General features: G+C 37.6%; 11 protein-coding genes, 1 long non-coding RNA gene and 4 pseudogenes across 17 annotated transcripts in view; 10 read left to right on the forward strand and 6 right to left on the reverse strand.

The window, feature by feature from the left end:
• Positions 1-6,625: 6,625 nt before the first annotated feature.
• LOC147287353 (uncharacterized) lies at positions 6,626-8,971 on the reverse strand (annotated as a pseudogene). The gene is made up of 5 exons (XR_015121889.1): positions 8,264-8,971; positions 8,080-8,142; positions 7,934-7,984; positions 7,421-7,839; positions 6,626-7,323 (listed from the first exon to the last, which is right to left on the reverse strand). The product of XR_015121889.1 is annotated as an uncharacterized LOC147287353 (transcript).
• A 15,499-nt stretch (positions 8,972-24,470) lies between these two features.
• LOC147287354 (leucine-rich repeat receptor-like serine/threonine-protein kinase At2g14510) lies at positions 24,471-25,918 on the forward strand. Its single transcript, XM_086240903.1, has 3 exons — positions 24,471-24,567; positions 24,722-25,262; positions 25,462-25,918. The coding sequence occupies exons 1-3, from the start codon at positions 24,471-24,473 to the stop codon at positions 25,916-25,918; spliced, it is 1,095 nt and encodes a 364-aa protein (XP_086097029.1).
• LOC147287355 (putative leucine-rich repeat receptor-like serine/threonine-protein kinase At2g19230) lies at positions 24,501-48,736 on the forward strand. Its single transcript, XM_086241665.1, has 13 exons — positions 24,501-24,564; positions 24,713-25,262; positions 25,420-25,910; positions 26,012-26,150; positions 28,325-28,396; positions 28,561-28,632; positions 28,713-28,793; positions 29,054-29,205; positions 29,510-29,730; positions 29,841-29,890; positions 48,161-48,240; positions 48,392-48,454; positions 48,543-48,736. The coding sequence occupies exons 5-13, from the start codon at positions 28,383-28,385 to the stop codon at positions 48,734-48,736; spliced, it is 927 nt and encodes a 308-aa protein (XP_086097791.1). The 5' UTR covers positions 24,501-24,564; positions 24,713-25,262; positions 25,420-25,910; positions 26,012-26,150; positions 28,325-28,382.
• On the forward strand, positions 34,792-38,275 carry LOC147287356 (zinc finger BED domain-containing protein RICESLEEPER 1-like). The gene is made up of 6 exons (XM_086239234.1): positions 34,792-36,931; positions 37,015-37,022; positions 37,381-37,458; positions 37,582-37,659; positions 37,851-37,913; positions 38,034-38,275. Exons 1-6 carry the CDS (start codon positions 34,792-34,794, stop codon positions 38,115-38,117), a joined length of 2,451 nt encoding a protein of 816 aa, XP_086095360.1. The 3' UTR covers positions 38,118-38,275.
• A 137-nt stretch (positions 48,737-48,873) lies between the features above and the next one.
• On the forward strand, positions 48,874-49,371 carry LOC147287357 (putative LRR receptor-like serine/threonine-protein kinase At4g29180). Its single transcript, XM_086240905.1, has one exon. It carries the CDS (start codon positions 48,874-48,876, stop codon positions 49,369-49,371), a length of 498 nt encoding a protein of 165 aa, XP_086097031.1.
• Positions 49,372-50,730: 1,359 nt separating this feature from the next.
• LOC147287358 (uncharacterized) lies at positions 50,731-53,457 on the forward strand (annotated as a pseudogene).
• Positions 53,458-57,931: 4,474 nt separating this feature from the next.
• Positions 57,932-62,598, forward strand: LOC147287359 (putative LRR receptor-like serine/threonine-protein kinase At1g05700). The gene is made up of 13 exons (XM_086241667.1): positions 57,932-58,103; positions 58,198-58,732; positions 58,833-59,317; positions 59,409-59,547; positions 59,647-59,718; positions 59,817-59,888; positions 59,988-60,068; positions 60,330-60,481; positions 60,911-61,131; positions 61,242-61,371; positions 61,533-61,595; positions 61,684-61,873; positions 62,067-62,598. The coding sequence occupies exons 1-13, from the start codon at positions 57,998-58,000 to the stop codon at positions 62,518-62,520; spliced, it is 2,700 nt and encodes an 899-aa protein (XP_086097793.1). The 5' UTR covers positions 57,932-57,997; the 3' UTR covers positions 62,521-62,598.
• Positions 62,599-67,645: 5,047 nt separating this feature from the next.
• Positions 67,646-72,109, forward strand: LOC147287360 (putative LRR receptor-like serine/threonine-protein kinase At1g05700). Its single transcript, XM_086241666.1, has 13 exons — positions 67,646-67,824; positions 67,921-68,464; positions 68,678-69,171; positions 69,269-69,407; positions 69,528-69,599; positions 69,774-69,845; positions 69,941-70,021; positions 70,234-70,397; positions 70,515-70,738; positions 70,834-70,960; positions 71,183-71,245; positions 71,350-71,539; positions 71,695-72,109. Exons 1-13 carry the CDS (start codon positions 67,725-67,727, stop codon positions 72,107-72,109), a joined length of 2,685 nt encoding a protein of 894 aa, XP_086097792.1. The 5' UTR covers positions 67,646-67,724.
• Positions 72,110-74,376: 2,267 nt separating this feature from the next.
• Positions 74,377-77,103, reverse strand: LOC147287361 (uncharacterized; annotated as a pseudogene).
• Positions 77,104-91,475: 14,372 nt separating this feature from the next.
• LOC147287362 (inositol oxygenase 1-like) lies at positions 91,476-94,847 on the reverse strand. Its single transcript, XM_086239580.1, has 11 exons — positions 94,739-94,847; positions 94,284-94,395; positions 93,228-93,309; positions 92,889-93,093; positions 92,724-92,783; positions 92,586-92,638; positions 92,366-92,488; positions 92,169-92,238; positions 91,990-92,068; positions 91,800-91,881; positions 91,476-91,698 (listed from the first exon to the last, which is right to left on the reverse strand). The coding sequence occupies exons 1-11, from the start codon at positions 94,767-94,769 to the stop codon at positions 91,672-91,674; spliced, it is 924 nt and encodes a 307-aa protein (XP_086095706.1). The 5' UTR covers positions 94,770-94,847; the 3' UTR covers positions 91,476-91,671.
• Positions 94,848-99,671: 4,824 nt separating this feature from the next.
• Positions 99,672-103,267, reverse strand: MED6 (RNA polymerase transcriptional regulation mediator-like protein). The gene is made up of 5 exons (XM_086241252.1): positions 102,995-103,267; positions 102,190-102,364; positions 101,817-101,886; positions 100,151-100,260; positions 99,672-99,922 (listed from the first exon to the last, which is right to left on the reverse strand). The coding sequence occupies exons 1-5, from the start codon at positions 103,234-103,236 to the stop codon at positions 99,761-99,763; spliced, it is 759 nt and encodes a 252-aa protein (XP_086097378.1). The 5' UTR covers positions 103,237-103,267; the 3' UTR covers positions 99,672-99,760.
• Positions 103,268-104,534: 1,267 nt separating this feature from the next.
• Positions 104,535-106,423, forward strand: LOC147287364 (flotillin-like protein 4 pseudogene; annotated as a pseudogene).
• Positions 106,424-114,929: 8,506 nt separating this feature from the next.
• On the reverse strand, positions 114,930-117,204 carry LOC147287365 (uncharacterized). 3 transcript variants are annotated; one of them, XR_015122002.1, is made up of 4 exons: positions 116,819-117,204; positions 115,793-116,240; positions 115,451-115,504; positions 115,305-115,347 (listed from the first exon to the last, which is right to left on the reverse strand). It is a non-coding gene; the product is annotated as an uncharacterized LOC147287365 (long non-coding RNA). The 3 variants fall into 3 exon arrangements; XR_015122001.1 differs by having other exon boundaries at positions 115,779-116,240; XR_015122000.1 differs by having other exon boundaries at positions 114,930-115,347; positions 115,451-116,240.
• A 7,737-nt stretch (positions 117,205-124,941) lies between these two features.
• On the forward strand, positions 124,942-129,234 carry LOC147287366 (LRR receptor-like serine/threonine-protein kinase IOS1). The gene is made up of 13 exons (XM_086242074.1): positions 124,942-125,034; positions 125,208-125,745; positions 125,948-126,423; positions 126,525-126,657; positions 126,751-126,822; positions 126,939-127,010; positions 127,093-127,173; positions 127,363-127,517; positions 127,646-127,869; positions 127,952-128,078; positions 128,221-128,289; positions 128,376-128,565; positions 128,717-129,234. Exons 1-13 carry the CDS (start codon positions 124,947-124,949, stop codon positions 129,126-129,128), a joined length of 2,637 nt encoding a protein of 878 aa, XP_086098200.1. The 5' UTR covers positions 124,942-124,946; the 3' UTR covers positions 129,129-129,234.
• A 5,935-nt stretch (positions 129,235-135,169) lies between these two features.
• LOC147287367 (LRR receptor-like serine/threonine-protein kinase IOS1) lies at positions 135,170-139,455 on the forward strand. The gene is made up of 13 exons (XM_086242073.1): positions 135,170-135,272; positions 135,384-135,921; positions 136,121-136,596; positions 136,698-136,830; positions 136,933-137,004; positions 137,123-137,194; positions 137,277-137,357; positions 137,548-137,705; positions 137,834-138,060; positions 138,146-138,272; positions 138,415-138,483; positions 138,570-138,759; positions 138,911-139,455. The coding sequence occupies exons 1-13, from the start codon at positions 135,185-135,187 to the stop codon at positions 139,320-139,322; spliced, it is 2,643 nt and encodes an 880-aa protein (XP_086098199.1). The 5' UTR covers positions 135,170-135,184; the 3' UTR covers positions 139,323-139,455.
• Positions 139,456-142,653: 3,198 nt separating this feature from the next.
• Positions 142,654-144,179, reverse strand: part of LOC147287368 (uncharacterized) — a 4,222-nt gene continuing 2,696 nt past the window's right edge. For all 3 annotated transcript variants that reach the window (XM_086241874.1, XM_086241873.1, XM_086241871.1), the window contains exons 7-8: positions 143,865-143,984; positions 142,654-143,091 (exon numbers count right to left, since the gene is read on the reverse strand). The gene's annotated coding sequence lies outside the window, so the exon portion shown is untranslated. The remainder of the gene's footprint in view (positions 143,092-143,864; positions 143,985-144,179) is intronic.

Raw genomic sequence — 144,179 nt, forward strand, 5'->3', positions numbered from 1 at the left:
TGATGTTTGGTTCAAGAAAATGGTAACTTCGATCAAGAATATGGTAAGTTACCAAATCTTGATCAAGAGTTACCATTATCTTGAAGGATGCATCAAAAAATTGGTAAAACTTGTTTACCAGTTCAGCAGGTTATCAATTTTTTTTTTTTTTTTTTTTTTTTTGGTGCAGGCATTGCATGCCTGCTGTCATGATAGAAGGTCCCCTGAAACATAGTTGATGCCTGTATTCGTTTCACTGTAGCTAGAAATACCACTAGGCCGCAATCTATGCTAATGAAGCCTACAAAGAAAGACATGCAGACATATATAATATATGCTGAACAAAATAAACAATATTATTATAATAGTGCAGGTGTTCATATAAACCTGATTGAGACTGGGCATGAACTAGGAGCATAAGGTAATTAAGAGCTAAACCACCAAGCAGTACTGCAAAGTTGAGGATGAATTGCTTCATTGTCCGGAGGGACATCAAAATTAAACTCTGAAAACAAGCGTAGCAAGACGCAAATATGTCTTCAATGAATATCATAATTTATATATAAAAGCTGTAAGTGGGCCAACGCCTTTTCTAAAAGTTGGAAGTTGTTTAATTATAGTACTCATGGAGTCATGGGGACTGCTTTTGGTACCTAGCTAGCTTCCATGAATTTATGATGGAGGAACACCGTGGTCCATATCATCATTTACTGGGGGTCAGCCTGATAATTGATTTATTAATTAATATATAGTTTGTTATATTAATAGTTGAGGTAATACGTGTTAACTGTTAAGCCTACGAGTAAACTAATTGCTGTACTGTATATATTTCAAAGATACCCGTGGTCAATAAAATTCCTAGCAAACAACAATTTGAAAAATATAAAATTAGATTGAAGTTCTTGGTATACATTTTCTTTCAATAAAAATCTGGGAAATTGTTTTGCGGACTCAACTTTTGACTAGTCGCTTAACTATGCAAATTTTCATGTTTTACTTCATGAGTGGGCTTCATTTAAAACCTGGATATATCCAATGAAAAAGTTAATGAGTTAAAAACTAGCCATAGCCTACAGTAAAGAGTAATGCACAAATGCACAATATATTGTTTGTGCATGTATCGCAAAGCATGCAAACTGAGCAACTCTGCATTCTTCATTTCTTTTTTATTTGGATAAAAACATCAAGAAGAATTAATGACAAAATTTCTGTGCTCTGCATAAACTACCCATTAATTAGTTGATTCAAAAAGTGACCATACAAGAAGTAACACAGAAGCGAAGTACAGCCAAGTCAAGTCTAAGATAGTAAGGTTCACACAGAAATGCTGCATGTACGTGCATGAGTTGGGTCGTCTCTGGCAAAAAGAAGCAGGGCACCTTCCATAACAAGAAAATGATTTGATTGTTTCTTTAGTCGTTATAGACCAAAGTTTAATTGGAACGCGGCTGTGGAAAAATTTAGCATTCAAACGGGCATGTTTTTTGAGAATATGAAGTGTGTTATTTTATTTTAAAAAATTATAAGTCTTATGTAATTATTCATAAGGATCTTTAGATATTTTCACCTATTGTCAATTAATTTTGAGTTAAACGTTTTAATTTTTTTCATTTTTTATATACACCATTTTTATCATTAGATTAGATGTTGACAGTGTTCACTTTTTTTCTATTTAAGTATGTATAGTTTTTTTTTTTTTTTTTTTTTAGTGGCCAAAAAAAAAAAAGTATGTATAGTTTTTTTATTCAATATAAATATATGACATATAGAAATGTCAAATCAGCCCTTAAATCTTCCGCGTAGAGGTTTGTTACAGCGGGGCCATGGGTCATACTAGCATATCAACTTTATTTTGTAGCATGATTTGGGTCAGTCTTCGAGTCTTTTGGTCAGATATTTGAGTGGGGCCATTGGGCCTTCAAAGACCAAAAAGGACCGCTGGTTGAACTCTATCTTCTTTGAACGTAGAGGTCGGTGGCTTGAGCGAGTCAATGGGCTTGAAAGATCCATTACTATTTACTGATAAATTATCCATAATGAATCGAGTGGGTCAATGCAATGAAAGATCCAAAATTAATAATTTACCCATTATTAATTGCTAATAGCCCTTTCTTATTAAGTATTAATTAATAGCCCTTTCTTATTAAGTATTAATAACAAGGGTTTTTTTTTTTTTTTCTTATTCAAATCCAGAATGAAAAATAGATATTTTTTTTAAGTTCAATATAACAAAATCGGTCAAAACTTAGTCCATTTTAATGAAAACACGTGAAAACCACTGCATTTTTTTTTTCCGCATATGAAGTATTGACATTGTTGAACAATGGCAATTATAGTCACTGTTCAATAATGGCTATATTCACTATGCAGCAACACTGATTAAAAATGCTACTTATATATATATATACTTTCGATCTTTTTTTTTTTTTTTTTTACATAAACATGTCAAAAGAGCATATATAAAATCAACATAAAACACAAAAAAAATCCTTATAAGTCACATCAACCATTTTCATGTTTGTCGTTGCAAAGCCAATGTCGTACAGTGGTTATCAATACAAAGTTCTTGTCGAACAGTGGTAATCGGCACTGTACAACACCAGATGTGTCCTTAGCTTTTTTTTTTTGTCAGTTTCAGCACCTCTTTTTTTAAAAGGTGGCTTTATTTCTTATTAGGTGAACCTTTTTTACATTTAAGAACATTATGTGAGTTTATTTATCATATGGGTTGTAAAGTGGACTTTAAAATCATTTACTTTATAACAATGGGTAATTTTTAATGTTGTTCGATCATGTCAAGCACTTATCTAGTTATTCACTATACATACATTTTTTTTGGGCCGCTCACTATACTTACATTTGAGTTTGAACCAATGTTGTATTGTATAAGGCCTCGTTTGGGATTGTTGTGGAGGACCCAAAAGATGCTGTGAATGACAATTCTCAATCATCCACAGCAGTTTTGGTGTTTGGTAAAAAAATGAAAAAGTGCTTTGTCCCACAATTTTGAACTCCTCACAGTAAAAATAGAAAGCAAGTTTGTAGGTGTTTTTGAAAGCTGCAATGAATCACAACAACAATGAAAATTTTATTTTACCCATAATACTCTCATTTTAGTAATTATAAATAGCCACAACAGTTTTACATTACGATTTACCAAACACCTTCATACTGTTTTTTGTACACACAGCACTTTTGAAAATATAGTTTACCAAACACTCAACTGCTTTACTTCACAGCTGACTTTACTTCACAGCTGTTTTTTCTCACAGCAATCCCAAACTAAGCCTAAGAGTGGTGTTATTGTCACCTATTAAATGGGGGTTTATTACACAAACACCCCATGAGGTTTTTTGTGTTTTCACGTACATCCCCTGAGGTTTCAAATATTACAATGAGACCTCCTGAGGTTTTAAATTGTTTTTACATAACTCCTTCTATTAAAATTCTGTCCAAAAATATCTCCAATTGACAAATTTAACCTTAGGGTTCATTTACACTAACACCCCCTGAGGTTTATCATATTTTCACATAACCCCCCAAGGTTTTAGCCTTTTTTTACGTTACCACTTAATCACAAATATAAATGGCATAATCTTGTAAATACTAAAATAACATTTCTCAATAGTAACACTTTTTTGACATATTAAAAGATACTGTTTTTGAAATTCAACTATTGCAATTTATTTGTCTTAATATATACTTATGAACATATGAATTTTTTTTTTCTAGAATATATATCTCAATCAAATAAATGAGTGTTTTTTTTTCCCCGACAAGAATTCTTTATACATGAAATAAATGGATTATTTAGCAAATAATTGAATTACATAAAAAGAAACACGTATTTGGTTTAGCAATATTTTAAAATTTCAAGATCGGTATTTTTTTTCAACATGTAAGAAAGATATATTATATCAGCCAAATAGTATGTAGGTTACTTTGGTATTTTAGCATTTTTGTCATGCTTGTTTGTGATTAAAGAGTTATATATGTGAAAATGTTGAAACTTCAAAGACTTTTTTGTAATTGAGTTAAAACCTTAGGGGTGTTTGTGTAAATTCTGAAACCTTAGGGGGTTATGTGAAAGCATGATAAACCTCAGGAGGTGTGCATATAAATACTATAAGGTTAAACTCGTCATTTAGAAATGTTTTTATGATGATGTCATCAAATTTTGGACGAAATTTTAACGGAATGGGTTATGTGAAAACGATTTAAAACCTAAGAGGGTCTCGCTGTAATTTTTGAAATTTTAGAGGGTATATGTGAAAACACGAAAAAATCTCAAGGGGTATTTATAAATGAGATAATTAGGCTTAGGTCATTTAGAAAAACAGTTTTTAAATAGAAACTGGGGGTGTTTTAAAATTTATAAGAAAATTCTTTTAATTCATAATAATTTATAAGAAAATCATTTTAATTCATAATAAATTCCTTTTAATTTATAAAAAAATCCTTTTAATTCATAATCAAGTTCTTTCCCGATTTGAAGGATACTTCCCCTCCTAGAGTATAAAGTGGGCTTTGTAGAGACTGAGTTAAAACCTAACATAAAGCCGTCAAAGAAGAAAAATAAAATAACTTAATTAAAAACCCTAAATCACTACCGGTTTTAGTCTAAGAAAGACTCATAAAATAGACTGAACTCTAAGTCTCCATTTATAAAATCTCACAAATAAACCTAAATGTGGAATTTCACAGCTGAAGGGGTCTATATATATATAGTTTAATTTAGTTGTTTAGGGTATAATGTGAGGTCTCAATGTTTAGTTTAGTTGTTAATTAAGAAAACTGAACTCGTCTTTAAGAGGATCGATCTCTAATCCTTTTCTAAACTCTTCTTCAAATTTATATTTGATAAAAAATGATATAAAATAAAGTTTGAATTGTTTCCTAAAATCTCTCTAAATTTGAGATTTCTCAATTTTTTTCCAAATAAAATTAAATGGATCCGGTTTTCCAAATTCTCCCATAATAAGGGAGAATAGGCATTAGGTAAAAAATATTTGGAGAGAATTTCAACTCTAGCATTCGAGATCTTTCCCAAATTGAATTTTTTCTTCAAAATTATTTTTAAATTTAAGGAAATTATAGGAAAAAGAAGAGATGCTCTTAATAGAACTAAGGGCACTAGTGATCACTACTAATTTAAAAATATTAGAACTAAAAAAAAAACCCAATAATTAAATTTAAAAAACAAAAAACAAAGAAAAAAAACCCATCGTAAATCCCCAGCCAAACCCGCAAACCCCAGCCACCCATCTTCCTTCCCTAAACCTCATTTTCTCATCTCCAATGGCGGAAGTAGAAGCTCCTAGTGTCATCGCCCGAGGCTCCAATGGCAGAAGCAGAGGCAGATCGAGATGGGGTGAAGTCGACGATTGGCAAAAAGGGCATATCGAAAATGGATTTGGCTACAAATGAAGAAGACGAAGCTGGATTTGCACATTCAGAGAGAGGGGAAAATAGAGAGAGAGAGAGAGAAAAAAAATAGGAGAGGGGGAAGAGGGGGTCACTGGCTAGGTGTGGTAGTAGGGCCGGGTAGAAGGTCAGTGAGAGGGAGGAGAGGGTGGAGGGTGGTGGGTGGGTGAGTTGCCGATGGTGGATAGAGGGTTGTGGGTGGTGGGTATGGCCTGGGCATGGGTTGAAGAGGGGAGGTGATGGTGGGTTTGATTTTTTCTGTTGTTTTTTTCCTATATATTCTTTTTTTCCAATTTTTTTTTTTTTGTTTTCTGCAGGTGAGGGTGGAGATGGTGGGGAGGGAGGAAGGGCTACGGGTTGTGGGTGGAACCTAGGCTTCTTGTTCTTCTTTTATTTTTGTTTTTTGTTTTTAAATTATTTTTATAGTTGGGCATGAGTGAAGATCATGGGAAGTTGCAGAATAAGAAAGAAGGTGAAAAAAAAAGTAATGGCTATGGGTGTGATCAAACAATAAGAAGAATTTGGGTTTATTGCAAATGGACTTTGGGTTTATGCAACTTTTGTTTACTGCAATTAAATGGACTTTGGGTTTACTGCATAATTTTGGATTTTGTGTGTGAATTGAAGAAGAAAAAGAAGAACAAGAAGAAGAAAGAAAAAGAACAAGAAAAAAGAAAAAAAATTTGTGGGGGCTGTTATTTTTCTTTGTTGATCGATCTAAGGGTATGGATGTTTTTTCTTTGTTTTTTGTTTTTTAAATCTAATTATTGGGTTTTTTTTTAGTTCTAATATTTTTAAAATTAGAAATAGAATTAAAAATTTATTGAATATGAAAAGACAATTTTGTCCTTCATTTTAACAGAATTTATAACAAAATTGATAGAATGGACCAAGTAGGTAAATGTCGAAAAGAAAGTGGATCAACTTGGGAAAAACGTGAAAGTAAGTGGACCAATGGTACATTTAAGGATATAAATTCACCATTTTGCCCCTAAATTTGACGGCTGTTATTGAAATTTTGACGGAATGGACTATGTTGGCAAACGTCAAACAGTTAGTGGATTAAGTTGGCCAAAAAAAAAAATCGTGGACCAAGATGAGACTTTAGAACAAATAAATGGACTAAATTGGTAATTTTCTCTAAGAAAAACAATAGAAAAGGTACTTTACAGTACATACATGATCAGTATAGCACAATATATACATATCAACAATAGCACACAATATTTTCCCCTTAATCAAAAAAGAAAAAAAGTTGGATCCATATTGATTACACAAATAATCTGAGCGAGAACCTTAATTATTCTGTTTGTTAATTGAATGAATCACCAAATTCTTTGAGGACGAAACCTTTTTCCGTAAGTTGATTTGACCATTTCTACAAACAGAGGAAGCTGTAGCATTACAAACATAGCCACTGGGAAAGCAGCCAGAACAGTGACAGGAATGGCAATCCATGAAATTTTGTCTCCTAAAACGAGCTGCCGCAAAAGCTATCATCATGGTTGCCATGGCAAAAAAGAGAGAAGTGAGACCTATTATCATTCTCTTGGGCAGTGACACCAGAAAGTCTTCTTCCGCATAGCGTGCGGTCAAGATCGATAAGAACATCAAGATGGAAGTGGAAGAAGCGAACAAAGAGAGTGCATCTGAAACAATAAAGATCATGAATGATTTTTTCTGCAAGAAAATTGGAATGCCTTTGTCGCCGTCGTTGCCTCCGGGAACAGTAAACGCTGCAGTGAAAACAACAGTGGCAATGAGAGCCGCCACTAACATGCAAGAATTTGCTGTATCCTTCATCCATGTCTCTCCCTTTTCCTTCAAATCTTTGTGCTTTTCTGTGAATACTTCCCGAGCTGTTTTCTTTTCATCGTTTTGTATCATTCTTTGTGAAAAGCTAATTAGTTTCTCCACTTCCTACGTACAATTAAGAAAATATTAGTACTACGTTAATGCATTCATTCATTCCACTAATATTGTGAAACTTAAGATATTCCAAGTAATGAAAGTAGACCTTAAACCATTGCAACTCGCTTTGCAGTTGTAGAGCTGCACCTGGAACAGATGACAGTTGACGATCGGGTGCCAAATTTGCTGCTTGAAACAAGATATTATCATGCGAATTCATATTCCATCTATAACCAATCTGATTACGTGCAATCAGCGCATTGAAAAGACTGTAAACGTTCTCTTGCCGAGCTTCAATAGCAATTCTGAGCTGCTGGCCAGACCAAAATATATCTGGAAATGCTCCAAGGACTTGTTTTATAATTTCGACTGTACCAGACTGTGCAGCTTTACCAATGGGATCTGCCCAGCCTAGAAACTGATCAGCCTTGGCGGTATCCATAAGGGAAACTTGTTTAATAACTAGTTGTAGCAATTGGAGGGAAGATTGGTGTGTCAATTTTGTAACGTACACTTTCTTGACACCTGCAACACAATGTAATTAACTAGTTGCAGCTATATATACAGCTGTGAGCTGTTGATGTGAATGAAAATTAAGATGGAGGATTAAGATTAGAACCAGTCAAGCCTAAAAGAGCCTTCCAGCATATTCCTTTCAACCAATCAAGCACTGCGCGCAACAAAGAAATATATTAACAAAACTGTCTTAAATCATTACAGGTCCCGCAGCTAAAAATCACTAGTTGCAGTACGTTCAAATCTGACCTTTATAAGTTGATTCTGATTTTACGGAGTCTGTTGATGTACAGTTGACTTTCACTGGAACATCTAAACTCAAACATAGAAAGTAGATAAATATAATAATTTGTTTTTTGGTATGCAGGGTATTTAGACATTTAATTAATTAGAGATGGAGCAAATTTAAAAAGTAAATCAGAAAAAAACTGACAAGGGTAGATGCATCTTTCCCAGAATCCAAGCCTACTTCCACTCTGGAAGTCCATAGGACTTTCAGCCAAAACGGTGAGCAGACAACTCCACCCATTCCACTCAGTGGCTAAGTTAGGGTAGCATTGCACTATACCCAGAGTAATATCTGTTGAAGATCATGATTTTACAAATCTAACTTAATTACAAATCTGTCTTAATTACAAATCTAACTTAATTACAAATGCATGATTTTAAGCATCTAATTATGTAGCACATTAGGCAATTAACCTCAATTAATGACAAACGTTGACTCTACGCCATTAATAGCAGACACTCATTTCAACACCCCCCCTCAAGCTGGACATAGATATCTCAAATGTCTAGCTTGAAGAGTATCTTTTCATCTAGACCCAGCAACATTGATCTTGTCTTGATCAATCAGTCACGATCTACTCTCTTGCTTCTCCTTGTCTTGGAAAAGACTTCTCCTTCTTCTTGCTTCTCCTTGTTTCAGAAAAGACTTTTCCTTCTTACTTTTTTTTCATGACAACCTGTCTCACATACAGACTGTCAAAAAAAAAAAGTGGAAATTTTGTGGAAAATTCCGAAACCCAAGTATGGAAATTTTATGGAAAAAATTCCTAAACCCAAATATTAAAATTTTATGGAAAAATTCCGAAACCCAATAATGGAAATTTTATGGAAAAAATTTCTAAACCCAAATATTGAAATTAATAGCAGACACTCATTTCAACACCCCCCCTCAAGCTGGACATAGATATCTCAAATGTCTAGCTTGAAGAGTATTTTTTCATCTAGACCCAGCAACATTGATCTTGTCTTGATCAATCAGTCACGATCTACTCTCTTGCTTCTCTTTGTCTCGGAAAAGACTTCTCCTTCTTCTTGCTTCTCCTTGTTTCAGAAAAGACTTTTCCTTCTTACTTTTTTTTCATGACAACCTGTCTCACATACAGACTGTCAAAAAAAAAAATGGAAATTTTGTGGAAAATTCCGAAACCCAAGTATGGAAATTTTATGGAAAAAATTCCTAAACCCAAATATTAAAATTTTATGGAAAAATTCCGAAACCCAATAATGGAAATTTTATGGAAAAAATTTCTAAACCCAAATATTGAAATTTTATGGAAAAATTCCAAAACCCAATAATGGAAATTTTATGGAAAAAATTCCTAAACCCAAATATTGAAATTTTATGGAAAAATTCTGAAACCCAAAGCTTGAAATTTTATGGAAAAATTCCGAAACCCAATAACAAGTATGGGAAACCCAAATCATGGAATTTTATGGAAAACTCCAAACCCAATAACTCTTTTCATCTCTCTTTTTTCTTTCCTTTTATTTTTTTGTTTTTTTTTCCCCTTCACCTTCTTCTTTCTCGACATAACATAATCACCATCATTTTGTTTGTTTTTTTTCTCTTCTACCAAGACCAATCTTCATTCCCATATCAGGTTGTATTGGCGAATGAAGTTGAGCCCTGGGCTTGAACTGGTGATGGACTAGAACCAGAGGAATTGGCAGGAACTAAATCTGACATTTTTTTCTTTATTTTTTGAACCCAGAAACCCCAAAACAACCAAGCCCCAATTTCTTAAGAAATTTCAGAAGGAAATTGAGGTTGGCTCTGATACCATGTCAAAACTAATGTTTTGGGGTAATTTCTTGTTATAATTCTTCTCCTCATGGGAGGTTTATATAAGAGAAACTTAAAACTCTTACACAAAGTCAACTAATCTGTCTTAATTACAAATCTAACTTAATTGCAAATGCATGATTTTAAGCATCCAATTATGTAGCACATTAGGCAATTAACCTCAATTAATGACAAATGTTGACTCTGACTCTACGCCATTAATGGCAGACACTCATTTCAACACTACCTAACTGAGGGACTTTGCAAGGTGATTGAATTCTCAACCATCACCATGGAATTTTCAGTTTCATGGCTCTTCTTTGTTCGAGCCAGCTCTTTGGCCAAACACTCCTTCAGTCCCACCACCACCTCACTCATGGTTGGCCTTTCGGCAGCGTTTGTAGATACACATGCCATTGCTAGTTCCACAGCTTCCCAGGCAGAGTTAACATTGAAAGTTCCCTCTAACTTGGGATCAACAATACTGTAGATGTCTCCTTTTTGAAGCAGCGAACCAACCCAATCGCTGATGTGAATTCTCTCATGTGTTTTCGAAAAAACAGGTCGACTTGTTATCATCTCTAACAGGACAATCCCAAAGCTATAAACATCACTTTTCTCATTTAACCTGTTTGACTTGCTGTACCTTCAAAGCCAAACATGCAACTCAAATCATATCTTTTGAAAAGGATTTTACTAAAATGCCCAGTTATAGTTCCTTTCTTCTTTCTTCTTCTTGCTTTATTTAATTAAAGTTTGCTTCACTAACACATGCATATTAATACTTTAAATACTAATTAAGATGTCTAAATGAAACACTGCCACATTAATTAGGATTGTTAATTTGTAGCATTACTCAATCTAAAAAAAATACTTACTCAGGGGCAAGGTAGCCAGGAGTGCCAGCAACACCTGTTGATATATGAGTCCCATCAACTGGAGGGAAAACTCTGGATAGGCCAAAATCAGATAGTTTGGCTTGAAAATTTTCATTCAGCAAGATGTTTGTTGATTTCACATCCCTGTGGATTATAGGTGGTGTACAACTGTAGTGCAGATACTCCAATCCTGCATTTCAAAATTCAGGCATCATTTGTCAAAAAATCAAATTCAAACAAGGATATTCTACAACAGGATTATGATTCTATGAAAACCATTCAGTTGCAGACCTAGTGCAGCATCTGTTGCTATTTGAAGTCTACCTTCCCAAGTTGAGTTGGTATCTACATCCATAAAAAAATAAAAGAATCTCAGACAATTTATTGACCAACGTACAATTTAGGAGTACTAAGAAATTGACAACTTCGCTACTGATGGAGTTATTTCAGTTGCTGCAGCCAAACCTGAAAGATATGCAAGTATGTCTCCCTTGGCCATGTACTCGTACACAAGCCCTTTTTTGTTTTTCTCATTGCAATATCCTATGAGGCTTGTCAAGTTTATATGATGCACTCTCGTAAGAAGATCAACCTGTAATTCTTTTAAGAGGCCACAAATGCAAAATCTTAGTTCATTAATTATATATATGATTGACCTCAAAATCATTGCTTGCAATAGTTTAGTTGGACAACTTGCCTCTGCTTGAAATTGTTGAAACCCTTGAATTGAAGATGGCGAAAGCATCTTGACTGCTACTTGAGTTTTGTCTATGCGGCCATGATAAACTGTTCCAAATCCACCTTTGCCAAGAGTCCTCTCCAAGTTGTTGGTGATCTTGAGTATCTTAGAGTATGTAAACTGTCGTTTTGTTGACTTGGACCCGAAGGTGGCTTTTGCATCATTACAAATAGTGATTAAGTTATTAGTACATAAACAGTCGAACTCTTGCCATGAGTGTAGCACAAAGTGCCTCAACCTACATTTTATATGCTCACCAAAAAAAAAAAAAAAAAAAACTTAAACAAATGTTTGGAAGTCTTACCATGTTGATGTTGTCTTTTCCTTTTCAAGCCCCACCAGATAGCTGCTAAAGATAATAAGAGGATTGAAACTCCGGCGATTGACCCTATTACAGGAATAATGAAATTGTGCTTCTTCTTTTCACAAGAAACATTTCCAGATAGAGTTGGATTTTCGCACAAACTGACATCAAAATGGTTGACAGCAACAGTACTAGTTAGATGTTGATCAATTACAGGTACCAATGATATAAATTCTGTAGTATTAGTAGCAGGTGTAATAATTCTCAGTATCCAGTTTGCTGGGATACACATGTGTGATCACAATTCCTGCAAGATTTACGTGTCCACAACCTGATCAGTTTATATTTATTTTCATGAAGATATAGAAACTGGTGGCATCTGTATAAATAAGTTAATCGCTCTAAGTCAGTCAAACACGAAGTTTGGAGGTCATGGTTTTCTATAACAAGTATATATACCTTAATTTTAGGGAACCATTCTTTCTTTTTTCTATCAATCCTACCGGAACAGAGCCTGTGAGCTTGTTATTCTCCAAATTTCTGCAAAGGTAAAGTAGTCTGTCAGTCACCATGCTTTCTAATAATCAATTAGCCCCATCATGTATAACCAAATAATTAACTTACAGGACAGTTAAATTTGAGAATTGAGACCAAAATTCTGGAATTGTTCCTGTTAAGTTGTTGTTTGATAAATCCCTGAAATCATGAGCAGCTCAACTCATTTAAAACTGAGGGCGCAAAATGAAATTAGGATCATATGCTGATATGAACACAAAGTAAAACATATATACTTACAATGTCTGTATCATGGTGAGCTTGGATATAGAAGGAGGTATCTCCCCTGTTAATCCACTTGAGGACAAGTCCCTGCAGATTGCATGTTCCATAACTTAAATTCACTAAAACATTTATGCATGGAATTAATTAAAATGATCAAGAGTAATTAAGTTTGAGAAGAGATACTGATATATACTTACAAGGATATGATTCTTGGGGGCTTATTTTCTGGATAGCTACACTTGACACCTTCCCATGAATACTTTTGAGGGGAACATGGATCTCCTTGCCAGTTTTTCTCAATTCCATAACTTGACTTGATGTTTGTGATTGCATCAACTAAGATTTTCATAACACAAACAGAAAATCCCATCAAACTCAATCTTATTCAGTTACATAGTGGGTAAATAATAAGGCAATAAATCAATAAATAAGCTTGTGAAGTTGTGGGTGAGGAGAAATAATCTTATGTGTCATGCAGCACCCCCACCTTCTCTTTCTCTTGTCCAGCCACCGCTGGCGACCCCCCCTCCCTGCGACTGCCTTCCTCCCCTCTCTCTCTCTCTCTCTCTCTCTCTCTCTCTCTCTCTCTCTCTCTCTCTCTCTCTCTCTCTCTCTCTCTCTCTCTCTCCCAAGCAGAATTCAAAGGCACCCACCTGAACCGCCCTCCAGCTCAAACCACTTGGACGCCACGTAGCGCTCGTCGATTCGCTGCTCGATCGAGTTGACCAGAATTACGATAATATTTAATTCTTATTATTATTTAGTTCTTTTTTATTTTTATTATTTAATTCTTTTTTATTTTTTATAATTCTTTTTTAAATGATAATATAATTTTATTTTTAAAAGTAGGTTCATGCAGGTCACGTGATCAATTTTTAATGGAATTTTTGATAGACTTAACTGAATATACTTAATTGAAGCAAAGTGAAAACGAATATCTCAACTGAAAATATGAGTATATATAGTTGGAGTCCTTTTAATAAAATTTTCATAAAAATACTTACCATCTTGTTGGTTGTTTCTAATATTGAGAACTTCTTTGCCATATAAATCTCGAAAGCATTGAGGATGGGTGGAAGGGTAGAGGTGTCAGCCGCAGAGATTGCAATCTGAACAGATTGTCCTGTAATATTCCAAGGCCTAATGCTGTAAACAGTAAATGTGGACAAGTAATCAGGAACGAATGGATCAACAGTGCGCTCTCCATCTCTACTAACATAGAGCATTCTGGATTGGTTGGATTGGAGCTTTTCAACTTCTGCAAAGTGCAAGTAATAATAATACTCTGAACTTCTATCAGCACCCTCGGGTGGCTGGAAAGTAATAACCAATGAATTATTTGTTGGATCTATTGGCGTGGCAGCACTACTCATAACAACAGATGGTAGTCGGTAACCATTGTCCGATTCATCGTCGATGGTGAATGTGGTAATTAACTGTGTCCAATCATCCAGGTGATCATTATAAGGAAACCAGAAGCGATCATGAATATCATATGGAAACCTATATATCAGACATGCATAGTTATAGAAGATGAGTGTTAGAATTAGAGCATCCAACAGACGCGAAACCGGCCAATTGGATCATTCTACATACATATATTAATCTACTTACGTTCTGCTACAATGAGTACTCTCACCTGTATCCTGCATTCGGAATATTGGATATTAGACCCGTGTCGTAGCGCGAGACATATGCCAAGGTCTCGTTCTCTTGCGTTTCATAAGTGTCACTAGCTAAGGGCCTGAGTTCAATTCTTGATATAAATGGAACCCCGAAGCCTGTGTTCACCAAACAAACATGTATGTAGCTTCGCAGAGCGACATGTATGAGCTCCCTGTATGTTTTAAGAGAGGCATTCTTGAACCCCATTGAATCCCACAAGTTTGGTCCAAGATGGAGTTCGAATTTCGGTAGTTTATCTTGGCCATCGTAATTCCCATATAAGAAACCTGCTCGGATCAAATATCTGGTGCCACTTGTAACGTTTATGTTGGAGCAGTTTCTGAATCCCTTAGGGAAGCTCCTAAGAGACTTGTACGGCTTTAGATTCTGTTGATTTTACTGAGACAATGAATATGCCTGGGATGTGACCAGGAATGTAAGCATGAAAATGGTGCTAGAATTTACAGAGAGAATTGCAGAGTGATGAGGGAAGGAAGAGAGAATGAGATCACGAGAAAGGCATGCTGTACTGTGCAATGCACACACCAGCAACCATATATTCCATTTGCAAATTCAGTTATACAAAACGACATAACATTGATCCAATAAGACCGATGCCACACATGAGCCTATGAGCTCTTACAGCAAAGCAAACATCACCCTATGAGGCAATGCCACCTAAGCAATGACAATCTGAATTAACTAACTAAACAGACAAGCTTAGTTATCAGGCATAAGCCTTAATCAACTCTAATACTCCCTTCTAAGGCTTTGACTGATAGCACTTCAAGTTGATTCCTCAATTCACAGAATCTTTCTCTAGGAAGAGCCTTGGTGAAAATGTCAGCCAATTGCTCCTCACTCTTGCAATACAGTAATTCAATTTCTCCTTCATTAATGGCATCTCTAATAAAATGGTACTTCCTCTTAATATGCTTTGACCTCTGATGAAAAACAGGATTCTTAGTCATAGCTATAGCAGATGTATTGTCACACATGAGTGGGGTTGCTTCCATTTGTTCCTCACCAAAATCATGTAACACAAATCTCAACCATATGGCTTGAGTTGTTGCTTCTGCAGCACTGACATACTCAGCCTCTGCTGTTGATAGAGCCACACTGTGTTGCTTCACAGATGCCCAAGAGAAAGCTCCACTTCCAAATGAGAATGCATAACCTGAGGTAGACTTCATGTCATCCTCATCTCCTCCCCAATCACTGTCACAATACCCTATTAGAACTGCAGTAGTGTCTTTCTTGTATTGGATGCCAAAATCCAAAGTTCCCTGTATATATCTCAGCACCCTCTTTGCTGTGCCAATGTGCTTCATTGATGCACAATGCATGAATCGAGCTAAGAGACTTGCAGCAAACATGATGTCTGGTCTTGTAGCTGTCAAATAGAGTAAACTTCCCACCATTTTCCTGTATTGTTCTTCATTAGCTGCCTGGCTTCCATCATCCTTCTTGAGCTTATCAGATGTTGCTAGGGGTGTAGAGACAGCCTTGCAATCTTTCAAACCAAACTTTTCTAACAAACTTTGAGCATACTTCTTTTGATGAATGAAGATGCTCCCTTCTAATTGGATTACACCAATTCCTAGAAAATGGTGTAGCAGTCCCAAATCAGTCATCTCATACCTATTCATCATTTCTGCCTTGAATTCTTCAAGCATGTTCATGCTACTGCCAGTGTAGACTATATCATCCACATAGAGTGAGACAATGAGTGTTCCCTGGTTTTCTTTGTTTTTAACATAAAGGGTAGCTTCACTAGGACTCTTCTCGAATCCACACTGCATCAGGTATGTGTCAATGTTGCTATACCAGGCCCTTGGTGCTTGCTTTAGACCATAGAGAGCCTTGTGCAGCCTATATACCTTGTCTTCCTGGCCTTTAACAGTGAAGCCATCAGGTTGATCTACATACACTTCCTCTTCTAGCTCTCCATTTAGAAAAGCAGATTTGACATCCAACTGATAAAGCTTCCAACCCTTTTGAGCTGATAAGGCAATTAAGGTCCTAATAGTGTCAAGCCTTGCCACAGTGGCAAATGTCTCATTGAAGTCGATCCCTAGTTTTTGTGTATAGCCTTTGGCTACTAACCTAGCCTTGTGCTTCTGTATTGATCCATCAAGGTTGAGTTTAGTCTTGAATATCCACTTTACACCAACAATTGGTTTGTTCCCTGGCCTATCAACCAGCTACCAAGTTTGATTCTTCTCAATCATTTCAATTTCATTTTCCATAGCCTTCTGCCATGCCTTGTCTTTAGCTGCTTCAATATAGGTTTCTGGTTCCACAATGCTCATTTTACAGTGAGCAAATACCTCATCTAGGCTTCTCCATTTCTTTGGTGTTGAATCATAAGTGCTTGCAGGGTCAATTTCAGTTTCTGCAGCATGTGATGTAAGTGAGGAACTAGGACTTGGATTAGCATTAGGAGATGCAATTGGATTGAAGGGACTCTGTGAAGTTGGACACAATGCATCATGCTCAGATTCAGTTTCTGCAGTATGGGAGTCATCTTCATCACTCCAAGGTACAGATATGTATTCAGTGGACTTTGAATCCCAATTCCACATTGCAGACTCTTCAAAAATCACACTTCTAGAGACTATCACCTTATTGCTCTTGAGATCAAACACTCTATACCCTTTCTCTCTGGTTCCATATCCAACAAACACTCCTTTCTGACTTGTATCATCCAGCTTGTGTCTCAGTTGATTAGGAATATGTGTATAACACATTGAACCAAAGATTCTCAAATGCTTCACTCCTGGCTTCCTTCCACTGAAAACTTCAAATGGAGTTTGACCAGTCAAGGCTCGAGTAGGGCATCTATTTAAAAGATACACAGCAGTATTAACTGCTTCCCCCCAAAAATAAGTGGGTAGTTTCTTCTCTTGCAACATAACCCTTGCCATCTCCATGATTGTCCTATTCTTCCTCTCAGCCACTCCATTCTGCTGAGGGGAATAAGCAACAGTAAGTTGCTTTTCTATTCCAAAGTCTTCACAGAACTTCTCAAACTCCATTGAGGTATACTCTCCCCCTCTGTCACTTCTAACTTTCTTTATTTTGTAACCACATTGAAGTTCCACCATTGTTTTAAACTTTCTGAATACAGTAAATGCATCTGACTTTTGTCTCAGAAAGTATACCCAGCACATTCTTGATTTGTCATCAATGAATGTGAGAAAATACTTGTTTCCTCCCAAGGTTTCTGACATTGGTCCACAGACATCTGTGTGAACCAATTCTAGCAAATCAATGGCTCTAACAGTCTTCCCTTTATCAAATGCTTCCCTGTGACTTTTGCTCAAAGCACATCCTTCACAGACATGCTCTCCTTTTGTGAGTTTTGGTAAGCCAATCACCATTGCTTTGTCCTGCAATTGCAGCATGCTCTCGAAATTCAAATGACCAAGTCTCTTATGCCATTTCCAGTTTGAACCAGTCACTGTGGCTCTCTTTGCCCTCATTGGACTTATGTCCTCGAGTACAAGTGGGAAACACCTATTCCCTTTCATTTGAACTGCTGCCACAGGAGCTTTCATGCTCTTATCTTCATAAATGGTCACCATGTACTCACCAAAAACAAGCCAGTAACCATGCTCCACCATTTGTCCAACACTGAGAAGATTTTCATCTAATCCTGGCACAATCATGACTTCTGTGATATACCTTGTTCCTCCCTTGGTTTGCACAGGCAAGACTCCCTTCCCAGTTGATTCCACAATGTCTCCAGTCCCCATTTTTATTTTGCATTTCATACTTCTGTCAATATTGATCAGAAGTGACTCATGACTAGTCATATGGTTGCTGCAGCCACTATCAAGATACCAAACACCTTGCTCTTTCTCCACTGAGGCTTTGTGGCATGCATAGAACATTGTGGCAGGTTCATGGACTTGATTTGCATAGTTAGCAATCTGTCCCTTCTTGTGTGGTTGATGGCAATCCTTCATTACATGCCCAAACCTGTCACAATTGTAGCATTTCACCTTTCCTTTAAACCAGCACTCTCCATAGTGAACCTTATCACAAACTTTGCATTTTCCCTTCCCAGAGTCACCTCCTGGTCTCAAATTGGATTGAACCTTGTTGTCCCATTTCTTTGGTTTTCCCTTCCAGCTTTTGAAGTTTCTTTTTCCCCCATCATGGTTGTGAGGCTTTGATTGATTGTTCTGTCCTTTGGAGCCAACATTCATACTAGCAAAGGCCCTTTCCACCTTCTCATCATCTTCCTCATGCCTGCTTAGCCTTAACTCATAACTTTTGAGAGAGGCAAACACTTCATTTACAGACACAGAATTCAAATCACTAGTCCTTTCGAGCACCACACACATAGGATCATAAACTTTAGTTACACTGATTAAGACCTTCTGCACCATTCTTTGTTGAGTCAAGCATTCACCATATTTTTCCATTTGGTTAGTTAAATCAAAGAAACGAGTAGAATACTCAGACAATGCTTCACTCTCCCTCATTCTCATGTATTCAAATTCTTTTCTCAAACTTTGCAATTTAACAGACCTGGATTGTTCATCACCATGATATTCTGTTTGTAGAAGATCCCAAGCTCCTTTGGCAGTGTCTTGGTTGATAATCCGAGAGAAAATCTCTTTGGATACAGCCCCTTGAATGATGCCCAATGCCTTTGCATCTTTCATATTCTGCTCCTCCATGTAAGCTTCCAGTTCATCTTCCTCATCGATGTTGGAGTCTCCTTCCTTCTTAGCCTTCTCCTTCTTCTTCCTTGCTTCTGGGATTGTGATCCCTTTTTCTACTAACTTCCAGATGCCATGTGACTTGAATATGGTCACCATGCGCACCTTCCAGAACTCATACTCAGTACCATCGAAAATGGGAGCTCGTAGCTCACCACTCCCAGACCCAGCCATGCCTAGATCTAGATGGATTTGTTCCTCTGTTTCACTCAAGCTCACGCACACAGTACACGCCCAGTTCACAGAACCAACCTGGGCTCTGATACCATGTTGATTTTACTGAGACAATGAATATGCCTGGGATGTGACCAGGAATGTAAGCATGAAAATGGTGCTAGAATTTACAGAGAGAATTGCAGAGTGATGAGGGAAGGAAGAGAGAATGAGATCACGAGAAAGGCATGCTGTACTGTGCAATGCACACACCAGCAACCATATATTCCATTTGCAAATTCAGTTATACAAAACGACATAGCATTGATCCAATAAGACCGATGCCACACATGAGCCTATGAGCTCTTACAGCAAAGCAAACATCACCCTATGAGGCAATGCCACCTAAGCAATGACAATCTGAATTAACTAACTAAACAGACAAGCTTAGTTATCAGGCATAAGCCTTAATCAACTCTAATAGATTCTCATCTCTGTATTCATACGATACCAATTTACTTTCACCAGTGTCTATGAAGTTGGTGTCTGAAACATAAGTGATGCCTGTTGAAGTTTCACTGTAGCTGGGATTGTCTACTAGGCCACAATCTATGCTAATGAAGCCTGCAGATACAGACATATATTATAAATATATATAGATAGGTTCTTAATTGGGCATGTTATAATTTGTTGAACAAAATAAACAAAGGATTATAATAATGTAGATGTTCATATATACCTGACTGATCATCCAGGGCATGAACTAAGAGCATAAGGTAATTTAAAGTAAAACCACCTAACACTGCAAAGAGGAAGAATTGGTTGAATGTCCGAGACATCATTATGCTCTGGAAACAAGCTAGCTAGCTAGAGACTCGCAAATATGTCGTCAATGAATAGCACTTATATTATCTATAAGTAGGCCATGGCTATTTCTAGAAGTGGAACTTTTTCTGTAACTTCCATGAATTTACGATGCATGGGCGGACCTATAGAGGGGCCAGTGAAGGAAATTTCCCTCACTCACCCTTTGCCACAGCCATGAGCTTCCCCCAACAATCCAATAATTTTCTTACCGGTGGGGACAAGGTGTTTGACAAAATAGCTCAAAGAGAGAAGCTGATAGGGGCAATTGAGCAAGCTGCAGGGCAAAACACGTCTCAGTTGAAATTTTATTTATTTATTAATGTACCCGCCCAAGTTGGCCATCTCTCCAAATTTTCAAATCTCTCGATCATAATCTCTCATATTTACATTTAGTGTTAAATATGAGATGGGCCGGATGAGCTTCATGTAGTTTTTCAACAATCTAAACCGTCTATTTTTTAGGTCTTTATTTATAGATTATCCTTGTAAACAATTAGTCAAATCGGAAATCATTTGTCTATCTAACTTTGATCAAACAAATAGACGAATCAAATATTTTCGATAAAACTGTCTATTTAATACTAAATGTGGGATCACACACTGGAAGCTTCCTGTATATATATATATATATATATATATATATATATACATACATTGTTTACTTAACAATGAGATTCTTATTTTCTTAAAACTGATAACTTTTACTTTATTAGAGAATGACACACTTTTGATAATGTTAATATGATAATATTTTACATTTATATTTTTTGTAGTTGTTTATAATAATATATAGTAGTTTAATATTTATGTTATTACTAACATAAGAAGTATTATATAAGTATATATAACTAAATTTCAGTAATTAAAGATACTCTAGCAGAAGTACAAATAATTAAAGACCGGCCTATATAGGGCCAAGTGAAGGCAATTGCCCTCACTCATCAGTTTGTCCACCATGAGCAACCCAACAACCCAATATATCTTTGATATTTTCCATGAGGGCGGGGACAAGTTGCTTGGGGAAGTGCCTCAAAAAGAGGATGATAGGAACAACAATATTACAAGTTTACAACTATAGCTTGTAATATGGTATTCCCTTTCATCAATAAAAATATTGTTAGTGAATTCTTTCTCGAAAACTTCCTCATCTTATCTCATAAACAAAAATATCTAAGTCCGCAGAGTAGTACATAAACTATTAAATTATGTGTTTCATTAATATATAATCATAAAATATGATCTGTTTAGCATGTTTCATATTGTCATTGGAGAAACAATGTATGAAGATGTGCATAAATTACCCATTAATTAGTTGATTCTACAGCCAGAAGTAACACAGAAGGAGCTACTAGTTCAGAAGCCACAACCAAGTCAAGTCAAGAAATAAGAAATGTTGTGTGCTAGGCTGCTAGCTGTGCATATATACCAAGAAACAGAAGCAGTGGAATTTCCACAACAAGACGAGTGTTCAAATACATCAGTTGTAGGACCAAAGTTTGCAACGCGGCTTCAGTGGGACCATGGGTCATATCAACTTCTGGAGCATTATTTGGGTCAGTCTTTGCTACATATATATATATATAACGCTAATTAGCACATTTGCCCCCTGACTTTTAGGTTTTTTCTCACTTGACCCCCTCACATTTATTTGTCTCATATAACCCTCTGAACTTTTATGTTGTTTCCCACATTGCCTGATTCCGTCAACTTCGTCAACACCACCGTTAGAAAATGCTGACGTGGCGGGGTAATTTCATCTTTTCAGCCACAAAGGACCAATCTTTGCCATGTTTGTGCCACGTGGTAATTTGTGGGATCCAATATGTCATGTTGGCAACCCTCTCACATTTTTTATTTAAAAATATAAAACTGCAATTTTAATTAAATCAAAAATTTTAATTTTTTTAAAAAAGCTTCTCTGGATTGTGCAATGGGGCTGAGGATGGGGGAGGGGGGAGGGGGATGAGGGGGTGTGGGAGGGGCTGGGTGGGGGCGGGGGAGGGACTGAGTGGGGGTGGGCCAAGTTGGGGTTGGGCTGCGTAGGGCGGGGAGGGGCAGAGCAAGGGCAGGGCAGGGCTGGGTTGGGCTGGGCTACGTGGGGCGGATCGGAGCAAAGCAAGGGCGGGGCCGGGCAAGGTAGGGCTGGGCTGGGGCTGGGCAGGGGCTTGGTTATGTGGGTTAGATCAGGGCAGAGAGAGGGCGGAGCGCGCAGATTGGGGGAGGGTGAGGCTGGGCGGGGAGGGGCAGGGCTGGGCTGCGTGGAGTTGGGGATGGGTGGGGGCATGGCTGGCATGTGCAGAGAGAAAGAGAAGGGGGGAGAGAGAGAGAGAGAGAGAGAGAGGGAAATGGAAGTTATCGGCATGTGCAGTGGGTGGAGAGGGAGAGGTAGCCGGAATGTGCAGTGGGTGGGAAGAGAGGGTGGCCGGCCTGCGCAGTGGGTGAAGAGGGAAGGGTTTGGTTTGGTTTGGTTTGGTTTTTTTTTTTTTAATTTAATTGAATTTTAAAGATTTTATTTTTTAAATATTATTTTAATGTAAAGTTTTATTATTTTATTAATTTAAATATTATTTTAAATATATTTTACGGTTGAAATGACAAAATTAACCCTTCCACGTCAGCATTTCTAACGGTGGTGTTGACGGAATCGGACAACGTGGGAAACAGCATAAAAGTTCAGGGGATTATATGAGACAAATAAATGTGAAAGGGCAAAGTGAGAAAAAACCTAAAAGTCAGGGGGCAAATGTGCTAATAAGCCTATATATAATATACATACAAAGTACAAAAGTAGAAACTAGAAAATATAGTTGTCTGGCCAATTTTTCCTATAACGTACCAAACATAGAGAATTTTCAAAGGATTTGGATAACTCATAATTGCTATAATTTAATATATATTCTTTGGAAATGAGAAAGGACCATAAATCTGGACAGGGTATTTTTTTTTTTTTTTTTAGGATTTTTTTTTTTTTTAGTCTAATGTATGAATGTCATATAAGGTGGTATAAAATTGTAATATAAAAATGTAATAAGTGTAACATTACTGTATAAAAAATAAAAAATAAAAAAGCTAGTACCATAAATCTGGAGACTAAAGAGTGGAGGAAGAGTTGGGTAATTAGGTTTACATCCTCGGTTTATTTAATTTTTTAATTGAAACTTGGTGATACTGTTAAATGTGGGTCTAGTCCTTTCACTACATAATTCATTAGTTTTTTTTTTTTTTTTGTACAAGACGGGCCCAAGCCCAAAAGAAAAACCTAAACAACTATAGCTCTAGGACATAGAGTATCAAGAGCATTAGCAAAAAGTAAAGAGCAGACCTCAAGAGGAGGGAAATCAAACCAATTAACACCCAAATCCCTCCCCACACTTAAGGAGGCTAAATGATCAGCACAAAATTTTTGCTCATGATACACATGCCTCACCATGCAATTAGCAAGCCTCACCATGCTCACGATACATAATTAATTAGCTTTGCATATATTTCCTCTTTCGATCTCTTTCAATTTTTATATTTATATTTCCGGCCCTTTGCTCCGATTGGCTTTGTGTGTAATAGTTGGTGGATTTGAAAATCTTTTTTTTTTCTCTCTAATATTTCCTTCATTGACTAAATAAACCTGCAAATTTTTTTATTTGAAACTGAATTCTCTGTAATTAATAAGAGATGAATTTGATGATTCAATCTAATAGCTTGATTATGATTCGAATTTAATAACTCATTAAGTTAATGAAACAAATAAGAATTGTAGTGATTCCAAAATCCAATCTAATTGGCAAACTTGAAACCACGAGGACAAAATATACTTTCAACTCAAAAATGTATTTTACCCTATAATCTATGAGGGGACCCTGTGGCCCTTTCTACAAGTTGAAGTTTTTGCAGTCATGGGAATTGTTATTGCACCTTCCATGAATTTATGAAGAAGGGACATGCATGCACCATGACCCATCGTTTACTGGCACCGCACCAAAACTGATGCCGTTGAAACGTACACATGCCGTAAAAGCTCTATATCTATCACGTGTGATGTGCAGCATGCAGTAAATATAAATAAACACGCCATATATGGGGTTCACATCTAATTTAAGTAACCAAATTTTAATTCTGTGCTGTGGACATATAATATAATTACCCATTAATTAGTTGATTAATCTATGAGTGGCCACAAGCAGAAAGTGACACATAAGGGAAGTAGTAGTATGTGTCCATACAAATTTCTGTAGCTCATGAAATTTCTACTTTACCCCTTATATAAATAGAAATTACTCAATTTTTTTAGGGAACCATGCAACCCCATTGCCCACTATCCCGCGCCAGGGTCCAAGAATAAAAAGGCTTTTCTAAAAAGAAAAATTATTGAGCACTTGGGCACTGTAGATTCAGATAAAATGATCAAATTCTTTAGAAAACATGTTGGCGTCTAGCTTGTTTCTGAATTATAACGATGTCGCTGACATTGAAGCAATTCTTCATCTTTGCACTAGTGCTCGGTGGTTCTGCTCTTGATCTTATGTTCCTAGTTCATGCCCAGGATCCACCGGGTATGAATATTTATCTGCAGTACTTACCATTTTATTTTGTTTAATGTAAATATTATAATTAATATAGCTAGCTAGCTAATATAAGACAGATCGAGCTGCATAATTGGCCTCTACCTCTCTGTTATACAAAACATATGTCTGTCTTGATCTGCAGGCTTCATTAGCATATATTGCGGCCTACATAGGTTTGGTTACCAAGTAGAAGGCTTCACCTATGATCCAGACACCAACTTCACAGACACTGGTGAAAGTAACTACGTAATTGAATTTGGTGCGTTCCTTAGGAGGTTCCCTGAAGGAATCAGGAACTGCTACCAAATAAACGTTACAAGTGGCACCCGATATTTAATCCGAGCAACTTTCTACTATGCGAATTATGATGACCAAGATTATCTACCATCATTTGAACTCCATCTTGGACCTAATTTGTGGGATTCAGTGGGGTTCACGGATCCGGACGTTAACATAACCAAAGAGCTCATAAACGTCCCTCTGCGAAGCTACATACATATTTGTTTGGTGAACACAGGCCATGGGGTTCCAATTATATCAAAAATTGAACTTAGGCCCTTACCTAATGACACTTATGTAACGCAACAGAATGAGTCCTTGGCACTTGTCTCACGCTACGACACGGGTCTAATACCTAATGATCAGGATGCAATAGCTAATGATCAGGATGCACAGGATGCAAGGTACAGGAGACAGCACTCATTCTATGTAATTGTCTATAAAATCCAATTACTTTTGCGTTGGATGCATGCTCTAATTCTAAACACTCATTCATTATCCTCAACTTTTTTATTTGATATATACACTGATGAAAATTGTCTGTGTTATTTAATTAATTAGGTATCCAGATGATATTCATGATCGCATCTGATATTACTATAGCCAGGATAACTGGACACAATTAAATACCTCATCCCACATCGATTCTGAATCGAACAATTACCAACCACCACCTGTTGTTATGAGTACTGCTGCCACGCCAAGAAATCCAACTGATAATCCCTTGGTTATTACTTTCCGGCCACCCGAGGGTGCTGATAGAAATACAGAGTATTATAGCTACTTGCACTTTGCAGAAGTTGAAAAGCTCCAACCCAACCAGTCCAGACTGCTCTATGTTAGTAGAGATGGAGAGCGCGTTTATGGCCCGTTTGTTCCTCCTTACTTGTCCACACATACTGCTTACAGCATGAAGCCCTGGAGTAGTAAAGGACAATATGTTAATATATCAATCATTGGGGCTGAAAACTCTACCCTTCCACCCATTCTCAATGCTTTCGAGATTTATATGCTCAAGAAGTTCTCAATATCAGAAACAAACCAAGAAGATGGTAAGTAATTCAATATTATTCTCTCTTAATTACCCACTTCACTATGTAGTAAACAAGCTTAATTAGTCAATTTTCTCTTTGCGTGTGAAAATCTTAATTAGTCGGCGCAATGACAAACATCAAGTCAACTTACAAAATTAGAAAAAACTGGCAAGGAGATCCATGTGCCCCTCAAAACTACTCATGGGAAGGTGTCAAGTGTAGTTACCCTGAAAATTAGTCTCCAAGAATCATATCCTTGTAAGTTTATATCACTATCTCTTGACCGCAAAAACTTAATTGCTCATGAGTCATGACCATGATATTAATTTCGTTAATTTAATTCAACTTACAGAACATATATGCAAAATGGCAAAGCTGGATAAATTAATTTAATTTAATTTAATTTAATTTCGTTAATTTATTTGATTAATAGATAAATTAGATCGAAATCGGTGGCGGGCAGCGGCAAAATGGCAAAGCTGGATGACGAACAGATCGCGGAGCTGCTGCTGGTGGTGGTGTTCGTCCTGGAGGTGCTTGCTCTGCGAAGAAGAAGAACAAGAAGATGAAGAAGAAGAAAGAGAAAAGAGACATAGTGGGGGGGATAAAGAGAGAAGATGAACGTGAAAAGAGAAGAAAAAGAATGACAAAAAGGAAATAAAATGGTCATTGGCCATATTTCAAGATAGCAACTTACCTTATTATTAAAAAAAATTAATTGGTGCACTAGAGAGTAAAAATAATAAGTAAAAGGTAGTTTAGGGTAATTAATTCTAGAAAATATGTGTTAAACTAAAAAATACTATGTGTCCATACAAATTTCAGAAGCTGAAGCTCATGAAATTTCTACTTTACCCCTTATATAAATAGAAATTACTCAATTTTTTTAGGGAACCATGCAACCCCATTGCCCACTATCCCGCGCCAGGGCCAGCTCTTTAATCTCCATCCAAGAATAAAAAGGCTTTTCTAAAAAGAAAAATTGTTGAGCACTTGGGCACTGTAGATTAAGATAAAATGATCCTATTCTTTAGAAAAACAAGTTGGTCTAGCTTGTTTCCCAATTATAACGATGTCGCTGACATTCAAGCAATTCTTCATCTTTCCAGTAGTGCTCGGTGGTTTTGCTCTTCATCTTATGCTCCTAGTTCATGCCCAGCATCCACCAGGTTTGAATATTTATCTGCAGCACTTACCATTAATAATTAATGTTTATTTTGTTTAACGTAAATATTATAATTAACATAGCCCTTACCTAATGACACTTATGTAACGCAACAGAACGAGTCCTTGGCACTTGTCTCACGCTACGACACGGGTCTAATAGCTAATGATCAGGATGCAGGATACAGGTGACAGCACTCATTGTAATTGTATATAAAATCGATCTAATTACTTTTGCGTTGGATGCTCAAATTCTAAACAATACTCACTCATTATCCTCAACTTTTTTATTTGATATATACACTGATGAAATTGTCTGTGTGTTATTTAATTAATTAGGTATCCAGATGATATTCATGATCGCATCTGGTATTACTATGATTCTAGCCCGTATGACTGGACACAATTAAATTCCTCATCCCACATCGATTCTGAATCGAACAATGGTTACCGACCAGCATCTGTTGTTATGAGTACTGCCACCACGCCAAGAAATCCAACTGATAATCCCTTGGTTATGATTTTCTGGCCACCCGAGGGCGCTGATAGAAATACAGAGTATTATAGTTACTTGCACTTTGCAGAAGTTGAAAAGCTCCAACCCAACCAGTCCAGACTGCTCTATGTTAGTAGAGATGGAGAGCGCATTCATGACCCATTTGTTTCTCCTTACTTGTCCACATATACTGTAAACAGCAGGAACCCCTGGAGTAGTAAAGGACAATATGTTAATATATCAATCATTGGGGCTCAAAACTCTACCCTTCCACCCATTCTCAATGCTTTCGAGATTTATATGCTCAACAAGTTCTCAATATCAGAAACAAACCAACAAGATGGTAACTAATTCAAGATTATAATCTCTTAATTACCCACTTCACTATGTGGTACACAAGCTTAATCAATTTCATCACTATTGATTTATTAATCTATTATTTATCTGCTATGTTATTAAATATGATTGATTTTGATGGTGTCAATTTTCTGTTTGCGTGTGAAAATCTTAATTAGTCGGCGCAATGACAAACATCAAGTCAACTTACAAAATTAGAAAAAACTGGCAAGGAGATCCATGGGCCCCTCAAAACTACTCATGGGAAGGTGTCAAGTGTAGCTACGTACCCTGAAAATGAATCTCCAAGAATCATATCCTTGTAAGTTTATATCACTATCTCTTGATCGCAAAAACTTAATTGCTCATGAGTCATGACCATGATATTAATTTCGTTAACTTAATTCAACTTACAGAACATATATGCAATGTGCAGGGACTTATCCTCGAGTGGATTAACAGGGGAGATATCTCCAGTTATATCCAATCTTTCAATGATACAGACTTTGTAAGTATATATGTCTTACTCTGTGTGTGAGTGTGTGTGGTGTGTGTGTCAATATTAACGAGTTACCAAATTAACGACAAGGTAGAGTGGTACACAGCATATGGTCAGAATTCATTCACAATAAGTTTAATTTAAACGAGTTAATCTGCATGCTCATGATTCAGGAATTTATCCAACAACAACTTAACAGGACCAATTCCACACTTTTTGTCGCAAATGCAAAATCTAAATGTCCTGTAAGTTAATTTTTTGGTTATACTGCAAATTCTAATATATTAGTTAGAAAGCATGGCGACAAACTTCTTTACCTTTGCAGAAACTTGGAGAAAAACGACTTCACAGGTTCAGCTCCGGAAGGATTGATAAAAAGAAGGAACAATGGTTTGCTAAAATTAAGGTATGCTTTCTATAGAAAGCCATGACCTCCAAACTCAGTGTTTGACACACCCTAAAACTGTGTTACAACTAGCTTTAATTAGAGTGATCAACTCATATATAGCACAGATGCAACCACTCTTCATCAGGTGTTTCCTTAAAATATGCTGGATTATTAACAGTTATAACATCTGCTACTAATTTTACAAAGGAATTTATATTATTAGTACCTATAGTTGATCAAAATCTAACAACCGTTGCTATCAACCATTTTGATGTCAGTTTGTGCGACAATCCAAATCTATGCAAACATAGATCTTGCAAAAAGGAGCACAATATCATATTTCCTGTTGCAGTGTCAATCGTTGGAACTTTCATCCTCTTATTAACGGTAGCAGCTATCTCGTGGGGATTTAAAAGGAAAATACAGCATGGTAAGACTTCCAAATATTTGTTGAAGTTTTGTTTTTTTCTCTTTTCCTTTTGTTGCGATAAGTAATGAAGGCTGAAAGAGAAGTGGGAATGAGAAAATAAAAGTTCAGAGTGGAGGTAAAGAGAGAGGGAGAGTCATTTGAGAAAATTAGGGGTCTAACTAGAGTCTCCCAAATTATATTGCCACCATTCAAATATTGCCACCATTGGAGTTAACAAAACGACTAACCTCATAATAAGAGGGTACTGTTATAAAAATCATTCTTAAGCTTAACTATTGCCATTGGGATGATCCATTTGGTGTAGAGATGATCAAGAATTTCAAGCAAAACGGGTTGATGGAATCAGAGGGTGAACGCTTTACATACTCAGAGATTGTGACGATTACCAATAATTTTGCATCAATGATTGGAAGTGGCGGATTTGGAAAAGTCTACCATGGCACTTTGCTGAACAATGAGATTCAAGTTGCTGTGAAGTTACTTACTTCATCTTCAAGGCAAGGCTCAAATGAATTTCAGAATGAGGTACTTGCAAGTTGCAACTATATTAATTCACAGTTCTTTCTAGACAGCTCAAAGTATTTGACAAAATCTACAACTTTCTAATAATGGTACCCATGCATAACAAATTGTAGGTTCAACTATTGATCAGAGCTCATCATAGAAACCTGGTTTCTCTTGTTGGGTACTGTTTGTGGATAAACCCACACCGATCCAACGACCAATCCTGGCTGGACACGTGGCTGGTCAGACTTTGACCTTCACATCATCATTTCTCTAACACTTCCTCCGCCAGCTCGGATCGGTTTTCCACGCCACTCATCCAGGACCGGTCCGAGCCGAACCGATGATCTTCCAAGGGATTGAGTGCCCATCTTTCCACGATCATCCCTGTTCGGCTCGGCTCGGCACCGAGGTGACCTCCTTTCGAGTCCTGGCGTCGGCCAGTTAGGGCTCGGAGGGACCCCTATCTTATGGGTCGGCTCGGTCTGGAATCCCATATCCGGCCCGATCACACATGGACTTCATGCATACGCATAAGAACATCTGCTCGGTTCGGCTCGGCTCTCCGCCGCCATTCCCAGGAAGGTCACGTTGGGACGAACCGCCACACATAAATGCATCTGACACAAAATCCTCTGACAGATGGAATATCCTGCCTGCATCCCTGTCTATTGGAGGAGTTTGCCTGAACCTTCCAACCTTGCATTTAATGGAGAATTCAATGCAGCATTGAATGCTGAGGAGGTGAATGTTTGTGCATGCAACTATTCTGACCAAACATGTGGATCACTGGCAACCATTCATTCACATGCAGGTAACTTACTCACCACAAACTCATTTGCCTATATATACCAACTTATATGTGCAAAATCCAGATCTATCAACCTATCCACAAAACACTTACGCAAAAACTCCCACTCACCAAAGAGCATACCCAACTTGCTGAGAATAACCCAGAACATTTGCCTTGTTCTTCCTATTCTCCCAAGTTCATCCTTTGTTCTTCCTCATCTATCATCAAACATCACCACTGATTTCATCATCGGAGTGTGTTTGGCTGGTACCACACCGGTCCATCTCCCTTGATCTTGTGTTTGTGTACAGGAAGATCCCAATCAACATCCATATCATCATCCAGCAGGGCTTCAGATCAGCCAAGTCATCATCTCTACGTTGTTGCATCTACCTTACGAGAATTTGCATCAATAGATTGGCGCCGTCTGTGGGAAGATCGACTTCAGCCGTTGTGTTCATCACCACAAGTGCTAAGCTCTTCCTTCACACAAGTCATCATGACTACCATCTTTCGCGACAGTAGCTCTTCCTCAGGAGCATCTCAGAATGATGAACAACATCAACCTGAGACACCTGAGAAGACGAGGGGAGCACAACTCCCCAGGACACCAAAACCCAAAGGCCCCTCAAAAATCAGGGCTGCTCACAAACTCCTTAAGGAGAGCCAACGACATCTGGCCGCCGAGAATGCGCTTCTCAAACAGAATAACGAGCTGCTCGCAAAACAGGCCGAGCTGGCCGCGGAACTTGCACGCCATCGTGCTCAGCTCGAAAACAGTGGGGGGTCAGGCTTCCGAACCCGTCAAACCCGAGCCGAGCAGGAGGTTTTTTCGCCGTCTCCTTCTCGGCAGAGCATTCCGACCGACGTGGACGACCGGTCGGCTCGGGAAGATGCGGATTACGCATTTCCAGGCTTCGAGGACATGCCTCCGGCCGAACAGGCCGAGTTCTTGAAAGCCCACCGCCTCCTCCAGCAGAAGCAGGCAGCCTTCAGGAAACATTCTCCCGAAGGTCTGGGGGGAGACCGTGCCGAGCCGGCCACGGATCAACGATCTCCAATCCGATCCAGGTTGGGGGATGTCAACCCAACTGGCTCAACTGAACCTAGGGGGCCAGTCAGAAGCAGACTCGGTCCCGCCACCAGTCAGGGCCCCTTCACATCGGACACTCATTCAGGGAGACGATCCGCTGCGGACCGACTGGGCCAAACCATGGTCATGTCCGACCGACGCCCGCTGAGCGAGAGGATCACACGCCAGCCGGTGAGCGAGAGACTCGGTGACCGAACTGAACGCTCGGGAGAGACTCCGGCCGAGCCGACCACTCCCGACGTGGAAAATTTGGTCCGGACCCTGGTACAAAACCAAATCCGGAGCGTCCACGATCGGCTCGGCCAGGTCGAGGTCTCCAGGGGGTATACCGGTAGAGCCGACCACGAGGAAGAGCTTCCCCTTCCGTACACCAGCAGAATCATGGATGCTGAGGTCTCCCGGGATACCAAGCCTCCCAAGATGGATCAGTACGATGGGACCAAGGATCCCTACGACCATCTTGACAGCTTCAGATACGCCATGGAGGCCCGTCAGGCATCTGAAGCTACTAAGTGCCGAATTTTCCCTTCAACCTTGAAGGGATCGGCTCGGGGTTGGTTCCGGACCCTCCAACCCAACTCCATCGACTCCTTCTCCGACCTCCGGAGGGCCTTCCTGGCAAGGTATCGGGTTGTATCCGAACGACTCTACAACTTGAACGATATGTCGCTCATTAAACAACAGGAAGGGGAGAGCCTCAAGGCCTAGGGGTGGGCATGAACCCGACCAACCCAATTTACCGCCCATTTCCGACTCGTCGGGTCGGGTTGGGTCGGGGCCACGTCATCACGGGTGAGCCCGCCAGAAGTGGCCCGCCAGGCCGAAGCAAATTGGGCCGGAAACGGCTTGGGGCCTCCACCGCCCATTACTAACCCGACCGGCCCGACTACTGTGACTTAAGCCCAAATGCCCATTTTAGCCCAGCCCAAGCCCACTTGCGCCAAAACCTTACCCTAGCCTGTATTTTTTTTTTGGTCTCAGTCTCTCAAGTCTCAACCCTCTTCGAGTCTTCGCCTCTTCGCCTCTTCAACTGCAAGTCTCAGTTTTTTTTTTGGATGCTCTGCTGCTCACCATTCACCTGATGCTCTGCTGCTCACCAGCCTCACCATTCACCATTCTTCCTTCGATCTACTCCACCATCCGAGCACCACCACCTCCCACCACCACCACGAGCTCCATCACTACCACTCTGAAACCCTCAATCCTTCGATCCCCATCTGAAACCCTTGATCCCGATATTCGATCTCCCCCATCTTCGATCTCCACCAACCACCGTTGTTCTCCACCACCATGAATTCCAATCACCATCTCATCATCCATTCCCACCACCATAGCCCACACCTGAAACCCTAAATAAAAATCCCCAAATTCGATCTCCCCCCAGGACCCCCACCTTCGATATTCACCAACCATTGTCCATCTCCATTCTCGGAGAATGATTCTCCACCACACAAGTCACTGAGTCAGGCAGTCACTAGTCACCTGCACTAACAAATCCTCAAATCCCGATCTCAGACATTTTGGCCTTTTGATTTTGGGTAAGTTGATTAAGGGTTTTTGACTCACTTGGTATTCAAGTAGTTCAATTTCTGTGCGATTCAAGTAGTTTTTGGCCTTTTTTTTTAGTATGAGTATTGACCAAGGAATTAAATTTTGAAATTTTCGGCGAAATTTCGCCGAAAATTTCGTTTTTTTAGGGTGTCGAAATCGAAACACATGTTTAATAATTTTTCGGGAAAATTTCGCCGAAATTTTCGAAATTTCGCCGAAATTTATCGAAATTTCGCCGAAATTTATCGAAATTTATCGAAATTTATCGAAATTTACCGAAATTTACCGAAATTTATCGAAATTTATCGAAATTTACCGAAATTTATCGAAATTTTCGAAATTTTCCATTTTCTCCAACTTCAAAAATTCACCAAAAATAGCTCGAGACTCCAAATAATTCACCGAAAAATTCTATGAACTCGTATTGATGAGTACTAATTTCCTATAACCTCAAAATAGTCAAATTGCTTTCAAAAAAATTATGAAAAATCCTACTCTTATAATTTAATTCTGAAAAAAATAATAATCGTCAAATTCTTGAATTTTTATTTTCTAAAATTCATTTCCACACAACTAAGCTCTAGAACCACAACCAAAGGTTGTTAGTTAAAATAAATTTAAAGAAATTTCTAATTCCTTTAAACAAACCTTAAAACAAATTTGAAAAATTTGAGTAACAAAATTACCATAAGCCAAAATTTGGGTTGTTACACTTAGTGAAGACAAAGCTTGGCTAAGTAAGAGACACGGGAAAAAAGGAAGGAAAGAAAAAAAATAAAAAAAAGACTGAAGAGAGAGGCACGGGGAAAAAAAGGTAAGGAAATAAAAAAAAAAGAAAAAAAAGGGGGGGGGGGTTGGGGCCTTTGGGCAATTGGAAAGAAGAAAAAAAGGTTTGAGATTTCTTTTAGTTATTTTAAACCTTAAACTTTAATACATTTCTATATAAAAAAATAATTAAAAGTATCCTAAAAGGCTTAAAACCTAAGATCCTAAAAAATATAGAGTATATAGGGTTTAATGTATAGATTATAGAGTATTAGGGTATATAGAATATATAGAGTATTAGGGTTTAGATTTTAGAGTATAATTAAATTATACAGTATAAATTAAGAATATACTAATTTTATTTATTCATTATACTAATTTTATTTAACAGTATTTGTTCCAGCGCGCATTATATTTACCTTATATTACATGAAACCTACTATATAATTTGATTTCTTCAATGTTTTTTATCAATTAAGTAGATAATATGTTAAATAAACATATGGTAAAGTTTCATTCAAAATTTCCGTATTTTGATAGTAATTTCCGTCATTTCCATCTTCTGTCGAAATTTAAAAATTTTCGAAATTTCCGTCGAAATTTCCATCGAAATTTCCATCGAAATTTCCTCGAAACTCTAAATTTTATTCCTTGGTATTGACTAACATATTGAAATATTGAATGTATATTTTGTCTGCAGCTGCCTTCTGGAATTCGAGTTTGTGTCCTAGCATTCTAGCAATCCTGGATTAGAATCTCCTAGAACTGCAATTTGGTGTAGCAGTAAGTCAGTAAGTCATCTTCCCCTTCTGGCTTCTACTTACTACATAGTGCACATCATCATTCATTCATTTGTTTGAATCTTTGAGAGCCTTATATGATGGAGGGTTTAAACCAAACACCAACACCAACACCACCTCAATCACAACCACCCAATACTTCTTCACAAAATCCTTCATCAGAAGTTGTTCAAACCCTCAACCCCATTGAACCCATGGGCCCTCCTCCTTCTCAACCTCCAAATACTAGGAAAAGGAAGTCCACATCTATGGTGTGGGATCATTTCACTAAGGAAGACCCCCCAAAAGACCCAAAAAATCCTACAGCTAGTTGTAATTACTGCAAGCAAGTGTATGCATGTCATTCTAAGAATGTGGGTACTTCTTCTCTTAAAGATCACATAGAAAATAAATGCAAAAAGTACCCTTTAAGATTAGAGCAAAAAAAACAGAAGATTTTAACTTTTCAAAGGAGTGCAGGTGAGTCATCGAGTAGCAATCAGTTACTGGCTGTGGGTTTTGATAAAGAGGCATGTAGGAGGGCATTGACTAGGATGATAATCATTGATGAGTTGCCATTCAGATTTGTGGAGGCAGAGGGGTTTGTTGAGTTTTGTAGGGTTGCTTGTCCTAAGTTTGACCTTCCTTCTAGGAGAACAATTGGTAGGGATGTCCTTCAGCTTTTTTATGATAAAAAAGCTGAATTGATGAAGCTTTTAAGTGGTCAAAGGGTTTGCCTTACCACTGATACATGGACATCAGTGCAAAATATCAATTATATGGTGCTTACTGCCCATTTCATTGATGCTGATTGGGTTCCCCATAGAAGAATCTTGAACTTTGCAAATATCTCTAATCATAAGGGAGATACAATAGGGAAACTCATTGAAAAATGTTTAGGTGAATGGGGTATTGGAAAACTGTTCACAATAACAGTTGACAATGCATCTGCTAATGAGGTTGCTATTGGCTATGTGAGAAGAAAACTTAGGGATTGGGACAATGGTCTGATCATGGAGGGGCAATTTTTACACCTTAGGTGCACGGCCCATATACTTAATTTGATTGTTTGTGATGGGTTGAAGGAGATGCACAACTCTGTTGAAAGCATTAGGAATGCAGTTAGATATGTTAGATCTTCCCCTCAAAGGCTAGCTGAATTTAAGAAGGTTGTAGTACTTGTGAGGATAGATAGCAAAGGTTTGTTGGTGTTGGATGTTCAAACTAGATGGAACTCCACGTTTATGATGTTACAAGCAGCTGTCAAGTTCAAAAAGGTCTTCCAAAGGATGTTAGAGGATGATAGGGCTTATAAAGAATACTTTAGTGAGGTTGCTCATAGGGTTGGTCCACCTAGTGAGGATGATTGGGAGAATGCTAGAATTTTTCTGACATTTTTGAAGAAGTTTTATGATATGACTTTGAAGCTAAGTGCCTCCCATTATGTAACATCAAACACAACCTTTTTTGATCTATGTTCTTTGCAATTAATGTTGACTGATTTTTGTTCAAAACAAGATCCCCTCTTAGGGAAAATGGCACAAAACATGAAACTTAAGTATGACAAATACTTTGGTTCAATTGAGAGCATGAACAAATTGTTGTTGGTTGCATATGTTCTTGACCCTAGGATGAAACTAGAGGGTTTGAATTTCTGTTTTAAGAAAGTATATGAGCTAGGTAAGGCCAATGAGCTTACAAATGTGGTTAAAAATGTTTTGGCATCCCTATTTCATGAGTATAATGGCCTATTTGATGTGGCTTCCCAATCTGGCAGCACTAGTGCTTCCACTCAATCTGTTCATTCTGCACAAGATAGTGAGATTGGTGGGGTGGAGGGTGATGGTGAAGATGATTTGATGCAAGGTTTACGTGCCATGCGAGCAGAGGCATCCTCATGTGTGATTAAAAATGAGATGGATAGGTACTTGTTAGATGCATGTGAGTCAATGGATGTAAGGAACTTTGATGTGCTGAATTGGTGGAGAGTCAATGGGGTTAGTAAGTACCCAATCTTAGGTGCACTTGCTAAAGATGTCTTCGCCATTCCGGTTTCAAGTGTGGCATCCGAGTCATGCTTTAGCACTGGAGGCCGTGTCATTGATCCATATAGGAGCTCACTAACTCCCAAGATGGTTGAAGCGCTAATATGCTCCCAAGATTGGTTGAGGTCGACACCTATTTGTTCATTCAATGAACCAACCATTTCGGAGTTAGAGTTTTGTGAAGCTGTGGAGCAAGGTAATTATTATGATATTCCAGTTTATTCCTTGATTTTTTTTTATTTTTTATATGCATACTTTGCTGTTTTTTGTGGTTTGCAGAGTTCTTGGTATCTGGAGCATCATTGTCATCTCCTTCAACATCTGCTAGTACATGAAAATGCTCTTAATGTCTCTGGGAGTGACAATCTGCAAGGCTGGAAGCTTCTGCAAGGCTGGAAGCTTATATTCATTAATTCATGTGGATTGTATCATTGTAATATTTGTAAACTTCATTTGGTTTTCGTTAATAATTTGTAAACTTGTAATATGGGTTTGTTTACTTTGTTGGTTTGAAACAAAGTAAACTTGGAGTCTTGGAATATGTTGAATTTATGCTGTTGGAGTCTTGGAATATGTTGAATAATTGAATTTATGTTGTTGGAGTCTTGGAATATGTTAAATATATTATAAGTGGAAATTTACCAGTTGAAGGACAAAAAGGGGCAGCTCAAGGGTGTTGATACTTCAAATCTGTACATTGCCAATTCTGGAAATGATTTGCCGGTAAGGGAATGGAAGTTGTTATTTTTTTTGTCACATGTTGAATTGATGTGAGTTTGCTACAGGATTATCACTATTGCTACAATTGTATAACATTAGCCTTCTTGGCTTCTCAATTCCTTGCAGGTCATTGATCTTACATGCGTGTCACAAGAGCTTGCCTACCTGGCCAGTGACGCAGACCTAGTTATTTTGGAAGGGATGGTAAACACCAGGAACCTTTCTTGGATTCTTACTAGCATTGGCTCTTACTTAAAAAATTGAACTGATTACTTTATGTCTAAGACCAAGTTAGGTGTAGATTAAAATTGAAAGTGGGAACATCTATAGACTCTGTTGAATATTTAAAATGACAGTCTCCATCGTTTTTATATAATTTATATTGCTTTTCACAGGGTCGTGGGATAGAGACAAATCTTTATGCGCAATTTAAGTGTGATTCCCTTAAGATTGGAATGGTAATGTTTCTACTACAATTATTATTGATTGTGACGATTAGTTAAGTTGGTGAGCATTCCTTTCTGCATATGTTAATCTTGTGCAACTTCTGTTTCCTTCTCCCCCTGTCTTTATTACAGGTGAAGCATGCAGAGGTTGCCCAGTTTCTAGGAGGACGGCTTTATGATTGCGTCTTCAAATACAATGAAGTACTTTTGAGTTGATAATGTTGATTCTTGTCTGTACTCCTAACACAGTAACACAGTTTATTCTAAGTCCTTCAGTACATGGAGTATTAGGTCTTCTTAGCGACTGGGAAGAACTTATATATTTCCAACTTTGAAAGTCAGCCCTCTTGATAATAATAAACATGGCAATTTATTCTCACATACATGTGGTTGAACGAAGAAGGCAATCACATTCGTAAATGGGCTGGGCCGCTACCGACCCACCCAGCCCGCTAACCCGCCTAAGACGAACCCGCCTAGCCCGCATACTTAATGGGTAGAATGGGTTGTCTATTCCTCAGCCCGAATAATCGGCCCGGCTGACGGGTTGGGCTCTAATCCGACCCAACCCGACCGATGCCCAGCCCTATCAAGGCCTATCTGATCCGCTTCAACATCGAGTATACAAAGTGCGACGATTGCGACGACAGGTCAGCTAAAAATGCCCTTATGCAGGGTTTGCTCGCCGGGGGACTCCGCTCCCACCTGATGAGGAACCCTTCCTCTACCTATGATGAGCTTTCTGCTGAAGCCACTAAATGGGCGCGGGCTGAGGAGTGGGACGCTCAGGTGGAGGCCCTGAATCCCAGGCCGACCTCAGCCAAGAGGAAGGAGGGAGAGGTTGCAAGCCCCAAATCCCAGGTCCAATCCAAGAAGACCAGGACCGAGGAACCACGCCAACTTCTGGGCAAGGGGCCCAAGTTCATCCAGTACACGGAGTACACACCCCTCAACGCCAGTCTGGAGACGATCTTCTCCAAGGTCAAAGACCAGCTCCCAGTTGCAAGGGAGATCAAAGGACCACCCCCAGACAAAATCAGGGAGGGCGTCTTCTGCAAATACCACTCCAATCACGGCCACGTCACGGGTGATTGCTACGCTCTCCGCGACGGGATTGAGACTCTTGCCCGGGCGGGTAAGATCAATCAATTCCTGGCCGGTGGGCCTAGGGTACCCAAGGCCGCGCTGAAGAAGCCCACCAATACCATCGACGTCCGAGATGCTGCCATCGGATCGATCGGAGAGGGACCAACCTTTGTGGGAAACTCAAACCGATCCCAGAAGGAGTATGTCAGGCAAGCGGCTCAAGCTCACGAGTCCCTGTCGATCCAGGCAGGTCAGCCCAGCACTTCCAAAAGACAACGGAAAGACTGGGCGCCAGTCACCTTTGAGCCGAACGAGGCGAATGAGATCATCTTCCCCCACTATGATCCGGTGGTCATAGTGGCTGAGGTGGCCGGGACAACCATCGCGCGCTCCTTCGTCGATGGAGGGAGCTCAGTCAACATCCTCTACCACTCTGCGTTCGCGCAGATGGGCATCGGCGAGGATAAGCTGGAGACTGACACTCCCGCCTTGGTCGGGTTCGGGGGAGAAGTGGTTCAGCCCCTCGGACACATTTACCTTCCCCTTTCGCTCGGGAAGGGACCGATCAAGAAGACCTGCATGACGTACTTCATTGTCGTCAAGCGACCGTCAGCCTACAACATCATCCTGGGCAGACCAGCTCTGGTCGACCTTGACTGTATCGTCCACTACGCCAATCTCCTCATCAAATGTCCGGTGGGTGACGACTGCATTGTCATCCAGGGAGACCAGAGTTTGGCTCGGTCTTGCTACGCCGCTTCGATCAAACAGAAGGGTCAGCTGCCGAACTCACAAGAACTTGACTCCATCGCCGATTCGGGCAGGTGGCCGAGGGCGGAAACTTTCGACTTCACTTCCGAGCCGAACCCAGACTCTCGGCCCCTTCCTGCCGAGGCCTGGGAGGAAGTGCCGATCTCGGCCAATACACCGGATCGGCTCGTCCGAGTGAGGACTCAGATCAGCCCCGAACTGCGTTCTGCCATAATTGACTTCCTCCGTGCCAATGCGGAAGTGTTCGCCTAGTCTTACGATGACATGCCGGGCATATCGTCTGACGTGATCACCCACAGGCTGAACACCGACCCGGGATGCAAACCGGTCCGTCAGAAGAGGAGGTCATATGATCCGGTCCGATACGCCGCCATGGCTGAAGAGGTAACCAAATTGCAAAACAACGGGTTCATCCGGGAGGTCAACTATCCCGACTGGCTTGCCAACGTGGTCATGGTGAAAAAGAACAACGGGAAGTGGAGGATGTGCGTGGACTTCACCGACCTGAACAGGGCTTGTCCCAAGGACAGCTTTCCCTTGCCCAGAATAGATCAGCTCGTCGATGCAACAGCTGGACATCAGCTCCTCAGCTTCATGGACGCCTATTCTGGGTATAACCAGATCCTCATGCATAAATCCGACCAGGAAGGCACATCTTTCATAACGGATCGCGGCATGTACTGCTACAAGGTCATGCCCTTCGGCCTCAAAAACGCCGGAGCCACCTACCAAAGGCTGGTCAACCACATGTTCAGATCTTCCATAGGCAAATCCGTAGAGGTTTACGTGGATGACATGCTGGTCAAAAGCATCAAGGCGGACGATCACGTCAGGGACCTCGCAGACATGTTCGGAGTCCTGAAGGAGTATCAGATGCGGCTGAACCCAGCCAAATGTGTCTTTGGGGTTCGGTCAGGAAAGTTCCTTGGCTATCTGGTCAGCCAACGGGGAATCGAGGCCAATCCGGAGAAGATCCAGGCTTTGATCAACATGAAGTCCCCAAGGACACGCAAGGAAATCCAGAGTCTGACTGGAAGAGTCGCCGCCCTGAACCGGTTCATCTCGAAGTCCACTGACCGGTGCCTCCCTTTCTTCAAAGCCTTAAGGGGAGCGGGGAAGAGCATAGAATGGACCCCCCAATGTGAGCAGGCTTTTCAAGATCTGAAGAGGCACATGGGGGAACCTCCCATATTATCCAAACCAGAAGAAGGTGAAGAACTTTTTCTCTACCTCTCTGTTTCTGACTCGGCTCTCAGCTCAGTTCTGGTGAGAGAGGTCGGCGGTGTACAACACCCCGTCTTCTATACGAGCCGAGCCCTCGCCGATGCCGAGACCAGATATCCAAAATTCGAGAAGATGGCTCTCGCTCTGGTCAGCTCGGCTCGGAAATTAAGACCCTACTTCCAGGCTCACTCAATCGTCGTCTTGACTGATCAGCCGCTCAGACAAATCCTGGCAAAACCCGAGACTTCGGGTCGGCTCATCAAGTGGTCAATCGAGCTCGGCGAGTTTGACATCATCTACCGTCCCAGGACGGCCATCAAAGGTCAGGCCATGTCGGACTTCATCTGCGAGTCGACCACCTCGGCGGAAAACCCACCTTGTGCCGACGCTACACCAACCACGTTTGATCCGAACACAAATGGCGATCATAGCCAGGCTGATCTTCTCACTTGGACCCTCTACGTGGACGGATCTTCCAACGCCATGGGAAGCGGAGCTGGGCTTGTTCTGATCTCCCCAGAACAAGTTGTGATGGAGTATGCTCTTCGCTTCAGATTTCAAGCATCAAACAATGAAGCAGAGTATGAGGCACTCATCGCCGGACTCAGATTGGCAAAGGAGCTCGGCGCGACCAAACTGAACATCTTCAGCGACTCCCAACTAATCGTCAACCAGATTTTGGGAGAGTATGAGACTCGAGAGCCTAGCATGACTGCCTATCTCGAGAAGACCCGTTTGCTGCTCGGGAACTTCCACGAATACAAAATATCCCAAATCCCGAGGGCAGAAAACTACAGGGCCGACGCCTTGGCACGCCTAGCTTCGGCCACGGACACTGGGTCCGCTAGGCACGTTCCAGTTGAAATCCTGGACAGACCTAGCACCGCCGAAAACGAGGCCGCCGTTATGCAGACTGAGGCCGAGCCGAACTGGATGACGCCGATCATCGGCTACCTAGTCTCCGGGATCCTCCTCCCAGAGAGGGACAAGGCACGTCTCATCAAAACGAGGTCGGCTCGGTTCAGCATGATCGATGGTCAGCTCTACAAGAGGAGTTTCTCCCTACCCTACTTGCGGTGTGTTACTCCCCAAGAGGGCCAGGATGTGCTGAGAGAAATTCACGAAAAGATATGCGGAAACCACTCTGGAGGAAGAGCCTTCGCCTACAAGACGATCAGACAGGGCTACTTCTGGCCGACATTGAACAAAGACGCGGATCATCTCTCTCGCGCTTGTATCAAATGCCAGCAGTTCGCCGCAGTCCCTCATCAACCTCCCCAGTTGCTGACCTCCATATCCAGTCTTTGGCCATTCGCGCAGTGGGGACTCGATCTGATCGGCCCTATGCCGAAGGCGAAAGGGCAGGTCACCATGGCCGTAGTAGCAGTCGACTACTTCACCAAATGGGCCGAAGCTGAGCCCCTAGCCACTACCACGGCCGAACGGATGGAGACCTTCGTCTGGAAGAACATCATATGCCGGTTCGGCATGCCGCACACCATCATCGCGGACAACGGCAAGCAGTTCGACTGCAACAAATTCAGGAGTTTTTGTTCACGTCTGAACATCAACTTGCGCTTCACCGCTCCTTACCATCCGCAGTCGAACGGACAGGTCGAGGCCATCAACAAGATCATCAAGAAGACCCTCAAGACTAAGCTTGATAATGCTAAGGGGAATTGGCCTGAACTCTTGCCAGAGGTGCTTTGGTCTTACCGAACTTCCTATCGCAACTCCACGAAGGAAACACCTTACGCATTGGCATTCGGGACTGACGCTGTCGTCCCGGTCGAAATGGGGACTCCCTCATTCCGAACCGGTACGTACAATCCCGAGACCAATGACACCGGACTTCGGCTCGGCCTAGACATGATCGAGGAGAGGCGGACCGACGCCAATCTCTGCCGAGCCGCTTACCAACAGAGGGTAGCCAAATACTACAATCAAAGGGTCAGGCCCAGAAGCTTCAGATTGGGCAGTCTCGTCATGAAGAAGAATCCCCTTGCCGTCAAGGAGAGCTCATTCGATCCGAACTGGACCGGACCATACAGAATTACAAGCATAGTCAAGCCTGGCACTTACAACTTGGCCACTCTGGCTGGGAAGCCTCTCAAGCATAGCTGGAACGCTGAACACTTGAAGACTTATTATCAGTAAAAATGTAGTTAGGATCGGGGACTGTCCGACCTAACACTCATTCCAGTCAATGAAAGGATGAACACATTTTGACTCATTCTTTCTCTTATTTGTCGAAGCAAACACTGAGGACTCTACTCCTATACACTTTCAACAAAGAGGAAAGATCTAAGTGTTTCCTTCGAAAAAATAATAAACCCATGTGCCGAGCCGAAGTGCCATTTTCGGCCCAACGCTCGGTACATTACAGACTCATCAGGTCTATAAACTCATGTGTCGAGCTGGCGCGCCACTTTGGGCCCGACGCTCGGCATATTACAGACTCATCAGGTCTATAAACTCATGTGTCGAGCTGGCGCGCCACTTTCGGCCCGACGCTCGGCATATTACAGACTCATCAGGTCTATAAACTCCTGTGCCGAGCTGGCGCGCCACTTTCGGCCCGATGCTCGACATGGTACAGACTTATCAGGTCTATAAAAATCCCTGTCCGAGCCGAAGCAACTTCCTACAGTCCTAACGTTCAACAGGATATTTCTAAAAGAAAAATATACACTCCAACCAAAACTTTCATCGTGCATGCCGAGCCGATCTGAAAGTAGGTTTGAATATTTTTCTCAAAAAACAAATTCCTAAAACATCTCAATGGGTATTCCGAGCCCATCCGGGATCACTAGGGTTTTAAATTCCTACTTATCTTCATTATGCTTATCAAGCTTATCCGAAGTCGAGTAGCAATTTATCATTACTTTTCTTTTCATTGCGATCGGAAAGCCGAACCGATCTCAAAACATCTTGTTTTTTATTATGTTTGTTACTTTTATCATTTTCTTATTCATATGTTACTTGTTGTATCTTTAGCTTATTCTCCGAGCTGAACTGACAATAACTTGGATCATAAAGAAAATACCGAATAAATTAACAAGTGGTTCAAAAAACATAAATAAAACTGTTCAAACATACATCAAACCCGAGCCACACCTCGGCTCGGGAATAAACAAAAACAAAAATACAGGTTGGTTCAAGCAGATCGTTCGACGGGCCCCTCCTGGATCGGCTCAGTAGACTCCTCGGGCGTCTCCTCGCCGAGCTACACCACCTCAACCCCGCCGATCTGCGTCTCAGCGTTGGGATCGGATTCGGGGACTGGGGGGATCGGGGTCGGCTCGCAGTCAGGCAGCGGAAGATCCTCCGGAGTCGGCTCGGCTTCGGCGGGGACTTGGCGATCGGGAGGAGGAAGCTCGTCCTGCTGACTTCCCTGAGTATCCTCCTCGTCATCGGACTCGCCGAGGAACGAGACATCCCAGTCCGGCCTCTTCGACCGGATCGCCTCCAAAAGCTCCTGATACCCTTCAAAGTGGGCATCAGCCAGCGCCTGGACGCTCGGAAGCCCGGCCCTGCGCCGAGACTCAACGGCCCTTCGCTCGGCCTCCTCGACGTTCTTCTGGAGTTGGTTGGCGAGTTGCCCCAAGTCGGCCACTTTTTGCTCCGAGGACACAAGCTCCTTCCCGAGCCGAGCGACCTCTACCTCCTTCTCGGCCAGCTTGGACCGCAGACCCGCCGACCGATCGCGCTCGGCCCTGACCGCCCGCTCGGCCTCGGCCAGCTTCTCCTTGAGCTCCAGGATTCGCTCCCGAAACCTCTCCATCTTCGCCTCGGCCTCGACGGCGGCGTGGGCGGCTTCAAATTGCCTCATGGCGAGCTGCAAAAACAACAAAAAAGAATTTATTATTAATCCGAACCGAGCGGACAAACGTAATCCGAAGTGAAAAGGACTTACCAACATGGCTTGCCGGGATGTGCTTAGAGCTTTGTGGCTGAAGCTCGGCTCCTCCTGACCGGCCCAGAGCCCCTCCTGCGCCTTTGACGTCATCACGCGCTTGAGGCCCGAGACGAACGGCTCGAGGGAAGAATCTACTTCCACCGTCTTCAGGGGCGCCGAGCCAGACGCTTCGGCACCAGGACCACTGGGCTCGGCCCGAGCTCTCTTCTCCACCCGGGCCTCGGTCTGGGGAGCCTTCCTCTTTTCTGTTTGCCGAGCCGGTCTCGGCGCAGAAGGTCCAGGCTGAGCTGTCGCTGCAACAGGAACCTGGACCGGCTCGGCAGGAGCCCGCCCCGCGGCCCTCCTCTGGACGCTACGAGCTGCCTTCTTCCTAAGACGAGCCTCCAGCTCGGTGGGCGCCATTCCTCTCTCGGCTCGCGGATTCAACCTGGGTACAAACCAGGAAATCCCGCTTGACCTGATCTGGGTCTCCCCGAGCAGGAACTTCGTGGACAGGTACTCTGCTGGTGAGTCCCTGATCGCGGCGATCTGATCCCTAAGCTCGCCCTTCAGTTTGTACTTGCCCCAGCTGACTGCAAAGACGAAACCAAAAGGAGTTAGACAAAAGAAAACAATTATCACAAAACATACAATTATCTTCGGATCGGCCCCAGACGTCCAATGCCCACCTGGAATCCTAAAGGCTCTGGGGACCAGAGCCGAGGTGACTTTGTTCGGATCGGAGAACTCCCAATCCCCAGAGACAAAGAAGTATCTTTTCTTTCATGTCTTCTGGGAGGAGGGATTCCCACCGAAGAGTGGCCCCGAATACGCCTGGAGGTTGTAGAATCCGAGCTCGCTCTGCTTCGACCTCAGTGTGTAGTTACAGAACAAAAGATCCTTGTCTGGTACACACTTGTGCACTTTGTGCCACAAGATATGCATAGACAAGATTATCCTGTATACATTTGGGTTCAGTTGGTGTGGCGCCGCGCCGATCGTCGCGAGCCAGTCCTGCAGAAAGGGATGCAGGGGAAGCCTAACCCCGTTCTCAAACATCTCGGGGTACATTGTCACCCATCCTGTTGGGGGTCGGCTCGGCTTCTCTCCTCCGATCGACAACCTCGTCAGTACGGAGTCAGGAATTGAGTACCTATCCCTCAGATCCCCGAGATGATATTCGGTCATCTCATTGGGGATCTGATCGGCCTTCCACGCCAGTTCCTCGTAGAAGTCCGGGTCGATCGGACTCCCCGTCACCTGCTGACCCGAGGCCGAGGTCGACGCTTCATGCCCCCTGTCCCTTTCATTTGAGCCCGAGGTGAGTCTACTCGGGATGGTGGCAATCGGCTCGACGTCAAGAGGTTCTTCGTCACCACCTTCGGCCACCCCTTGTTCCCGGTCGGAACTCAATACTTCGGGGTTTTCTTGATCCCCTCGAGCTCGGCGCTCCTCACCTGGGTTGCGATTCAGCGCCGAGCCGACCTCGTCCAATTCTTCGGACAAACCGTCCCAACTCGCCTCACCCGCAGGTGGGCTTCGGCTCAGCTCGGCCTCACTATCTCCTTCAAAGGCTTCCCCCGAGCCGAGCCGGCCACTCGAATCAGTCTCAGACATCATAAACACCTTTTCACTTTCTCTCTCTTGCTTTTTGAATCAAAAAGTGTTTTTCTCAAGAACACCAAGAACAAAACCCAGAAAACCCGAAAATACAAAAAACTCAGAAATGGACAGAATCACTTACTGGTTTTTGTCCGGCCAATCTCTCCACCCCCTACACACTCGGAATCACCCCACCTATGATCGAACCTGGTCGGAATCGAGGTCGGGCCACCACACGATCGACGGGGAGAGAGAGAAATTCACGGTGAGAGAGAGAGTTTCGCAGGAGAGAGAGAATGAACTTCTGAAAGTGAGAGGGAAGAGAGAGAAACAGTCATATATATACTCCCATGCAAACCGATCTCAGCCCTTCATTTTTTGGCGCTTCAAATCCCAGATCTTGACACCTGTCAAGCATTCAAAATACCCATAAATGATGTGACTCTTACGTTCCCCCATGCAGAAACCAAGCGTCCCTTCATCTGCCCCCAAGATATTTTGGCCAAACACAAGTCACCACCTGTTCGGACCTTCAGGAACGAAGACTTGTTGGGTTCAGCTCGGATCAAGCAAACACATTATCCTTGGGAAGGTCATCACACTTCAGCTTCCAATCCACCACTGTCCGCTCGGATCGGAAGCTGGGGGACTCCTGTTTGTGGATAAACCCACACTGATCCAACGACCAATCCTGGCTGGACACGTGGCTGGTCAGACTTTGACCTCCACATCATCATTTCTCTAACACTTCCTCCGCCAGCTCGGATCGGTTTTCCACGCCACTCATCCAGGACCGGTCCGAGCCGAACCGATGATCTTCCAAGGGATTGAGTGCCCATCTTTCCACGATCATCCCTGTTCGGCTCGGCTCGGCACCGAGGTGACCTCCTTTCGAGTCCTGGCGTCGGCCAGTTAGGGCTCGGAGGGACCCCTATCTTATGGGTCGGCTCGGTCTGGAATCCCATATCCAGCCCGATCACACATGGACTTCATGCATACGCATAAGAACATCTGCCCGGTTCGGCTCGGCTCTCCGCCGCCATTCCCAGGAAGGTCACGTTGGGACGAACCGCCACACATAAATGCATCTGACACAAAATCCTCTGACAGATGGAATATCCTGCCTGCATCCCTGTCTATTGGAGGAGTTTGCCTGAACCTTCCAACCTTGCATTTAATGGAGCATTCAATGCAGCATTCAATGCTGAGGAGGTGAATGTCTGTGCATGCAACTAGTTCTGACCAAACAGGTGGATAACTGGCAACCATTCATTCACATGCAGGTAACTTACTCACCACAAACTCATTTGCCTATATATACCAACTTATATGTGCAAAATCCAGATCTATCAACCTATCCACAAAACACTTACGCAAAAACTCCCACTCACCAAAGAGCATACCCAACTTGCTAAGAATAACCCAGAACATTTGCCTTGTTCTTTCTATTCTCCCAAGTTCATCCTTTGTTCTTCCTCATCTATCATCAAACATCACCACTGATTTCATCATCAGAGTGTGTTTGGCTGGTACCACACCGGTCCATCTCCCTTGATCTTGTGTTTGTGTACAGGAAGATCCCAATCAACATCCATATCATCATCCAGCAGAGCTTCAGATCAGCCAAGTCATCATCTCTACGTTGTTGCATCTACCTTATTAGAATTTGCATCAACAGGTACTGTGATGAAGGTGAAACCATGGCACTTGTTTTTGAGTACGCGGCAAATGGAAATTTGCAACAGCTTTTATCAGCTGGTATGTATACTGATTCTTAAATTCATATGAGTTGCTTCATTGGGATCGACCATCTATAGAAATAGTAGGCTTCGTTAATCATTTAAAAAAAAAAAATACTTCAACAATTCTATGACATGGATGCATGATCATTGACAACGCTTGAGTGCAGATATAACTACAAACGTTTTGACATGGAAGGAGAGACTTCAAATTGCAGTAGATGCAGCACAAGGTAAGCACTTGAGTTAATCTTGGAAGCATGCATTAATGATAAAATGTTCAACCATTAGTTAACATGGCGTGTTGATGGCATTTTGCAGGACTGGATTATCTACATAATGGTTGCAAGCCCCCCATAGTCCATAGAGATCTAAAAACTTCCAATATTTTGGTAAATGAAAAATTGCAAGCCAAGATAGCCGATTTCGGTCTTTCTAAGGGACTTGGAACTGAAAGTGTCACTCATGCATCAACAGGTCCCAAAGGAACATTTGGATACCTTGATCCAGAGTAAGTGCATGCATGTTAATTATGCTGATAGCAATATAGACATATACTGGATATTCACCATGATGAAATTTAGTACATATACAAGAGTTCCCAGAGAAATGGCTTGAGTTTGCTGATGGGCATAGCCATTTAATCTCCAATATGGGATTTGCTTTATCAGATCTAATTAACATTTTTTTTTTTTTTACCAGATATTTCTACACTGGAAATCTGACCAAAAAGAGTGATATATACAGCTTTGGGATTGTGTTGCTAGAGCTAATAACAGGAAGAGAAGCAATAATAAGAGATGCAGAAGCTTTACCTATCCACATATGCCAATGGGTGAGTCCTAAATTTGAGAGCACGGAAATTGAAAGCATAGTTGATTCAAGAATACAAGGCACCTACAACATCTCTTCTGCTTGGAAAGCCATAGAAATTGCCATGGCATGTCTGCTTCCAACAGGAATCCAAAGGCCTGATATAAATGTTGTATACAAAAATTTGAAGGAATGCTTGGAAATTGAGATACCTTCTGAAATATCGAAGATCACAGAGAACGATGAGAATGATAGTGAGGGTGATGACACAAGTTCAAACAGGTCAGTTATAAAGGCCTTCCACAATGAGTTTGAAACCGAGAGACATACTACTTAGTAGTTTTGTAATGTGCTACATATGAAATTTGAAATTTCTTACATTAATTTGTATATTTGTACAATTTAATTAAGGAGGTAAGTGCTGTTAATCCCCTAAAAGGATGCACAATAATCATCTCTTTTATTTATCGACAATAACATATCAAAAACTTGATATGTATATAGCTTATAATATTGAAGAACAGAACATATGTTATATATAGCTTATAAGCAGAGGCTGTAGGAAGGGTCTGGCCGAGTTTCAATTGTTGTAGCACAATATTCACAACAAGAGCCTGCCGGTACAGTTTCACAGCATACACAAGCAGGGCATATAGGAGTTGTGTCTGCAACAGAAACAATATAAGCTATAACATATGTTCTGAAGAACAGAACAGAACATATGTTTTAGCTTATATTATTGAAGGACAGAACATATGTTAAGCTTAATTATATTATTGAAGAACAGAACATATGTTATAGCTTAATTATATTATTGAAGAACAGAACATATGTTATAGCTTATTGTCAAATTTAAGCTCATTCAGTAGAAGCAGTAGACAGATTTATATAAAAAGTCATCCTCTTCCATCTACCTGATAGTTGACCATTGATGAAAACATGCAAGGCATGCCCTGCTGAATAGATAGTGAGAAGAGGTTATAACTGTCCACTCTTTAGAAATCCTTCATTAGGACTACTTATTGTGATACTGGGTAGTACAGAAAATTAAATTATTAAGTCGAGAAGAAAAGAAAAACGAAACAAAAGGTCAAAAAGATTACAATGATATAGTTACTTTCCCAGGAGCATCTCCTAGAGCTTCCAGAATTTAGTAACTTTATTATTTTTATTTAGTACTGTCCTGCATCAAAAACTGTCTATTGAACTGTGTGGTCTTTGCTTTATCCAGGACAAAATAAGCTTGCTTGAAGATTTCAAATTTTCAATTGTAATCCTATGGAGGAGTAGTAGTGCCCCCTAGGACACATACAGCAGCTTTACAAAAATATATTCATGTTAAAAAATAAATCTTGGGAGGGCCTTGAGGGTATAGCAGTAAAAAATAAAATAAAATAAGGGTTTTTTTTTTTTTTTTTTTTAAACCCAGATCTGGAACACAATTAAATAAAAAAGAGCAACCAGCTCATGACCCGGCCATAAACAATTCCCAGTTTCCCACCAATTAGTCAACGAAATCGAATTTGAATAGGCCCCCTCTTTTGGCAGGAGCTAGGCGGATGAAGATGCTTATAACAACTTCAATGGTCTTAATTATCTTAAGTTCTTAACCATAATAATTAAGAAGCCCCAAATATTCTCTCTCTCTCTCTCTCTCTCTCTCTCTCTCTCTCTCTCTCTCTCTCTCTCTCTCCACATGGCAGAAGAAGCCGGTAAGCGCCTCAGTGCTCGCTGCTATTAATGTTACTTTGGTTGTTTTTTGCTCGAATTGTTACTTTGCTTTTGTCACACACTCTAAAGTTGATTCATGTGTTTTCATGCTATCAGTTTGAACAATTGGTTTATGTATGCTTACCTTTTTTGATAATATATTCAATTAAATCATTGAGTTGAGTTATTTTTTCTGATGATGATAAAAAGGGAAAAGCGTTAATGACTACCGACCCTTGTACATAGCTGCGCTGAAAGGCGATTGGGAAAGTGCTAAAAGAATTTTTGATAACGATTCAAAGGCAGTAAGTGCAGAGATCACCTACAGCGGTGGAAATGCTCTGCACATTGCGGCAATGGAAGGCCACTCGGAATTTGTGGAGAAATTGGTGGAGCTGATGCCAAAAGAAGCACTTGAAATGCAAGACACTGGCTCTGTGGAATCATATACGGCACTACACTATGTTGCAGTGGCTGGAAGCACAAAAGCTGCCAAGGCAATTGTCAAAAAAACCCCTGCTACACCACAAATTGCCAGCAAAAAAGGAGCAACACCACTCCTTTTTGCTGCTAGGGGTGAGTCTAAAACTAAGGAGGAGATGCTTAGGTACCTTTCTTCGGTAACTACCGATGATGAGCCTGGCCGTCCTTTTACTGGTCCTCACGCTGGTCTTCTTATAACTACACCAGCATACGCTGGTTTCCACGGTCAGTACTGTAACACTCATTTTTGAGAGAAAGATCCCACATTTTCAATGTGAGGCCTTGCATAGTAGCTACTCCTCCTATTTCCAATTGGTTTTGAGATGGATGTCTAGATTCCTTCATTTATCACAATATTGATGACAGTTATATTATATCTAGTTATTTGCAACACACATTTTCATCTCTTACAAGCTTTTTAATTCGATCTTCAACAGATATTACTCTGGGTATAGTACAACGCTACCCTAACTTAGCCACTGAGTGGAATGGGTGGAGTTGTCTGCTCACCGTTTTGGCTGAAAGTCCTATGGACTTCCAGAGTGGAAGTAGGCTTGGATTCTGGGAAAGATGCATCTACCCTTGTCAGTTTTTTTCTGATTTACTTTTTAAATTTGCTCCATCTCTAATTAATTAAATGTCTAAATACCCTGCATACCAAAAAACAAATTATTATATTTATCTACTTTCTATGTTTGAGTTTAGATGTTCCAGTGAAAGTCAACTGTACATCAACAGACTCCGTAAAATCAGAATCAACTTATAAAGGTCAGATTTGAACGTACTGCAACTAGTGATTTTTAGCTGCGGGACCTGTAATGATTTAAGACAGTTTTGTTAATATATTTCTTTGTTGCGCGCAGTGCTTGATTGGTTGAAAGGAATATGCTGGAAGGCTCTTTTAGGCTTGACTGGTTCTAATCTTAATCCTCCATCTTAATTTTCATTCACATCAACAGCTCACAGCTGTATATATAGCTGCAACTAGTTAATTACATTGTGTTGCAGGTGTCAAGAAAGTGTACGTTACAAAATTGACACACCAATCTTCCCTCCAATTGCTACAACTAGTTATTAAACAAGTTTCCCTTATGGATACCGCCAAGGCTGATCAGTTTCTAGGCTGGGCAGATCCCATTGGTAAAGCTGCACAGTCTGGTACAGTCGAAATTATAAAACAAGTCCTTGGAGCATTTCCAGATATATTTTGGTCTGGCCAGCAGCTCAGAATTGCTATTGAAGCTCGGCAAGAGAACGTTTACAGTCTTTTCAATGCGCTGATTGCACGTAATCAGATTGGTTATAGATGGAATATGAATTCGCATGATAATATCTTGTTTCAAGCAGCAAATTTGGCACCCGATCGTCAACTGTCATCTGTTCCAGGTGCAGCTCTACAACTGCAAAGCGAGTTGCAATGGTTTAAGGTCTACTTTCATTACTTGGAATATCTTAAGTTTCACAATATTAGTGGAATGAATGAATGCATTAACGTAGTACTAATATTTTCTTAATTGTACGTAGGAAGTGGAGAAACTAATTAGCTTTTCACAAAGAATGATACAAAACGATGAAAAGAAAACAGCTCGGGAAGTATTCACAGAAAAGCACAAAGATTTGAAGGAAAAGGGAGAGACATGGATGAAGGATACAGCAAATTCTTGCATGTTAGTGGCGGCTCTCATTGCCACTGTTGTTTTCACTGCAGCGTTTACTGTTCCCGGAGGCAACGACGGCGACAAAGGCATTCCAATTTTCTTGCAGAAAAAATCATTCATGATCTTTATTGTTTCAGATGCACTCTCTTTGTTCGCTTCTTCCACTTCCATCTTGATGTTCTTATCGATCTTGACCGCACGCTATGCGGAAGAAGACTTTCTGGTGTCGCTGCCCAAGAGAATGATAATAGGTCTCACCTCTCTCTTTTTTGCCATGGCAACCATGATGATAGCATTTGCGGCAGCTTTAGCAATTGTACTGGGAGACAAAATTTCATGGATTGCCATTCCTGTTACTGTGCTGGCTGCTTTCCCAGTGGCTATGTTTGTAATGCTACAGCTTCCTCTGTTTGTAGAAATGGTCAAATCAACTTACGGAAAAAGGTTTCGTCCTCAAAGAATTTGGTGATTCATTCAATTAACAAACAGAATAATTAAGGTTCTCGCTCAGATTATTTGTGTAATCAATATGGATCCAACTTTTTTTCTTTTTTGATTAAGGGGAAAATATTGTGTGCTATTGTTGATTTATATATTGTGCTATACTGATCATGTATGTACTGTAAAGTACCTTTTCTATTGTTTTTCTTAATTGTAATTAGTAGTGATCACTAGTGCCCTTAGTTCTATTAAGAGCATCTCTTCTTTTTCCTATTATTTCCTTAAATTTAAAAATAATTTTGAAGAAAAAATTCAATTTGGGAAAGATCTCGAATGCTAGAGTTGAAATTCTCTCCAAATATTTTTTACCTAATCCCGACTCTGCCTTATTATGGGAGAATTTGGGAAACCGGATCCATTTAATTTTATTTAGAAAAAAATTGAGAAATCTCAAATTTAGAGAGATTTTAGGAAACAATTCAAACTTTATTTTATATCATTTTTTCTAAAATATAAATTTGAAGAAGAGTTTAGAAAAGGGTTAGAGATCCTCTTAAAGACGAGTTCAGTTTTCTTAACAACTAAACTAAACATTGAGACCTCACATTATACCCTAAACAACTAAATTAAACATTGGCTGGAAAGAAAATCGTACACTGCAAGGTAATCGGATAGAGATGCATATTAACTATTACCAAACTCAAGTTTTGCGTACTGAAAAATCCAACATGAAACAAACTAATATATTTTTTTTGGGAAGCAAATAAGACTAATATTTAATGACTTCATTATAAAATTTAGAACTTCATGGATAATAATATACCTTAAACTACGTGCTGGGTAATCCTAGTTAGGATAAATGTTCCCCGTTTTATATATATATATATATATATAGACCTATTCAGCTGCGAAATTTCACATTTAGGCTTATTTGTGAGATTTTATAAAGGGAGACTTAGGGATTTAGAGTTTTTAATTAAGTTTTTTTTTTTTTTTTACTTTGACGGCTTTATGTTAGGTTTTAACTCCAAGATTTTGAGCTCCGCCTAAAATCTCAGAGTTAAAACCTAATATGCAGTCTGTACAAAGCCCACTTTATACCCTAGGAGGGGAAATACTCTTCAAATAGAGGGAAATACATTTTAAATCGGAGAAGAACTTTATTATGAATTAAAAAGATTTTCTTATAAATTTTAAACACCCTTGATTTCTATTTAAAAACTGTTTCTCTAAAGGACCTAACCCTAATTATCTATTTTATAAATACCCCATGAGATTTTTCGTGTTTTCACATATACCCTCTAAAATTTTAAAAATTACAGCGAGACTGCCTTAGATTTTAAATCGTTTTCACATAACTTATTCCATTAAAATTTCGTCCAAAATTTAATGACATCATCATAAAAACATTTCTAAATGATGAGTTTAACCTTATAGTATTTACATGCACACCCCTTAAGGTTTATCATGCTTTCACATAACCCTCTAAGGTTCCAAAATTTACACAAACACCCCTGAGGTTTTAACTCAGTTACAAAAAAGTCCATGAAGTTTCAACACATTTTCACATAACCCTTTAATCACAAACAAGCATGACAAAAATGCTAAAATACCAAAATAACCTACATACTATTTGGCTGATATAATATATCTTTGTTACATGTTGAAAAAAAAATACCGATCTTGAAATTTTAAAATATTGCTAAACCAAATACGTGTTTCTTTTTATGTAATTCAATTATTTGCTAAATAATCCATTTATTTCATGTATAAAGAATTCTTGTCGGGGAAAAAAAAACTCATTTATTTGATTGAGATATATATTGTAGAAAAAAAAATTCATATGTTCATAAATATATATTAAGACAAATAAATTGCAATAGTTGAATTTCAAAAACATTATCTTTTAATATGTAAAAAAAAATATTACTATTGAGAAATGTTATTTTAGTATTTACAAGATTATGCCATTTATATTTGTGATTAAGAGGTAACGTAAAAAAAGGCTAAAACCTCGGAGGATTATGTGAAAATATGATAAACCTCAGGGGGTATTAGTGTAAATGAATCCTAAGGTTAAATTTGTCATTTGGAGATATTTTTGGACAAAATTTTAACATAAGGGGTTATGTAAAAACAATTTAAAACCTCAGGGGGTCTCACTGTAATATTTGAAACCTCGTGAGGTGTATGTGAAAACACGAAAAATCTCAGGAGGTGTTTGTATAATAAACTCTCATTTAATAGGTGACAATAACACCACTCTTATACAATACAACATTGGTTCAAACTCAAATGTAAGTAAAGTGAGCGGCCCAAAACAAATGTATGTATAGTGAATAACTAGATAGGTGCTTGACATGATCAAACAACATTAAGAAATTACCCATTTTAATAAAGTAAATGATTTTAAAGTCCACTTTACAACCCATATGATAAATAAACTCACATGATGTTCTTAAATGTTAAAAAGGTTCACCTAATAAGAAATAAAGCCACCTTTTAAAAAAAGAGGCGCTCAAACTGACAAAAAGAAAACTCTAAGGACACATCTGGTGTTGTACAGTGCCTGTTACCACTGTTCGACAAGAACTCTGTATTGATAACCACTGCAACGACAAACATGAAAATGGTTGATATGACTCATAAGGGTATTTTTGTGTTTTATGTTGATTTTATATATGCTCTTTTGACATGTTTATGTAAAAAACAAAAAAGACTAAAAGTATATATATACATATATATAAGTAGTATTTTTAATCAGTGTTGCTGCATAGTGAATATAGCCATTATTGAATGGTAATTGCCACAGTTCAACAGTGTCAATACTTCATATGTGCGGAAAAAACAAAAAAAGCGGTGGTTTTCACGTGTTTTCATTAAAATGGACTTAGTTTTGACCCATTTTTTTATATTGAACTTAAAAAAAATATCTATTTTTCATTCTGGATTTGAATAAGAAAAAAAAAAAAAAAAACCCTTGTTATTAATACTTAATAAGAAAGGGCTATTAGCAATTAATAATGGGTAAATTATTAATTTTGGATCTTTCATTGCAATGACCCACTCGATTCATTATGGATAATTTATCAGTAAATAGTAATGGATCTTTCAAGCCCATTGACCCGCTCAAGCCACCGACCTCTACGTTCAAAGAAGATAGAGTTCAACCAGCGGTCCTTCTTGGACTTTGAAGGCCCAATGGCCCCACTCAAATATCGACCAAAAGACTCGAAGACTGACCCAAATCATGCTACAAAATAAAGTTGATATGCTAGTATGATGGCCCCGCTGTAAGCCTGTAACAAACCTCTACGCGGAAGAAATGTTGAGTACACCGATTTGAGAAAGTGAAAAATTTTCTATATGTCAGAATAAGGGGCTGATTTGACTTTTCTATATGTCATATATTTATATTTAATAAAAAAACTATACATACTTTAATAAGAAAAAAGCGAACACTGTCAATATTTAATAATAAAAATAGTGTATATAAAATATGAAAAAAAAATTAAAACATTCAACTCAAAACTAATTCATAATAAGAAAAAATATGTAAAGACCCTTATAAGCACTTACACAAGACTTATAATTGTTTAATATAAAATAACACACTTCATATTCTCACAAAACATGCCTGTTTGAATGCTAAATTTTTCCACAGCCGCGTTCCAATTAAACTTTGGTCCTATAACGACTAAAGAAACAATCAAATCATTTTCTTGTTGTGAAAAGTGCCCTGCTTCTTTTTGCCAGAGACGACCCAACTCATGCACGTACATGCAGCATTTCTGTGTGAACCTTACTATCTTAGACTTGACTTGGCTGTACTTCGCTTCTGTGTTACTTCTTTTATGGTCACTTTTTGAATCAACCAATTAATGGGTAGTTTCTGCAGAGCACAGAAATTGTGTCATTAATTCTTCTTGATGTTTTTATCCAAAGAAAAAAGAAATGAAGAATGCAGAGTTGCTCAGTTTGCATGCTTTGCGATACATGCACAATATATTGTGCATTACTCTTTACTATGGCTATGGCTATGGCTAGTTTTTAACTCATTAACTTTTTCATTGGATATATCCAGTTTTTAAATGAAGCCCACTCATGAAGTAAAACATGAAAATTTGCATAGTTAAGCGACTAGTCAAAAGTTGAGTCCGCAAAACAATTTCCCAGATTTTTATTGAAAGAAAATGTATACCAAGAACTTCAATCTAGCTAATTTATATTTTTCAAATAGTTGTTTGCTAGGAATTATATTGACCACGGGTATCTTTGAAATATATACAGTACAGCAATTAGTTTACTCGTTGGCTTAACAGTTAACACGTATTACCTCAACTATTAATATAACAAACTATATATTAATTAATAAATCAATTATCAGGCCGGTGAGAGAAGACTAGGGAATCAAATTAGTGAGAAGACTAACTGTACAATGGTCAGGCTGACCCCCAGTAAATGATGATATGGGCCACGGTGTTCCTCCATCATAAATTCAAGGAAGCTAGCTAGGTACCAAAAGCAGTCCCCATGACTCCATAAATACTATAAACAACTTCCAACTTTTAGAAAAGGCTTTGGCCCACTTACAGATTTTGTATATAAATTATGATATTCATTGAAGACATATTTGCGTCTTGCTAAGCTTGTTTTCAGAGTTTAATTTTGATGTCCCTCCGGACAATGAAGCAATTCATCCTCAACTTTGCAGTACTGCTTGGTGGTTTAGCTCTTAATTACCTTATGCTCCTAGTTCATGCCCAGTCTCAATCAGGTTTATATGAACACCTGCACTATTATAATAATATTGTTTATTTTGTTCAGCATATATTAATATATTATATATGTCTGCATGTCTTTCTTTGTAGGCTTCATTAGCATAGATTGCGGCCTACCCGAAAATTCTAGCTACAGTGAAAAGAATACAGGCCTTGACTACATTTCAGACACCAACTTCATAGACACTGGTGAAAATAAGTATATATCGTATGAATACAGAAATACAAAGCAAGAGCCGTACGAGTCTCTTAGGAGCTTCCCTCAAGGAAGCAGGAACTGCTACAAAATAAACGTTACAAGTGGCGCAAGATATTTGATCCGAGCAACTTTCGTTCATGGGAATTATGATGGCAGAAACGAATTACCAGAGTTCGAACTACATCTCGGGCCCAATTTGTGGGATTCAGTGAAGCCTTGGAGTGGCTCCATTGACGAGGTCAAGGAAGTCATACATGTCTCTACGCGAAGCTACATACATGTTTGTTTGGTGAACACAGACTCTGGGGTTCCATTTATATCAGCAATTGAGCTCAGGACCTTACCTAGTGACACTTATGAAACACAACAGAACCAGTCCATGGCACTTCTCTGGCGCTGTGGCACAGGTGTTATAGCTGCGCGCAGGTGATATTCTAATTCTACATTCAATAAATTGTAGTCCCTGAACTTTTGATTCGATATGTAGTGATAAAATGTCTCTGTGTCTGTGTGTTAATTAATTCAGGTACCCAGAGGATATTCATGATCGCTTCTGGTCTTACTATAACCAGGATGATTGGACACAGTTGAATACCTCATACATCATCGACTTTGACAATAACAGTTACCAACCACCATCTGATGTTATGCGCACTGCTGCCACCCCAAAAAATCCATCTGATTCCTTGGTTTTTACTTTCAGGCCTCCTTATGGTGCTCATAGAGATACAGAGTATTATAGTTACTTGCACTTTGCAGAAGTTGAAAAGCTTCGACCCAACCAGTCTAGACTCTTCTATACTAGATGGGATGGAGGCACTTCTGGGCCAATTGCTCCTGAATACTTGGACACAACTACTATTTTCAGCAGAAAGCCTTGGAGGTTCACAGGAAAATATGTTAATATTACTATCACTGCGGCTCACAACTCTACTCTTCCTCCCATCCTCAACGCTTTCGAGATTTATATGGCAAAGAAATTCTTAGAATCAGAAACAAACCAACACGATGGTAAGTAATTAATTATTAAACAGCCACTTAATTTGCAATTTAAATATGATTGATTTTGATAGGGTTTTCTGTTTGTGTATGGAAATATTAGTTGATGCAATCACAAACATGAAGTTGACTTATAAAATTGGAAGAAACTGGCAAGGAGATCCATGTGCCCCTCAAAAGTACTCATGGGAAGGTCTAAAATGTAGCTATAATGACAATCATCCCCCAAGAATCATATCCTTGTGAGTATATATCAGTAGTTCTTCACACAAACTTGCTCATGATCATGATATTAATTTCAGTATTTTAATTCAAGTACTTATTATATATTCAATCTGCAGGGACTTGTCGTCTAGTGGATTAACAGGGGAGATAGCTCCTTCTATATCCAATCTGACAATGATTCAGACTTTGTAAGTATATATGTCTTACTCTGTCTCTGTGTGTGTGTGTGTGTGTGTGTGTGTGTGTGTGTGTCAATATTAATGAGTTGAGCTGCTCATGATTTCAGGGATTTATCGAACAACAACTTAACAGGACCAATTCCAGACTTTTTGTCTCAATTCCAAAATTTAACTGTTATGTAAGTTAATTATTTGGTTATACATGCATGATGGGGCTAAACTGCAAATGCCAATCAATTAGTTAGAAAGCATGGTCACAAACTGCTTTACCTTTGCAGAAAATTGGAGAAAAACAACTTCACAGGCTCAATTCCGGAAGGATTGATAAAAAGAAGGAACAATGGCTTGCTAAAATTAAGGTATGCTATCTATAGAAAACCATGACCTCCAAACTCAGTTTTTGACACTATGTTACAACTCATAGCACAAATGCAACCACTTTTCTATATCTTCATGAAAATATAAAGTGATCAAGTGTTTCCTTACAATCTGGATTAGTGGCAGTTATAATATCTGCTACTAATTTTACAAAGGAATTAATTTATATTATTAGTACATGCATCACTGCATGTAATTGAGCAAAATCTAACTACTGTTGCTATCAACCATTTTGATGTCAGTTTGTGCGACAATCCAAATCTACGAGAACAAGTTTCTTGCAAAAAGGAGCACAATATCGTTTTTCAAGTACTAGTGTCAATAGTTGGAATTGTTATCCTATTATTAACTGTAGCAGCTATCTCCTGGGGCATTAAAAGGAAAAGACAACATGGTAAGACTTCCAAATATTTGTAGAAGTTTTTTCTTTCTTTTCCTTGTCTTGCGATAAGTAATGAAGGCTGAAGGAGAAAGGAATGACAAAATAAAAACTCAGAATAAGAAAGGAATGAGAAGGGATTGTAAAAGGAGAAAAGAAGAATATGAAATCAGAGGGAGTCAGGGAGAGAGACCTTATGAATTCTAATGCAAGCCTTTACTTTGCAGATGTGGAATATAACTCTAAACACTAGGACTCTTTACCCATTACCTATTAGTTGTGTACCGTATGCTCTAACTTTTACATTTTAACCAAAATTATATAGCCACCAGTAATTCAGTATAGGCCATTAGAATTAACCAATAAAACGATTAACCCCCATAAGAGGTACTGTTTTATAAATCATTCTTAACTATCGCTATTGTGATGATCCCTTTGTTGTAGAGATGATCAAGAATTTCAAGCATAACGGGTTGATGGAATCACAGGGTAAGCGCTTTACATACTCAGAGATTGTGAAGATTACCAATAATTTTGCATCAATGATTGGAAGTGGTGGATTCGGAAAAGTCTACCATGGCATTCTGCTGAAAAATGAGATTCAAGTAGCAGTGAAGTTACTTACTTCATCATCAAGGCAAGGCTCAAAAGAATTTCAAAATGAGGTACTTGCAAGTTGCAACTATATATATTAGTTCACAGTTCTTTCTAGACCAAATTCTAGTAAACAAAATCTACATTTTTTCTAAAACTTGTAATGCATAATAAATTTTAGGTTCAACTATTGATGAGAGCTCATCATAGAAACTTGGTATCTCTTGTTGGGTACTGTGATGAAGGTGAAACTATGTCACTTGTTTATGAGTACGTGGCCAATGGAAATTTGCAACAGCTTTTATCAGCTGGTATGTATAAATATTATGATACTTAAATTCATATGAATTGCTTCATTTGATCGACCATCTATAGAAGTAGTGGCCGGGCTTCGTTAATCATTTAAACAACAAAAAAAACTTGAACGGTTCTATGACATGGATGCATGATCATTGACAACGCTTGAGTGCAGATGTAACTACAAACGTTTTGACTTGGAAGGAGAGACTTCAAATTGCAGTAGATGCAGCACGAGGTAAGCACTTGAGTTAACTTTGGAACCATGCATTAATGATAAAATGTTCAACCATTAGTTAACATGGCGTATTGATGGCATTTTGCAGGACTGGATTATCTGCACAATGGTTGCAAGCCCCCCATAGTCCATAGAGATCTAAAGACTTCCAATATTTTGTTAAATGAAAAATTGCAAGCCAAGATAGCCGATTTCGGTCTTTCTAGAGGTCTTGGAACTGAAAGTATCACTCATGTATCAACAGGCCCCAAAGGAACATTTGGATACCTTGATCCAGAGTAAGTGCATGCATGTTAGCAGTATAGACACATACTGGATATTCACCATGATGAAATTTGGTCCATATACTGATATACAAGCGTTTCCACAGAAATGGCTTGAGTTTGCTGATGGGCATATCCATTTAATTTCCAATTTGGGATTTCTTTATCAGATCTAATTAACATTTTTTTTTTTATTTGTTCTGACCAGATATTTCTACACTGGAAGTCTGAACAAAAAGAGTGATATATACAGCTTTGGGATTGTGTTGCTAGAGCTAATAACAGGTAGAGAAGCAATAATAAAAGATGTAGAAGCTTTACCTATCCACATATGTCAATGGGTGAGTCCTAAATTTGAGAGCACGGAAATTGAAAACATAGTTGATTCAAGAATACAAGGCACCTACAACATCTCTTCTGCTTGGAAAGCCATAGAAATTGCCATGGCATGTCTGCTTCCTACAGCAATCCAAAGGCCTGATATAATTGTTGTATACAACAATTTGAAGGAATGTTTGGAAATTGAGATGCCTTCTGAAATATGGAAGATCATGGAGAATAATGAGAACGATAATGAGGGCGATATTGGTGATACAAGTTCAAACAGCTCAATTATAATGGCCTCCCACATTGAGTTTGAAACGGAAAGGCATACTACTTAGTAGTTTTGTAATGTGCTACATATGAAATTTAAAATTTCTTACATTAATTTGTATATTTGTACAATTTAATTTGCACAATAATCGGTCTCTTTTATTTAATGACAATAACATGTCAAAAACTTGATATGTTATAGCTTATATTATTGAACAGAACATATGTTATAGCTTATAAACAGAGGATGCTTGGTTTCTACATATAATATGTACTCTTTCTGCTTTACACGATATTTGCTGTCTCATGGAGACCCTTCCTCATACTAGTTTTAATTGGTGTAGCACAACATTCGCAACAAGAGCCTGCCTGTGCAGGTTCACAGCATACACAAGCAGGACAAAATACAAAGTAACAAACTAATTAACAAAACAAAACAGGAAACAACTAAGCTGCTTGAAACAAAAGTAAAATCAACAGCCTCCTAATCTTCAGGCAAACCTTCTGCAATCAACACACCGAGCAGGGAAGATGGGGGATTCTCAAGTCAGCAGAGCACATAACACACGACTTCTTGTGAATACACGACTTCTTGTGAATCAGAATCAACCACCACATTCCCAAAACCTTTCTTTTCAGCACAACACAGACCCTCAAGGACAGCCATGGCCTCCACACAAGACTGGGCAGAACCACCCACCAATCTGCAATTATGATCTCTCAAAACCACCTCTAAGCCTGCCTCATGGCTCTCCTGATCCCAAGAGTCATCAATTATTATATAGTACCAGATGAAAGAGGAGTCTTTACAGCAGACAGAGTCTTATGAATTTTCTCCTAAATTGAAGAAATTCAAAACATGCCCTTTTTGCCGCCAAACTAGCATACTCTTTTGAAACACATCCTTACACCTGACCTTCCAGAATTTCCAAGAAATAAAGCAAATCGAAACAAAAAAAGCTGCAGATTTCCAGTGTTCCAGAACTTGCAACAACCAAGAGTCAAAGGAGGTAATTGTAGACTTATTTATCTTAGAACCTAAGCAATCAAACCAAACTCCCTCCACCCAGCTGCAAACAGCAGGATATGTTCGACAGACTCAGGATATTTATGACAGATGGGGCAAAGAATCTGCTAGTAATTACCTTTCTTTTGTGCAGGTTTGCAATACAAGCCACATTGTTGGAATCTGCATTCCAAAAAAAACTGCTTGATCTTAGGTAAGGAATTTGCTCCCAAATCTTACTCCAAATTTGATTATCAATCTGGTGAGAATTGGAATGAACTGCATTGGGAATCTCTTTTAGTGTGGCTCAAGTAATAACCTGTTCTTACTGAGTAACAACCAGAATTTACTAAAGGCCAAATAAATCTGTCATCCTGTAATCTAGATGAAATAGGAATCTCCTCAATTGCTTTAAACCAGATCATCATCTAGAAAGAATTTAGCCTTGTCAAGCATCCAAGTACCCTAGTCTCTATGAATCAACTCAGAAACTGTCTTGGGGATATCAGATGCCCCATGAACAACCTGCCCCAAAATAAGAGCAATAGTACCAGGCACCCACGTACACATCTCTCCATATATCAATGGAGCTCCCATTTGTAACTTCCCATTTAGCACCTGATAACAATAAATCTCTTCCTTTAAGCAAACTAGACCTTGCCCAGGAAGCTTTCCCTCCTTTTTTAGCATGCCTAAATTCACATTGAGGGAAGTATATACCTTTTAAAGTTCTGGCCCATAGAGAGTCTGGTTCTTGAATTCACATTGTTGTCTTCCAAATTGCTAAATCCCATTCCTCCTTTCTTTGGTCTCCCTAGCTTATCCCAGTTTTGCCAATGGATCTTCTTTTGATTATCCTTTTGTCCCCACCAAAATGTCGCCATAGCAGAGTTAATTTCATTACATACTGCTTTAGGGAACTTGAACACAGCCATAAGGTAGGCTGGTATTAAATCCTGCAGGTTTTATGGTCTTGCAATATACATTTTGCTTGTAATAGATACTGTATTTATATAAGTATCGAATGCAAGTATGCAACTATTTCATAAGCTAATAGTTTTTGGTCTCCAATTTCTGCATATTGTTATGTTCACAATATCCAATCTACTCTTTAGTGTTCATGTATAAAGCTGGAATTGCAAATGTCTACCTTTGTTCTGTCGTTTTGGCTACCTTTTTTTTCTTATGTGTAGATTTGGGATCAGTTCATTTGCTGGAGCCTCTGTAAGTTTGTATGCCTGTGTTTGGGCTTTCTCTGGTCGGGCTTTCACTGGTTGGCCTTTGTGGCTTTAATTATTGTCCGGAGGTTCAATGTACCCCTAAATTTCTTTTCCCACCCCTTAAAAAATGGGTCTTTTGATTTTCAAGCTAAAATTACCAATTTACTTATTTAGCAGAACAATTGGTTGCATTATTAAGATTTAGGACAAAATTCATCGTGGAGCACTCGACAACTGCATCTGCGTTTGTTAATTGTATCTACACTTATAACATTACACCTACATTATATGTTCTCAATAAAAAATACTAATTTTAAATCTTCAACCAATTAATAACCTCAAAAATATTAAGATTTAAGTAAAAAATCAAGAAATAAAATCGAGTGGTAGATGCAGATGCAGCTCAAAATGCAAGTGTAGCTATCTAGTGCTCGGCGGTTTAGTTTATCTTAACGAATGCGTACAAATTGTGCTTTAGCATTAATTATGTTATTGACTTTATGTATGATTAAGAAATTTAATTATCTAACAGTAGGAAGTAATAAATCTTAAAAGAATTCTCCTTGATCTTCCTTTTTCTCTCTCAATTATTAAAAAAAAAAGACCAACGAGAGATGACCCAAGTCAATAAAGACTAACGTATACATTGCGCTCCTTAATTTCTACAAGAGACGACAACCCAAGTCAATGAGTATGAGTCATGCAGATGCATCCAAGAAGCTTGTCTGACTTGGCAGTAACTTCTGCGTAGTAGCTAGGAGTCCCTTTCTGTACTACTTCTCATGCATGCATGCTTAGAAATGCATGAGTTTAAATCATCAATTAATTAATGGGTAATATTATAGAAAAATATCACCAAATCAATAATTAGTTAATACTTTTTAGTTACATTAGTGTTGTGGCTTTATTGATCAGTTATTGGCCCAAACACAGGGCATACAAAGGCCCATATATGTGTTTGGGATTCGCAGAGGAGGATTTGATTCTTGACCATTGTAGTAACGTTGTGTTGATTCCATTTATTTTAGACTGTGTTGTGTAGCCAAAGCAAACTACAAAAAGGATGTAAAATAAAAATAAAAAACTGCGTGTACTAGACTACTAGTCAACCAAAAATTAACACACAACTCTTTCTTATTAGTGATTACTGATGCCTTATTTTACAAGTCTTATCATCGCCTACTTGTACTTTGATGTAGCAAAGATTCATAGATTTTGACCTTCAGAAGTTAATTGATGATATGACTCATCGCCCCACTAGGGCCATGAATCTCTACGTACGCGTAGTAATTAATTAGTGTACGTTTAATTTGGACCTACAACGTACTGACCACTCATCTTGTTGTGGAAAATTTACATTTGGAAATTTAAATTTAAATTTTTTAAGGCTTTAGATCTAGTTTTAATTTTTCTAGACATAATAAAAAAGAAAAGTGAAAATTAATTTTTATATACATTAAAATTTCGTCCATATAAAGACATTTTTATAAATGAATCGGAAATTATTCATATATATAGTAGAAAATAAGAAAAATAAAAGATTAAATTATATATTAGATCTCTACATGCAATTCACATCTCCAGTCAAAATACTTTTTACTTTCGTACATATGTAATATATGAATGTTTTTGTAAAGCACTAAATTAAGCATGCATGTTTTTGTAACGCTGGTCCTCAAGTAGTTCCTCGACTGCATATGTGCAACCTTTTCTATATATCTTTATGGACTTGACTTGGCTAGCTTTCTATAGTAGCTTCCTTGTAGAATCAACCAACTAATTACTTAGTAGTCTATGCACCAGACACAGAAGCTTCGTCATTAATCTCTTTTTTGTCTTCATTAATTTTAGAGAAAATTACAGATTTGATCCACTTATTTTATACATAGTTCAATTTTGGTTCATGATCTTTTTTAAGTTTTGTTTTGGTCTCCTAATTGTTCCACTTGTTCAATAAAGGTTCAGATTTGTTTTCTCAAATTTGTCTCGCTTTTTACCCTATTAAATCTCAGCCAAATTCAACAAACATATACTTGTTTTAAAGCTATGCATCTCCTCTTGACAACCATATAAATATTATTCAAATCAGAGTTCTAAAACTCAATATAATTGGCCCCAAACTAGGGTACTCGAAGCTATCAATTTTTCCTAATTAAAAAATTTTCAGATTTTTTCAAACTTTACCAAACTTCAATTCTTTTTTATTCTTATACTCCAAATTGGTTCTTATGACTAAGAAATGATGAAATATAACTTTTACTTCAATTATAATTGAAAAAAACACTACCAAAAGGATTTAAAATTATAACTTAAAAAAAATCGTGGACAAAAATTGAACTAAATATAAAATAAGTGGACCAAAATTGAACTTAAAAAAGATTGTGGACTAAAATTGAACTAAGTATAAAATAAGTTGACCAAATTTATAATTTCCTCTTAATTTTATTGTAAAAACTAAAGTACAGTCGACACGTTTTTTTTTTTCCTTCTAGAAAGATACTTTAATATAGAAGCATCATAAGATGCATAAGTATTTTGAATAGCCATATAGATTACACCATCCATAATCTAAACATGGAAGTAAGGAGAAAAAACTTTCTAAGAGCAATTAACAAGTTAGTATTGACTCATGAGTTTGTAATACGAAGAGTACGTCAAAGGAATCAAGTTGCATATATCCAAGTACTTAAGGTTAGTCTAAGTAATGAGAGACGATGGGAAGTTATGATACATATATATATATATATATATATGCATGCTAGGATTAATTTGAATAGGATAAGGGTTTCAGTCTTTAGAATCAAATTCTAAAGTTGCATATTCTAAGAAGCTGCTTTATATAGATTAAATATAATAGAAATGGGAGGACCATTGCCATGAAACGTAGCAAAAACGTACAGATCGATCCCGGAAAACTTCAACTTAATATTAATTAGGAACCGCCATGACCCACTTATAGATTATATATATATATATATATATAGATGTTATTCATATATTGAAGACATACCTGCATCCCTTGCTTGTTAATTTCCAGAGTATAATAATGATGTTGCGGACATTCAAGCAAATCTTCCTCTTTGCAGTGCTTGCTGGTTTTCCTCTTAATCTTATGCTCCTCCTAGTTCATGCCCAAAATCAATCAGGTATATATATGAGCACCCGTAGCATTATATATAGAACATTTTAATTTGATCAACATATTATAACAATATTTGTCTGTTCCTTTCATTACTCCGCAGGCTTCATTAGCATAGATTGCGGCCTACCCGAAAATTCTAGCTACAGTGAAAAGAATACAGGCCTTGACTACATTTCAGACGCCAACTTCATAGACACTGGTGAAAATAAGTATGTATCGTATGAATACAGAAATAGAAAGCAACAGCCGTACGGGTCTCTTAGGAGCTTCCCTCAAGGAAGCAGGAACTGCTACAAAATAAACGTTACAAGTGGCACCAGATATTTGATACGAGCAACTTTCTTTCATGGGAATTATGATGGCAGAAACGGATTACCAGAGTTCGAACTACATCTCGGGCCCAATTTGTGGGATTCAGTGAAGCCTCGGAATGGCTCCATTGACGTTGTCAAGGAGCTCATACATGTCCCTCTGCGAAGCTACATACATGTTTGTTTGGTGAACACAGGCTTTGGGGTTCCATTTATTTCAACAATTGAGCTCAGGCCCTTACCTAGTAACGCTTATAAAACACAACAGAACCAGTCCATGGCACTTTTTAGGCGTTTCGACACAGGTTTAATAGCCAACCGCATTTCATACAGGTGAATACTCAATGTTTCGAGTAGCCAGTCAGACAATTGATCGATTTTGGGTTGAATGTTCTAATTTTAACATGCAATAAATTACAATACATTGCCGTATGTGTTTGATTTTTTCTTCTAATTGCAATCAATTGTAGCCGGACCATTGATTTTTGATTAGATATATATATATATACTAATAAAATGTTTCTGTACGTGTTTTAATTAATTCAGGTACCCAGCGGATATTCATGATCGCTTCTGGCAATACTATAACTATAACAAGGATGATTGGACACAGTTGAACACCTCATCCATAGTCGACTATGACGCTCACAACAACTACCAACCACCATCTGTTGTTATGCGCACTGCTGCCACCCCAAAAAATAGAAGTGATTCCTTGGTTATTACCTCCTGGCCGCCTCAGAATGCTGATAGAGATGCAGAATATTATAGTTACTTGCACTTTGCAGAAGTTGAAAAGCTCCGACCCAACCAGTCTAGACTGCTCTATACTATAAGGGATGGACGCAAACATGGGCCAATTGCTCCTAAATACTTGTACACAACTACTGTTTTAAGTACAAAGCCTTGGAGTTTTACAGGACAGTTTGTTAATATTACTATCACTGCAGCTGATAACTCTACCCTTCCTCCCATCCTCAATGCTTTCGAGATTTATATAGCAAAGAAATTCTCAGAATCAGAAACAAACCAACAAGATGGTTAGTAATTACCTTATTATTTTGCCACTATGCAATTAAATGATTAATTGATTTAATTTGATGGGGTTTTCGATCTGTTTGTGTATGAAAATATTAGTTGGTGCAATCACAAACATCAAGTCAAGTTATAACATTGGAAAGAACTGGCAAGGAGATCCATGTGCCCCTCAAAAGTACTCATGGGAAGGTGTCAAGTGTAGCTATCCTGAAAATGAACCCCCAAGAATCATATCCTTGTAAGTATCATTGTCTCTATTACACACAAAGTTAGTCATGATCGATCATGACATATATTCATATTAATTAATTCAAGTTCTTATTGTGTTTAAAATACGGATCATATATGCAATCTGCAGGAACTTGTCCTCAAGTGGATTAACAGGGTCCATAGCTTCTTCTATTTCCAATCTCAGCATGATACAGACTTTGTAAGTATAAATGTGACAATCAGTTAATTTCCAAACTAATGACAAGGTAGAGTGATAAACAGCATGTGGTCAGAATTTCATTTGTCACAATCTGTTTAATGATCAACAAGGTATCAGATCAGAATTTCATTTGTCACAATCTCATAAATGAGTTGATGCTGCTCATGATTTCAGGGATTTATCGAACAACCACTTAACAGGAGTAATTCCAGATTTTCTCTCTCAATTCCCAAATTTAGCTGCCCTGTAAGTTATTTCGTTAAGCATGAACTGCAAATGATAATAATTAATTAGTTAGAAAGCATAGTGATGATGGATACATGCTTAATTTACCTTCGCAGAAACTTGGAGAAAAACAACCTGACAGGCTCCGTTCCGGTAGGGTTGATAGAAAGAGGAAAGAATGGTATGCTATCATTGAGGTAAGCTTTATTTAGAAAACCATGACCTTTAAACTTTTTGTTTGACTCACCTTAAAAGTACTGTGTATTAGAGCATAGGTCAATTGTACCGTAGATGTTAACATCTGCTATGTTAACATCTGCTAGCTACTAATATTAAATAGGAATTTATAATTGATTATTATAATTAATCAAAAACTAACTACAGTTTCCATCAACCATTTTGATGCCAGTTTGTGCGAAAATCCAAATCTATCCGAAAATGTTTCTTGCAAATTAAGAAAGAAGAAGAAGAAGAATTTTGTTATTCTTGTAGTAGTGTCAATCATTGGAATTTTTGTCCTATTAACTGTAGCAGCAATCTGCTGGTGGCGATTTCAAAGGAAAAGACAACATGGTAAGACTTCAACATATTTGTTAATTGATCATTTGGAGATAAATAATGAAGGCTGATGGTTTTGATTGTATAAATATGCAAGCATAGATGCTCATTAAAATTGCAATGGCCTTATAGGAGATGTCACAGATGCAAACGCCACCATTCAATTTGGGTCATTGGAGTCGACAAAACGAAAGTTTACATATTCTGAGATACTCAAGATCACCAACAACTTCGAGAGGGTTCTTGGCAAAGGTGGATTTGGAACAGTTTATCACGGATGCATAGACAAAACTCAAGTAGCTATCAAGATGCTCTCGCCATCAACAGTTCAAGGGCTTCAACAATTTAATGCAGAGGCACGTTTGTCCAAATAAACTAACACAATGTTAATTTCTATCTTAATCTTATATGATAAACTAAGATGTGAAGTTTGTGGTATCTTAAATTACAGGTTGATATTCTTATGAGAGTTCATCATAAGAACTTGACAAGCCTTGTTGGATATTGCAATGATGAAACCAACATAGGGCTCGTCTATGAGTACATGGCCAATGGAAACTTACAGGAACAACTTTCAGGTTTGGCAGCAATTGAAATTATTCTGTAGTAGAATTCACCATTAGTTTCTCGAGTATTAGTTCTAAACTTTTGGGATTGTCAATAACTTAATTAACAGAGGCTTTATATATACTTGAAATCAAATTGTTTCAACTAAATAATTTAATTCAATAGTACTCTTCCTTTGTAAGTTGAGACACAGAACAAAAAGTCTAAGGCTCTTTAATTTTTAATGGATGTAGATGGCAGATCAAATATCTTGACTTGGGAATACAGACTTCGAATGGCAACAGACGCTGCACAAGGTCTGCAACTAAATAAATGATTGTCATGATTCTTTATTTAGTTAGCATTTCCTTTTATCTTCTTGAATTTTTTGTGTAAGTGATGCCTAAATTTTGAAATGCAGGATTGGAGTACCTGCACTCTGGTTGTAAGCCACCTATAATGCACAGGGATGTGAAATCAACAAATATCTTGCTGAATGAAAGTTTCCAAGCCAAACTTTCTGATTTTGGCCTATCCAGAAATTTCCCTACTAATGATGGGATTCGGGCGTCGAGCCTTCTTGGTGGCACTCCAGGGTACCTTGACCCTGAGTAAGTATTTTTCATTATTTCAGTGAATCAAATTGTAAACATCAATTAAATAAAGCAACAAGAGCAATGAAGAAAGAAACTAGAATTGACCTTTTAGAAAAATCTTTTGGATCAGAAGATATGATCTGAGTTGCATTGCATGATTTGGCTTGCAGGTTCTTCCTAACAAACAGGTTAAATGAGAAAAGTGATGTTTACAGCTTTGGGATTGTGCTGTTAGAGATTATCACAAGTCGACCTGCTATATCGAGAACGCATGATGAGATCATTAGCATTAGCCAATGGGTTGGTTTCATGCTTGCAAAAGGAGACATTTACAGCATAGTTGATCCAAGATTAGAGGGAGATTTCAATGTCAACTCAGTCTGGAAAGCTGTGGAAATAGCAATGGCATGTGCATCTATAAGTGCCATAAAAAGGCCACTCATGAGTCAGGTAGTGGTAGACTTGAAGGAGTGTTTGGAAACAGAACTGGCTCGAACGAAGCAGAGCCATGAAACTGAATACAGAAATTCCATTGAGGTGATGCCTGAGAATTCGATCACTAATCTAACTCCCTCGGTTAGGTAGAATTATTATTTCAATCCTGCAGGTTAGCACATGCTAAGATCCTGCAGGTTCTATAGGCTTAATATACAATCTCTTTGTAATATAGATGCCACAGTATGCATGATTGCAACTAATTTTTTTAAGTACATAATGCATCTTCTTGAGAAAGGAGGCTGGCTGCATGTGCAAGAAATTGAATAAATTCACCCTCAACTGTTGTGGACCAATTTCCTAAACCAAAAAAAAACTTTTTAGCAACCTTATTTTTCATTTAGTCAAGGTAATAGTGTCTCCTTATAACTTGCTTACATTTTTAGAGCTGATGATATATATTATGACTTAAACCAAGTATATGTGAATAAGAAGGGCTACTTATATAAAGATTGTAGATTCATGTCCACATAACAAGTTTTGTTCTAGAAATAGGCTTTTCTCAATAAAATAAAATAAAATATATAAGACCTTAATTTCTTTGTGCGCTGGGGTTTGGCTCATATAGGTCTCCTCAGTCACACAAAAATATGAATTCCATGGTGTCTTAAGAGTACTGTAGCCATGGTGTCTTAATATGACTTGATGTTACGGGTCGACGTTATGGCCATGCCGACTATGTCTCGACCCTATTTGTCAACCACAGAGGTTTTTTTGTTAGAGCCTTGAAGGGTGCTTTGGTCCAAAATATGGCCAAAGAGTTCTAAAAGTAAGTTTTTTTTTTTTAAAAAAAAAGAGGTTATAAAAATAATGTGCTCTAAACAAAACAGAGAAACATAAATAAAAAACAGTCCAAAAAGGAAAGAACCAAACAAACTACAAAGTAACAAACAATTAAGCTGCTCGAAACAAAACTAAATCAACAGCCGCCGCCTAATCTTCTAGCAAACCTTGAGCAATTAACACATCGAGTAGGGAAGATGGGGGATTCTCATCCCATGTAGAAGAGACATCTTCCTTCTTGCTACCAAGTCAGCAGTGAATTGAGTCAAAGGATGAGTGCAGCAAATTAAGATTTCCTAGCGAATCTCTTTTCGCACTCCTTGCACAGAAAACACCACTTCTTGTGTATCAGAATCAACCACCACATTCCCAAAACCTTTCTTTTTAGCACAACACAGATCCTCAAGGGCAGCCATGCCAGCCACTTGTAAAGCTTACACTGGATCAGGCATAATCTTTTGAAACACAGCCTTACACCTGACCTTCCAGATTGTCCAGGAAATAAAGCAAATCCAAGACAAAACAAAAGAAGTTGCAGATTTCCTATGTTCTAGAACTTGCAACAACCAAGAGTCATAGGAGGTAATTGCAAACTTATTTATATATCTTATAACCTAAGCAATCAAACCAAACTCCCTCCACCCAGCTGTATAACAGCAGGATATGTTCAACAGACTCAGGATATTTATGACAGATGGGGCAAAGAGGGTTAGTAATTACCTTTCTTTTGTGCAGGTTTGCATTACAATTTAGTGAGCGTATGAAGTGAGCGTATTTAGTGAGCCTGTCCACCACTACCAAAATCACTGTTTTTCCCTTGCTTAGTGGTAACCCTACAACAAAATCCATGCTTATATCAGTCCACACATGCTCAGGGATTGGCAAAGGCTGCAGCAAACCTGGAGGGGAGATTGTTTCATACTTGTTTTGCTGGCAAATAGCACATTCAGCTACCCATTGCTTCACATCATTCTTCATACCCTGCCAATAAAACCCTCTTTTCAGCCTCTGATATGTTTTGAGCACACCTGGATGGCCTGCAGTAGGAGTCGAATGGTGTTCATCAAAAACCTTGTGTCTCCATGGAGAAGATGGACTGAGAACCACTCTAGCTTGATACTTGAGAAAACCATTATCCACATGAAATTTTCTCAGCCTAGGTTGATCATCAAGGTTAGGATCCAAAGAAGCTACCTCTTGTAATTTATTAAGGATCCACTCATCCTGCTCTACATGCTTCCTCAATTCATCCAGCCATCCAAAATATGGGTAAGATATGGCTTGGAGCTTAATTGTAGACTCTTCTAGCTGTTCAGACCCTTGCATTCTTGATAGTGCATCAGCAACCACATTGTCCACACCATGTTTGTACTAGATTTCATAGTCATACCCCAAGAGTTTGGCTGCCCATTTTTGCTGAAAGGGTGTGTTTGCTCTCTGTGTTAAGAAAAAACTTGAGACTATTGTGATCAGTATTGATCACAAAATGTCTTCCTTGAAGATAACTCTGCCATTTCCTGATTGCAGAGACAATTGCAATCAGCTCTTTTTCATAGACTGAAAGGGCTTGATTCCTAGCTAGGCCCAAGAGCTTGGCTTGTAAATGCTATGGGCCTTCCCCTTTGTTGTAGCACAGCTCCTATCCCATTCCCAGAAGCATCACATTCCAAAGTAAAGGGAATGTTAAAATCAGGGAGAGCCAAAACTTGTGGGGATACCATTATATCTTTGAGCTTCTGAAACGCCTCTGTAGCTTCATTATCCCAATGAAATCCATCCTTCTTAGTGAGCTTGTACAATGGTTGGCAAATTTTGCCATAACCAGGTACAAACTTTCTGTAGTAACCAGTGAGGCCTAAGAAACCTCTCAATTCCTTCACATTTCGAGGTACTGGCCAATCCACAATGGCCTTGAGCTTGGAGGGATCAGCAGAAACCCCTTCCCTGGAGACTATATGGCCCAAATACTCCACTTTACATTGTCCGAAAGCACATTTTTGTTTCTTAACATATAGCTGATTGTCTTGTAATACTTGCAAAGCCTGTTGAAGGTGTTTCAAATGATCCTCCCAAGTGCTGCTATAGATTAGGATGTCATCAAAAAATACCAGAAGAAATTTCCTCAAATAGGGCTTAAACAAATCATTCATCAAGTTTTGGAAAGTGACTGGAGCATTGGTAAGCCCAAATGGCATCACCATAAATTCATAGTGTCCTTCATGAGTTCTGAAGGCTGTCTTTTCAATATCTTCAGAGCTCATTCTTATCTGGTGATAGCCTGATCTCAAGTCCAATTTGGTGAAGTATTGGGCACCAAATAGTTCAACCAGCAAGTCGTCAATAAGAGGAATTGGGTACTTGTCCTTGATTGTGAGTTGATTGAGCTCCCTATAGTCCATGCACATCCTCCAAGTGCCTTCTTTTTTCTTAACTAGCAGCACGGGTGAAGAGAAAGGACTGTGACTAGGCCTTATAAACCCGAAATTGAGCAATTCTTGGACTGCTTTCTCAATCTCTGTCTTTTGTAATGGTCCATAATGGTAGGGCCTTATACTTGGGGGTTTCGCACCATGAACCAGGGGTATTTTGTGATCATGAGGCCTGCTGGGAGGCAATGTAGATGGAGTTTGAAACACTGCGTCGAAAGAATGTAACACAGTCTGCAATTCCTCCATTTGCTTGCTGCTCAAATCACTGGCCTCAAGTTTTTCAGCCTCAATTGAATACAAGAGTAGGCCCAAACTAGAAGTCATTAACTCCTTTTCAATCTGATGTAGAGATGCTTCTTGAATTAAGGGGGCTTGAGTATCAATACTAGACAAGTGGTATGGGATTGAATTCACAGTGAACTCCATAGTGAGGAGTTGGAAATCCCACAAAATTAGGCTTACAGAGGCTAGCCACTTGATTCCCAATACTACGTCACAACCCCATAAAGGCAATACTTACATTTCAGCATCATAAGTATAACTCCCCATATCTAAAGAAGCCTTCAAACACCCACTGCTTTTTACTTTCCCACCATCTGCAATCATGACCTCAAACTGATTGGTTGTGTGAGCTAACCACCCCATTCTTTTAACCAACCTAGAGTCCACAAAATTATGTGTACTCCCAGAATCTAACAGCACTCTCACAGCACAATTCCCAATCATTCCCTTCACTTTTATGGTTTTGAGTGACTGTTTGGCTTCAGTGCCATAAAATGCACACTCACTTAACTCCATATGTTGCAACGTACCCATAGAATCAGTGGTGTTTCCCTTGTCCACCACAAGCTCCTCATCTGTAAATTCCCCTTCCTCAATATCAAAGTTCACATCAAGCAAGAGAAGCTGCTTTTGATTGCACCGATGGCCCCTAGTATACTTCTCATCACAGTAGAAACAAAGCCCTTTGGACCTCTTGTTTTGCACCTCCTCTGGAGTGAGTTTTCTAACGGGTATATTACCAAACTTGGAAAGGGTGTTGGATCCAAATTTAGTGGCTGTATTCGTGTGGATTGGTGGAGCTGGAAGAGCTAATGGTTGGGTTTTAACATTGGGGTTGGATTTGGGCGGAACAGGTTTCAATTCAGTGAGCTTGGTATCTATTTGGACAGCAATGGAAATTGCCTCATGAACAGTGGCTGGTTTAAATAGCTTAACATCAAATTTCAACTCATTTTTTAAACCACCCAGAAAGCAACTCTTAAGCAACACAGGTCCAACATCTCTAGTACGAGTAGCTAATCGACGAAATTCATAGATATAGTCCTTGAGAGTACCCGTTTGCTTGAGCTTAAACAGTGCCTCGGCACTATCATCAAATTCAGAAGGCCCAAACTCCTTGCAAAAGGCCCCGATGAAGTCCTCCCAACGAGGCGTGGTGACAAGGCAGTTCATCCACCTGAACCACTGCAAGGCTTCATGCTCAAGGTTAAAGGAGATGGTAACCACCTTCTGATGCTCCGGCGTGTTGTAGAAGGTGAAGAATTGCTCCGCCTTGTAGATCCAGGCGAGCGGGTCGTCGCCGGCAGCGAATCGAGGAAATTCGAGCCGAGGCTGCCATTGGTGACGTTGCTGAGCTCCTCCACCCCCATCAGCATCGATACGCCGTCGAAAACGAAAATGGCCACCAGCCGCAACCTCTGCCTCGTCATCGGAGCCGCCACCCCCACCACGAGCAAGATCGCGACGAAGCTGGGCAAAGTAAGGGGCGAGGCGGTCATCGATCGTGTCAGGGATGGAATCGCGGAGGGCCTGGAGGTCGGCGGTGAGAGTACCAACCGAGGTTTCAATGGTGGTGAAACGGGTCTCCATTTTACGAGGTCGAGTCAAATAGCGCGGCATAAAAGGAAGGGAACAGAGGATCGGGTTGGCTCTGATACCAAATGGTGAACCTCTTTCAACCTTAACCTAACTATGCAAAGAATTGAGAAAAGAGTGGAGATGATAGAGGAAGAAGAAAGGAGCAGAGCTCCAATGGAGTCACTGCTGTTATATTCGTAAACCAGAAAATACAAACTGTTTTCCTTTGGAAAGCCATCAGACAATTTAAGGCTTCCCACCCACAACTCGTGTGCCACCTGGCCCACTCCCAATAACAACCAAAAGACCCAATCCTAGTTACAATAGTAAAACTGTAATGTAAATGAGTAAATGAGTAACAGTAAAATCACAAGGTTCCTAACAAATAAAGCAAATCCAAGACAAAACAAAAGAAGTTGCAGATTTCCTATGTTCTAGAACTTGCAACAACCAAGAGTCATAGGAGGTAATTGCAAACTTATTTATATATCTTATAACCTAAGCAATCAAACCAAACTCCCTCCACCCAGCTGTATAACAGCAGGATATGTTCAACAGACCCAGGATATTTATGACAGATGGGGCAAAGAGGGTTAGTAATTACCTTTCTTTGTGCAGGTTTGCATTACAAGCCACATTGTTGGAATCTGCTTTCCAAAGAAACTGCTTGATCTTATATATGTAAGGAATTTGCTCCCCAAATCTTACTCCAAATTCGATTATCAATCTGCTGAGAATTGTAGGAATGAACTGCATTCGGAATGTCTCTTTCAGTGTGGCTCAAGTAATAATTAACCTGTTCTTACTAAGTAACAACCAGATTTTACTAAAGGCCAAATAAATCTGTCATCCTATAATCTAGATGAAATAGGAATCTCCTCAATTGCTTTAACTAGATCGTCATCGAAATAGAATTTAGCCTTGTCAAGCATCCAAAATAGGAGCATTAGTACCAAGCACCCACACATCTCTCCATATAGCAATGGAGCTCCCATTTATAACTTGCCATTTAGCACCTGAAAGACCATGCCTAAATTCACATTGAGGGAGGTATATATCTTTTAAAGTTCGGGCCCATAGAGAGTCTGGTTCTTGAATTAATCTCCACTCTCCAGGCTTGATTTGCTAACAAAGCCAAGTTGTAGTCTTCCAAATTTCTAAATCCCATTCCTCCTTCTTTCTTTGATCTCCCTAGCGTATCCCAGTTTTTCCAATGGATATTCTTTTCATTAACCTTTTGTCTTCACCAAAATGCTGCCATAGCAGAGTTAATTTCATTACAAATCGCTTTGCAATTCCAATTTGATTTTTAAGATTTTTTTTTTTTACCTTTGTCTGTCGTTTGGGCTTCCTTTTTCCTTATCTGTATATTTGGGATCTGTTCAGTTGCTGGAGCCTTTTTATGCCTGTGTTTGGGCTTTCTTTGGTTGGGCTTTCACAAGTTAGCCTTTGTGGCTTTAATAATTGTCGGGAGGTTCTAAATGTACTCTTAAATCTCTTTTCTAAAAAAATGGTCCTTTAATTTTTCAAGCTAATATTACTAATTTACTTAAGGGAAATTTATGGGGGTGTATTCAATTAAGATTTTAATGGACTTTTGTAGGGTTTTTCAAAGTCATTGACTTTGGTAGAGTTGATGGATTTTTAACGACTTTCATAAACTCCACATAAAACTTTGACAGAATTCTATTTAGAGTTTCCCTAACTTTTCTCATAGACTTCTAATAACTTTGATATAATTTTTCATTATTTATTTTAAGATTTCTCCAATATGTTTTTTATTTTTTTGTCCTCCGTGAGTGAGTGGAATGAGGATGAGTTTCAAGACCGAGATGCATGTGTTATAAATTGTCCTAATATTGCAAACAATATAAAAAGTTGGGGCTAGAATTGTAGGAACCAAAATTATTTTGTTCCATAATTTATTATAAGTGTTTTGAATTTTATGTTTTTATGTTGTTAGATTGTCAAATATTGTGTTTTAACGAGTTGTTAGAATTTGTCTAATTGAATTGATAGGTTGAGAACATTATATGATGTGGTGGTAATATTATTTCTCAAATTATGAATATATAATCTTGTGATTTTGTTGAATACTTAAAGACTGTGAAGTGGTTGGTTTGAATATCTTGCTGTTACATTGCATTGTGGCAACGCTGTTGGTTCTAACCCAGGATGAGGAGTCAACTAAATATAAGAGAAAAAGAAAATTAATATAAGAGGATATAGTAATTAGAAAAAAATAAATTAAGAGGTGGGTGAAAAAATAAGATTAGGGGGTTTAGCATCACTCTTTAAAAAATAAATAAATATCACTTTTTTAATAGCTTTTTAATATTTGAAATCCTTTGAAATCTGCAGGGGGAGCGCTAGAGAATTATTGACTTTGATATAACATAATTTACACTACAAAGTCTATGAAAGTCTTTTAAAGTCTATCATTTAATAAAGTCAATGACTTTTTGAATACCATGTCAGTTTTATAGACTCTCTAAAAATCTTAATTGAATACAATAGACTTTTTAAAAGTATTGATTGAATACCACCAGACTTTTATAAACTCTTTAAAAGTTTTGATTGAATACCACCAGACTTTTTAATTCCACCAAAGTTATTTAAAATCCTAATTGAATGCACCCTCCTTAGAGTTCAGTCCATTTTATGAATCTTTTTTAGACTAAGACCGATAGTGATTTAGGGTTTTTAATTAAATCCTTTTATTTTTCTTTTTTGACGGCTTTAGCTTCTACAAAACTCACTCTACACCCTAGGAAGGGAAATACCTTCAAATAGAGGGAAATATTCTTCAAATCGGGGAAAGACTTTATTATGAATTAAAATGATTTTCTTATAAATTTTAAAACACTCCCGATCTCCATCTAAAATCTGTTTTTCTAAACGATCTAAGTCTAATTATCTCTTTACTTAATTACCTAGTAGAATGTACAGTCGGTTGCATTATTAAGATCTAGGACAAAATTAATTGTCGAGCGCTCGGCTACTGCATCTACGTTTGTAAATTGCATCTACACTTATTACATTGCAGTATTGCACCTATATTATACATTCTTAAACAAAACACTAATTTTAAATTTTCAACTAATAAATCTCTAAAACACACTACAAAAAAACCAAATCAACCCAGTAAACATTAATATTTAAGTAGATTATCAAGAAAAATTATTGAGCGGTAGATGTAGATGCAGATGCAATTCAAAATGCAAATACAGCTGCTGAATATTCGACGGTCTAATTTAGCTTGATGGATGTGCTTAATGTGTATGAAATTACGAATTGTCCTTAGCATAAATATATTATTGACTATATTTATGATAAAAAATTTAATTATCTACTAATATGGAGTAATAAACCTTAAAAAAATTCTCCTTAACCTTCCATTTTCTCCCTACTTAGAAAAATATAAAAAACCAACGAGAGATGACCCAAGTCAATAAAGACTAACGTATACATTGCGCTCCTTAATTTCTACAAGAGACGACAACCCAAGTCAATGAGTCTGAGTCATGCACATGCATCCAAGAAGCTTGTCTGACTTGGCAGTAACTTCTGCGTAGTAGCTGGGAGTCCCTTTCTGTACTACTTCTCATGCATGCATGCATGCTTAGAAATGCATGAGTTTAAATCATCAATTAATTAATGGGTAATATTATAGAGAAATATCACCAAATCAAAAATCAGTTGATACTTTTTAGTTACATTAGTGTTGTGGCTTTATTGATCAGTTATTGGCCCAAACACAAGGCATACAAAGGCCCATATAGGTGTTTGGGATTCGTAGAGGAGGATTTGATTCTTGACCATTGTAGTAACGTTGTGTTGATTCCATTTATTTTAGACTGTTGTGTAGCCAAAGCAAACTACAAAAAGGAAGTAAAATAAAAATAAAAAACTGCATGTACTAGTCAACCAAAAATTAACACCCAACTCTTTCTTACTCGTCATTAGGAAGCATATGGAAGAAGCACTCCAAGTTGAGTACCTCGCTGAAGAGGATCCACGAGCTCTTTGGGTTGCTCTGGAAGAGCGGTTTAACCATCAGAAGACCATTTTCTTGCCTGAAGCAAGACATGACTGGCAGAACATCCGTTTCCAGGATTTCAAATCCGTGAATGAGTATAATTCGGAAATCTGCCGGATCCGGTCACTCCTCAAATTTTGTGGGGAGGAGCTCACCGAAGCTGACCTATTGGAGAAAACTTTCTCCACCTTCCATGCCTCATGTTTGGTCCTGCAGCAACAATACAGGGAGAGGAATTTTACCAAGTTCTCGGCATTGATCACTACTATGTTGCTCGCTGAAAAGAACAACAACTTATTAATGAGAAATGATCAAGCCCGACCTGTCGGTACTAAAGCAGCACCATTGCCTGAAGCAAATGCTGTTGCTCATCGCAATTCAAACCGCGATAGAGGATACCGAGGTCATGGAAAGGGCACGAAGTCCGACCGCCCGGGAAATGGAAGGAAAGGTTCTCAGAGGAATGGCCCGTATGATCGAGGCCAACGCGGCCAAGGCCCACGCGGTCATGGCCCACGAAACCCGAATTCTAGTGGCCAAGGCCCACGTGGTAGGAACCGCGGTCCCTCGGCCCCAAGAACTCGAGATGAGAGGAACACTGGTCCGGCCCGTCGCCACCAGAATCAGAACCAAAATCAGAATCAGAATCAGAATAATCTATGTTACCGATGTGGAGGAACTGATCACTGGTCTCGCACCTGCCGTGCATCAGCGCAAGCTGTAAATGAGTATCACGCCAGTCGCGGAACTCGAGAGACCAATCTCGTTGAGGGATCATTTCCTATGGATACCACCTTAGAGGTCACTGATTTCCAGGCTGCTACTGGACACTTCGAGGATTAGAAACTCGATGACATGGATATGATCGGCGCTTGTGCCGTATTTATTTTCTGAATAATGTTTTTCTTATTCAGATTATTTTGGTGATTTATGATTTGGATTATTTGTTTTGAAAATTTGGTTATGCTCGAATATTATTTAATTCAATTAAGTTATTTTCATACATGTGATCCATTGAATTAAATTTATGAATAGGCATGTTTTGTGGGGAAGTTTGTTGTCTGGGTGACAGTGCTACTACGCACACCATACTCCAAGATCGGAAGTATTTTTCAAACTTATTGCCTACTCATACCTCTGTGACAACCATATCAGGCCAATCCAACCTGATAAAGGGTCATGGCAAAGCCCATTTTATGTTGTCCAATGGTACCGAATTTACCATTAATGAGGCCTTATATTCTCCATGTTCCAGAAGAACGTTGTTGAGTTTTAAGGATATTCGAGCCAACGGTTATCACGTTGAAACCACTGAGGAAAATGGAGTGGAATATCTTTGCATAACCTCCAATTTGTATGGCCAGAAGCGTACATTGGAGAAATTGAAATGCCTATCGAGCGGTCTCTATATGACCACCATTAGATCGATTGAGGCAAATCACATAGTTAACCAGAAGTTAACCAATTTGAGCAGTTTCTTGCTATGGCATGACCGGTTGGGACACCCAGGTCAAAGTATGATGCGCCGTATCCTCAATTCATCACACGGGCATCCCCTTACTAATAAGGATCTTGTGTTTAGTGACACACTATGCCAAGCCTGCTCGCTCGGAAAGTTGAATACTAGACCATCATATGCAAAGACTAGTAAAGACTCCGCCCTTTTCCTGCAAAGGATACAAGGGGATATTTGTGGACCTATCCAACCACCATGCGGACCATTTAAATATTTCATGGTTTTGGTTGATGCATCGACAAGGTGGTCACATGTTACACTATTGTCCACAAGAAATGCTGCCTTTGCTAAACTCCTCGCCCAGATCATTAAATTGAGGGCTCACCACACGGATTATCCTATAAAGTCCAGAAGATTTGATAATGCCAGAGAGTTTACATCGAAAACTTTCGATGATTATTACATGTCCCTTGGGATTGCTGTTGAACATCGAGTTCCCCATGTTCACACCCAGAATGGTCTCGCAGAAGCGTTCATTAAAAGATTACAAATGATCGCACGAACCTTGGTTATGCGCACCAAGCTTCCAATTTCTGCGTGGGGCTATGCAATCTTGCATGCAGCCATGTTGGTCCGGTTGAGGTCCACTGCTACCTAACCTTACTCCGCGTTACAGCTGGTGACTGGGTACGAACCTGACGTTTCGTACTTACGCGTATTTGGGTATGCAGTTTACGTGCCAGTTGCGCCGCTACAACGTACCAAAATGGGTCCTCAACGAATGATGGGCATATATGTCGATTATGAATCCCCATCCACTATACGCTTTTTAGAGCCCTTGACAGGCGATCTCTTTACCGCTAGATTTGCGGATTGTCACTTTGATGAGACAGTCTTCCCGCCGTTAGGGGGAGATAAGAACGTCACCGTTCCTGAAGAACGACGTGAATTGACGTGGAATGTCCCCACTATGTCTCATCTCAATCCCCGAACCGCACAATGTGATAGTGAAGTGCGGAGAATTCTAGATCTACAGAGTATAACTCATAATATGCCAGACGCATTCTCTGATCTAGCTAAAGTGACGAGATCACATATGCCTGCTGCAAATGTGCCTGCAAGGATATCCGTCCCCGAAGGACGTGTCGTCCCAGGAGGACGTGTCGTCCCAGATGGACGAGGTACAACAATAGTGGCTAACCAGTCATATGTCCCTGCCCAGAAGTGAGGTTGACCACTAGGTTCGATGGACTCTTATCCCTGGAAGAGGATAAATTTGGCACAAACGAGTCCCCTTGACATCGCGATCTCAATCGATCCATCTCACGAAATAGTTCCGGATTATGGGTCCGTCCCAGAAGAGACAGCGTTGGGGGACGCTCCAACATCTGAACCCACTCCCGAGAACATAGAGATCTCTATAAATTATGCATGCTTAAGTGAGCTCTGGAATCGAAACGAGATTATCATCGATGATATATTTGTATTCGCGGTAGCTACCGAAATCATAACTAGCGATGACATCGAACCTCACTCTGTTGATGAATGTCAACGTCGAGACGACTGGCCAAAATGGAAAGAAGCAATCCAGGTCGAATTAGATTCCTTGACAAAGAGAAAGGTATTTAGACCTGTCGTTCCTACACCTTCCCCATGTTAAACCTGTAGAATTTAAATGGGTATTTGTAAGGAAGCGTAATGAGAAAAACGAGATTGTAAGATACAAGGCTCGTCTAGTGGCGCAAGGATTTTCTCAACGCCCTGGGATTGATTACGAGGAAGAGTATTCCCCCGTAATGGACGTTATAACGTTCCACTACCTTATCAGTTTGGTAGTTTCCGAAAAACTGAGTATGCAGCTTATGGATGTGGTCATTGCTTATCTCTATGGGGATCTTGATACAGAGATATATATGAAAGTTCCCAAAGGACTTCAGACACCCGATGCAAATAGTTCCAGACCACGGAACACGCTCTCCATTAGTTTGAGGCGTTCACTTTATGGATTGAAACAATCCGGACGGAGGTGGTATAACCGTCTAAGTGAGTATTTGATCGGGATGAGATATGTGAATAATGATCTATGCCCTTGCGTGTTTATTAAGAAAACAAGTTCTGGTTTTACTATTGTAGCTGTTTATGTCGATGACATGAATCTAATTGGTACTCCTGAAGAGATCAAGGAAACCGCTAAACACCTGAAGTTGGAATTCGAGATGAAAGATCTTGGGAGAACGAATTTCTGTCTCGGCCTGGAGCTCGAGCACCGTGCAGATGGAATTCTAGTCCATCAATCGAATTACATCCAGAAGATGTTAAGGCGCTTTAATGAGGATAAAGCGAAGCCTTCTAGCACACCCATGATCATCCGTAGTCTAGATCCTAAGAAGGATCCGTTTCGTCCCGCAGATGATAACGAAGAGATATTGGCACCAGAAGTCCCATATCTAAGTGCAATAGGCGCATTATTGTACTTGGCTCAATGTACTAGACCGGACATCTCATTCGCTGTGAACTTGTTAGCTAGATATAGCTCTGCGCCAACACGCCGCCACTGGAATGGCATAAAAGACATTTTCCGCTACCTTAGAGGTACGACGGATATGGGCTTATTCTATCCCTATGCATCAAGGAATGGATCGAACCCCCTCGATCCTCGGAATGATGCCCGCCTTTTGGATATGCTGACGTAGGGTATCTATCAGACCCGCATAAGGCGCGTTCTCAAACTGGTTATGTCTTTACCATTGGGAATACAACAATATCTTGGAGGTCTACGAAACAGACCCTTGTTGCTACCTCTTCGAATCATGCTGCGATTCTAGCCCTTCACGAAGCAGTTCGTGAATGTATATGGCTAAGAGCAGTTTCCAAGCATGTTCGAATTACGTGTGGACTGCATTCCACCATTGATGAACCAACGATTATCTATGAGGATAATGCCGCTTACATCAAGTAGATGAAGACGAATTTCATCAAAGGAGACAACATCAAGCATATTGTACCAAAGTTCTTCTTTAATCAACAGCAACAAGAGCATCAGATGATTGAAGTCAAGCAGATCCGATCTCAAGACAACCATGCAGACCTCTTCACCAAGTCACTGCCAAAGTCCACGTTCTTGATGCATGTTCGAGGTATTGGTTCGCGTAGATTTGCTTATTTATCTAGTATGTAGTCTTCAGGGGGAGTCGACATCAGGGGGAGTATCCCGAAGCATACTCGCTTGACCATCGTGTACTCTTTTGTCCTTCGTCCAGGGTTATTTTGTCCCACTGGGTTTTGTTACCTGGCAAGGTTTTAATGAGGCACATCTTGGCATGGTCACCCTACTCATACTACATCCTGAAGATGTGTTGATCTGATATATATGCATTTGCTCATCTTTTCCCTTCGACCACGGGTTTTTCCCATTGGGTTTACCGGGCAAGGTTTTGGTGTAGCAACTCTAATGCACCCCGCTCCCATTGACATACTATCTGCTTATGATCCAGAAGATATGACTTCACCTACTTTCGAGGTTCTGATGCGACTACTCCACACTCACGCGCGTTGCACTCTTTTTCCTTCGACCAAGGTTGTTTTTGTTCCCACAGGATTTTTATTACTTGGCAAGGTTTTAACGAGGCAACTTAGAAGCGCATAGTAGAGACAACACTAATGACATGGAATATCCAAGGGGGAGTGTTGTAAATATATTGTTATATGTGGCTATCCCTGTAATTAGTTGTAGGGGCATACTAGTAAATATACAAAACCTAGTAAACCCTACCTCTATATAAGGATATTTATAACATGAATGAAATAGACTGATCATATTCTCTCTGCCTCCTCTCTTCCACAAACCCTAGATTTTCACATACTTTTACAATAATATCTTCATTTTATTCCACTTATATATGGAACATGCAATCAGGAACTTGTCCTCAAGTGGATTAACAGGGGAGATAGCTCCTTCCATATCCAATCTCACAATGCTACAGACATTGTAAGTATATACGTCTTTTTGGTGTGCATATGGTCCTAAGTTCATTTTGTGCGATCAGTTTGATTTAAATGAGTTGAGCTGCTCATGATTTCAGGGATTTATCAAACAACAACTTGACAGGACAAATTCCGTACTCTTTGTCTCAAATTCCAAATTTAAATGTCCTGTAAGTTATTTGGTTATATAATACAACATTAACATCTGCTATATATTACATTATTTCTATATAATTGTTACTCATATATAATTAATCAAAATCTTACTAGAGTTGCCATCAACAATTTTTATTTCAGTTTGTGCGGAAATCCAAATCTACACAAACAAGTTTCTTGCAAAAAGAAGGAGCACAATATCATTTTTCCTGTTGCAGTGTCAACCGTTGGAACTTTCATCCTAATATTAAGTGTAGTAGCTATATATCTCGTGGGGCTTTAAAAGGAAAAGACAACATAGTAAGACTTCCAAATATTTGTGTAATTTTTTGTTCTTTATTTTCCTTGTGTTGCGATAAGTGATGAAGGCTGAAAGAGAAGGGGAATGAGAAAAGAAAAATTCAGAGTGTAGCCGTGGAGGTAAGGAGAAAAAGTGAGGGTCTGTTGTTGTGAATGAATCTAGGCATATATTCATCCCAAAACTAATTAGCAATGAGAGGAGAGTCTCATTGCTAATTCGTAATGGGAGGAGAGACCTAAGACCCTTATAAACTACTATGGAGGCAATACTTTGTCTCAACTTGTTGAGAAAATTTAGGGGTATAACTAGAGTCACCCAAAATATATAGCCACCATTCAAATATGTTATGAAGGGTATATCCTATAGTTTGGATTCCCTTATAACCCAAAATGTATATAGCCACCATTAATTCAGTATATATGGGTCATTGGAGTTAACAAAACGAGTAACCCCATAAAAGGTCCTGTTTTATTGTATCATTCTTAACTATTGCCATTGTGATGATCCCTTTGGTGTAGAGATGATCAAGAATTTCAAGCAAAACGGGTTGATGGAATCACAGGGTGAGCGCTTTACATACTCAGAGATTGTAAAGATTACCAATAATTTTGCAACAGTGATTGGAAGTGGTGGATTCGGAAAAGTCTACCATGGCACTCTGCTGAAAAATGAGATTCAAGTAGCTGTGAAGTTACTTACTTCATCATCAAGGCAAGGCTCAAAAGAATTTCAAAATGAGGTACTTAAAAATTGCAACCATATTTATTAGTTCACAGTTCTTTGTCATGTTAAAAAGACAGCTAAACAAATTCTAGTAAACAAAATCTACATTTTGCTAAAAATGGTAACCATGCATAATAAATTGCAGGTTCAACTATTGATGAGAGCTCATCATAGAAACTTGGTATCTCTTGTTGGGTACTGTGATGAAGGTGAAACTATGGCACTTGTTTATGAGTACGTGGCCAATGGAAATTTGCAACAGATATTATCAGCTGGTGTGTATGATGATCCTTAAATTCCTATGAATTGCTTCATTGGGATCGATTGACCATCTATAGAAGTAGTGGGATTCGTTAATCGTTATTAGCAAACATATTTGAACAAAACTATGACATGGATGTATGATATCATTGACAACTCTTGAGTGCAGATGTAACTACAAACGTTCTGACTTGGAAGGAGAGACTTCAAATTGCAGTAGATGCAGCACGAGGTAAGCACTTGATTTAACTTTGGAAGCATGCATTAATGATAAAATGTTCAACCATTAATTAACAAGGTGAGTCGTTGGCATTTTGCAGGACTGGATTATCTACATAATGGTTGCAAGCCCCCCATAGTCCATAGGGATCTAAAGACTTCCAATATTTTGTTAAATGAAAAATTGCAAGCCAAGATAGCCGATTTCGGTCTTTCTAGAGGTCTTGGAACTGAAAGTGTCACTCACGTATCAACAGGCCCCAAAGGGACATTTGGATACCTTGATCCTGAGTAAGTGCATGCATGTTAGCAATATAGACCCATACTGGATATTCACCCTGATGAAATTTGGTCCATATACAAGCGTTTCCACAGAAATGGCTTGAGTTTGCTGATGGGCATAGCCATTTAATATCCAATTTAGGATTTGCTTTATCAGATCTAGTTAACATTTTTTTTTTTAAATTTGTTCTGACCAGATATTTCTACACTGGAAGTCTGAACAAAAAGAGTGATATATACAGCTTTGGGATTGTGTTGCTAGAGCTAATAACAGGTAGAGAAGCAATAATAAAAGATGTAGAAGCTTTACCCATCCACATATGTCAATGGGTGAGTCCTAAATTTGAGAGCACGGAAATTGAAAACATAGTTGATTCAAGAATACAAGGCACCTACAACATCTCTTCAGCTTGGAAAGCCATAGAAATTGCCATGGCATGTCTGCTTCCTACAGCAAGCCAAAGGCCTGATATAATTGTTGTATACAATAATTTGAAGGAATGTTTGGAAATTGAGATGCCTTCTGAAATATGGAAGATCATGGAGAACAATGAGAACGATAGTGAGGGCAATATAGATGATACAAGTTCAAACAGCCCAATGATAATGGCCTCCCACATTGAGATTGAAACCGAAAGGCATACTACTTAGTAGTTTGTAATGTGCTACATATGAAATTTAAAATTTCTTACATTAATTTGTATATTTGTACAATTTAATTTGCACAATATTTGGTCTCTTTTATTTGTTGACAATAACATATCAAAAACTTGATCTGTTATTGCTTATATTATTGAACAGAACATATGTTATAGCTTATAAACAGAGGATGCTTGGTTTCTACGTATATATATGTACTCTTTCTGTTTTGCACAATATTTGCTGTCTCATGGAGACCCTTCCTCAGACTGAGTTTCAATTGGTGTAGCACAACATTCGCAACAAGAGCCTGCCGGTGCAGGTTCACAGCATACACATGCAGGGCATATAGGAGTTGTGTCTGCAACACAAACAAAATGAAATTTAACATCTAATTAAACCAAACTACAAAAGCTTTGCAGTGATCATATATTTCATATGCAGTAATTGTTATGGGAATTACCTTGAAAAAGGAATCGAGCTGCCTGAGAGGTCGAAATCGAAGACAGTACCATGGCAAAGATGAAGAGGGTCACCAAAGCCGACCTCATAGAGTGATCACCTGCCATTGCTGTGATTATGATCGTAATGGGGACATTGTGAGGACTGAGGAGGATATTTATAGGTTTCAATGGTCTTAATAATTAATGGACCAAGTTGTTTGATTTTTTCTATATATTGTTTGGGTTGCAAGTTGCGACTTGACTTTGCTGCAATAACTTGTACTTTGACCTTCTAGATATTTGCTTCTAAAAACCTTCACCATTAATTTCAAGATGTTAATATTAAATTTACAGGTTCATATATTATATTCAACAAATATATAAATATAGTATATGCATATATAAGGATTAATCAATATAACAGTCAACTGAGGTTTCAAGTTGATGACTAGAGAAGAACCAAGTACTCTGCCTAATTATAATCAAATAATTAAATTATTTGTCTAATATAATTCAAACAATTGAATTTGCCTCAAATAGAAAATAGAAATAAACAAATCTCTTGATTAAAGAATAATTTCCAATTACTAATGCTAAGGTTGAGTGTTGACCTAATAGACTACAGATCCCGACCATTTGGTAAGAATCTGGCTTTTTTTTTTTTTTTTTGGGTACAAGAATCTGGACTATTATTTAGATTGCATTTATTGTGAGATTGGACTTTTATTGAACTTATTGAACCTTGAGCTCTATCCCATTTTTCCATAGATCATAATTGACTTGGAAACTTCTTCAATAGAAAAGAAAAGAGAAATTCAGGGATGCCCAAATTGACAAAGAGAACTGAGCTTTGTCTTGTGCTAAGCCACCTAAATTGACAAAGAGTTGAGGGCATCTTAGTAAATTGCATGTCCCATGCTAATTGGATGTTCATTTGTTTAAACTAGAGTTCTAGAACCCTGGACTGACTTTGCTGAATATATCTGGATCTTAATATATTCAATGAAAAGTTTTTCAAAGTCATAAGTCTGGTTAATGTGATTGATCTGGTAGAAAATTTCCACACTTGGTTGTCTCTCACCTTCTGCATTATATGATTATAATCCCCCTTCTGAAATCCATGTAAAATTATTAATAACTAAATTTAACTGACAATTAAATGGGGAGAGTGGAAAAAGAAGCCAATGGATTCTAAATTAAGAAAGGAAACATTTTACATTTAAAGTGGAGTTGGGCCATTGGAGGTCTGGTCTTCTGGGGCAACAGTGACCCAAAGTCTAAGAAAGGCCCAAGTCAAAAGGTTAATTTACTTTTATATGAACTGCTACATGATGGTTGTGAAATATGATCAGTAAGATAACTGCTACCATGATGATTATGAACTTTTTTATTTACTTTTTCACTGGCTTGCTGGTATGGTAATACTTGGGGAACTACAGGTAATGCAGCCACGCAGGAGCATTGGGGTCATCAATTACCTAAGGAAGGCCCAAAAAAAAACCCAAGGCCCAAGTAATCTTTTGGACTATTATTGTCATAATTTGGCATATCTTTTTAATTATTGTTTTCTTAATTTAAATTTAAATTGTTTGTCATCTTTTCTATTATCTTGCAAGAACTTTAGGTTATTTAAGCCGAGAAAATATGGCATGAATTTGCTGCACCAAATTGTGAGTTTGCTTTTGGTGTTAATTGTGTTGTTTGAGGTTCGTGTTCGATTTATTCCACATCACTATGCCACTGAAAATTGTGAATTGAATCATTTTACCTCTTAAATTTTACTTTGATCTAGTTGAAATTGAATTTAGTTCAACTGAATAAAAAATAAAAAAAAAGATTGCTCTAGAGGAGGATATCGTAGGTATCCCACATCATCTTACTGGCATTTTATTGAGCAATCTAAATAAACATTTCAGATACACCATAGATAGAAGATTATTTTACACAAGGGCTTTATATAATAACAGCAAGGAAATGCAACTACAACTGTGAAATGTCATCTACTGTATATAGCTAGCTAGCAAGCTGTGCTGGTATCCACCCCTCACAACTCATCAAATGGAAGAGCAGGGAAATTTCACCATCTTAGCTTGGCAGAGAAGTACTGAAATAGCCAACAAGCAATGTGTAAATAAAAACCAATACTTATTGCAGGAAAAAAAAAAATTGAAATGTTGGGACCAAATGAAATCAGGTTGTGCTTACCTTTTCAATGAGAGAGAGATAGTATGGCTTCACCTTCTCAACGTCGATTCGAACCTTGCTCTTGCTGTAAAGGTCATACTTGCTGCATACAAAAAGACATTAAGCACTTAGACTAACTGAGAAATGAATGAAGCTCAAGCATAAAGACCATGAATTAAGAAATAGGAATTACAAAAACATATAGACCTACTTAAATACATGCAGCCACTTCAGATTTTCAACATCCTCCTCATTCATTAAATGCTTATATGCTCCTGCCTTATGTAAAGCTGCAATATAGGAAAGTTTCATCAGAACCAATTAATCACAAAAGTGGGTTTTTTTCATTTTCTGGTAAAATTTATAGTATTGTTCTGTTACTTCACATACCATAGAATGAGTGGTATCTAATGATGAACAGAGCTGCTGAAGGTAGAGTTGTATTATTCTCCTTGGCCACCTGATCAAAAAGTCATGCTAATTAAAGCTCTTATTGTGATCATTAATGAACTACAATTTTTTTTTGAGCATTTATAGTTGTACCGTAAAGTATAGATGGATAACAGGATCAAGGTTTGATGATATACCAAATACATGTAGTCATCGTGCCCCCATGACATCATTACATTGTTAAGTCCACATCCCTCTGAGTAAACTCCATATTTAGTGTTGTAAGAAGGATTGTTGTAGTCAGGATTTTCCTTGAAATACTGCAATAACAATGCCATAAACATAGTGTTTGATCAGTCAATAGAATTATGCATATATCTTTGGAATAGTGAATAAGTACATTTATAATAGAAGTACCTTGTGATGAACATTGGCCTCATCAAAAGCACAGCCAACTGGGAATGTGTCACCTGTAGTAAGGATCATGATCAGGAATTTTGCAGTTGAAAATATGTACTTAATTAGCATGATATAATGAAATTTGATGGTAATTACCTACAACAGCCCATTGAGGAAGCTCCCCAAAGCTAGGAAGAAGAAGCACCTTCCCAAGATCTGAAGCACATAAAGAATCAAAATAACCATTTACTTGCTGCATCATCAATTTTAATAAACTAATATAAAGTCCAACCAAATACATAATATTAAAGATGTTAGCACCATGGATCAGGCCAGTCAAGTGCAGCCAATCTTCATTGGGATAGTCCTTTCTAATGGCTTCAGCTGTTTGCAACAAGTGCTCGATTTGAGGTTCATCCAAGTCCGGATCACTCTCATCGACAACCTCATTGAGCAGTTCACAACATTCCCATATGTTCATCTCCACCCTGTTCAATTTGCTATACTCTTTTCTCATTCTCTGCACCTGTATTACAATGTTTTATATATACTTGCTATTAGCTTAGTGGATACAAATGAAAACAGACCAATACTTCACATACTAGTATATAAAAGTGTCACCAAAATGAAGCATAGTAATGGTTAGGCAAAATTACTTACAAAGTCATACGTCTGGTTTATGTGATTGATCTGGTAGAAAATTTCAACACTTGGTTGCCTCTCACCTTCTGCATTATAATCCCTGTTTTGAAATCCATGTAAAATTATAATAACTAAATTTAATTGACAATTAAATGGAGAGGGGAGAAATTCGACCAAAAAAAAAAAATGGAAGGGAGAAAGAAAGTAATGAATTTCTAAAATAAGAAAACAACTTTTGCCAACTTTTGTTAAGACTTAAAAGCAAAAGTATGTTGCAAGCCAGTAAAGTTGAGTTGGGACATTGTAGGCCTGGTCTTCTGGGTCAACAGTGACCCAAAGACCAAGAAAGGCCCAAGACAAAAGGTTTTTATGGGCATAGCCTAGGTCTGACCCAAGAGCCAAGAGTTAATGGGCTTGTCATAAAGCCTATGTTGGTTAACAATAAGAGGCCCATTTACTAGGCCTGAAACTGGATCCAAATACATCTAAATACCAATTACAGGCTTCATCTGATCAATTAAAATAGGCCTTTAACTTTGTTGCTTAAGGTAATTGAGAATCACCATAGTAACATTCTTCTGCAGCCCTTTATCCCATTCTTTTAAGGAAAATATCTATTAGCCTACTACAATTGGCCAAAAAGAAAACAAGTTAATGACAATCATTTATCCCACAATTTTCTGTTTGTTAGAAATTAATACCACATACAAAATTGCTAAATGATAAGAACCAATGTCTTAGCTAGTATGGCACTCCATGCCTTTACTCTGTTCAAAATGGATGTTACCTTATATATTAATTAATCTTCTTGCACAAAGTAAAAACATGTACCAGGTTTCCCATTTCTGTTCTTTTTCCTTTGTTGTCTTTTTCTTCTAAAATCTCAGATCATATGATTAGGTAGTTTTGTCTCTATATGATCAATCATTAATTTAGTGGTCATACTCATATACAGTCTATAGTAAGTTTTGCTTGTATATGATAAGAAGGGTAACATAGCTCCTATTGCAGATCATATTGGGATTTGATAGATTCAATTCTAAAAAATAAAAGTATGCCAATTAAGAGTATAACCTAAAAGTTTGTCCAAATGAGTTGGTATGTGGCACCACAAATCCATCATCCAAATCCAAGACCAAATCTTTTTCATCCTTAAAAACCTTTTTCTCTCCTGCTTCAACAACTCCTGTGATTAGAAAAGAGAAAAAAAAATGAAAATCAATTTATAATAAAGGATGGTATATTTTATAATCAACAAATCAAAAGAACTCATTGATGAACATAAATATTTTAAATTTTCATACTCAAAGCTCACAATTTAAGATCCCATGCACAACACTTTCCCTCACTTTCTCACTCAATTTCCACCAAATTAAACAAACCCAGATGAATAAAAATATTTTTTAGAACCAAAATAATGAACGAAAAAGAACTAAAAACAGAGAATACCAACTTAGACAATTGGCAACTTTTTGCAAAAGAAAACATAAGAAAAAAATAATAATATGCATGAAGCGGTGATAATGTACCCAACTCAGGCTGCTCAATGAGGATAGTCATCCTGAATCAAAATTGAAGCAGAAAATTTCAAGAAAACAAAGGATGTGATCGAACGCAGAAAATTGAACAGAATTAATCTGCAAAAAGAATTTGGGTTGGGTTGGCATTCTTGGCTTAGAAAGTGTTTGGTATTTATAGTTGGCCGGAGTCCTTTCCTGAGAATTCGGAGTTCCTGAGTCCTTCACTGAAAATCTACAAAAGTTTTTTGCTTTCTTCCACATTTTATAATTATCCATATTTATCAAAACACAAATTTCCAAACGACAAATATTATTTTACTCCAAAACTATAAAAGTAAAGAAAGAGAGTTGGCGACAGACTGACAGTCACCAGAAAGATAAACAATGTGATTAGTTGGGGCTTAAAAGAATAAAAAATCTTGTGGGACCCGCGCTCATTAGTCACTGCTGAGTCAGCTTTGCGTTGGACATCACAATCGCTTCAGAGCAGGGGGACCGACCTCGTAAGTCAAGTTGCGACCTTACGTCAATACACGTGTTGTCGTTATTAGACGATATTGCTGTTTAGTGTTTACGCTGACAGATTCGCCTGTGCGACGCCGTTTGGTAGCACAGTCTCTGACCCAGCTGTCCGTGACCGACGTGAGCTGGCTACGTGGCGAGCCGTGTGGCGCGGCTCGTGGATACATAAAGCATGGAGTCGTGACACGTGTCGAAGTGGCAGACCGTTAATATGTGGCTGCTAAGATTTGTATCGGTCGGCATGAAAGTTGGTGAGCTCAGAACTTGCATTGGACCGAAACGAAGGAGTCAAATGTACACCAAAAATACGGTAAATTATTTTGTATAACAGATATGGTATGTTGTTATATAATATAATTAATTTATGTGTTATAATAAGTGAATGTTATTAATAAGAGTAAATTTCAATTCAGTATTTTAAGTTTATTTTAAATTTTAATTCAGTATTTTATGTTTAAAATTTTGTAATGTTATACCTTATCTTTCTATTTTGTTGCAATGTCATATCTCTGTCAGTATGGCTGTTAAGAGATCTCTTAAATACTGATATAGTACTTATATGACACTCTCCCAATGATGACTGGATGTCACGTGCTTTGATAGCAGGTCACGCCATGCCACATGACATAAAAATCTAGAAACATGACACATAATTATTAATTTTTTTCCTTTCAATTTTTAGATTTTAAATTATTTTTTATGTCATGTGGCATAATGTGTCATGTTGTTAGATCACGTGGTATCCAATTAGCATTGTAAGAGTGCCATGTAAGTGCCACATCAGCTTTGAAGAGATCTCTTAACAATCATACTGACGAAGGTATGACATTGCAACAAATTGGAAAGATGAGGTATGACATTACAAGATTTTAAACATGAGGTACTAAATTAAAATTTAAAGTAAACTTGAGGTATTGAAATAAAATTAATCCTATTAATAATATACTTTATAAATATAAATATATCGTCCAATAATATTTTTATATTTAAATTAATTACACCATGTAATAATTTATAAATTATATCTAATATTCTTTTTAAAAGTACAATGACAGTAAAATTTGAAGCCAGTTGAATATTGCCACGTGTACATCATATTATGAGGTCTCGATTTTGGAACTCTGTTCTTGATTAGAAAATTCAAAAGTCAAAAAACCATTATCTAGATTATAAGATAATGAGAGAAATTTGTTACTAATAAGTTAATAACTATATTGAAGAAAATCGATTCCTAAATTTATTATAATTTTAATCTCTTATTTTATTTTTTGTTTCTCATTGCTTATAGTTTAAAGCTTACAAGTTTGATAAGACGAGAAATTGGCCCTATCTAAGTTTCTTTTACTTTGAAATTAAATAAACTTCTTCCTAATTCAGCTACGTACTAAAATCTTTTATCATTAAAGTATTGTTAAAAAATGTAAAGACAATCCTAGTCTAACACACATTAGAACTCGTCAATACTACGTCACTTGTCATTGAAAATTAGACCAGAGTGCCACAAAATTCCACTTTTTTTTGGCCAAGGAATTGAAAAGAAACTTAAATATAGTATTTAAATCAAACTGTTCCATTTCATTCGGGAAAAGAAGTGTTGTTAAATTGGCAAATATATATTATCATATTAACTAGCTTGTAATTTAGTGGCATTTTTCTCTATCATATGTCCAAGTTCAAATTTTCGTTTCTTAAAAAGAAAAAAATGTCAAACATATGCTCTAAGAATAATGAGGATGAGATGAACACATGAAGACTTTTCTTAAAAAAAATTTGGTGATGTTGGAAAAATATGATGAGTGACTAAATAAAAAGAAGGGATTCCTAATACCGTCACTCATTAATAAAAAATTTAAGGAAAAAAAAAACTAATTATGAACTACTAGTTAACTTTATTATTGGCTATTTAATTTAGTAGATGATACCTAATATCCTTTTGTTAGCGTAAATTCTAAATTCAACTTTCATAAACATTAGTTGATTAATAAAAAAGAAAAAAAAAGATTACTAGCTAAGCTCTAAAGCTGCCAGCTCGCATCATCGTATGTATTATACAATTGCATGTTGTTTCCTTGACAAAGCTGTTCTCTGACTTTGTCAATATATGAGAAGAAGAGAGCTTCCCTTCATGTTTTCATGGTCGGCACAAATATCTTATTTTCTTAATGATATTTGTTGGGCAAGTCACTTTTATTGGATAAGGCCAAAGTATATGCCTTGCTATGCTGCTTTATTAGATGTCCACTTGAATTAATTAAAAGGTAGTCCAAACTCCAAAGCAAAGAGACAAATATTTTTCACCTGTGCTCGTTTGCAAGCGACCATGAAAATTGAAATTGACATTTAACAAATATGATTAGAAAGCTTTATAAAAATCATTTTCTATAGCGGTCTAGCCGGAGTACGTACAAGCACTAAAGTTTACATTTGATGTGAATGGTGTAAAGATTTGCTAACCAAAGGTCGAAAGCAAGCACAAAACTAAGCATATTCCTTGTGTTCTCAAAACTAAGCATATTCATTGTTTTTTTAAGTCTAGTTGCCAACTTGAGAGGTAGCTCACTGTTTGGCAATGCAACATCTCTAATATGCACTCGCTCTTCATTCAAGACGATGAAGAGGATCTTCTGCTGCTCTTTGTAATACTGATTTTGTAATACCAAATCAAATGGCTCCACTCTTTGCTTAAATATAACTAAAGGCTTTACTTCTTAAAAAGTATAAATTAAATTCTAAAATATGAAATGAGTCTCATATTTATTAGTCCCTGCTGATCTTGTCATAGGGCCGACCAGGCCGGCCCAGTACCAAAGTGTAAGGCCCGGATCCTATCATTCGCAGAAACAGGCCGGCCCATAGCTCAAAAAATAGGGTCAGATTAGAGCTAACCTAATGAGCATGAGCCATTTTTACAGCGTGGAAGTGGTTTGGTCGCTAGTTGCTGGCTAACTAGAATCTTGGTTCGAAATGGTTTAAAACCCGTGCAAACAAGATCATATGAGTTTAATTAATCTTTTAAAATTATTGTCAGTTTCTATGCATTTTTAAGTTATGTAGTAATCTCACAAGGTAGCATATTCTGCCTAATTTTAAATGTAAAAGTAAAATTCTTAAAAGAGAATTATATAGGACAAACCAGAACAACTAAAAATAAATAAAGTTACATTCATACATGGGCTACATATCATGCTGCTAACACAAGTGTAGAATTGTAACTCAAAAGCTATACATAGGAAATGTGCAAAATATTAAAGATCTAGCTGGACCTCTTAAAGCCATTTTCATGTTGCTGTGTTACATGCCTGAACAACACCGTAAAACTTGATATAACTATGGTAAGAAGCATAATTAAGAATATTCAGTTATAATGTTTTAAACAAATCTAAGAGGTTAGTTGATACTTCATCAAGGTTGCACAAAGTGTCCTTTATTGTCTCATGGGTAGCTTCATCTTTATGCATACTCTGACAAGAGATCTATGCTTTGAGGATGCCAAAACATAACTATTCAATTTTCACCAATATCTTAAAATAATTTATAAATAATCTCAATAGTGTCTAAAAGCTGATATTTATATTTTTGTTATTTAAAAGAGTGGTATGAAATTGTCAAATTGTATACATCATACATATATTAAATCATCATATAATTAATATGAATGGTATACCATGTCCTTTGAATGAAACTACACCCTAAATTTTGTTCATAAGAATTTTTGTGTATTCATCTAGATATTTACAATTAGAGTTTATTTATTATAAGTATGTTAAAAAATAATTGTCGGTATATTAGATTTTACACATTTATTACACTAATCATCACCAATTGACTTTGACTCTTTGCGTAACACACTTATGAAATATTGATTTAATTGTATACTTGATTATTTTTTAATAGAGGTTAAATTGTTCATAGGCTAAATGTATTATATTTGTATTTAGGTTAAGAAACTTTTAAACTAAGAAATTGAGTTTTGAAGAGGTCTGGTTCTTAAAATAAAACAAATTACAAGAATAAATCACTAATGGTTGCAATTTTTTTGCTAGTGTAAATGTGAGAAAAAAAAATTACATAAAAGAAGTTGGGTCAAGAATAAGATACAAAATAATTAGATTCAAGTAAACCCACTCTTAACAGAAAAGCAAAAGCAAAATTAATCACTTAAATACAAAAGAAAAGTAAACTCACATTATCCATAACCATAAAGATCAAGTATCTAAATGATTTAATTAGTAAAGTAATTTGATTTCAATGATGTGAACTTGATCAAGTATCTAAATGCTGTGAACTTGTGAAGTTTGAGTTAAGTAATATTTAATTTAATTTAGTAAAAATCTCTGTAATGTTAATGAGAAGAATGGAATAGAAAATGAGAAAAAAAAAAGTTTACACATTAGTAATAGTATCCTTCAACTTATACTGATTTTTATCAAAAGTTTGCTGGGGCCATGGCCCCTCTTAGTCCCTTCTATGTTCCGTCCCTGGACAAGAAGCAGAATTGGTTACCCTACTCTACAGTTTCATTCTTTTAGCTGGGCCTTGATCAATGATAGGATCTACTGCAGGTTGTTGTGGCTCTCCAGCTTGCTGGGTTTCAGGGTCCTTCTCAGCTTCTGCATTGGGAATGGGAACATAGCCTTCTGGAAATGGTGGTGGTGGTGGGGCTGGTGGTAGCTGCATAAACAGGGTGATAATCAGGAGTTACTCCTAGTAATACATTTGTGACGAGAAAATAACTACAAGCTTCCCAAATTACACTCCATTACTTTAGTGCAATCTGGATTGTTTTGCACATTGTCATCCATCATATTGATATTCATCCGTATCCTTTAGTGCAAAACAATTAATTCTCTTCAATATAGGAACATGGGAGAATATTTGTTTAAGTTCAATCATAATTACCTTGCGCTGTAAGGATTGAAGAATATGGTCTACTCGCTTGACTTCCTTAAAGTCGATTGTCTCTTTGCTGACCTTTGATTCAAAGGCTGCAGTCTCATTTTCCGAATCAACTGCACCACAAAAATCTATGAGTTGAAAAATAAAAATAAAAATAAAAGCAACTTAAAACATATAGAAATAGGACATGCTGCACATGCACATACAGAAAAGAGCATTCTCATATTTGCAGGGTATTCAGAAGATCTTTAGTATTGCATACACCAGTCATCATTGTATGCATGATAGTTCATGGTCACCATGTTTAAAATGCATGATTTCAAGAATTTAACTGGAGATGGACTGCATTCATATTTCAGAGAGCAGTGCAATCCATGTGTAGCTGCATACATATCTACCCGATCGGAGCTAATCTAAAAATTCATGGACTGGATTGGCTTATTTATTACAGAGCTCTAGTTGGCATTGGTCCTTTAATCCCTCAAGCCCACAAGGTTGGCTTGGTTGAAATTTGACTTCATATCTGACCTGAACCAACTCATGTACATTGCTAGCATCCAGATTGTCATGTTCCTTAAAAACAAACCTCATTCATGAAACACACAATTGATGCTGTAATAGGTACTGCATTTCACAAAAATTGACATCTTAAATAATGATCCCTAGAATTTGAAAGCAATGGTTGGACAACAATGGGTGGTTGCATGATTTCGTGCTGTTCAGTCCTATTCCAACACTTTTATTGCCAAAATAAACAAATAGAGGGTTGATTTTGAATTCTGCTGTTTTCGCATGGGGTCTTTTATGCTGCTATGATGTGCAATAGATAAAAAAATAAAAATGTGATTGGTTCAGGATTCAACTTGCCTGCCCCTATTTCTCATAACTCCAAAGATCTCCTAAAGCCAAATTAACAAGCACATGGTAAAGCACATGTAAACTGCAGAAAAACATGGGAATTTGGGATATTGCAAGGCCTTTGAATTTTGAACACTGAAGCTTGAGATGTATACTGAGAAAACCAACATAATTGATATGACTAGCCAATCTAGAAAATAAAATAGAATGAAAAGAAACTTTAGTTATATGACTAATTCTTTTAGGCCAGAACTGATATCACTAATTAAACAGAATTCAAAAAACAGGTACCAAAATGCCAAAAGGACTCATTTGAATGCTAAAACAAATAAGGGTCACTTCAAATGCCATGTAAGACACACTGAACCAAGTCAATTCTAGAACAGCATAACAAGGCAATCACATGCAATTGATACTAGCTCCCCCAATGCCACAACAGAGTTTTTTACCCATTCAAACAAATAAATTATATTTTTGCAACACTGAACTGAAAAAGATCTAGGAGCATTAGCTAAATAGATACAAAAATTAGCTTTCTTTTTGCATATTTTCTCAAAAATGACTTGGTGCATTTTTCAACTGGGATTCAGCATATCCTGTGCGAAAAGCTACCAAAATATAAACATAAAGAGTCAAAAACAGTAAAGGAACCCCATATAACTTTCATGGAGCACGAACAAAAATAAGTTACTATCACTCATACAACCAAGACACTATTGAGAACCCTTCCCACTGCCTTACATATTATCATTTGTCAAAGATCATATTTATATAATGAAGAAATAGGGCAAAGTAAGTGGTGCTCAAATACCGTATCCAATCTTCTCCAACTTTGAGGCAGCAGTGGTAAAAGCCTTAGATATATAATAGAGAGCACGTCCCTGCAACATGTGTAGACAATCAGGACGAAATAAATGAACTATGCTGATTAATTCCAAGTTCTATGAACAAATCAAATAACTGCTAGATCACCGTCCAACGATTGTATGATATGTACTGTCTTTAACTTAAAAACTAGAAAGAACAATAACCAAGCACAGCTTCCATAAAGGGATACTGAGTATGAATTGGAAATTACTTGAAGCTACTAGTTCTTTTATGATATTATTATGGAAATGCTAGGAACAACTCGTTCTGATAAGTTCTGATCTGTTCAAACCATTCCCAGGGAAGAAAAAACTTACAATTCGAGCCGCAAAAACATTGCAAAGCTGCGGTGCTTGGTAAATTGAACCATCCAAGACATAATAAGTTAGCATCGGTGTAACTTTCTCAGGACCGTCCCTCTTTTGTTTGCGTATAACAAAAAGGTGCGGCTCCATAACTTCACTCAGCCAGTATTCTGTGCCTGTCATTTTTCTGTAAAACAAAAAGTAACCATTGTGAGCTGTGCCTAATCCCAACCATTTGGGGTCAGCCACAATAACCATATAATCAATCTGCAATCTGTTTAAAACCAAAGCCATGTCCATGAGACCACAAAATTGTTGGTTCTTCCTCATTATATATATTTATATATACATATCTAATCTAATTGCTCCATCGAAGAACCACTCATCACTCAGGTTTCAATAGCCTAAATAACCTTAACCATACCAATATATAATGCGGTTCTGCTAATAACATTAAACCTTTTCTTCTTTTAATGAACAAGTCAATGTAGAATATACCAGTCCAATGCATTTGTGCTTCTTAAACCTCTTATTTCATTGCCCCAGATTAAAAAAAATAAAAAACTCATCTTTCAAATTCCTATTATCCATAACCAAAATATTGGCTCTTGAGCTATACCCACTAGAAATGTCACACAAAACAACCTGATATTTACTCCAGAATCCAATAAACTGGCTAATAACTTTTAATTTTTCTAACAAATTGAGAAACCCTAGCTAACTAAGAACTACTAAACATACGAATCACTAAAATTCACTAAAAAAAATCAGAAATTGAAGAACATTTTGAAAAATTGCAGAGCTGGGGTTGACTTACAAGAGGTGATCTCGGTCAAGGGGGTGAATGGAGCGTTGACGGAGCTGTTCATTGTTGCAGGTCCAGTCGTAGAAGGGAGAGATGGCAAAGTAATCGAAGACCAGATTGCGATCGAGAGGGAAAGAGTTCAGCCAAAGCTGGTCCTTGAAGCATATTCCGGTCATGTCAGTGCCCGGCGGCTGTGCTGCCACCGGCGCCGGGATACCCTCCATGCTCGGCGGCCCCACCAGTGGCGTTGACATTCTCTTCTATTCTTTTCTCACTGGCGGGCTGCTCTGCCTCCTCCTCTTTGTCAATAACTTATACAGTTATACGCGGTCTGGCGGGGAAAAATAATTACTTTTATCTTCTTTTTTTTTTATTTGGGTCAATAGACTCAATAATTAGTTAATTACTAAAATAAAATTATAAAACAAAATGCATTAACGAATATGTAATTTTAAAAAAATTTATTAGTTTATTTGTAATTGATTATTGAAAGTATCTATTGAAAATAAGTTATAAAACTTCTAACTTAAGTTATAACGAGTACTACTATTTGACACCTACCTCTATTAAGTATGGGTAATGACATGATCAGTTGAGTACAAATAATAATACTACTTTTTGTTATGATGAGTTGAGTACTACTTTTTGTGCTGGTACAAATTATAATACTTGGGCAAATGAAAACAGCAAAGGATTGGGTGAATAAATTATTTGGGATGTACTTTGGATGTGCCATGTGTGCGTTTGAAGTATATATGTTTGTGTTGGGAATAGACTATGTTCCTTGACTTTTAAGCCCACCACTGCCAATCTTGGGCCAGCTTCCTTGTGTGGGTTTGAATGGCTGTTTGTTGGGCCTTGCTCTTGCGCTTTTGGGCTTATTTTATTTATTTACCCAAAAACGATCATGCCTTTTGTCGTATTTGAGTTGAGGGACCAAACTGTTACCACATGGAACATTTTCGATCCAATTAAATAATTTAAATTACCAGCTCTGTATGGAGGCCTGAAACAAAACTGTCTGCAACATGCCAGCTTTCCTAGGCCGACGCCGTGTATCAATTCATAGGTAATGTTGGCTGTTTATACATGAATTTATTCGCATGCCATTCCAAATTTTGCTAATTCATTCGTTAAGTACAACCAAATACTGATGATTTCTTGTACTATGTACATGCATTATCAAAGTACATGGTTGACAATTGCTTGTTTTAAACGTCTATATAATTATCTTTCTGGGATAAATTTTAAATACTAATCACTAACTATTAATCAACTCGTCTGCCACATCATTTCTTCCGAGGCAATAGAAAGTCAGAGGTCTTGATTAATAGAAAGTCATTCTACCACTCCTAGCTCCTTGTTGATTACATATACTGTGAAAGTCTTTGAGTCTTGGACTCTACGCCAATCTCATTATTATTTTTTTTTTTTGGCCACTTACGCCAATCTCACTATATATACTCATATTGTTCATTTCATTTCATTATTCCCTCCCCTCATATCACAACCCTAAACCCTAAACCCTCTCTCTCTCTCTCTCTCTACAACCATGTACAAAGTTGCGAGCCCTTCCGAGTACTTGGCCATCACCGGAGTCGGAATCGACGACATAAAGATCACGAAGAAGGCATGGATCCTCCCGGGCCAGTCCTCGATGATGTTCGATGTGTCCCCCGTGAACTACACGTTCGAAGTCCAAGCCATGAGCGCCGAGAAGCTCCCCTTCATCCTCCCCGCCGTCTTCACAATTGGCCCCCGTGTCGACGACTTCCCCTCCCTCCACAAGTACGCCAAGCTCATCTCCCGCCACGACAAGCTCTCCAGCCACGTGAAAGAGCTTGTCCAGGGCATCATCGAGGGCTAGACACGTGTCCTGGCGGCCTCGATGACGATGGAGGAGATTTTTAGGGGGGCCAAAGAGTTCAAACAGGAGGTGTTCGAGAAAGTCCAGCTAGAGCTCAACCAATTCGGGCTGTTGATTTACAATGCAAATGTGAAGCAGTTGGTGGATGTTCCGGGGCACGAGTATTTTTCGTACCTTGGGCAGAAGACGCAGATGGAAGCGGCCAATCAGGCGAGGGTGGACGTGGCGGAGGCGAGGATGAAGGGAGAGATTGGGTCGAAGCTGAGGGAGGGGCAGACGCTGCAGAACGCGGCAAAGATTGATGCGGAGACCAGGATCATAGCAACGCAGCGGCATGGGGATGGGAAGAAGGAGGAGATTAGGGTGAAGACGGAGATCAAGGTTTATGAGAACCATAGGGAGGCTGAGTTGGCGGAGGCCAACGCCGACCTGGCCAAGAAGAAGGCCGGGTGGACTAAGGAGGCGCAGGTGGCGGAGGTCGAGGCGGCCAAGGCGGTGGCGTTAAGGGATGCGGAGCTGCAGAAGGAAGTCGAGAGGATGAATGCGTTGACTAGGACGGAGAAGCTTAAGGCTGAGTTCTTGAGTAAGGCCAGTGCTGAGTATGAAACAAAGGTAATCAATTTTATATTCTTTTTGCTTGTTTTAATCCTAACTATTTTTCAGAAAAAAAAATAATTAACTCTTTTTTCCCCTTTAATGCATACAATTCTAAAAAAAAAAAAAAAAAATTTCAAGTTTTTTTGGTAGTGAAATTTACAAATTAGTAATGAATTCATTTGTGCATAAATAAGAAAATTTTAGTTTCCAATAATTCAAAAGCAAAACAAAGTGAAATTATGCTGCTGCAAGTTGTGATTGTTATGTAAATTTCTATCATCATCTTAAGAATTGATGTGATAAGTATACATTAGTTACTACTTACATAAGGTACGTAAAAGCATTAGTGTACATGCACAATGATCTTAGAATTAATAGTTAATGATCCATAATATCATGGCTTTATCTACCACGTACCAATATGCTATTCTCAATTAACAAAGGTACAAGAGGCAAATTGGGAGCTCTACAAGAAGCAAAAAGCCACGGAAGCAATTCTTTACCAAAGACAGAAAGAGGCCGAGGCACAAAAAGCAATAGCCGAGGCGGAATTCTACGCGCGTCAACAACATGCTGATGGAGAGTTATATGCAAAGAAGAAAGAGGCTGAGGGTCTCATGGCCCTCGGCCAAGCCCAAGGCGTATACATACGCACTCTTCTCAACGCTGTGGGAGGCAACTATGCCGCCGTGAGGGACTTCCTCATGCTCAACAACGGCATGTATCAAGAAATTGCCAAGATCAATGGGGAGGCCGTGCGCGGGCTTCAGCCCAAAATTAGCATTTGGACTAATGGCGGCGAAGGCGGAGAGGCCCCAGGCGGCGGCGGCAATGTGGCTATGAAGGAGATTGCTGGGGTTTATAAGATGTTGCCGCCGTTGTTCAAGACTGTTCATGAACAGACTGGGATGCTGCCCCCAGCTTGGATGGGCACTTTGTCTGATTCTCAGTCTGCCAATAACTCAACTCTCAATTGAGTTTCATTCATGCAGCATGCACGTACTAGATCTATCATTTTCATTTCATTTGTTTGTTAAAAAATATCATGCATTTTGTTTTTGGGTATTTCTTTCTTAATTGTCTGTATTATATTCATGACTATATATGGTATATATTTGTTGATGTCCTATAATTTGCTCAATTAGTCCATGCTGTTGTGTGAAACATTATGGCTTTTGCTTTATTAGGATGGAAATATATATACGTAGCCACTTTCCATTGTTCTTTTCCCATTAGTCTAAAGTTAATAGGTGCTCATTTCCATGTTAGAAAGTAAGATGATTGTTTTTTTTTTGTTCTAAATCTTCCACTATGGTTGGTGCGCATATATTTTATCTTCCTTTACATGGAAAGAACATTTATTTTTGTATAAATCATTAAATCCAACACAAATTGATATATGTTTGACTTTGATTTTTAATTAAAATTAAATTAACATGTGTAGTGATTAGCTTGTAATTGGTTTATAACGAATGACTCCTTACATTTAAGGAGTCAACTACGTACTTTCCTAATTTATTTGCACTCAGTGACATAATTGTCTATTTAAACCTTTATTAATTAGGTACAAAGTCATTATGTGTCTTCCTAACTCATTATATATTAGGTCAGTATATAAGAGAAATATAGAAACAATAAATTATAATAATTTTACTTATTATACATTTGTAATCTTTGGTTAAACTTATTGATCCTAAATACAATGTTCACAAATTGAAAAGCAATGAGATTATGCCATTCGTTTTACTAGTTCTCACTAGGGATGGGCATTTAAACCGTGCATCGGAAAAACCGGCCGGACCGGACTGGAAAAAAAACTGAAGAAAACAGTGTTGACCAATTTTAGTCAACATTGGAACGAAAATCGGACCAGATCATCATGCTTGCCTCCTCCTCCTCTCTCTCCCTTTGGTCTCCGCCTCCCTGGAGAACCGCGGTGGAGAATCGAACTCTAAATGGTTTGGTTTGGTTTGGTTTGGTTCTTTCTCCTCCCTCCCTGGTTTTCAACATCGAACCGGACCAGTGAATCATTTCCGACGCGGCGCACAGTTCCAAGGGTGAACCGGGCCGAATCGAACCATGCCCACCCCTAGTTCTCACGATCACTAGTTAGATAAAAAATTTTAATTTTAAAATTATGGGTTCTAGTTTTCGGTTGGAGAAGAAGACAATGAAGCCCCTTCTAATATTGAGAGAGAAGAAGGGGACTTTTCATTTGAAAAACAGAAAACATATTTAAATCAAATTTCAGTTTTTACTTTTTACTCATCCACTTTCTCTCTTCAACACTCTTTTACTAATCATGGCCTAAGGGTGAGACTGAGAGTAATACATGGCCTGAATAGTGTTTTTGTGACCTGAATAGTGCTGAGAGTGATAGTCATATGTGCTGAAGCTACAGTGGTGCTGAGAGTCATAGTTAAGAGTAATATAGTTGTACCAAATTAATTATGCCTAATTGAGATTATTTGATGGTTAAGTTATAATTTATAACTTAAATAGAGAAAATTTTTCAAAAATGACATGTACTTTGGGGTCAATCCTATTTTAGGACACACGTTTGAGTTTGTGTTAGTGTACGACACATATTTACAATTTGTGTTATTGTAGAACGCACCGTCAACTTTGTTACATTTTCCGTCCAAATGAGGAATAATTTGGTCATTTCATATTAAATAAAATTTTAATTCAATTTCTAACTTCATTAAAATAAAATAAGGGTTAATTACATATATATACCTTAACTATACATCACTTATTAACTGGGTACCTCTGGTTCAAAAACTTTCATTTGGGTACCTCAACTTTAATATTTCTTCAACTAAGTACCTTCGTTAGTCTGACCGTTATCTGCTGAGTTGGCGCTGACGTGGCATACGTGGACCCCACCATTAAATATTGACTTGACATTTAAAAATAGCCACATGTACAAAAATTAATAAAAAAATAAAAAAACCCATTAAAATTATATTAAATAGAAAAAAAAAAGACAAAAAAAAAAAAAAAACCAGCCCTCCCTGCCCGACTTCACCTCCCTACCCAGCCCCCTCCCTCCCCCTTCCTCCCCTACCAATCCCCGCCCCTCCCTCTGCCACCCAGCCCCAGCCAGCTCCATCGCACCCCCCCACCCCAGCCCGCCCCTATCCTGCCCAACCTAACCTCTTCCTCTTCCTCTTCCTCGACGCCCCTCACCCCCAACACGCCCCCTGGCGCCTCCTCTCCCAGCAACACAACTGGGTTCTCACCCCCTCGGCACGGCGAGTCCCTTGGCACCTTCAATTTGGTTATCTGAGCTGCAACGGCGGCGATTCGAAGGGAAGGCCGTCGGGCTCCACCGTTGACTTTTTGTTCCCGGCAGCGATGCAAGGTCAGACCACCCCCAATTGAATCCTCTCGTTGTTTTGAGCATGTTGGTGCCTTTGGATCGATCATCGGACCACCGTAGCTCGTGAATCGAAGCTGATAAGCCAACGACGTTATGTTCTGTTTGTGAAATTTGTGTTATTTTGTGGTAGTTGTGCTGGTCTAGAATGTTAGAAGGGGAGGAGGCTGAAAAAATTCTAGAGAGAGTTGCAGAGAGAGGAGGAGGCCAAACTCGCCGGAGAGAGAGAGAGAGAGAGAGAGAGAGAGAGAGAGAGAGAGAGAGAGAGAGAGAGAGAGAGAGTAATCTGTACGAGAGAGTTGCAGAGAGTCGGGGAAGAGAAAGTGATAGGAGAGGAAAGGAAGAGGCTGGGTTGGGCAGGACAGGGGCGGGCTGGGGTGGGGGGGTGCAATGGAACTGGTTGGGGCTGGGTGGCAGAGGGAGGGGCGGGGATTGGTGGAAGAAGGAGGTGTTGCAGAGGGGAGGGGAGGCAGAGAGAAAGAGAAAGAGAAAGTGAGAGGAAGGAAGTCGGTCGGGTCTGGTCGGGGTGGGGTGGGGTGGCGGGGGGAAGGTGTGGCCTAGGTTTGGGGGGGAAGGACGGGGGTGGCCTAGGTGGGGGAATGGTGAGGGAGGAAGGGGGAATGAGGGGGCTAGGTGGGGAGGTGAGGCCGGGCAGGGGAAGCCAGGCCTGGCTTCGTTTTTTTTTTTTCAATTTTATATAATTTTAAGGGTTTTATTGATTTTTTTATAAATTTTTGTCTACGTGGCTTTTTTTAAAAGACAAGTCAACGTTTAGTGGTGGGTCTGCTTGTGCCACGTCAGCGCCACATAGGCAGTTAACGGTCCTTCTAACGGTCAAAGTAACAGAAGTACTAAGTTGACGAAATATTGAAGTTGATGTACCCAAATAAAAGTTTTTGAACATGAGGTACCCAGTTGACAAGTGATGTATAGTTGAGGTATATATTTGTAATTAACCCATAAAATAATATTAAAAAACAAAAAATCAAATAAAAATTAAATTTAAATAGTTTTTTAATTAAAAAATAGAAAAAAAATAAAAGCTGAACCGTAAACCTCCCTTTTCTTCTTCTTCCCCACACCTTCTGCAAACCGCCCATTCCCATTTTCTTCTTCTTCCTCCCTTAACAATCCACAAAAATAAAACACCCCACCCCAACCCCAGCTTCTAAATTTCCCATTTCTTCTGCAAAATAAAATTAAAAACAAAAGAAAGCCCAAAAAAAAAAAAAAACACCATTCTGCAGATTGCATCAACCCTACCTATTTTGCAGATTGCCCCAGCCCCACCCCTATATACCTCCTCCTCCTCCTTCTTCTTCTTAAACAATCCAATAAAAAAAAAAAAAAAACCACCATTCTAAATCCCAAAAAAGAAAAAAAAAAAATCAATTTTCACATTGCAAATAGAATTATTGCAAATAGAATTTCATATTTATAAAAACTAAATCAATTCAGAAAATCCAAATAAAACAAACAAACAAAACCAATGCAAAGAGAGAGTATCGATCGGTGAGTTTTTGCTAGGGCTAAGAGAGACACACAGAGATAAGTAGAAACCCTCTTCATATTGCTTCCCACCTCCTATGTTGCTTGCCATCACGATGTCGACACACGACACCACCAAATCCATTGAATTCAGAGCCAAATAATCTACAAACCCATGGCCCAATCTTCAAAACCCAAGCGGCATCGCCGATCTTCAAAACCCATGTGACGTCGATGTGTCTTTATAGTTTCTGTCACTAAGAGATGAGAAAGATGGAGAAGAAGAAGAAGAATGTCACTGAGAGATGTGTTGATCTGCACTGCCTGCCTCCTCATTCATTTTTTTTTTTTTATTGCTTTTTATTATTTTAAGTTTTTGTTTGTTTTTAAAATATAGGGGTGAATTATCAATTTTGACCCATAAAAATAAGTCAAGTGCGTGGCACGTGGTTTATTTTTAACGAAAAATGTAGTAGAGTTAACCGTGCGTTCTACAATAACACAAATTGTAAATATGTGTCATACACTAATACAAACCCAAACGTGTGTCCTAAAGTAGGATTGACCCCAAAATATGTGTTCTGTTTGAAAAATTTTCCCACTTAAATATTTATAAAATTTATACCATTTGTATTATTTTAATGAGATCTTTAATTTAAGGTTAATATTAAATATATTTGAATATATTCATTTTATAACCCAACATCCAAAGAAGCAAAGCCTACATGTTAATTTTTCTTTTTTATTTTTTTGTATTTTTTACGTATTTTTATGTATTTTTTATTATAATTATAATGGTAATTAATTAGATGGGAGCCGTTGATCACCAATGGTCAAATGAAAAGGAAGGTCCAGATTGCGCCACATGTTTGGGCCATTTTTTTTAAAGTAAAGGTCGATTAAAGGGGACCGTATTTTGATTTGCAAACGGTCCTTTAATCTAGACTGTTGGTGCACTACACGCGCTCAACAAAGAGAGTCGTGCGACCTCTGCTGCGCTACAGTAAAGCTTTCGGCATCTTTTTATGTTTTTGTTGCTTTCCCATTTCGCCATTAAACAATACCTTTATTCCAACAAAAAGTAACCGGCCCAAATAAAGGTTTATTTCATGATTTACCACCAAAAATTGTTTTTCATTCCAAATTACCACCTGAAAGTTTTTTTGTCCTAGGTTACCACCTATAACTTACACCCGTGTCCCATTTTACCTTGTTTCGTTAATACCTCCATAAAAAATGCTGATGTAGCGCGCTAGATGTGCGCCATGTGTCACATCTTTTATTTTATTTTCGGATTTTTGCTATTTTCCTATTTTTATAAACTTTGAAAATTAATTAAAAATAGCTTCAGACTTAGAAAAATACACAGAAAATTCCTACGAACTCATCTTGACTATTACTAATTTACTATGGGGTTAAAATACCAATTTTTCCTCTTAATGTTTCCAGAAAATTTGAGAAGTCCCAATTTATTTCTAGAAAATTAAGCAAAATTTTCCTCTATTACATAAATTCTAGAAAAATTCTAGAATTTCCGTAAAGTCTCGAACGAATTCTTAATAATATTTTGGAAATTACGAAAAACCTGTTTTACAAAATTCTTTCGAGACTTTACAGAAATTGTAAAATTTTTCTAGAATTTATTTTATAGAGGGAAATTTATTTTCCTCTAAGACCAGAAGGTCTTTTGGGTAGCAGGTGTTCACAAGAAAGGTATTGTTAGTTTTTAGAAGACCAATGGTGCAGACCTCGTATTTTTTGTAGTTCAGGAGATTATCCTATGAATTTTCAAAGAATCTTAGAGTATTTTAATTTTCTAGAAATAAATTTGAACTTCTCAAATTTTCTAGAAACACTTAGAGGAAAAATTAGCATTTTGACCCCATAATAAATTAGTACTAGTCAAGATGAGTTCTTAAGAATTTTCTGTGTATTTTTCTAAGTCCGGAGCTATTTTTAATTAATTTTTAAAGTTTATAAAAATAGGAAAACAACAAAAATCTAAAAATAAAAGAAACGATGTGACACATGGCACATATCCAGCACGCCACATCAGCTTTTTTGACGGAGGTGTTGACGGAACAAGGTAAAATGGGACATGAGTATAAGTTATAGGTGGTAACCTGAGACAAAAAAACTTTCAAGTGATAATATGAGAATGGAAAATAATTTTGGGTAGTAAATCGTGAAATAATTAAGCCCCAAATAAAAGCAAAAGGGCGAGGAAGTCATTTTGCCACCCCGATTTCTCTCTCCTATATGTGCCCAAAAAGCAGAACACGTGGGTGGGCCCCACGAACCTTTTGCTCTCACTCTCAACTGGACCTTTACAACACTCTCGATCATTTATCACTATCAATTGCTCTCACTCTCAATTTTTTGGCCTACTAATCCGGTTTTGAGACCCTCGATCTTCTCACTCTTACTCTCATCAGCGCCATTGTGGACAGTCTAATTAAGTGAATGAAGTCACATGGTTAACCCAGAAAAAGCACTCATTGTCAAATGAGTCCATTTTTTATCACCACAAAAAAGTGGTGGTGAGCAAAAATGAATCTATTGTCAAATGAATCAAATATATAAGAAAAGATACTCACAATTTTTCTTATTAATAAATTTGGATAACTTATAGATTTATAATTATATATAATTAATTATGACTAAAACTCCAAGAAACTCAGTCAGTATTAAATAATATATATACATATATATATAGTAACGGAGAGCCGGGCCATTAATGAAACTATAAAACCAAACGTTATAATGCATTAATGCTTGATAAAATTGCACAAGTACGTTTATGTGTTTTGCCAATACAATGTATAGCCTAATTCTCCAATCACTGTAGTTCAAAAGTAGCTTTCTCAGCTTCTTCAAGATCTGTTAATAACATGGATGAATCTTCGTCATAAAACACCGACTGTCCATCTTGAATACCAGAAAAGCTTTGGATCTTAACAGACTTTAAATAATGCCGCCATCATTTTATATGGCTGTATCTGCAACAGGGAAGATTCGCTTAATTCCCTACACATTAGCTCCTTATATATAAACTGCAACACACGAAAGTAATCAATATATAAATAGGCATGGTGGTACATATACTAGTACATACGACCCAACTAAAATTTAATTTCAAACTAAATTAAACAGCTATTGTACGTCCTATCAAAAATATTATCAAGCTACCTTTATGTATGTGCTGAAAGATGATCGATATCGCCCTCGTTCTGCTGATAGAATGATTGGATGACAACTCCAAAGTAAGCCATCAATAAACTTTGGTGAAATAAACTTTGGTGATGATGACATATCTAGTGACAAATATGTGACTTCTGAAGGAGGATGAATATTTTCTTCTTTAATTTCTTCCAGAGAAAAAGATTTAACCTATACATGTTTCATCAGAAATAAGGTAGGGTAACAAATACAAGTACATGAACATAGAAAAATAAGGTAATTAAGGTAACAATTGCAAGTACATCGACATAAACGTACAACAAAAATAAATGATCAATTGATGAGCTGAATTTTTGGACTTACTTCTGTAGGAGGATGATGTTTTAAGGTCAATTTTTCGTGTACCTTAAAATTTCCAAGATATTCTCGCAATTTAAGAAACTAAGAAGTGCCAACACCATAGATGTATAAGGCTTAAAAGCTTGGTACTTATGTACAGATTAACTACTATTGGCTGCATTGAATTCAATGAAAACAAGGTTGGGAATATTATGTGATCATTTGATACTCATTTGGAGTATCTAGGTTGACCTTCTCCAAGCACTGTTTTCCAAAAAATAATTTTAATGTGATGACTCGAAATTTTCAGCTCCGCTGATGTGAAAGTGGCCCACAAGCTCAAATTCTCAAGAGAGGGAAATTTAGAAGTCAGCTTCTCAATATAATGGTTTGTAACCGAGCCATTCGCGTGCGTACTCAACTTCTTTAAATTACTGCAGAAGATCAGGTCCATGACCACTACAAGAAAAAATTTTATAGAGCACAAGCTTATATTTGTGTCATTTGTTTCAAAAAGCACAATTAATCATGCTCTAATGTCATTGGTAACGCTGCAGCCACGATTATGTGCTCGTGACCGGTATTGGCGTTACTCATAAAGATGAGGCACAATCTTGATATTTGTGTCACACCCACAAAGACACAAATACAAGTACTAATTGTGTCTTCCCTCTGACAATCACGTTGACAAACATGCAGACGTGGCCTGGCACGGTACTGTTACGGACATGGCACATCTACTACAAATGTGCCCAATGAGTTTATGTTTTAAAAAAATAATAATAAACAATATATATTTTTATGAAGACCATTTTGTGTGTTAATATTTACACCTTATTATTTTGCACTTACACAATATATATAGCACATGCTATACACTAGAAATCTAGAATACTATCCTATCTACTGGAAGTGTAGTACCATTAAAACTATATGCATACATGTTATTATATTATACCATTAAAACTAGTAAAAAATTAGTATAGTGTACAACCCTATTAGAAAGTAAAACAATCATTGTAAAAATACCTAATAAAAAAGATTTAATTGCAATTAGTTAATTTCATCATAATATGCTACAAACAAATCATATAGACTAATAATGACAATCAGTACTTGATTCTATTGTGTAATCTGTTCGGAAAAAAAAAGGTATATATTAGTTACCATACTACAATTGTAATATGCAAGTACAAAACACAAGATTTACAAACCTACATATTACAATTAAATAAATAGACTATTACCAACATTTTCCTATTCTACATAATCTTGGATGACTGCATCAACAAGTTAAACTTCATTCCAAGTCTGCATCAACAAGTTTCAAGTGTATGTGACTTTTCCTTAGACTGAAATATTTAAAAAAAAGCAATAACATCACTCCCAGCAGGTTTGGAATTGTTTATAGCAGAAGAGAGTATTAAAAAAAAAAAACAAGCAAAGGAGACAGGAAAAGTAAACCATACCTCAATAAGTTTTAACTTCCACATGGTCTCTGACTTTAAAAGCCTGTAAAAAAATAGACCAGAAAGTTAATAAGAAAATCGACCATGATCCTTACATACAGATACAAGAAAATAATAAAAAAAATTTAAAAAAATTATGTGCTTACATCTTCAGCTTTTTCCAGCCAATTTGAACTCAACTCACTAATATGGCAAAGTCCCTGTAAAAGATTGAGAATTGAGACGTCTATTAACAATACTGTTTCAACCTCATCCCTCTGCAAATATTGTTTAGAACTCTATACTTCACCTAACATAGGATCTAAGTGATAAAGCAATTCAGCATACGGGTCAATGATAACCAATGTCCAATGATCCCTATAATCCAAAAAATTTATGCATTTGCTCTATAATAAACCAACCTGCTCAGTAAAAAAAAATAAAAAGCGATAGGAAAAGAGACATGGAAAATAACCATTACAAGAAAAGCATTACCTATTTATACATACTTTATTATTATGGAAAAAGGCTGAAAATAAACCAAAGCTGCCTTTCTACATAACAAGCTGACAAAAAAAAAAAAAAAAACGCATAAGCTTTTGTTCATTCATCCATTCATCCAAATTGAATCAAACAGGCATCCAAAAATTGAATCAAACAGCCATCCAAAAATTGAATCAACCAGCCATCCAAAATCTCATAGAAGCTTTTGTTCACCGGAAATGTTTAATCATATAATGAGCTACTCTCCTGCTCAAGACAAGAAACCTAAACCAATCAAAACAAAATAAAGAATGATTAGCCACACTTGATAAGGAATATCATAATTTAAAAAAGTTCAAACACATTTGAATTGTGGGGTCGTTGAGGGCCTTGGGGGCTGTGGGGCTGTTTGAGGAGGATCAACCCCTTCTGTGACTGCTTCAGCTCTAGAACTCTCATCCATTGTTGACATTCCTAATTAAAGGACATTGTAGTGGAAATCAGAGGCCAACATAACTTAATAAACGAACCGTGACTAACCCATAAATACAATTTATTTAATAACACCCAACCCAAATGAGTTTTCTAGTTTACTAATCAAACAACCAAACAACATTTTAGTCCCTATGCAGAATAGAACAGAACATATAATCAAATATGCAGATAATCAATTACACGCAGATAACCAAACAACATTTTACTGATCGATGAAAATAATGCAGATAATCAAATTAAATCCCTCTGTTTAAGCCGATAATCAAACCCTAAGAAGTGAACAAAAAAACAATTATACAAAAATCCCTAATTGATTAAACAGATAAACCCTAAATTGAACCCTAACCTGTAACACCCTGATCCTAAAACAAATTGGTTTCTCAACTAAAAATCAACCCCAATCAACCTAGGCACTTCAATTGGACCAAAAACAACTCAGAATTCATTCCAATATGCTCGATTCAAGGTAAACCCGAAATGGGTACAAGCCCTAAAATTTCAAATCTTTAGATTCTCAAAATTGACACGCAATAACAAGGGGGAAGGAAAGCCCATACCTAGAGGATCATTTCTCGTAACTGGATCGAGGGCCAAATCTCGCCGGAAAAGCTCAAACTGGCCGGAGAAGCCGCCGGCCTTCTCAGCCTCGATTTACCGTCGTGGAGCGTCGGGTAGACGATCGGAGCACACCACCGTGCTCGGCTCGACGAGAGGAAGCTTCCAGGGCCAGAGCTGGGCCGCGAAGACGCCGGAAACGGCGAGTCAACGCCAGAGCTCTAAACGGGCGAAAACTGGGTTCTCGGTTTCTGCGCAATTTCTGGGTGATCCGAGACTAGGAGAAGAGAGAGGGAGTGACGACGAGCAAACTGGGCCAAACACCCAGCCTAGCCGCCGCCGGACGCGCCACCACGCGCCGGTGATAGGCGCAGCAAGGGTGAGAGGCGAGAGAGAACAGAGACGCGAGGGAGAGAGAGAAAACTGGGGAGTGAGTTTTTGTGTTTTAGTTGTTTGGGGTTTGGTTTGGGTGACCTTACAAGTAGCACAATGGTAATATTTGTGTCTTATGACAGCAACAAAGAGCATGAATCATATATTTGTGTCTTATGACCTGCCAAATAGAGCACAAATATTTGAGTATAAACTCAATTTAATATTATTTTTAATTTTATGAATAGATTTAGTTACTTCCTCAGCTCTCACACGAGTTTCAATAAAAGTGTTGTACAGTAATAATATGTAAAAAAGCACGAAAATTATGTCTTATATAATATGACACATATAAAAAAGACACAATCACATGTGCCAAATGTAACAGAACACAAATATATTTATATTTATGCCCCTTATTAAATAACATGTCACAAATTCGTATTTGTGCCCATTTTGTATGTGCCTCATGTCCCTTTTTCTTGTAGTGGACTATCCCATTCAAATGAGCATATATGGTACAAATCAAGCTCTTTTAGGCAGCTAAGGCTCCTCGTGCCCTCTTGAATTAAGGCATTGATCACCAATTTACAATTATATAAACGCAATATAACTAATGACCCAAGATCCAAATAAGGAGGGGGAAAACAGTACCTTGGATCATGTTTGATATTGAAGCTGAGATATAGCCGTTTGACAAAGTGTTTGGTAACCAACTTTATCCAACGGTCCACATGATCAGAGGCATCCTTTTGAGTTCCAAGTTTCCCGGTCAGTGTAAAGTAAACTATGCTTTTTTGATAATCATCTTCATGTTCATGGAGTGTTGTCAAGGATTCGTCAACAAAAGTTACAAATTGTTTTGATATTATTGACCTTTTCCCTCGATCGTCTACAGCAACATGTCCATCGATTGGATCATAATAGAAAGGTCCTTGATTGGCATCAAAATAAAATTGAGAGAATGGTAATGAGTTCCACAGACTTTGCCAACTCTTGGATAACAAGCTCATACGGATTGCACCTTCTGTAGGCAAGTGGAAGAAGATTTTCTTCATAATGGCTTCAGGAAAGGACTTGGATGTTCGATCCATTTTCTCTTAGATTTTAGGTAATTTTACTTTCGAGTACAAACCTAGCTCCATTTCTCTCATTATATATAGGAATCCAACCCTAGCTAGCATGGTTTGTTATAGATTCTTAGCCCATACGAACTGGATTGGGCTACATTTTTATGACCCAATTAATTTCTAATTAATGATGAATTTCTGGTCGTTTTTTAGTAAATTTTAAAATGAGGTTGAGTTGACAAATGTTAGCCTTTTAATGAGCTCAATCTGATGTGTTATATATATATATATATATAATGGCTCCTTCTGTTGAGGTATACCTCAACTTATTTATGTTGAGGTATACCATGTTGGAGCCCACACGAGTCGCTTTGTGTCGATCCGAACCGTTCGCAAGGATCATTTTCATTGATAGATCATCCTTGCAAAAAATTAGTCAAATCGGAAATCATTTGCCTATCTAACTTTGATAAAACAAATGAACGGTTTCATCAAAAATATTCGTCCATTTATTTGATCAAAGTTAGATAGGCAAATGATTTCCGATTTGGCTAATTTTTTGCAAGGATGATCTATCTATGGAGATATAAAAATTGAACGGTTCGGATCGACACAAAACGACTCGTGTGGGCCCCAACAGGATATACCTCAACATAAATAAGTTGAGGTATACCTCAACAGAAGGAACCTGTATATATATATATATATATTAACAAAAATTATTTAACAAAAATTATTTAACATAATATATTTGATGTAATTATGTTAACAAAAATTATTTAATCTTTCGTGTGCATGGATCGGTAAGTTTTGAATCAATATTGCATAAATTCTAAAGTCTTAACTCCTAAGTCTAAACCATATTTTGAGCCAAGACCTGATCTTAAATCTGTAATTTAACTCTCAACAACTTAAGAAGGTACACTGATTTATTTGGTAAACTGGGTTTATAAAAATCAGTTGTGATGCGACATGGAGAAAGACTATCACATTGTAAAAAATCAATTTCATCAAAGTTTGAGGAAATTCTTGAACAACCGAAACTGTTTTATGAAAAAAAAAAAGTTGTGAAAAACAAATTATTTAGAGAAAGTAAACTGATAAAGCATAAAAAAAGATTTTTGCATCGGCAAGATCACAAAAATTTTAATGATATTTTGATGATAAACTTCATGAATTAAAATTGTTATTACTTTTATGAAATAGAAGAAACCAATAAATGTACCAGCTAAGAAATCACATGTAAGATAATTAGGAAATTTATAAGTGATCATCACTGACGAAAGAATGTTACAACGATATAATTAAGTTCAGTTTAGTTCTCCTTATTACTTTTCTACTACTATTTGCTCTCTTTTGAAAGTTTGTTCTAAATTTCTAATATATATTTCCCTTGAACACAACCATTCTTGTATTCAATAAAGTTGTCTGAGAGCTATACTAAAAAAAAGTACGTATTTTTGGTAGGTACGTACAAAAATGTTATCTTAAAAAAAAATTTCATCGCCAAACTGTGAATAAAATTAAGAAGATATTCTACATGGTTTCTGCCCCCATTACCTAATAAAATTGTTTCTTATCCATTATTGTATGGAGTGGCTGAAGAAAATATCGTTCAAATCAACAGTTACATGATTTGTAGCCCCAATGTTCGTCAACCAGAAGTGACAGTGTAGCATTGATGAATTTGATTAATACTTGACCGAATGGTGTCAAAATCTAAGCTTTGCAAAAATAATTCAATTCTTTATTCTTTCTAATATGGAATGTATATAGAGGTATACAATATTACAACCTAATAAAACAAGGATATACAAAATATTACAAAGACAGGAAAGCTAACTCTACAAGTAAAAAGAATAGTCCTAAACAAACTAGGTCTCACTTAATACTTCCCCTCAAGTTGGAACATAGACATCACACAAGAAACACCATGTTTGAGACTGTTTTAGTAAGAATATCTGCCAATTGATCTTCAAACTTCACAAATGGAAAATTAATTATTTTAGCTTCTAGTTTTTCTTTTATGAAATGTCAATCAACTTCCACATGCTTGGTACGATCATGTTCAACAGGGTTACAAGCAATCTCAATGGTAGACTTGTTATCACAATGTAAATTCATAAGTTTCCTAGGCTTAAAACCCAAATCTCTTAACAAATTTCTTAACCATATATAATAACTCACAAACACATGAAACCAATATTCAAAATCCCATACTGAATAGGGTGTAAAACACATATATGAGAGAATATGAATTCACTAAAATAGGGTGTAAAACACATATGAGAGAATATGAATTCACTAAAAGAGGGCATTTCACCAAACTTTGGATGACCGCAACAGCCAATATACTACTATGCTGAGAGGGTAAAAGTAAAGCAAGGAATTCGCAATTCCATGGAATTCTCCAAGCTACCTATTTGTTAACTAGAAGAAAAGCTACCTATTTGTTTGGTGGGAAATGGAGGCCAAGCTACCTATTTGTTAACTAGAAGACAACCATGCATTGACTTGACTTTGGTGGTACTTAATTTACAAACTCTAATTATAGTACATATTTCAGGACAGAAAAAAATTATATTACATATATTTCTTTTCCAAATCATCAATAGTGCATGCCGTGTACAATATGCCTGATTCAATGTTTTGAATTCACACGGTTTGGATTCTTACTTATTAGTCACTTTACACAGCCAAATTTTCAATAAGGTTACAACTTACAAGTCTACGAGGAAGCTAACCATCTTCATAAAAGAAAAGGAAAAATTAAGAATATAAATGATAGAAAAACAAGTACACCCTTTTAATTGGAATTTAACTATCTAGCTAGACCTTCAAATTCTGTAACACTACTCATACTACAAAATTATGGAAGTGTACTACATGTACTGGTGGGCCGGCCTTCGGTCTTTGTCCACTCTTTGCAGGAAATGGTATGGTGCTTATTAATTTAAAAAGTGAAGTTGACTTGTGATTGCTACACAATGAGCAAAATCAAACCGAAGACTTTTGCTTTGGCCTTTTTTTGGTCAATGAATGTTTTTTTTTCTTATCGGTACTACTATTATTACAGCAATGCTACACTTATCATATTTTTATACCATAATTTCATATTATCTTACATGGCATTCATATATTGGACACTGAAAATTAAAAAATAAAACCTAAAAAAGAAAAAGGAAATACCCTTCCAGTAAAGTAATGACACATCAGGTAGGATACAAATGTGGAAAAAAAAATGTAGGACAATTAGCATTATTGCTATTCTTAATTAATTATTGTGAGTGAAATTATTAGGCAGCTGCCTCAGTGTGGTGACACGCTATCAATTGACTTGAGACTTAGAAGAATATTACAGATTTGATTTATAACGGCAAAAATTGGCCTCTCAAAAAATTATTGGGTGTAATTGATACACAGCTATAGTATGTAGTGTAATCAATCTAACGTGTAAGGATATTATTGAACGATATATTTATTTATATTAGTAGAATATATTATTAATAATATTTATTCATATTATGATACGTTTGATTGGTTATACGTACTACTTGGTGGTGTATCGATTACACAGAATAATTTCTTCTTCACCTATCACATAGACTCAAATTACAAACCTCATAAAATTGGAAAATGAAAATAAAACTAAAACATGCAAAAAATATTTGGTCCATTACCAAAATTCTGGCAAGCATTGCCCCAAATCCCTGAAAGATAGTCTGCTAGCATGCAAATTTTTTTGCATAGAACCTCCTTTTCAATTTCAAAACTGTCACCTATGTACCACTTATATTATATCAGATCTGTGAGAGAGATGTTGTACATGGTTGTATGTAAGAATTCCTCACCAGCAACACTGTGACTTAATTTGTTCATACATCGTTGTCATGGCCCCTGGAGAGCCATTTTTGGTGCATCCTTTGATAGAAATTCACATTATAATACAAAAACTTCCACGCTTGATTGAATCAAAAGGCTAATCAATGTCGAAAACTTGACTATGTCCCAAATTTTAAATTATTGAACATATATGTGATTGGCATAGTCTTAAGTAATGTACCTATATTATTTTTCTTACATATCCTAGCTAATTAATTATTTGTCTTTATTATTTTTCTAAGCTAGGTACAAGTACTTTCTAATGAATTTCCTAGCAGTTGGGTACCATTGACTTAGTCTTACCCGCTTAGTGTGGTGATCTCCTTCGTTAAAGTGAAGTATTAGTTTAGACAGAAATTCTCGCATGAGCACCCGGTCGTGAGGATCTCATCTGGACTCGAATATTAATAGACGATACATAATGTTTAATATATATCAAAACGTTCCTATACGGTGATATATATATATATGGTGCATATTTTATATATGCATGAAGATATTCTCGTATAAAATGGGCATCATGTATCGTTATATAGGAATGTTCTTATTTAGGAAGGACATAATGTATCGTAGTATGGTATCCGGGTCCAAACCAAATCCTCACCACCTGAGTGCTCATGAGAGGACTCTTAGTTTAGACTCCAATTATGTAGTTGAGTTTTGTATGTCATGTTGTTAATGTGTTTGTGTTTTTATGTGTGTGTGTGTGTTTTTTTTTTGGTTCAATTACAAAATGCACCCATTAACTATAGGGGGTATTTAAAATTGGTCCATTAACTATAAAATATTTCAAATACATCCACCAACTATCAAAAACTTACAAATTAGCACTTCTGTTAAAATTTCCATTCAAAAAACTGTTAAGTGCCACATGGACAATGCTGACGTGGCATTTGTTGTTGACATAGCATACTGGTAGAGGTATTTTCGGGTAAGGGTGGACATTATCTTATTCAATAAAAAAAATTAAGGAATTTAGCTACATTGAGTTTCGAACTGCTGACCACCAGGTTGAAACTTAAGCACTCGTCCACCTGAACAAACTTCACTTCTTGTTCATTTTGTGACATATAATATATGTTTAAGGTTTTACCTATTTTACTCCAACAAATATAAGTATTTTTGTATCTAACCCTGGTCACTAGCTTTTTAGTTTCACGCTTTCCCAGCCACCATCTTTCTCTCAATGCTCTCACAGTTTATGCATCCTCATTTTTTTTTATATTTTGTTTCATCTATAGTATTTTTTTTTTTTTTTTGTCAATCATCTATAGCAGGATTATTCTTGCTGGAGTACATATATTGGCCAATCATCCTTTTTTTTTTTTTTTGCCAATCATCTATACTTATATTTGGCCAATCATTTAAAAATTGACAAGAGTTAGGGAGAAAATACTTATATTTGTTAGAATAAAATAAGTGAAACCTTATAAATATATAATATGTCACTAAATGAACAAGAAGTGAAGTTAGTTCAGGTGGTCAGTAGTTCAAAACTCAATGTAGCCACTTTCCTTAATTTTTTTTATTAAATAAGAAAATGTCCACATTTACCCGAAAATACCCCTACCAGTAGGTCATATCAACAACAAATGCCACGCCAGCATTGTCCATATGGCACTTAATAGTTTTTGGATGAAAATTTTAACAGAAGTGATAATTTGTAGGTTTTTGATAGTTGGTGGATGTATTTTAAATATTTTATAATTAATGGACTAATTTGAAATACTCCCTATAGTTGGTAGTGCATTTTGTAATTGAGCCTTTTTTTTTTTTTTTTTTTTTAATACTTACTACGGAGTCTACGGGTGTGGGCTTTTTTTTTTTTGTGATCATGACAGCTAGTCATGAACATTAAGCTAGGCCCCCTATTATTTTTGTATGCATACGATTAATGTCCAAGTCAGGGCCGTAAAGTCGTAAACTCTCTTGTGTATATGTATGTGACTTGCAACTCACGTTTTGACTTAGCGCACACATAAACACAGTGCTTACAGAGACGTGATACTTGTTAAGAAATAAATGAAATTTACAACCATCTCAAAGATGCCATTTAAGTCGAGATCAAATATAGAATTATACATCAATACCGTAAGGTGGTGAAGAGGAAACTTATTACAGTCCAAAATGCAAACAACCTTGTTTGCTTGTCTCGCAAATTCATCGATCTATATGGAAACAACCAAATTATCAGTTGTTAGATTTTTAATATAGACGGCTTGAATTGTTGAAATACAATATAATTAATTATGATCATAAATTTTGATTTCAATAAAGATTAATTTAATTTGAAACTAAATATAAAAATGTAGAAGAAAAGCTAGGCCCCCTAATTATTTTTGTATGCATATGATTAATGTCCAAGTCAAGGCCGTAAAGTCGTAAACCCTCTTGTGTATATGTATGTGACTTGCAACTCACGTTTTGATTTAGCAATAAAGTACTAACTGGATCTGTAGGTTCATATGAAGTATACTAATAACGACATGGACCATTGAATTTAACAATTCTGTGGTTTATCATTGCATGTCAAGCCAACTAGTTGCAAGAAATTTCTTAGTTTTAGACAAAGAATAAACAGTAGACATGCACGTCTCTCTAATACATTTAATTTTTTTTTTTCCATATATATTACAAGTTGATATATAGACTCATGGACTGTCAACTTGCAAGAAATTCTTTTTCAGACACTAAAATTAATTGACCAAGTCTCTTAATAACATTGGCTTTCTTTCTACTACTTTGGCAGTATATATACTACATGTTAGCAGCTTAATTTGTTCTCCTTGTAGGAACTTTGAGAGTGATGGAGATGCTAAGCAAACACTTCCTTTTTGCATTGCTTGGTGTTTTTGCTCTTATACTTGTAGTTCATGCACAAAATGATCAATCAGGTACATTCATAAATATCCAAAGCTTGAAATATTGATTTTGATCATTGTTTGATCGCCAACGTACTATTTGTCTAATATACTCTATCTCTCTTTCTCTCTCTCTCTCTCTCTCTCTCTCTCTCTCTCTCTCTCTCTCTCTCTCTCTCTCTCTCTGTGTCTTTGTGATCACTCAGGCTTCATAAGCTTGGACTGTGGGCTACCGGCAAATTCCAACTACTCTGAGCCAGGTACAAATATTTACTATATTTCAGATGCATCATTCATAGACACTGGTGTGAGTAAAAGCATACAGCCTCAATACAAAGCTGGCCAACAACAGCAAATAGGTTATGTCAGGAGCTTTCCTCAGGGGACCAGGAACTGTTACACAGTCAAGATTACAAGTGGCACCAAATATTTGATCCGAGCAACTTTCGTGTATGGGAATTATGACTCCCTAAATAAGTTACCAAAGTTTGATCTGCACCTGGGACCTAATTTCTGGTATTCAGTGTCATTCAATAGTGTAACCTGGAGTACCATCGTAGAACTCATTCATATTCCCACATTAGACTACATACATGTCTGTCTGGTCAACAAGGGCACCGGAACACCATTCATTTCAGCATTGGAATTTAGGCCTTTGAAAGATAATACTTATGTGACCGAATCTGGTTCATTGGGACTCTCCTTTCGTGTAAATATTGGTGCAACAACCAATAGTTCATACAGGTGAGTCATCCTAGCTATATGCAATCAACTGCTTTAACATTCATTGCTGCAGTAGTACTGGTTTATACAGTTTTGGTTAGGCCAAAAGTTTTGGTTCATTGGCTTGGCAGCTCATAATAAGCATATCCGGCGCCCCATTTGACTTTATACAATTTTTATGTATTCTATTTGCTCAGATACTGAACAAACACTTTTACTTCAGGTATGACTACGATGTTTTTGATCGCCTATGGGTACCTTACAACTTCAACAAATGGGAACAATTAAGTACCTCGCTTATCGTAGATGCAGGAGATCACAATAGCTACCAAGTACCACCTATAGTAATGAGTACTGCCAGTACCCCAACAGATGCTAGTGCTTCCATGGACCTCAGCTGGACTGCTCCAGATACAACTTCTGCATATTATGTGTACCTGCACTTTGCTGAACTGCAGCAGCTTAAAGTCAACGAGTCCAGATCATTCAATATCACTCTCAATGGGGAGCATTGGTATGGACCTTTCGTCCCGTCGTACTTGTCCACTATCACTGTGTTCAGCCCCTCACCCTTAACTGGAGGAAATTATACTTTGTCACTTGTGAAAGCTGAGAATTCAACTCTCCCACCATTCATCAACGCTATGGAGGCCTACACAGTGATGGATTTCTCACAACCAGAAACTAATGGGGATGATGGTACATTAATCATTTCAACATCTTCTCTCTCATTTTAGTTCATTATTCAAGCATATGCTTGATTAAATTGACTAATACATGAATGCCTGTGAAAATAACAGTGGCTGCAATTGCAAACATAAAGTCAACATATGGAGTGGAGAAAAATTGGCAGGGAGACCCATGTGCTCCCCAAGCTTACGTTTGGGAAGGTCTAAACTGTACCTACGATGGTCCCCCTAAAATCATATCCTTGTAAGTTTGTGCTTTTTTCTTGAGGGCCTAATTGTGCTTTTCAGAACTATCCTTTTCCAGCTTCATTAATAAATTTGTTGAACTTTTAATTAGGGACCTGTCCTCAAGTGGATTGACTGGGGAGATAACTTCATATATATCCAGTCTTGTCATGCTAGAAACTTTGTAAGTATCTCAAGCTCAACAAGTTTGCAAGATACATATGGATTCCATATCTGGTCATCATATATATTTATCACAATTAATATCAGCACTAAATGTATGCATATTGCTTGATTCAGGGATTTATCAAACAATAGCTTAACTGGATCAGTACCTGAATTTCTGTCTAAATTGCCAAATCTGAGGGTCCTGTAAGTAATTTGGATTTAAAGTGTTACTGCAAATTTCTTGGTTAGAAAGAAAGGGGTCCATAAATTTTCTCTTCCTCTGCAGTAACTTGGAAAGAAACCAGCTTAATGGTTCAGTTCCATCTGAACTTATTCAAAGATCGACAAGTGGTTCACTATCTTTAAGGTCTGTTTTTGTCCAAAACTATTATCACATATTTCCATAGCATTTCCCTTTTTTCCCATTTCAATCTCCTTTATTTTGATGGGGAAGAAGTATTAAAATCGTTAGATGTTTATGGACCGATACCATATTGAATATTATATTGTTGGCTAAATTCCACGACTGACTATTCATCAACCTTATTAATGCTAGTGTGGGAGAAAATGCAAACCTATGTGCAAAAAGTTCATGCAAAAAGAAGAAAAACAATGTATTGATTCCAATAATAGCATCAGTTGGCGGGTTTGTTATTCTCTTGGTAGGTGTGGCTATATTCATGAGCCTTAAAAGAGGAAGAAAACAAGAAGGTAAAGCTACTATAACGTTGATGACCACAAAGTTGAAAATTTGGTTATGCATATTACATGTTCTTAGGTAAACAGAGAAAATGTATTCCTATGCGTATGAAACTCCTGGTAATGATCTACTTCTACAGTTGCAACAGTAGTTGCAGGACCCAACGCTCAAACTGATTCATTTGAGTCAAAGAAACGACAATTTACATACTCAGAGGTCCTGAATATGACCAACAAGTTTGAGAAAATACTTGGGAAAGGTGGATTTGGAACAGTTTACCATGGCAGGGTAGATAATACTCAAGTAGCTGTGAAGATGCTTTCTCCATCATCAGTTCAAGGATACCAACAATTTCAAACAGAGGCATGTACTAAAAACTCATGCAGAATAATGACCTCATTTATATTTATAGGACCAGAATATGACTTTACGGCTTAATTTGCAGGTCAAACTTCTTATCAGAGTTCATCATAGAAACTTGACTAGCCTTGTTGGATATTGCAATGAAGGAACCAACATGGCACTCATCTATGAATATATGGCCAATGGAAATTTGGAAACACATCTCTTAGGTATGGTTCTCAATTTTTTTTTTTTTTTTTTGAATAGAAGATTGTTTTTGTCAACTCATAAAATTGGGATCCCAATTCCACCAAGTTTGAACAAACTATTAAACAGAAAAGAATTGGATATTGGTCACTTTTTTTTGTGTAGGTCAGGATAGCAATGCAATTGTCTTGACTTGGGAAGGTAGGCTTCAGATAGCGACGGATGCAGCACAAGGTTAGGGAGTGGAAACTTGGAAATTAAATTTACTCAATACTCTCCTATTTTATGTTCAATAAGAAAAGAGTGGATTTGAAATGCAGGATTGGAGTATCTGCACAATGGTTGTAGGCCACCAATAGTCCACAGAGATGTGAAGACAACAAATATTTTGTTAGCTGAAAATTTCCAAGCAAAATTATCTGATTTTGGCCTATCAAGAATTTTCCCAACTGATGAAGGCACACATATGTCCACTGTTGTTGCTGGCACCCCTGGATACCTTGACCCTGAGTAAGTTTTCTCTGTCATTCTTTTGAGAACTAAAATTTACAAAAACATCAAAGGCAAGGTAGAACTTAATGCAAGTTGAAGAAAACATATATATACTTGATTGTTGAGTTGCAACTGGTACAAATATTGAGTTACATGGTTTGTCTTGCAGGTACTTCACAACAAGCAGGCTGAATGAGAAAAGTGATGTTTATAGCTTTGGAGTTGCTCTCTTGCAGATAATCACTAGCCGCCCCGTGATATCAAGAACACATGAGAGGAGTCATATAAGTCAATGGGTTAGCTTCATGCTTTCTAGAGGGGATATTAAAACCATTGTTGATCCGAGGTTGCGTGAAGATTATGATGTTAACTCTGCCTGGAGGGCTGTTGAACTAGCAATGGATTGTGTGTCCGAGGTATCCACCAGTAGGCCAAACATGAGTGAGGTAGTGACAAGGCTAAATGAGTGTTTGGCAGCAGAGTTAGCTCGAACAAATAACAATAGCCGTGTGACTGAATCAACAGATTCAATTGTGTACTCTATGAATGGGACTACTGAATTCAGTCCTTCTGCAAGGTAATTCTTTGTGCAGAAGGTGATTTTTGCGAGCCGGGTCTTTCTTTCTTCAATGATTTTGTGTTTCTATTTGTTACACCATCTTGTATTCTTGTGTTGAAGCTTGTAGTTATGGTGGTACTCAGCAATGCTTTGCCACTATAATTTGTTATGTGTAAAATGAATTCATGATATAATATCATAGTCATCATTTTAGTTTTCCGTTCAAAAGAACATAAATAATGCATATATAGAGGTCAGTGGTCTATGCAGATAACTGATTTAGGGCTGTTTGGGAGTGTTTCTCTAGAAAATGCTTTGCTCAGTAGCACGTTTGTTAAAAACACATAAATTTTTTTAAGGAAATCAAAGTACTTCTTGTAATTGCCATAATATATATATGTGATATATCTTGCTAACTATGAAGAATAGTTAACACTAGATTATAAATTTATTTTATTCCGAAACATAGCAAAGCAATCCGCTGTAGCACACTCTAATTGGAAATTGTTGATACCAGGTTCGACTCCTGGCGGTGGAAATTTCTTTTTTCTTTTTTGTTTCAAAAACTATACTTATTATTATTTTTGGTGAATAACTATATTTATTGGATTGAACGAGAAAAGGTACTATATAACAAATTGATTGAATGAAAAAGGTGATCTTTATAGCTTTGGGGTGGTTGTACTAAAACCCATGAGAGGATTCACATCTGCCAATAGGGTTGGTGTCATGCTTGCCTAAGATGACATTGAGCTATGTTGACAAGTTTTAGGAATGATAACTACAAACTTTGAATTTTGCAGAGTTAACATCACAAGGATTAATAAATGCAAATCGATTACTTTGAGGCAAAACTTCGACCAATAATAAATTATTTGAAAATTTTAATCACGCCATAATGTGGGATAATAAAGAGTGAATTAAGAAAGGTAAACATGAATTTAGTATAAATAATTTTTAATACACCACAAAGCAACAAAATCCGCTGTAGCACTCTTAATTGGATTGAGTTTTTCCTTCGGGTACGACTCCCAACAGCGGAAACATGATTTTTTTTTCTTAGCCAAAAGACGTTTTTGGTCATTGTACTATAGCAGAGTCGCACTTTGGTCCCCGTCATTTCAATTTACATTTTTAAAGGACTGTGGTTCTATTAATATCGCAATCAGGTTCAAACCGTCAAAATTATTTACTTCAGAGCCAATTTTGATGGTTTAGACCTAATTACGACATTAATGGAATCACGGTCTTTGAAAAATGCAAATTGAAATTACGCACAGGGACTAAAGTGTGACTCAGTCATAGTACAGAGACCAAAAACGTCTTTCGACATTTTTTCTTTTCTTTTTCTTCTAAGTTCAGGGCCGGTCCGAGTATTTAGGTGGCCCTAAGCGATAAAAAAAGTTGAGGCCTTTTGCCCATTCAATAACTAAAATTAATTGACCAAAAAATCAATAAGCAATTTCTAACTTGATAACTATCAATTTAGTAAGAGAAATTAAAAAATAGAACTGATTTACATTAATTGAGAATCGTTAAGTACACAAAAGTTGGAGTCAGTTTTGAAGATAACTAATATATGTAGCAAGCTTTAAGCTGCAAGTAGCAAGCTTCTTGACAATCTATATTCCAAATTCTCTGCTAACAAACCTTTGTTACCAAATTTGAGAGTTTTCTTACTCCTCGATATTAATAAAGGAGACAAAGTATAAAGCAACTAAATCTCTGTTTATATTTCAAATTTAATTATTTATTAATGCATTAGTATTCTCATACTATTAGCTGCATAACAAGGTAATTACTAATAATATGTATTAGGATTCTCACACATGTAAGTCATTGTAAAGCAATCAGCCACATTAAAGTAGTTCACCATAATATTAAAAAAAAATATATATATATATATATATATATAAACAAACACAAAACATGAAAAACTACTTTTTTTTTTTTTTTTTTTTTATTTTTTTTTATTTTAAAGAAGTTAACTTAGAAGTAGGAGGCCCTTTGGGTGGGTGGGCCCTAGGCGGTCGCCCAGCTCGCCTGCCGTCAGGGCCGGCTCTGATGATTACACTGCTCTTATTGATGGTTTACTTTGGAGTCGTCATCCAACCACTCTATCTTTACGAGAAAAAGTCAGTCAACCTATCGATCAGCAAATTGATGTTAAAGGTATTATTTGCGATAGGACATACAGCTGTATAATTTAATAAATTTGGACTTAGTCTGGTAATATTTATTGATGAATTATGGGAATTTCAGGTCATAGACGAGAAGTTAATGTGTCGAGAAGAAAAATATTCCCCTGCTGTGGAGATATTTAGTCACACTAAATGTTGGCGGCATTGTTTAAAGTCTGTTAAGATTCAAAGCTTTTATAGTACTAAAGATGGACAGTTTGGTGGAATGTAATGGAAATTTACCTCGTAGCTGGTTATTGACAGATCTTGAAGAAGTTGATGAAATCAGTTTTGTGCTACAGTGGCTGTCCGAAAATTAGTCCGGTCACTTTTGAACTACTTACATTGGTTGTTGGACAACTAGGCCATATAGCTGTTTTTCTTGAAAGCTAGAACCAATATACAAGTTTGTGCAATTATCAAGTATTTATACATTTTTGAATTTTTGAGTTTTTTAGACTAATTAACTCATTGTTACTATATAACAATTATAATTCAATATATATTATGCACAACATCGATCCCGTCAAGAAACATGTTAATGGAATATGCATAGAGCGGCAATAAGTCAAAATTCTACATTGGTGAGATCTTATACCCATATACTGAAGCTGGGTGTTGAGGTCTGAACAATTTAAAAGGCGATGCTGAATAAGTACCTCTGGAAGTAACAATGAGCTATTAACTTGTCAAGTTTTGTGTGCAAGTTAACTTCCTCCTAATTAAGATGCTCCCAAGATTGTGATGTCTTCATTCTTTATCTAGTTCTGTAATTTTGGACCCCTGTTTCCATTTAACTTGACCGATTAATTGGCTAATTTTGTATGGGAACAGTTGATTATAATTGTATGTTGATCCAATACAGGACTAAAACATATTAAGTAGCCAATTAGTCAAAGTTAAATGGCGGTGTACACCAATCGAGCATGACATCGACAATAGCTCAAAAGTTACCACTTTCGCTGAAACTAGCAATGATCAGCTTTTAACTTGTCACTTTTTTGTGCAATTAAGTTATATCCTCATGAGTAAATTTTTGTGTGCAAGTCATCACCTCATGAGTTTATTAACATTGTACAAACAGCTACATTTCTACTTCTTCTTCTTAGTATTCATCTTCCCTTGTATAAGCCAATCACTTAATTTGAGCCAATCACTAGGTTGACTAACATTGGGGCTACAAATCATGTAACTGTTGATTTGAAAAATATTTTCTTCAGCCACTCCATACAATGGACAAGAAACAATTTTATTAGGTAAAGGGGGCAGAAACAATCTAGATTATCTTCTTAATATAATTCACAGTTTGGCCATTAAAAAAAAAAAATTTTAAACCTGAAATTAAGTCCAACTAATTAAACACGTATATGAGAGAATATGAATTCACTAAAAGAGGGCATATATGCATTTCACCAAAATTTGCATGACCTGCAACAGCCAATATATTAATATGCTGAGAGGGCAAAAGTAAAGCAAGGAATTCTCCAAGCTACCTATTTGTTAACTAGAAGACAACAATGCATTGACTTGACTTTGGTGGTACTTAGTTATTACGAACGCCAATTATATATTGTACATATGTCTGGACAAAAAAAAAAAAAATTATATCACATATTTCTTTTCCAAATCATCAATTGTGGATGCCGTGTACAATATGCATGATTCATGCCGTGTACAGTATGCATGATTCAATGTTTTGAATTCACACGGTTTGGAATCTTTGGAAGCTCACTTATTAGTCACTTTACATAGCCAAATTTTCAATAAGGTTACAACTTACAAGTCTACGAGGAAGCTAACCATCTTCATAAGAGAAAAGGAAAAATTAAGAATATAAATGATAGAAAAACAAGTACACCCTTTTAATTGGAATTTAACTATCTTGCTATACTTTCAAATAATTCTATAACACTACTCATACTACAAAATTATGGAAGTTTACATGTACTAGTTGATCTGGGTCTTTGGTCTTTGTTCTTTGTTGGAAATGGTATGGGACTAGCTTGTTAATTTAAAAAGTGAAGTTGACTTGTGATAATAACACAATGAGCAAAATCATACCGAAGACTTTTGCTTTGGCCCCTTTTTGGTCAATGAATGTTCGTTTGTTCTTATTGGTACTATACATTATTAATTAATTATTGTGAGCGAGGAAATTATTAGGCAGCTGCCTCAAAGTGCGGGAACACGGCATCAATTGACTTGAGACTTTGACGAATATTACAGATTTGATTTATAACGGCAGATTGGCCTCTTCACGACTTCACCACACCTACCTCATATACTCAAATTACAACCTCATAAAATTGGAAAATGAAAATAAAACTAAAACATGTAAAAAATATTTGCTCCATTAATTGGATGGGCCACCAAAATTCTGGCCAGCATTATATTGCCCCAAATACCTGAAAGATAGTCTGCCAGCATGCAAAAGTTTTTGCATAGAACCTCCTTTTCACATTCAAAATTGTCACCTATGTACTAATTATATTATATCAGATCTGTGAGAGAGATGTTGTACATGATTGTATGTAAGAATTTCTCACCAGCAACACTCTGAGTTAATTTGTACATACACGGTGATATGGAGAGCCAATTTTGGTGCACATATCTTTGCTAGAAATTCACATTTTAAAATGATACAAAAACTTCCACTCTTGATTGAATCAAAAGGCTAATCAATCTCTAAAACTTGACTATGTCCCAAATTTTAAATTAATTGAACATATATATGATTGACATAATCTTAAGTAATGTACCTTTAATATTCTTCTTACACATCCTAATGATTTGTCTTTATTATTTTTCTAAGGTACAAGTGCATTTCCTACCAGTTGGGTAGCCATTGACTTAGTCATACCCGCCTAGTGTGGTGATCTCCTTTGTTAAAGTGAAGTATTAGTTTAGACGGAAATTCTTGCACGAGCACTCGGGTCGTGAGGAACGTCATTCGAACTCAAATACTATAAGGCCAAACATGATGTTCAATATATACCAAACATATGTCCATGTACGGTGATATATATATATATATATATATATGGTGCACATTCTATACATACATTAAGACATTCTCATTTAGGATGAACATTATATATCGTCGTATATAAACGTTCTGATATAGAATGGACATCATGTATCGCCGTATGATATTTGGGTCCAGACCAAGTTTTGACGACCTAGGTGCTCATGAGAGAATGACTCTTAGTTTAGACTCTAAATATGTAACGAGTTTTGTATATATGTCATGTTGTTAATGTGTTTGTGTGTGTGTTTTTTACACTTACCACACACCCGGGTGTGTACGTGGTAACTCCTTGACCACTAACGCTACAAATTAATTTCCACTACATTAATTCATATTTTCGTGTTTTCTTTTTGTTGTGATCATGAGAGCTAGTCATGAACCTTAACTTAAGGCGCCCTAATTATTTGTGTATGCATATGGTTATTGTCCAAGTCAAGGTAAACCCTCTTGTATATATGTGACTTGCTACTCACGCGCGTGTTGACTTGGCAATAAAATACTAACTGGATCTGTAGGTTAACATATGAAGTACGTGTACTAATCACGACAGGAGCATTGAATTTAATTAACAATTCTGCATGTGGATTATCATTGCATGTCAAGCCAAGTAGTTGCAAGAAATTTCTTAGTTTTAGACAAAGAATAAACAGTAGGTACACGTCTCTCTAATACATTTCATGTTTTTTGGCATATATATATATTACAAGTTGATATATACTCATGGATTGTCAACTTGCAAGAGATTCTTTTTCAGACACAAAAATTGACCAAGTCCCTAATAACATTGGCTTTCTTTCTACTACTTTGGCAGTATATATTTACTACATGTTTGCAGCTTAATTTGTTCTCCTAGTACAAACTTTGAGAGTGATGGAGATGCTAAGCAAACACCTCCTTGTTGCATTGCTTGGTGTTTTTGCTCTTATACTTGTAGCTCAAGCACAAAATGATCAATCACGTACATATTCATAATTATCCAAAGCTTGAAATATTGATTTTGATGATTGTTTGATCACAGTGTCTAATGTACTCTCTCTCTCTCTCTCTCTCTGTCTTTGTGATCACTCAGGCTTCATAAGCTTGGACTGTGGGCTACCAGCAAATTCCAACTACTCTGAGCCAGGTACAAATATTTACTATATTTCAGATGCATCATTCATAGACACTGGTGTGAGTAAAAGCATACAGCCTCAATACAAAGCTGGCCTACAACAGCAATTAGGTTATGTCAGGAGCTTTCCTCAGGGGACAAGGAACTGTTACACAGTCAACATTACAAGTGGCACCAAATATTTGATCCGAGCAACTTTCGTGTATGGGAATTATGACTCCCTAAATCAGTTACCAAAGTTTGATCTGCACCTGGGACCTAATTTCTGGTATTCAGTGTCATCCGATGGTGTAACCACGAGTACCATCGTAGAACTCATTCATATTCCCACATTAGACTACATACATGTCTGTCTGGTCAACAAGGGCACCGGAACACCATTCATTTCAGCATTGGAATTTAGGCCTTTGAAAAATGATACTTATGTGACCAAATCTGGTTCATTGGGACTCTCCTTTCGTGTAAATATTGGTGCAACAACCAATAGTTCATACAGGTGAGTCATCCTAGCTATATGCAATCAACTGCTTTAACATTCATTGCTGCAGCAGTACTGGTTTATACAGTTTTGGTTAGGCCAAAAGTTTTGGTTCATTGGCTTGGCAGCTCATAATAAGCATTTCCGGCCCATTTGACTTTATACAATTTTTATGTATTCTATTTGCTCAGATACTGAACAAACACTTTTACTTCAGGTATGACTACGATGTTTTTGATCGCCTCTGGGTACCTTTCAACTTCAACGAATGGGAACAATTAAGTACCTCGCTTACCGTAGATGCAGCAGATCACAACAGCTACCAAGTACCACCTATAGTAATGAGTACTGCCAGTACCCCAACAGATGCTAGTGCTTCCATGGACCTCAGATGGACTGCTCCAGATACAACTTCTGCATATTATGTGTACCTGCACTTTGCTGAACTGCAGCAGCTTAAAGTCAACGAGTCCAGATCATTCAATATCACTCTCAATGGGGAGCATTGGTATGGACCTTTCGTCCCGTCGTACTTGTCCACTATCACTGTGTTCAGCCCCTCACCCTTAACTGGAGGAAATTATACTTTGTCACTTGTGAAAGCTGAGGATTCAACTCTCCCACCATTCATCAACGCTATGGAGGCCTACGAAGTGATGAATTTCTCACAACCAGAAACTAATGGGGATGATGGTACATTAATCATTTCAACATCTTCTCTCTCATTTTACTTCATTATTCAAGCATATGCTTGATTAAATTGACTAATATATGAATGCCTGTGAAAATAACAGTGGCTGCTATTGCAAACATAAAGTCAACATATGGAGTGGATAAAATTTGGCAGGGAGACCCATGTGCTCCCCAAGCATACGTATGGGAAGGTCTAAACTGTACCTACGATGGTCCCCCTAGAATCATATCGTTGTAAGTTTGTGATTTTTTTTTTTTTTTGGTTTTTTCTTGAGGGCCTAATTCAGAACTATCCTTTTCCAGCTTCTTTAATAAATTTATTGAACTTTCAATTAGGGACCTGTCCTCAAGTGGATTGACAGGGGAGATAACTTCATATATATCCAGTCTTGTCAGGCTAGAAACTTTGTAAGTATCTCAAGCTCAACAAGTTAGCAAGATACATATGGATTCCATTTATATCTGGTCATCATATATATTTATCACAGTCAGCACTAAATGTATGCATATTAATTGCTTGATTCAGGGATTTATCAAACAATAGCTTAACTGGACCAGTACCTGAATTTCTGTCTAAATTGCCAAATCTGAGGGTCCTGTAAGTAATTTGGATTTAAAGTGTTACTGCAAATTTCTTGGTTAGAAAGAAAGGGGTCCATAAATTTTCTCTTCCTCTGCAGTAACTTGGAAAGAAACCAGCTCTATGGTTCAGTTCCATCTGAACTTATTGAAAGATCGACAAGTGGTTCACTATCTTTAAGGTCTGTTTTTGTCCAAAACCATTATCACATATTTCCATAGTATTTCCCTTTTTTCCCATTTCAATCTTCTTTATTTTGATGGGGAAGAAGTATTAAAATCATTAGAATTTATTGGACCGATATCACATTGAATATTATATTGTTGGCTAAAATTCCACGACTGACTATTCATCAACCTTATTGATGCTAGTGTGGGAGAAAATGCAAACCTGTGTGCAAAAAGTTCATGCAATAAGAAGAAAAACAATGTAATCATTCCAATAATAGCATCAGTTGGCGGGTTTGCTATTCTCTTGGTAGCAGCTGTGGCTATATACATGAGCCTTAAAAGAGGAAGAAAACAACAAGGTAAAGCTACTATAACGTTGATGACCACAAGGTTGAAAATTTGGTTATGCATATTACATGTTCTTAGGTAAACATAGAAAATGTATTCCTATGTTTATGAAACTCCTGATGATGATCTGCTTCTACAGTTGTAACAGTAGTTGCAGAGTCCAACACTCAAAATGATTCATTCGAGGAGTCAAAGAAACGACAATTTACATACTCAGAGGTTCTGAAGATGACCAACAACTTTGAGAAAATTCTTGGGAAAGGTGGATTTGGAATAGTTTACCATGGCAAGGTAGATAATACTCAAGTAGCTGTGAAGATGCTTTCTCCATCATCAGTTCAAGGATACCAACAATTTCAAGCAGAGGCATGTAGTAAAGCTCATGCAAAATAATGACCTCACTTATATTAATTTATAGGACCAGAATATGACTTTATGGGTTAATTTGCAGGTCAAACTTCTTATCAGAGTTCATCATAGAAACTTGACTAGCCTTGTTGGATATTGCAATGAAGGAACCAACATGGCACTCATCTATGAATATATGGCCAATGGAAATTTGGAAACACATCTCTTAGGTATGGTTCTCAATTTTTTATTATTTTTTTTGAATAGAAGTTTGTTTTTGTCAACTCATAAAATTGGGTTTCCAATTCCACCAAGTTTGAACAAACTATTAAACAGAAATGAATTGGATATTGGTCACATTTTTTTGTGTAGGTCAGGATAGCAATGCAAATGTCTTGACTTGGGAAGGTAGGCTTCAGATAGCGACGGATGCAGCACAAGGTTAGGGAGTGGAAACTTGGAAATTAAATTTACTCAATACTCTCCTATTTTATGTTCAATAAGAAAGGAGTGGATTTGAAATGCAGGATTGGAGTATCTGCACAATGGTTGTAGGCCACCAATAGTCCACAGAGATGTGAAGACAACAAATATTTTGTTAGCTGAAAATTTCCAAGCAAAATTATCTGATTTTGGCCTATCAAGAATTTTCCCAACTGATGAAGGCACACATATGTCCACTGTTGTTGCTGGCACCCCTGGATACCTTGACCCTGAGTAAGTTTTCTCTGTCATTCATTTGAGAACTAAAATTTACAAAAACATCAAAGGCAAGGTAGAACTTAATGCAAGTTGAAGAAAACATATATATACTTGATTGTTGAGTTGCAACTGGTACAAATATTGAGTTACATGGGATGTCTTGCAGGTACTACATAACAAGCAGGCTGAATGAGAAAAGTGATGTTTATAGCTTTGGAGTTGCTCTCTTGCAGATAATCACTAGCCGCCCCGTGATATCAAGAACACATGAGAGGAGTCATATAAGTCAATGGGTTAGCTTCATGCTTTCTAGAGGGGATATTAAAACCATTGTTGATCCGAGGTTACGTGAAGATTATGATGTTAACTCTGCCTGGAGGGCTGTTGAACTAGCAATGGATTGTGTGTCCGAGGTATCCACCAGCAGGCCAAACATGAGTGAGGTAGTGACAAGGCTAAATGAGTGTTTGGCAGCAGAGTTAGCTCGAACAAATAACAATAGCCGTGTGACTGAATCAACAGATTCAATTGTGTACTCTATGAATGGGACTACTGAATTCAGTCCTTCTGCAAGGTAATTCTTTGTGCAGAAGGTGATTTTTGCGAGCCGGGTCTTTCTTAATTTCTTTAATGATTTTGTGTTTCTAGTTGTTACATCATCTTGTATTCTTGTGTTGAAGCTTGTAGTTATGGTGGTACTCAGCAATGCTTTGCCACTATAATTTGTTATGTACTTGGGTGTAAAATCAATTCATGAGATAATATCATAGTCATCATTTTAGTTTTCCGTTCATAAGAACATAAATAATGCATATAGAGGTCAGTGGTCTATGCAGATAACAGATTTAGGGCTGTTTGGGAGTGCTTCTCTAGAAAATGCTTTGCTCAGTAGCGCTTTTGTTAAAAGCACATAAATTTTTTTAAGGAAATCAAAGTACTTCTTGTAATTGCCATAATATATAAATGTGATATATCTTGCTAACTATGAAGAATAGTTAACACTAAATTATAAATTTATTTTCTTCCGAAACATAGCAAAGCAATCCGCTGTAGCACACTCCAATTGGAAATTGTTGATACCAGGTTCGACTCCTGGCGGCGGAAATTTCTTATTTCTTTTTTGTTTCAAAAACTATATTTATTGGATTGAACGAGAAAAGGTACTATATAACAAATTGATTGAATGAAAAAGATGATCTTTATAGCTTTGGGGTGGTTGTACTAAAACCAGGGTGTTAAATTTCGAAGTTTTCGGCGAAATTTCGCAGAAAATTTCAATTTTTTGGGGTGTCAAAATCGAAACCCATATTTGTTAAATTTTCGGGATGATTTCGTCGAAATTATCAAAATTTCGGCGAAATTTTCGGCGGTGAGAATTTGAGATCTAGTTTTGGGTTTTGGAAGGCTGGGTTTTTGGAGAAAAATGGAACGGTGGCAGGAGCAGCAGGGGGGAGATCGAGGGAGAAAGAGGGGGTGGCGGCAGGGCGGCGGCAAGGGGAGATCGAGGGAGAGAGAGGCGACGGGGCGAGGGCACAGGGCGACAGGGCGACAGCAGGGGGCGAGGGCAGGGGGCGATAGGGGGGGAGATGCAGAGAGAGAGAGAGGATGAAGAAGAAAAAACAGGGGAGGTGCTGGAGCCTCGGGGGAAAGGAAAGGAAAGAAAAAGAAGAAAAAAAAAAAAGAAAAGGAAGGAAAGAAAAAGAAGAAAAAAAAAGAAAAAAAAAAAAGAAAAGGAAGGAAAGAAAAAAAATAAAAAAAAAAGGAAAAAAAAATAAAAAAGAGAAAAAAATTAATAGGTTTAGGGTTGATTGAGGTTTGGGGCCTTTGGGTTAATTGTAAAGAAAAAAAATAGTTTGGGGTTTCGTTTGGCCGTTTTGGAGTTTCGTTTAGTTATTTTTAAACGCTAAACTAGTAAACTCTAATATATTTCTATATAAAAAATAATTTAAAGTACCTTAAAGGGCTTAAACCCTAATATCATATACCATATCCTAAACAATATAGAATATAGATTATAAAATATATAGGGTTTAGTATACATATTATAGAGTATTGATAATATACTAATTTTATTTAATAGTATTTGTCTCCGACGTGCATTATATTCATCTATATCACATGAAACCTATTATATAATTTGGTTTCTTCAATATTTTTTATCAATTTAGTAGATAATATGATAAATAAACATATGGTAAAGTTTCATTCAAAATTTTCGTATTTTGATAACAATTTTCGTCAAATTTTTGTCGAAATTTAAAAATTTTCGAAATTTTTGTCAAAATTTTCATCGAAATTTTTATCGAAGTTTCCTTGAAACCCGAAATTTTATTCCTTAACTAAAACCCACGAGAGGATTCACATCTGCCAATAGGGTTGGTGTCATGCTTGCCTAAGATGACATTGAGCTATGTTGACAAGTTTTAGGAATGATAACTACAAACTTTGAATTTTGCAGAGTTAACATCACAAGGATTAATAAATGCAAATCGATTACTTTGAGGCAAAACTTTGACCAATAATAAATTATTTGAAAATTTTAATCACGCCATAATTAATGTTGGATAATAAAAGAGTGAATTAAGAAAGGTAAACATGACTTTAGTATAAATAATTTTTAATACACCACAAAGCAACAAAATCCGCTGTAGCACTCTTTAATTGGATTGATTTTTTCCTTCGGGTACGACTCCCAACAGTGGAAAAATGATTGTTTTTCTTGCCTAAAAGACATTTTTAGTCATTGTACTATAGCAGAGTCACACTTTGGTTCCGTCATTTCAATTTGTATTTTTTAAGAACTGTGGTTCTATTAATATCGCAATCAAGTTCAAACCGTCAAAATTATTTACTTTAGAGCCAATTTTGACGGTTTGGACCTAATTACCACATTAATGAAATGGAATCACGGTCTTTGAAAAATGCAAATTGAAATTACGCATAGGGCCTAAAGTGTGACTCAGTCATTGTACAGAGACCAAAAACGTCTTTCGACATTTTTTCTTTTCTTTTTCTTCTAAGTATTGATTACACTGCTCTCATTGATGGTTTACTTTGGAGTCGTCATCCAACCACTCTATCTTTACGAGAAAAAGTCAATCAACCTATTGATCAGCAAATTGATGTTAAAGGTATTATTTGCGATAGGACATACAGCTGTATAATTTAATAAATTTGGACTTAGTCTGGTAATATTTATTGATGAATTATAGGAATTTCAGGTCATATAACACTACAAGAAAAATGTCGATAGATATCAGTCGTGGACTGATATCTATTTGGGTAGCCGTCTGATATAGGGCGTCGTGATATCTAATGTATGGTATTTTAGATATCAGTTTTAAACTGATATGTAAACATTGTTTATTATATCATTTTTCTTTTTCAACCTGATATCCTAAATACAAAATGGATATCCAATTTGATATTATTTCTGATATCTATAAAATCCAAGTACCAACAGAATTGGTCAATAGATATCGTATTGGATACTAATACTGACATATAACTCGATATCAATATCAGGTTTGAGGTAGAATATGATATAAAATTATAGTATCAATATCAGGTCTATAGTAGAATCTGATATATATAATCTTGATATCAATATCAGGTATGAAATAGGTTCTGATATCTAAATATTGTTTTTATATCAGATCTGAGAAAGAACCTGATATCAAAGCGTTATAAAATATCAATTATTAGTCCAAAACTGATATCAAAACATCCTTTAGACCAGTTGTTATGTACATTATATATCAGTTTTTTTTCACTTAAAAAGGATATCAATACATAAATTTGAGCCAGTAAATTGAAATGGCCATAAATTTATGCAGACACAAAATCTTTCATTCTCATTCCATATATATATTTCAATAATTACCAATAACAATATTCAAAGCTGCCCCAAAAGGTTTACAGTACAAATATCTAATAAGATAACCAAAACATGCTTGTGAAGACCTTTACAAAACCAAAACACAAGTTGTAATATACCAAATTAAAGCTGCCCACATGTACAAAATATTAGCATGGCAGCACCTAGGCTAATTAATCTGCAAATCAGCACTATGTCTCTAGCTAGTTCTAACTTTTGCCACCATTTACAAAATATTGGCATGGCAGCATGTATTCTAATTAAAAGCACCAATCTTCAATCTTCTTCCATGCTTTGCAAAATATGAACATGCTCGACAGCAAATTCTATCCACAAAAAAGGCAAACGTACACCACCTACCAACTTGTCGGTCTCAAGATAATTGAAGTTCACAAATCTCCCCATTCCACCCGCACCTCATCTATTTGATCTTGTGTGTATCCGCTTCGCTTGATCTTCAGATTGGACCACTGAAAACATCAAAGGAATATATATTCTCAAATTTAACCACAAATTCATTGATCTCACAAGTCCTATATACTGACTACATGCATGCCTTATTCATCTCAATTTTCAACTAAACATGCATAAAGAATAAATAAGGTTGCCTTTTTACTCCAGCTGCAGTTTGGACCAATTGGTAACCTGAACTTAATTAAAAGGGCACAAAGATGCAGTTTCTTCAAGTTGAACTTAGTCAAAAATTTGGGCAGTACGTATACATTACTTAATGAACCACTTAAAAGGACAAAAGGCATATCAGATTAGATTCAATTGCATTACACTTCATACTCCAAGTATTCAATCCAAATGTATGAACAACATAAAGGCAATACAATCTTGGGCCATGCAGCTGGTTCAAGTATTCAAAATCATAGATTAATTGACAAAACCACACAAGGTTAACAGAGACATGGGCCATGTTTTTTATGACATCTAATATAGCACTTACACTTGTGATTTAGTAATAATTTGGAAAACTATCAATCTGTTAGTAGAATTGCTTTGTTATTACACATACAAAAGAGCATTGATCTAATGAAAACCTAAATTTCTACAAGCCACTTTCATAAAAAAGTGATAAGGCCCTCTAATTCTTCACAGGACAACTCCATAGATTACCCATGAAAAGAAGAGAAGCAGCAACAAAAAGAACATTAAAGGTTGCAGTAATGCACTACCAACTAATACTGACACACATGTGTCTCCGCGTGTGGTGTGTACATTTCAAAGGTTAACATACCTTAATGGCTACCTTCAGCCCCTTCTTTGCTGTTATTGAGTATACGGGTCAGAACCAATCAAATATTTTAAGTGCAAATCACTAGCAGCAGTGAGAAAAAAATGCAAACCACAGCAACAACTGCACAACAAAATCAAGTGAATGTATATGAAATTAAATTAGAAACATACCACTCCAGTTTCATGGTTAACACAAGTCATGTTAATCCGTTAATAAAAACGAACACTCCATCAAGAAAATAGTCTGAGAATAAACACTTTGGACTTATGCCAAACCTATATACATGTCAGGCCATGAGAAACCAAAACCTCACAC

The sequence above is a fragment of the Dryas octopetala genome, chromosome 4 (genome assembly GCF_963921425.1).
Source record: "Dryas octopetala chromosome 4, drDryOcto1.1, whole genome shotgun sequence".
Taxonomy (NCBI): domain Eukaryota; kingdom Viridiplantae; phylum Streptophyta; class Magnoliopsida; order Rosales; family Rosaceae; genus Dryas; species Dryas octopetala.

Coding starts and splice junctions, on each gene's coding strand:
- MED6 (XM_086241252.1), bottom strand. CDS start 103,236: ATGTCAACGCCACTGGTGGGGCCGCCGAGCATGGAGGGTATCCCGGCG. Junction 100,261..101,816: donor GTTGGAGAAGATTGGATACG/GTATTTGAGCAC, acceptor TTTGTGGTGCAG/TTGATTCGGAAAATGAGACT. Junction 99,923..100,150: donor TTCAATCCTTACAGCGCAAG/GTAATTATGATT, acceptor CTGTTTATGCAG/CTACCACCAGCCCCACCACC.
- LOC147287355 (XM_086241665.1), top strand. Junction 48,241..48,391: donor GCAACAGCTTTTATCAGCTG/GTATGTATACTG, acceptor GCTTGAGTGCAG/ATATAACTACAAACGTTTTG. Junction 48,455..48,542: donor TGCAGTAGATGCAGCACAAG/GTAAGCACTTGA, acceptor GGCATTTTGCAG/GACTGGATTATCTACATAAT.
- LOC147287359 (XM_086241667.1), top strand. CDS start 57,998: ATGTCCCTCCGGACAATGAAGCAATTCATCCTCAACTTTGCAGTACTG. Junction 60,482..60,910: donor TAAAAGGAAAAGACAACATG/GTAAGACTTCCA, acceptor CCTTTGTTGTAG/AGATGATCAAGAATTTCAAG. Junction 61,596..61,683: donor TGCAGTAGATGCAGCACGAG/GTAAGCACTTGA, acceptor GGCATTTTGCAG/GACTGGATTATCTGCACAAT.
- LOC147287357 (XM_086240905.1), top strand. CDS start 48,874: ATGGGATTTGCTTTATCAGATCTAATTAACATTTTTTTTTTTTTTACC.
- LOC147287367 (XM_086242073.1), top strand. CDS start 135,185: ATGGAGATGCTAAGCAAACACCTCCTTGTTGCATTGCTTGGTGTTTTT. Junction 137,706..137,833: donor AAGAGGAAGAAAACAACAAG/GTAAAGCTACTA, acceptor CTGCTTCTACAG/TTGTAACAGTAGTTGCAGAG. Junction 138,484..138,569: donor AGCGACGGATGCAGCACAAG/GTTAGGGAGTGG, acceptor TTTGAAATGCAG/GATTGGAGTATCTGCACAAT.
- LOC147287356 (XM_086239234.1), top strand. CDS start 34,792: ATGGAGGGTTTAAACCAAACACCAACACCAACACCACCTCAATCACAA. Junction 37,660..37,850: donor TAGTTATTTTGGAAGGGATG/GTAAACACCAGG, acceptor TGCTTTTCACAG/GGTCGTGGGATAGAGACAAA. Junction 37,914..38,033: donor ATTCCCTTAAGATTGGAATG/GTAATGTTTCTA, acceptor TCTTTATTACAG/GTGAAGCATGCAGAGGTTGC.
- LOC147287366 (XM_086242074.1), top strand. CDS start 124,947: ATGGAGATGCTAAGCAAACACTTCCTTTTTGCATTGCTTGGTGTTTTT. Junction 126,658..126,750: donor CCCCCTAAAATCATATCCTT/GTAAGTTTGTGC, acceptor ACTTTTAATTAG/GGACCTGTCCTCAAGTGGAT. Junction 128,079..128,220: donor TTTGGAAACACATCTCTTAG/GTATGGTTCTCA, acceptor TTTTTTGTGTAG/GTCAGGATAGCAATGCAATT.
- LOC147287354 (XM_086240903.1), top strand. CDS start 24,471: ATGTCGCTGACATTGAAGCAATTCTTCATCTTTGCACTAGTGCTCGGT. Junction 24,568..24,721: donor TCATGCCCAGGATCCACCGG/GTATGAATATTT, acceptor CTTGATCTGCAG/GCTTCATTAGCATATATTGC. Junction 25,263..25,461: donor CAGGATGCACAGGATGCAAG/GTACAGGAGACA, acceptor ATATTACTATAG/CCAGGATAACTGGACACAAT.
- LOC147287362 (XM_086239580.1), bottom strand. CDS start 94,769: ATGACTATCCTCATTGAGCAGCCTGAGTTGG. Junction 92,639..92,723: donor TCCTCAATGGGCTGTTGTAG/GTAATTACCATC, acceptor TCCTTACTACAG/GTGACACATTCCCAGTTGGC. Junction 92,069..92,168: donor TAGATACCACTCATTCTATG/GTATGTGAAGTA, acceptor CCTATATTGCAG/CTTTACATAAGGCAGGAGCA.
- LOC147287360 (XM_086241666.1), top strand. CDS start 67,725: ATGATGTTGCGGACATTCAAGCAAATCTTCCTCTTTGCAGTGCTTGCT. Junction 70,739..70,833: donor TTCAACAATTTAATGCAGAG/GCACGTTTGTCC, acceptor CTTAAATTACAG/GTTGATATTCTTATGAGAGT. Junction 70,961..71,182: donor CTTACAGGAACAACTTTCAG/GTTTGGCAGCAA, acceptor TAATGGATGTAG/ATGGCAGATCAAATATCTTG.